The sequence below is a fragment of the Mchenga conophoros genome, linkage group LG2 (assembly GCF_057382185.1).
Source record: "Mchenga conophoros isolate Kocher_MC1m ecotype Shallow Benthic linkage group LG2, M_conophoros_male_GT1.1, whole genome shotgun sequence".
NCBI classification, from domain to species: Eukaryota; Metazoa; Chordata; class Actinopteri; order Cichliformes; family Cichlidae; genus Mchenga; species Mchenga conophoros.
This window is the reverse complement of record NC_140527.1, coordinates 5,839,952-5,984,130: the sequence shown is the minus strand read 5'-3', so window position 1 is coordinate 5,984,130 and position 144,179 is coordinate 5,839,952. Positions and strand designations below refer to the sequence as shown.

At 38.0% G+C, this 144,179-nt stretch overlaps 3 protein-coding genes across 8 annotated transcripts in view; 1 reads left to right on the top strand and 2 right to left on the bottom strand.

Moving 5' to 3' along the window:
• gria2b (glutamate receptor, ionotropic, AMPA 2b) overlaps positions 1-39,211 on the bottom strand; it is a 52,015-nt gene extending 12,804 nt beyond the window's left edge. For 5 of the 6 annotated variants that reach the window (XR_014893618.1, XM_085284340.1, XM_085284350.1 and 2 more), the window contains exons 1-5: positions 38,839-39,210; positions 38,558-38,698; positions 8,908-9,147; positions 1,251-1,447; positions 2-55 (exon numbers count right to left, since the gene is read on the bottom strand). Coding sequence is in view for 5 of the 6 variants with exons in the window: in XM_085284340.1 (XP_085140466.1) it covers positions 2-55; positions 1,251-1,447; positions 8,908-9,147; positions 38,558-38,698; positions 38,839-38,923 (717 nt within the window). In the remaining variant the exon portion in view is untranslated. Of the gene's footprint in view, position 1; positions 56-1,250; positions 1,448-8,907; positions 9,148-38,557; positions 38,699-38,838 lie in introns of all 6 variants that reach the window. The other variant, XM_085284368.1, reaches the window with a different exon arrangement.
• Positions 39,212-49,005: 9,794 nt separating this feature from the next.
• Positions 49,006-81,981, bottom strand: glrbb (glycine receptor, beta b). The gene is made up of 10 exons (XM_085284328.1): positions 81,428-81,981; positions 77,839-77,967; positions 74,990-75,096; positions 73,480-73,547; positions 68,211-68,437; positions 65,180-65,262; positions 64,552-64,692; positions 61,534-61,686; positions 53,096-53,388; positions 49,006-50,174 (listed from the first exon to the last, which is right to left on the bottom strand). Exons 2-10 carry the CDS (start codon positions 77,958-77,960, stop codon positions 49,878-49,880), a joined length of 1,491 nt encoding a protein of 496 aa, XP_085140454.1. The 5' UTR covers positions 77,961-77,967; positions 81,428-81,981; the 3' UTR covers positions 49,006-49,877.
• Positions 81,982-88,852: 6,871 nt separating this feature from the next.
• Positions 88,853-136,963, top strand: pdgfc (platelet derived growth factor c). Its single transcript, XM_085284315.1, has 6 exons — positions 88,853-89,585; positions 118,965-119,157; positions 124,355-124,535; positions 134,146-134,353; positions 134,492-134,712; positions 135,791-136,963. Exons 1-6 carry the CDS (start codon positions 89,408-89,410, stop codon positions 135,902-135,904), a joined length of 1,095 nt encoding a protein of 364 aa, XP_085140441.1. The 5' UTR covers positions 88,853-89,407; the 3' UTR covers positions 135,905-136,963.
• Positions 136,964-144,179: the final 7,216 nt, after the last annotated feature.

The following is a 144,179-nucleotide window of genomic DNA, read 5'->3' as shown; positions in this document are numbered from 1 at the left end:
CCAGATTGGCTATAATGTAGTGGTAGCCTTTAACATGTCTGCCAATTGTGATGACCTACATTGTTGTGAAACACATGTGCATTAAAACAACATATAGGTCACCTCGTGAAGGAAAAAGCAATTCTTAGTTGACAAAAACAGCTTAATAAAATGCTTGATTGAAGTTCCTCTTGTATGCCATTTTACACTGTTTGACAACTACACTTATAAGAAAGTACAATCTAAATCTGCCACATATTTATTCAGACATTATTAATTTGTTTCAATCAACCCTCACATGTCTGACAGTCTTGGCCGTTATCACTTTAAAAAACATTGTCACTTATAGTCGCAGCTATTGCTAGACAGAGATATCAAGTTCTGACGCCAGTTTTCTTATCAGAAAAGACAAAAGCAAAAAACTAACATATCTCAACCAGACCCCTTTTCAGTACCTCATATAAATGGCACACCTGAAACTAATCCCGCTGCTTGACTGACACCTTCGTTTGTCAGGGCTGCTACTTGATGCAGATTTGAATAATAACGTCTTGCATCTCCTATGTAAATGTCTTTGACATAAAGCAAGAAACTTCCACCTCGACAGTCTCTGTTTTTCCCTGATAAAGAGGCAACGAGGCTGTAGACATTGATTTCAGTCAGCATTTGGTTAAACAGACGTCTGCATGCTTTAAATGCTAATCAATATGCCTCCCTCGTGAGAAAAAGGTTAAGTAAAAATAGTCTGCTTATGTGCATTTGTTTTCCCTTTAATTGCAGTTTTGTTTACAGCCTAAATGAACAATTAGCATAATTGTTATGGTGCCTTTCTACATCTGCTGGACTGCATGGTCCATGTGACAAGGCTACTTTTGTAAGTGCTTTGTCAGATACACGTATTTCAACTGGATCTTACTTTTCTCCTACAGGAGTAATTAAAGGACAGCAAGGTTGTTAGCATTTCCTGCACCCCCCTTTTTTAATCACCACAGATCCATTCCCAGTGCTATTTACACTTCCCAGTAGAGTTTTTACATATTTGGACTCTATTAGTTCTAATATCATGTATAATTTAAGCACGAAATAGTAAAAACATTTGTTTTTTGCTTTCAATGTTTTGCAAACGTACATTTTTTTTAGCTTTCTTTACAAACAACAAGCCACTGATCATTATACCGATGGAGCCTACTGCATGTAATTACTTTACCCAGAAATTACTTACGAGAAAGACTACCAAATAATAATAATAATAATAATAATCTACAATGTACCTGTTCCATAATGTCCTTCACTTTATCCTGTTCACAGTCCAGTATCACCCTCCTCTCTTTTTTGTTCTCCAGATCTTGGAACAGTGAGCGGTAGGCCTCATCCTTTCTCTCATCTTTAAGGTTTCCCACATTAATGGCAGTTACCTGCCACTTTTTCTCTGCTGCGGTGTCCAGAACAATTTGCAGTGTTGTCAGGCCTGAAGAAAAGATTGACACAGAGTTAAAATATTAATCATGTTGTGTCTCTTTATGCTTAACATATGCATATGTTTTATAATGGTTTTAAATTATTAACTGCACATTCTCTTTAGTCCCCGAGATATTTTTGGCCCTATGGCATTTTAATGGCTCAATGCAGTTATCATGATATGCAGATTTCAAACCTCAAATTTCAAGAAGTCACAGCAAGCACGCGAAAATAAAAATGTGGGACGCAGAAAAACAAAAAAGAAATGCAAGAGCCTAGCAGAAGCAGACATAGTTTGAAGAAAAAAAATAGACCAGCAGACAAGACCCGTTCAAAAACATTCTCATCTGCTTGTTGAAACCCAGTGAAGGTTTTACAGCGACTCAGTGCCTTATGTAAAGAGCTCATCAAGATGAGTCACAGGTATTCTGGCATGAACCTGACCAACATGTGGGAGGAAAGTGGGTCTAACAATACACTTGACTGCATCAATACCAACATTTCATATTTCATTTCTGCTCTATTACTGTATGTTTTAAAGGAGTAATTGAGTATTTTGCTTATTTTTTTCACAGTACAATCTATCCTGAACGTCCACTCATAGTCTTTGTCTGATATTTTGAATTGCAAGACCTTCAGAAAACCTTGAAAAATAAGTGTCTTCAGCAAAATCTCTTACAGTATGTGATCACTTATTTTGACCGTACTGTTTATTCCAATATGTAATATAAACAAAATGTTCAGTGAATAACTGACACAGCTGGTGCAGTTAGCTGTAGCACTGGTCAGTCAGTGTGATGTGTAGTGTGGTGAAGGCAAAGATATTATGTCTGTTTCAGATTATATTCGCATCATCCTCTCTGTCTGGTTTCACTGTTGAATCTTTGCTGTTATTGATTGCTGGTCTGCTGAGGGCAGTTAGAAAGCGGTTTAATGAAAAGGTTGAGTGTTTCATTCTGACTTGCCGGTGAATTACAGATGTAATCAATTTCATGCGACGCGGCTTTGATTTTATATGAGGAAAATGGAGACTTGCAGTTTTATCTGAATGAACTATTCATCATAGTTGCATTAAGGTCAAAGTAGTGGTTAAATGTGTTTTATTGATACTTAAGAAATTAGATAAATGAAATGAAATTTAAGTTCTGAGTAATATGCAGTGAAAATAATTAAACAACAAAGGCAAAATGCTAGTTAGCATTGGCTGAAGTCAAATATAATCTAGATAGTGCATCTCTGTGGACTGTACTTATAGTCAGTAGCTGCTCTGTTGGGCACACCTTACTAATAAAACCTTTTGCATCCACAACTGCCTTATTTCTTTGTTGCATAGATTCAACAAGTTGCTGAAAACCATTCTCAGAGATGTTGGTCCATGTTTACATGATGGCATCATGCACGTCCTGCATCTTTGTCAGATGAACATCCATATTGGATTGAAACTGTGGCCCTTTGAGTACAGTGATTTCATTGTCATGTTTGAGAAACAAGAGTGAAATTATCTTAGCTTTGTGAAATCGTGTGTTATCCTACTGGAAGCAACTATCACAAGATGGGTACACTATGGTCATAAAGACATGGACATGTGCGCAACAATACTCAGGTAGGTTATGCATTTTAAACAATCAGTTAGTAACAAAACCCCCAAAGCTTGCCAAAAAAGTATACCCTGCACCACTGTAGCGTCTTTTTTCTATTCTAAGCTGGCAGAAATGGTCTTCTGTTGTGATCTTCTGCTACTGTAGCCATGTGCTTCAATGTTTAATATATTTTGTATTCAAAGATGCTTTTTCTGCACACCTTGTATGTAAGCGGTTATTTGAGCTGCTGTTGGTATCAGCATGTAGAAAGCAGGCCATTCTCCCCTGACCTCTGGCATCAACAAAGCATTTATGCCTAGAAAAATCCCAGTAGACCAGCGGTTTCTGGAAGACTCAGACCAACATGTGACATCAACAAATGTCCCGCATTCAAAGTCAATTTTATCACCTTTTCTGTGGCCATCAAATTAGCTGATGAAACATTTGCATTAATAAGTAATTAAATGTATTAAAATATATTGTCCACCCCAGTGTACCCTTTAACTTTATAACTAGATGACATCCCACCCTACACTCTTTTTACCTGAAAGACTATATCACCATGTAATACTAGTTTGTTCCTGTGTATTTAGTGTTAAAATATATACCGTATTTAGTATTTTGCTTTTGTTACAAGTTCAATGACATTTGTAAATGTAATTATTTCATAAAAAAGGACATCATTGATTTTGTTACATTCACTTTAAGTCATTCAATGTTGTATATAATGTAAGAATATATGTGACTTTTTCGGTTATATAATATTTTATAATTATTCACAAACCCATGATTTTGCACGTTTTGCAATGAACAACAAATACCTCTTTCAGTGGTCTAAAGCAGCACTTAAGTTAAATGTTTCCTTTACTACCTTTTACATTTGACAATTTTTTTATTATATTGAATCATGACTCCAAATACATGAGAACATGTACAATACGATGTAAAATGTTTAATTAAGGGTCAAATAGGCTCAGATTAAATAGAGGATATTGATTCGATTCCTACAAATTCATCCTCACATTAGCTATAATCTGTTTAACAAATTGTGTTCCCATATATCTACTGTGCTGAAAGTCCAACATCCTTCCCCAGAGTGAACCTGTTATTCTTTGCTTAATGCCTATTGAAGCACCACTTAAATCAATTGCAAGTGTTTAAAGGCTTTGTTTTAGGAAGAAATAGCAGGGGTTGTGATTGCCTACAGGTCTGCTATAACAGAACTTGAATCTGCAAATTTTTTATTTGGGTTTATTTTTTGTTTATTTTAATCTAGATTCAAACATGTAAATGTTTGAATGATGTTTAGATAAAAGTATGGAAATTATAAAAAAAAAACCCAGACTGGTACAATTGTAATATTTGACAGCAGAAATAGCTATTTTAGTGCTTATCACTGCTGTAGACAGCGCTTTTATATGACCTTGATTAATTAAGCATAAAGTCTCCAAGCACGAGTATGTGACCTTATTTAGACAACAGTGGATTTCTAATATATTAGCAAATGCTGGCATGCTTAGTGCTGGGAAGGTTACTTTTAAAATGTATTCCACTACAGATTACAGAATACATGCCCCAAAATGTATTTTGTAACGTATTCCGTTACGTTACTCGATGAGAGTAACGTATTCTGAATACTTTGGATTACTTAATATATTATCATGCTTTTTACAACTACATGAATGTACTATTGCTGTGTGATTTATTACTGTTACTGAAGGTCCGCGGCTCCGAACCGTAGTAAAGGGACCTCTGGCTAATACTTCAGGTTCAGTGTCGGGCTAGTAGCCGAAAAATAGCTTTACTTTGTTGTCTGGGTCAAGTTTGAGACAGAGAGAGGCGTTGAAAGGCTGCTCCAACGGAACTTATTGTTTCGGAGGAAAACACGAACACTGTGTACAGTCGAGTCTTAATAGCTTACTTACAACTGGGCTCGTCAGGCACTCTTCTTGGCTGCAGTGGTTATTATTATATTTACATGCTTCCAGCTCCCGTTTCTACTCGATGACAGCTCATACTTTTCCACTCACCTTTTTCTCCCTCCCTCGCTCACAGATACATAATGCGTATGGCAGTCCATTCTCCCTGCAGCACGGACTACACTGCCCATGAGGCTACATTCTTTAGGGCTGTAGAAAACATGGACGACGCGACAGCTCCCCAAAAATGAATGCCAAAACGTCTCTATCGCCCCCTGGTGTCTGGCTGCAGTATAGGTCATAAACCCCGCCTCCTCCATGTTAGCGAATGGGACTGGGGTCAGACTAAAATAAATTAATTCCCCTCAGATAAATTTTTTCCAAAGATTCTTTCTTTTGTCATCAATAGTTCTCATTATGGTGATTTATGTCCAAGGGGTCTCCTTTCCCATAAGTTTGATTCTAATTCCTACCGCGGTGATGTTAAATTGGGGTGTAATGTCATCATAACAGCTTTGACTGACAACTGCAGTCACCGAGAAACTTGTAACGGACTTAGTTAGCAAATTGCATCCATAGACTGTGTAGGTTAACTGCCAAGGCAATTAGACCTGCTAATTAGTGTTAGCCGATCACACAGTTTACTATTGATAAGCACCTAAATTGAAAAGACTGGGCATCGTTTGAGCTTTTTTGGCCTCCTTTTAAATGTACAGGTTGGCCAATCAGAGAGAATGTCCTCAACATTTGCAACAGGGAAGATGTCCCAAGCAAATATTTCCACTTCCTGCTATAAAGCTGAAGTTGCGGTAAGGGAGACCCTTTAGACAAACTTTTTGGAGATGGAAGAAAAAACAAAAGAAAATATGACTAAGTTTTTGTTAGTAATGGTAACTGTACCGTTTTGCTGTAACTGTAACTGCTGTTGGTGTAACCCCACACCCCACGCATGGCACGCAGGATGGGCATCAACCGCGAACCAGTGAATTAGATAAGCACAAGAAAATGGATGAAAGGATAAATGGAGCCCACTGCAAAGTAGTCACATTTTTATCACGTTAGAAAAGATCAGTTGCAGCTCCACTTTTTGAGATATTTATCAGTTGTTTACCAAAAATAGGTTCCCAGTACCTGACCTACACCATAATATTGGTCTTCTCTTTAACCTACTCTTTAATCTATCTTGATCCATTGTTTAAACAAAGTTACTGGCCATAGCTGACAAGGTATTTGCTGGTTCATGCATTAGCCTCAGTGTTCTAATAGAATTCATCATAACCAGTAACAACTCCATTGCTTCCTTTCTTTCGACTCCCTGAGAAACACCCCCACACATCCTTTACCAACAAGCTTAGTCACTTACAGTCTCTCTCTTTCCTCTTCTCTCTACACTTTGGGTTGCCATGGGAATGAGTGGATCACACTGACCTAATTAGACAGCCATGCAATGATGAAATATGCACAACAGGCCCCTTAGTGCCACAGCGGACGTACAGTAAGGACAGCAGGTCACTCCTAGCATTAGCATGGGGACACTGTGAAACAGCTGGTGCTTCTGATTTTAGAGAGGAACAGTATTTGATTCTGCTGTCAGTCAGAAAGGCTGACTGGTAAGACTTAGCATGCTGGCAAAAGGAAGAAAAGCATAGCAAACACAAGAGATGATTTGTAAAGCAGACAGGACAAATGGGAGGATAACGTTAGTGTATAAAGAGCAGGCAGGATATGTCTTGGATGGGAAAAGGTGCAATGGGAGACTTTAAGAGATGTAACACTATAGAAAGTTAAAGGTAATACAGAGCAGAAATGCTCTAAATCCTTCCTAATCCATCCACTGTGTATCCACTCTAAACTGTGTGTAGACAGCAGCAGTTTCACATCTCTATGTTGATTCACTTCTGTTGCAATAAACCACTTAGTGCTTCATATAAATACTTACATATAAAACTATCTTTGGGAATTTATCAATGTTGCATACCTTCAAAATGATTTCTAAAATTGATCTGAACATTGTCTCTTTTAGCGTGCTGAAAATAAAACAATTAGTCTATGAGCTAAAAGAATAATTTGATGTGTAACATAAACACTGAGTATTCCTGTTAGGATAGAAGACTTAATACTGTTATTCCACTGTAACTAGATAGTACTGAGCTTTTAATTCTGGTTTTTCATTGCAGTAAGAGTGTTAATAGAGAGTGGAACTCTATCTGTGGAAGAGATTTTCTTTTCAGTGTCAGTTGCTCCAGAAGACTGCATTGTGCTTCAAGGGCAAAAGTCACAGAATCACAATTAGCAGGTGACAGCATAAAATGAATTACATGACACAGCAAAGTGAGATAATGCAAAAGCAGGAGTAGATTGTTCTTGAACCTTTTGGCTGCCATCGCCTTTATTACACCTTATTATTAATTGCTATATTAACCATTCTTCTCGAATTCAGCCACAGCCATCTTCCATTTTACCAACTCATATGCCGCTAGCTCAATTAAAAAATACAATTGTCATGCTTATAAAGCATATAGTGTGTTCGACGTTTCAGGTAGTGAGAGAAAATGTCTGCTGGAAGATATAAAATCTTATTTCCAGACTTCGACGTTATCAGTGTCGAATTTTGAAGAATCACTTATGAAAGGGATCAAAGAAAAGGGACGAAATAGATTTGAATATGAAGCAAGCTGGGATATTATAGTTTGAGGGTAGATAATATTTCATGTAGGATAAATTCAGCCCTTGATCTTATCCAGGATTCCAAATACAGGTGTACAGGCTCAGGATAGAGATTATTTATGGCTAAATAATTTAACTTATTCTCTAAAAAAGCTAGTTTTATCATTAAGGGCACCACTACTGCTGTATTAGTGAATGTTTGTGATAACTGCAGACTGTAAAAACATGATGAGTGCTATGGTGACAGTCTTCAGATTCTGTAATCCTTAATCTTGGGAAAAGCCTGCCTGTCTAACTGACTGATAGACCAAAAAGGGTATGGCTTGAATTTTAGGTAGAGTTGGAACCAGAAAAGCAACTGGGTGTGTGTATTTGTATATGTGTATGTATCTGTGAGTCTGTTGTTTGATTGTGAAGTGGAGCTGAAAAATAACACAATGTGAACTAAGCATGGTGCAACTTTTCCTCTCAATTAGGATGGTCACACCATTGCTGACATCACATCTCTACGTAGAACAAGTGTGGAAATCAACAGCTTTAGGCCGTATCATCTCCACTGTATGTCAGAGATGACTCTGACTGCCTCTCCTCTAACCTCGCCTTGATATTACATTGCACTCTCAAATGGAGGAGGTGCTATAGTTGATTGTATGTGACAAGCTGTTTGTAATGAGCCCATGCCCTTTACCTAGCTTCACCTGTGTTGCACACAGTGGGATAGAAATGTTTTGTCACAGGATAAAAGAGGTTGCTCAGGATTCTGTATTCATTTGATCAACCGCTTCCCTGTAAGGGGACAAGTGGACCAAAAGTGTATCAACAAAATGTCTGTCAGGAGGAATGGGCAAAGTTTGGGTCCACTTATCCTCCATGAGAAAAGGTCACTAGGGGGACATGCGAGCCTTTCCCCTAAGAGGACCAGTGTTCCCAAAAGCTATACTAACAAAAAGCTACATGTATGCTAACTTACAGCTTAACAGAACCAGCAAATTGCTGGATAGATTACTCTTCTGTAGCCCCTTGTGACAACTCAGCAGCTGAAAGTAGCAAACATATAATAATATAGTCTAACTTACAGTTTCTGTGGTTTATATTACAGAATCCAAATATCTGGCCAATAATGCAGTTTTCAAAGTTCATAATTTCACATACATGTTTTACAAATAGCCATAGGATTAGCACTCAAGCTTCCAAGGCTACAAGATAACCAGCTGACAACAGTGGCAGATTTTCTTTAGAGAATTTCATGATGAAAATCCACTCAAATCACACTTTGAAAGCTATAAAACGTGTTCACTTCTTACCTCGATCGCTGTCGTAGAGATAGGCAAACTTGTCCCACTTGTAGTACTCAATAAGGCTGAGAAGGGGACCCTTGATATCTGGTCGCATCTGGATAATGAACTGATGACTTCCATCCAGAGGGAAGCTGGGTGTAATGAAGGAGACATGTAGCGTCCCACAAAACGAGGTGATGGTGTTTACAGACTTCTTGTCATAGAATCCAAAAATGGCATACACTCCTCTAGAGAACTGTGAACAGACTGAAGAAAAAAAAATTGTGTTAGGACATTGTACTGAATGTTTACTTCATTGCTTTTAATCCTGATTGAATTAAATTGCAAACTTCCTTTTCACTATTTAGCAGAAAACAAGTTGCTGTCTTTTATACCACGGATGATTTGCCAGAGCAATGTCATATCTTATTTGAAACAAACTCTTCTGACATTTATTTGGGAAGCATACAGTACTCCCTGCTATAATTCATAGCAATGTATATAACCAAGACCTTTATTACCCTCAGTTAGTGCACATTAGGGCCAGAAACAACCATTAAGGGACATCTTTTTTAGTTTCTTTTTCGGCTGATTAATGGATAGTTTCCCATAAGTTCTGTCAGGGGAGTGCTTGTGTTCAACAGCAGCAGATCCAATCTGAGCGAGTCACTTTGTGAAACTTTTATGAAATGACCTATTGCTTTATTTGATATAGTGATAATGACTGTGATTGATATTCTGTTTGTCTTAAAGATTCTTTAAAACTCTATATCAACTTTTTAAATGTTCTCTGTTTTATGGTATAGTAACACTGCCCCGAGAAAAATGTAACTATTCCACATATTCACAGGTATATGATTATGGGGCATCCAAATATGCTTCAGTGCACTGCTTCACCCCCTTTACCATTAAGAGCAGATGCATCTGTAGAATATTTAATATCCACAATATATTGTGAGATTCCATTAGATTTAATGTTTGCCTTCGTTAACAACAGTTTAATTATATACTGTGTGATTACTCTGTGTTTATATTAGATTACTTGTATTACATCCTCATTCTGCTGACTCTCCAAAAGCACCGTATTCAATAATATAGGACATATGTTCTGGTCCACATAACACCAGGGATGTAACTGGCTTCTAGCATTCATTATGCAAAGATCAGAAGAGAGTACTGAAAACTCAATGGACTGTAAACATAAATGCTAAATGTCTATCTTATCCTTTAGTTGCTTTCGGCAGTGTTTTTTAAACATTTTACTGGAGTAGATAGATTTGCATGCTCCTTGTAAATGTGTATTGATCAAATGTAAGTTAATGAGGGTTATTGACTTTTGTCATGTTTCTTTCAGTGTAATTAATCTAGTGATTTGTTTTTTTGTCCAGTATCATTGTGAGGTGCCTCATTGACAAAGGGAACTGGAGTCTGTGTAACAGATATGTGGTGTGACTATCAGTTTGATATGTTACTTCTGCAGGCTACTAGGTGTTTGTAAAGGTTTACTTCATTTTTGCTGTAATGCTTCATATATGTACACAGGGAGTATTCTTTAGCCACTTTTTCATATTGTTAAATATTACCAGCTTCATTAATGAAATCTCAGCTGAAATTAATTTAATTAAATTCTTTCTCTGGCAAATGACTTACTATTGTCCAGTCAGACTTTGTTCCTGCTGAACACGATCGAATAGAATAGAATAGGACTGCAATAGAGCTGTAAAATTGCAAAAGTTATTTTGGGTCAATTCCTAAAATATCTGGTTGAAATTTGGTCAAATTAAACACCCAACAATCAGTTGATGAAAAGTAAATTACTATTTTCAATGTGCATTTTGGAAAGGAAAGCCTCATTACCAAGCTCTGAGCTCAAAAATCTCATATCTTCCATGATTTTATTGAATGAAACAACAATTTGAGTCCAATTTTAGCTATTTCAGCAAACTGATAAGACGGTTTCCATCCTAAATGAAGATAACACCTCTATTGTTACCATGTGTGTCACTACTTTTGTTTTCAGGTTACTGGAATATTTAAAACAATCACAACGACCAACATGGAAAACACACAAAAATAAGCTTTTTTTAAAAAAACAAATAAGATTGACCATGACTCAAAACTTCAGAGACGTTTGCTCGTGTGCTTGAAGTGCTTGAAGTTTGTGTATTTCGAAATGTGGCCAACACTAAAGTCATGGTGCACTGACACAGGCTAAATTTAATTTATACCTCATTAAACCACTGGAGGTCCATAGAAGCTAGATTTTCACGGTGGTGCCTTCCTGTTTTTTCTTTTCCTGGAAAATATAATTTTAGCAGTTTTTCCTCATCTTTTGGTAAGTGAGTTGAAATATTTAACAGTAGATTAATTGCTCAATGCTGTATACCAAATGATTTTTTTATGAGGCAATGAAAACATTACTTGTTTACTTGTCAAACCTTTGTTTAGAGTTCCTTGGAAAACTGTGACTCGCTTTCATCCACCGCCATCATTCATGCACTTCAAATATCTTTAACAATCCATTGACATGAGCAATTAAATGTTCATCACAGCCACCGGAGCCGAACTGTTAACAGTCCAATCACCTCCATCAGTCTGTGACACCATTTCTAATCTTTTTAGCAGATGACACTGGCCAGTAATGTGGCCACAGAGAGATTAGACCTCACTAATCTAATTTCATTTTTTGTCTCCGTGCAAGCTAACAGAACCTAAAGTGTGTTGACTGTTAACTGTCACAGTCTAACCTGAGAATGATAGTGTACAGGTCAATGAAGTAAAAGTAAATGTCTGTCAGAAAAGAAGTTAGGTTAGGAACAAAGTCTGAAAATATGACACAGGTGGAGAGCTTTGAATTACATTTGAGATAAGCTAAATATAGTTGTAATTTACAGATAATGTGCAACTTTGGTACTGTGGGTACATGGAGACGCTAGCTACTGTAGTTCACAGTAAGTATCTTCCATTAAATTTTTAAAACACTGCTTTTTGAAGTTGCTGCTGAATTGTTCATTTCAGGCCTTTGCTGTTAAATCGGAATTTTGTATTACTTATATTCTTTTCTTATTTTCTGTTTGAGATATTTTCTTAAATAAGATAAAATACTGATCATATTCTAGACAATTACAGTTCACACAAAGAGAATGCCATATATGTATGCAGTTTTGTTTCACTTTGCAGCCTCCTTTTTTCTTTTGCTTTGCACCCCCTTTCCTATTTCAGAATAGCTGGTGAAATACATTTGTAAGTATATGTCATATTTTGTTCCAAGGCATGATAATTGTAAGACTTAAAACCCGCTCTATAACTCACCCTGGCACCATATTTCTTAAAAATGTACCATATTCTAGGTCTCCTGGCACTTATAGAAGCTAAGAGAGTTGCTGCTCTTTTTTTCTGTCGTTGTGTCACATCTGTCCATTGTCATGTTTCTAGCCTTGCTATGCTGACACTCTTGCTGGTGAGCTTGCTGAGTTTGCCCAGGATTAAAACTCACTGAGCTCGTGCTTAGAAACTGGATATCCCCATGACTGTGCTGCAGCTTATGCCAGAGAGAACAGTTTGACAACATGTTACTTTATTACCAAATATGGAAATTCACATCCAGAAGCAATGCGCTGTCTATTTGTCTGTGCAGGGAAAGTTCAAAGGACTTTGCCGTCTGTGAAATGTGACAGAAAAAGAATGAAAAGTAAGGTTTTTAATGGGTGAGACTTCTACGTGCACTTCTTCAATAAGGAATTTAGAAATGTTTAATTAAGAAAGAAAAGCCAGCCACAAACAGTAACTCTTAGAAACACTGGGGATTTTGGAAAAGCCATTAAGCCTCTGTCACATCTGACTGCTTTTCAGTGAAACCAGCAAGTATTCACCCTCAGAAATCCCCCTCCAAACGCAGAAAAAGGAGTGATTGGGTAAATCTCTTTTTCTAGTGTTTTCTAGTGTTCTTGAGGTCACCCTAATTATGCACCATGAGCAAAATGTTGAAACAAATCTTATTATTGCTCACTGCTGTGTCTGAAAATTATAGCATGGTGCCAGTTTTCCTTCTCTATCATTCTGTTTATGAAGATAACATGGGGAAAAAATTCAGTTCTCACTAAATTTTGGAATGTTTCAGCAAGATAAACAGACTGTTGATTTGGGGACTTGTAATCCTAATATTGTTGTTACTGACAATAGTGTATAATATAAATAATATATCTCTCTATGTATGTGTCTGTGCTTGTGCATGTTTATCTGGGTTATTTGCATTTGGTTATGCATCCCACTTATTTATTCATTTAGTTTTAAGTCGTTCATCTATGAACCAGTAATGTCAAATAAAAAACTAAAATCTGATCAAGGTAACGTAAAACATAAGGCAGTCGTTATATTAATCTTTACATAAAAACAATAATTAAGCATGTTGCTGTGTGCTTCTGATATATCCAACTGCCTCTGAAATGTCCTAAATCTTTATACAAAACAGAAAGAAAAGAGCAGAAGGGAACAATAACAAGAAAATTGCTTCCTTAAAGTGTTGAATAGAGGATCGCTATACATGGGCACATTCTGTATTGGACTATTTGAACAGAAAATGACACATCTATCATCGTAGAGATTACACAAATATACACTGAAACCCCTGAGATCTTAATATTTAGACTCTTCACCACATTTCAAACATGCTACACTTTGCCATGAAGATGATGGTTTTCTTAAATTTGAGCTTCACTGTATATCAAGACATGCCAACGCAACACTGTTGCATCTGTGTGCATTTTTTCTACACTTTAATTTAATGATTAAATGTGAGTTTTATCAGAACACAGTTAGTTAGATATTTTTTCCATTGAAATTTAGTTATTATTTCATGTACAGTACATTATCTACAGTAATTTGATGCTGATTAATTGACCAATTTGATATCCACAGCAGATGCAGCAGATGCACAGGCACATTAAGGAGAAAACAGCATGTGTTATTACTGTTTTGTTTTTATTTTTGTATTTTGTTTGATTTGTTTTGCCTGAAGTTGGGTTAATCTAATGGATAGAATATGCCATTTCTTGTAACAACTCCATTAGTTCACCCAGCAGTTGCTCCACATTATTTGTGCTTACATAAACACTCATCAGGCACTCCGTGGTCATCAGAAGGTTCTAATCCCTTCATTACAGGATGACGTTAAATGTGCTGCAAAAGTGACTCTGGCACAGTTTATCACCTTCCAAAGAGAAGGTGTACCCTTTGAAATATATTTAGCCGTCCCAATTAGCTGACCTCGTTTTCACCACTGTGGCACTGAAGGCAACTTCGCTGCTCAGCCACTGTTTACATGACTGCTCCGTCACTGATCAAAGATTAAACTTGCATAAATTTGCAACTTCAGCTGACATCTAATATGCCCTGAAATTGTCCAAACAACATGGATGAATTCTGCAAATTCAGTTAATCTCATCAAAACATACTTAAGTCTATCAAAGTATGCCCATAATAATAATATAGTAAAGCTATTATTTTTTAATATTGTCACCATTTTAAATGTGATAAGTATCTAATCATATTTAAGCTTCAACATAGTTTCAATGTATTTTATTTTGAAAATATCAAATCCAGTAAACAGAAATCTTTGGCATATTGGTGCTTTTTATTAATATCTACATAAAGAAAATACACAATTTCCCATTCAGTAGAAAAAACTGACTAAAACAGGCATCCAAATCTGACAAACCATCTGGTAACAGAAGGCCAAAATTGGCAAAGTGCTTCAGCAAACTGATGAATCAGTGTAATGCACATGCATGCATTCGCACATGCCACGTCACTGTGGTGATAATCATCAGCAGTCCACTCACATCTAACAGAACTCACTGTTATATATCTCAGCATCTCCAACACTTCTGTTCTCACCACATAAAAAACTGCCTCGAGACCTTAGGGCTTTTATGTAGAACTGATATGTCACCAGTTTGCACAGCATAAAAGCACCCCAAGGAAATTTGTCACTGATATAGTTTTTGCACAGGAAAATTTTGACCTTGGACGTCTACAAAACACTGGAGAAACCTGGTGGCTTGTGGCTTCCCAAAACAACCCAATGGTCATGCTACTGTTTTGTGAAAATGATATTGGAAGATGGAAGGGATTTTTTGTATTATTTTTTTTTAATAATGAAAAAAGGACAAGTTGAGAAAGGACTGCAGTGAAGGACATACTTCATCAAGCTAGAATTCACGGCACTCGTGGGAAGAAAAATTTTTTTTAAATCAAATTTATAGTGTAGGGAATCTTTTTATAACTTATAATATGTTTTCCTCTCAGCAAATAAAAACTAAATTTTATTTTATTCCCTTTTTGCTATGTTGTTTTGATAACCTTTTTCAGGTTTGTTTTCTTTATTTATTATATTTTGACTGCAGTAAAGAAACAAAGGCAAGTTTTGCCAGTAAATGCAAATGAAATATTTAATAAACATACTATTCATTGACAAGTAATCAAAAAATGAGGTTCACGGGACATATATGGGGAGTTATATTTTCATATTTTTCAACATATTTCACTGATTAATGCTTGTTCTATATGCTATATCCATTCACTTTCCTGTTGCGTATTAGATCACAACATTAACTCTACTCATTTTGTAAAGATTTCTGATAAGGTGGGGTCTGTTATGCTGGTAATTAATATAAAATTCCATTGCATACAGGTTAGAAAATTAAAATTCATAAGCCATGTGCTTTAACTGATGATCAGTTTATGTAATATATAAGTATGTAGCAGAATCCAGCAGCTGGTTAGCTTAGCAAAGCATTGAACAGCTGTGCAAAGCATATATAATATATTAGATGTAGATGGCAAGTAAAATGTTTTTTTAGACATCTGTGACAAAATTTAGTTTTTCACTTGTTTTATAACCTCAGTAAATGTTCTTGTTTGTGGATTTATGGTGAGTTTCAAATTGTATTTTATAAAGCATTAATTCCACCTTGTAAATGGTGGTACCACTAAGCATTAAATAGAAGAAAAAGCATCCTGTGCATTAGGGGTTGTCTACCTTATGCATTGTCCCCAGATATTGAGTTAAATTTGGGTCTGATCTGATTTCAAGAAAACAACATGGGAACAATCAAAATGCCGAATTAGATTCAAAGGCTCCACTGTAGTACAAAGCAAACAGAACTTGCCTAAAAGCACCTTTAAATTCTATTTAAAAATGATTGTTGCATGCATTATATAAACCAATCTAAGTAACTATTGCTCAGAACAGCTGCCAAGAAACTAACAGACTGCAGACTTTATGATAAGCTAAGCTTACAGTAAGAGATAAAGATGTGTGAATCAGTGTTCAACAAACCAAATAACTACCAAACTGCATAAGAACCATTCACTGTTACCAGAAAGAATGTGGTTTCCAACTGCAATTAGCAGGGTTAAAATAAAAATGGCATTTTCATTTTCCTCTTCATTCTAGACAAGAGATGCTTTTAAGCACCTAAAAAAACATCTTTATTGGCTCTCCTGGGTGAACTCAATCTTTTTAGGCCCTTGCACAGTCCTCCTGTGTGTTCAACAGTGCTGTAGGTGATGTAAGGACAGCTACAAGCAGCTTTTTTAACTAAATTTATTGCTGTGTTCCTAAATGCTCTTGTAGTACTGGATTTTTTTTTTAAGTATTTGCATCCTTATCACTGTGGCTCAGATATAGAAAATGGGAAAGAGGTTTCTAACTTAAGGCTCTGACACGGGAACAATTTTGAGATTGCATTTTTTCTCAATTAACACACATTTTAGTGCAGAACAGAATTCCTACTCTTTTGATTCCCAGACATTTTCTTTAAGTTAAAGCCCGTGGTTGTGGTTGATGAGTCAAATAAATGACCTCATGTTTTTTATTTTTTTCCTAGACACTTCTCCTCAGTGGCAAACAATATGAATTCATGGAAGTAAGTGAAGGAAGGATTAAGAACGTACAATATGACATACTTCCCCCTTTCTTATTGTGTTGCTTAATGCAGGCTTGATAAACTGCTAAATTTCTCTTCCCTTTGCAGTTACTCTAGTTGAATTATTTCTTTTATTAAGGCTTTCATCATTTGATTGAAGTAAAATTTATGAATTTCAGTGCTAAACGCTGACAACAACTCTCAAAATAAAGACTCAGTGAAGCCCAAGTGAGTTACTCCACCGTAACATTATTTTTAACATTGATCTTTATAAATGGAGAGTCCTTTCTAAATCCATTGTGCAAACTGTCTTACACAAAGCAACAATTTGACCAGCAGAGACTTTGCAAAGAAAGATGGATGCAGCTTCTACACCTGAAAGGTGACTCCAGTGAAGACGTGCCTTGAAATGGCATTGTTTCAAAAGACAGCATGAGCCTGGTCCTCTTGTTTCAAAAATATTTCTGACTTGAAGAAGAGTTTCTTGAAGACGTTTCACCTCTTGTCCGAGAATCTTTTAAGCTTCTCGGCTGAAAAATAAAGAAGTCCAGGTGCTTTCTTTCCAAGCTCCTTAAACTACAATGACCTGGATGACTGAGAACATAAACAGATATTCTGACTGTATAGAAATCTAAGAGAACTCACTGTAGTCTCCTTCAATCACTGTGGATCCTGGTGAGTTAATGGTCTCAATTACTAATTTCATGTTTTACTGTTTTACTGAAAATATGATCACCATTTGTTTCCCAAAGCCAGTAAAGCAGGGTATCCAATAAAATGTCAATCTTTTATATACAGTATGTGACAAAAAAACTGAATTTGCCTATTTACCTTGTTGATGGTTCAAAACATATCAAAATATTACCAAGTTATGGCACAAGCCTTAAAGCACAAAAGTAATTCATATGATGATCTGCATCAGTCATGCTGATATTATGGTTTTCTGAATGAATGGATGACGTGCCACTTTAAAATGTGGGACAGCATTAGCTCATTCCCTTTTGTAAGGGATGGTCTAGTGTATCCTTTGCTGAAAGAGGAAAGAAAGGAAGCACTGACTTATTAATTTTTTTGGTAAGTAGAGAATTTGAGATGGTCTTATTATGGCTATCATCCTGACACTTAGGTTACAAAATGTCTATTCATCTGCAACTTAAGAATATAGACTGTAAAACGTGCAACACTTACAGAAAGCAAAATATTAATATGTACTTCGTGTGCTTTATGACTTGTCTGCAGCCCATAAAGGCGTGATCTGGTTTAATTCCCTCTGTAGACTGTTGCCAGGGTAACGTATTTCAGCCATGTTCTCTCTCTACATAGCAGGAAACACAGTACACAGTTAAATGCAGTGTTTAGGCTCTAAAATCTTTCTGAAAACCTCTGGGATAAGGGAATTAGAAATATGGGTAAGATCCCTGCAGTTATTATTTCAACAAATTTTTATGCATGCAGAAATTGTTCTTCCTGAATTTTACAGTTACATAAACTCATATTTCCTATATGACCAAACTTGTATGTGAAAAATCTCACTTTTTGTATTGCTAATGTGGATATACATGTAGTAAATCTCTGTAGGCTGTTGCCGTGGTGACAGCTCTCAGTCATGCTTTTGAGTGGCCGATAGGACTGGGAACTGTTTTTGTCTGCCTTTGAGCAGCTCTTCCGGCAGCTGGTCTCTAGTAGAACAGTACAGCTCAGTTCTTATCAACTTCTGACCCCCCTCCTCCCATCTCCCATCCTATTTCTCTCTGTCTCCTCTCTTTCTCCCTCCCCGCTTTTGTTCACTGACCTGTTTCCTGCAGGCTTTCTGCCGTGGATACATGTAGTTTTCACAAGAACAGAGATTGCTGAATGCCCCTATACTAAATACCCAGTGTGTGATCTTAGTACAGAACCCACAATGTCCTGAGCATGATGTACACTTTGACTTTTGTTGCTTTCTAAGCATCTTTGAATGAAGTACAGTTGTGGTCAGAAGTTTACATACACTCATCATACTCTTGAATGTGATGGTCATTTTTCGGCTTTTAATGCATTGTTTAAACTCCTCTTTCCAGGGTGGAAGTACTGTTTAGCGTACATCTTTAATGAGTAAAAAACAGGAATTGGGTGGACAAGTTTGAATTAATTTAGGATTTTCTCTAATCCACACAAGGTCAAAAAATCATACATATAGACTCTAAAGTTTTACATTCTTTAAACTTTACAACACTAATGCATATTAACTTCTTATCAGTGATCATAATTTACTACAACTGGTTGTTCTTTGCCAGCATTAAAACAATTTGGTTGACAGAACTCATTGGATTGGCCAACAGAACCTGTGAAAGTCCAAAGAACTTTCACAGATTAACTGATTTGACTTGGGAGAGACTCCTTTCTAAACAACTGCAGATTTCAAGATTATCAGACAACTGTATGTAAGCACAAGTGATCTGGATGTGTTAACACCTTTCCCACCATCGGATGAGATGAAATTGGCTAGGATGTTCACCAACAACCCAGGAACCACCAAGGCTCAATAGTGCCATGAATTTAAACACCACTCTCACTATCCACCATGAAGTTTTACATCACTGAGACAGTGCTGGCCAAAAAAGTGCCGACCAAAAAAGAAGCCTTGACGTCTAACTCTACAAGCTCGACTGAAATTTGCAGATGTCCACTTGAACAGGAGGAAAGTTTTATGGTCAGACAAGACAAAACTCGTTCTATTTGGCGTAATGACAAATGGTATGTTTCATGAAATGAAGGTGAGATTTTCAAATAATGCCCAAAATCCATATTTTGAGCATTATATTAGATATTATTCATCCATCCATCCATCCATTCCGACTGGGTTATGGGGGCAGCAGCCTGAGCAGAGAAGCCCAGACCTCCCTCTCCCCAGCCACCTCCTCTAGCTTATCCGGGGAAACACCAAGGCGTTCCCAGGCCAGCCGAGAGATATAATCTCTCCAGCGCGTCCTGGGTCTGCCTCCCGGTGGGACATGCCCGGAACACCTCACCCAGGAGGTGCCCAGGAGGCATCCTTGTCAGATGCCTGAACCACCTCAGCTGGCTCCTTTCGATGTGGAGGAGCAGCGGCTCTACTCTGAGTCCCTCCCGGATGGCTGAACTTCTCACCCTATCTCTAAGGGAGAGGCCAGCCACCCTTCGGAGGAAGCTCATTTCCGATGCTTGTATCCACGATCTCGTTCTTTCGGTCACTACCAACAGCTCGTGGCCATAGGTGAGGGTAGGGACGTAGATCAACCGGTAAATTGAGAGCTTCGCTTTTACACTCAGCTCTCTCTTCACCACGACGGACGGGTGCAGCTTCCGCATCACTGCGGCTTCCTTCTCCCGTCACTCGCGAACAAGACCCCGAGATACTTGAACTCCTCCACTTGGGGCAGGAACTCATCCCCGACCCGGAGTGGACACTCCACCCTTTTCTGGCTGAGAACCATTGCCTCAGAGTTGGAGGTGCTGATCCTCATTTCCGCTGCTTCACACTCGTCTGTGAACCGTTCCAGTGCGAGCTGGAGGCCATCACCCGATGAAGCCAACAGAACTACATCATCTGCAAAAAGCAGAGATGAGATTCTGAGGCCACCGAAGTGAAAGCCCTCCGCCACTTGGCTGCGCCTAGAAATCCTGTCCATAAAAATTATGAATAGAATCAGTGACAAAGGGCAGCCCTGGTGGAGCCCATCACCCACCGGGAACGAGTCTGACTTATTAGATAGATATTATCCTTCTAACCTTAAATTGAAACAAAGGAGAAAGTAAAATAATAGCCAGTGAGTCAGCCACCAAAGACTAGAATAAAGGAAACGTTTACAGACAGGTGAAGGGTACAGAAATGGTTTCAATATCTGGGAAGAGCTGGGAAGTGTATCTGTAACCGGAAGGTCGCCGGTTCGATCCCTGGGCTCTCTGTCCTGGTCGTTGTGTCCTTGGGCAAGACACTTTACCCTACCGCCTGCTGGTGTTGGTCAGAGGGGCCGATGGCGCGATATGGCAGCCTCGCTTCTGTCAGTCTGCCCCAGGGCAGCTGTGGCTAGAACTGTAGTTTGCCTTCACCAGTGTATGAATGTGAGAGTGACTGAATAGTGGCATTGTAAAGCGCTTTGGGTGCCTTGAAAAGTGCTATATAAATCCAATCCATTATTATTATTATTATTATAGCTAATTGTGAACAAGACTTCCTAGCATTAGCTGGCAATACAATTCTACTTCTTGTCCAAATTTAATCTCTAGTTCCTACAAGACAACATGGTATTGGGAAAAATGCAACAATCAAGGCTTCAGGCAGAATCCATGATTATCAGGGCAAAGTTAAGGAAGCCATCTTTTATTTACAGTCTATGTTCTAGACAACAAATGCGACTATTACAAATACATCGTGTGACTGATCAGTCTTCTCTCATCTGATTCCCTCCTTTCTACTGGTTTACAAAGCTCTCGTTATTTATGTGTTTCCCTTGTTAATTTTCAGTCTGTCCTGTATCTGCCTGCTTGCAACATGTTCATCTCCCACGTGAATTGCCATTTTTTACTGTGCTATGTTATTCTTTTTAGTTTTTCTGCTATTTCTGATTACCCAGCCTTTTTGTTTGCCAGCCTTAATTTTTCTAAGCCACATCATGCTCCCATTTTTTTGTGTTTGGAATTAAAGCTGACTTTTTGTTCATTTTACCTGCCTCACGAGTCTTGTATTTGACTGTTTTTTAGCAAACAAACATAACACTTTCAGAATCATCTTTTTGAAAACAGGAACCCCATTAAAAAGAGCAAAAATAATAAACAGAACAATCAAAGACCCCTGTGATGTCTGTATTTATGAATTTGACTCTCCTGCAATTTAACAGTGTTAAATTATGTGGAATAATTTATCACAGTATACATAATAGAAGACACCTTTCTATTACATTATCCAATACATTATATTATCTATATATTATCTAATAAAACTAGGGTCTCCACTTTGCCTTTACATTATCTTGAATTCAGTTTCTTCGTCACCCTGAAACTAACTGCATTACAACAGCTAGATACAATTCAGCAATCAATTACATGTGCAACCATTTGCAGACACCTATTCTGCAAGACATATTCTTCAAAGAAATCCTACATAATGAATGTTTATCTTGCACAAAGATCAAAGAAAATTCCATAGCTCAACCTGCTCTCTCTAAAGACTAATTTGTACCTCATTCACATTAATCATGGAGCACTCTGATTAAAAGATCTTTAAATACTTCTACTGTTAAAAAACTGGCTGCATTTAGATCTAAAGACTGTGTTGTATTACTGCACACACACACCAGTCTATTTCATGAAGCACAATACAGAATTCTTTAGTTGTATTGATTTTGCAAAGGCAGTCATACATCAGACACACTGTTCGCACTTCATCTGCCTCCCATAATAAAACACACCGTATGTCCAGTGACCTTTAGTGGAAATACCAAAGCAGACTTTGGATCTGCTGTTTTATGTTCTAATGATCTGGGAACCTGCCAGAGCAAAATTAGTTATCTATAAAAACACAGCCTCATCCAGCATCTGAGGGAGCAGCTGCCATAGCAACCAGACACTCGGTGTTTGCTGTAGATATATAGGGATCAACTCAGAGAGGTCTGGCAAAGTAAAGAGCATTTAACACACATAATCCTGCACTTACTGTTCATGTGGTAGCCTACAAGTACGCTACTAAAGTTTTGGCACCTTCTTTGTTTTCTTTTTTTTTCTTTTTTCTTTTTTTTTTGTAGAATCCTCTCATTTTTTTTCTTTTAATCTCTTTCATTAGAGGGATGTAAAGAGAAAATACAATATCACCACACTGAATGTCAACTTCTAATTTCAGGTCTCTCATCAGCTAATTATTTCATTTAACCTCAGACTAACCATCTTTTCCTTGACCCTCAGTTCATTCCTCTTAAACTGACTTTCATACAACAATCCATCATTCATTTCTTTGCAGCAATTGGTGAATGTGTTCATAGATGTTCACAGAAAAATAGCAGTAAACAGTTTGTGTAATTACTAATAAAAAAAATAAAGACCATCCCCCTACCAATCAAAATCAAACATTGTCTTTGGTCATTATGTCATATAATGTCACAAACTAATAATCTGCAATATATATTCTATGCTCTGCTATCATACTTTTTACATCTTAATAGTGGTAAAAAACCAAAAAATGTGTAACTATTAAGATTATGCAATGATTTGTAAATAATGTAAACTTGAAAATAGTGCATGTTTTCCACCTTTTTTTGTCAGGTTTTGAGAACTGACATGTTTATGCTTGGCCCCGGACATCTTTGCAAACAGCTGTGCTGAAAAGTCATCTCATATCTGTGTGTCATTTAGGGTTGTCATGTTTTTTTAATCTGTCAAGCGACACAGTTGATGCAGCTGACTTGAAGAGAGCCCCAGGTTATACAGACAGAGATACTGCTGCAGCTTGAAATGCTGAGACTTTCTGACTAGTTTGCTTCTTGTTTTGATTTTTTCTAATCATTTACCAGCTGATGTGGAACGTTTTTCTGAGTGCTGACACCTATAGTTCAGAAGAAGGCTGCAGCCTGCCCTCAAGTGTCAGTATGAACAGTATCAGGATTATGGTGATGTCACAGTCGGTGCGGGACACAACCAATGCGGTTTGTAAATGAGACTAAAAAGACCGGTTAGTGTAGTTGTACAATGATAATATTTCCTCTGTCTTTCTTTATACTGGTTTACAGCAGTTAAGCAGTTCTGGGCTTCCATTGTCCTTTGTCATGTTTCATAAACATCAAATCTTTTTACTCCAATGTCTGTGTAACCTGACTAGCGTTAACGGAGCCTTCACAGATGTGCAAGCTGACGATGCTAAGTCCCCCAGTGTCATCAAATTGCCTTACTTTGGCCCCAGTCACATAGGCCTAGAGTTTGATTGGTGACTGCTTGGCAACCACAGGTCACTAGAAAAAAATAAGTGGTTTCTGCCAGTTGTTGTGAAATCAGTTGCTAAAACTACTAGAGACTGGTCACTCAGCCCCTTGCAACTACCGATCACTTGGGAAAAATGTGTTTATTCCACTTGGCAAATGGTTGCTTGCTGTCACTCAGTAAAATTGGTTATAAAGCAGTTATCATGCAGTTGCTTTCGTTATGACCAGGTTGCTTCAATCACCCAAAGCTTGTATGTAAGATAATGACTTATCTTCAAACACTCACTAACTATTCCCTATGCTGAAACTTCAAAGTGTGCAACACAAACTGTCTTTAGTGGTAAGGCAGTACTTTTATGTTGAAAGTGGTTAGTTAGCAAGTGTTTGCAGACAGCTCTTTCACACCAACATAAGGCAACTGTGGCAATTTTCTAACAACCAAAGCAATCACAAGGTTTTTGTTGCAGCACACCCTTGGAGACCTTCACCCGGCAACAGCCAGAAACCTCCAGCAACCGCTTGTTCGGGTTATACACATATTCATCAACTACAACAACAACCTGATCATAGCCACCATTTAAAAGGAAATACAAATTGAAGTAGAGGATACAGTAGTTAATGTCAGGGACCTGGGCTTGAGCAACCCAGGGTCCCTGAGCAGTTATGGACTTTATTATATTTTGTAGAAATGTGTGTGCACTGTGCTGCTGTCTGTGTGTGCATTCCACGCGTGTATGTTTAGGCAGGTGTGGGTGTGTGCCTGTCTGTGGGCGGATGTGGTGGTGTCCTGTAGGCCGGGTGACAGGCACCTGTGTGGCCCGGCTAGGGGGCTGGCCACACCAGAAGACCATGCCACGCACCTGCTACTGATGAGGCTCGTCGGGGGAGCTATTTAAGAGGATGATGGCGCTCCCACCGAGGCTGGATGATTGAAGTCGACTACAAGTTAGTTTGCCTAAGTGTAGTGACGTGCAGTAAGTGTGTGCCTGCTGGAGTGTGGTGTCCTGACGGCTGCCTCTGTTGTTTTTCCCCCAGGAGGAGGAGAGTGGAGCACAGGTGGACAACAAGCACGGGGAGTGAGAACAGAGTACAGAGTTTTGGGTGAAGACACAACACAGGAGTCGAGGGAGCTCACGGGGATTATTGTGTTGTCTCATTTACTCCACTGTAAATAAAATGCACTGTTCATCGCAAGAGCCCTGCGTTTGGGTCCTCCTTCCCCACTTCTATTAGTATGATTGAAAATAAAATTAACAGAGGTTAGAAGTCTTTGTTGAATATAGTATGGAAACTGTGTTTGTTATTTTACGTCTCCAACACTAAAAACACTTTAATATATAAAATATAGTCATGTTAGATAGGGGATCAATGGAACCATGCAGCACAGAAAACTGACTTCAGGGGGGAAAAATACTGCCTAAAGTCAATGAGAATTATGTTGTATTTACTTATCCTTCCTTGTTTTAATAATTTATTTTTAACGCAAGCACTTTATCTCTGCACCAGTGTCACAAAAGACCTAGATTAGCAGATCGTATCCACAGAGCCCAGATTCTTATCCTCAAAAGATGCAACCAAGGCTTTATCCTTGGATCTCTATCAAGATGTCCCCTCCTATATCTATAATCTGAAAAATAAAGAAAAAAAATTCTCCTACCGTTATAAAAGATTATATACTGCAGTGCCAACAGCATTAATATTAACACCACCCCTTTCCCTTGCTGTTTTATTATGAGAACTAGCTGTGTGAGAGAGAGGAACTACTGTATCACCACAGCAGAAGGAAAATTTGTCATGAGTCAGATGCTGGGTATCCAAAATGATTATGGATTATCTCACTTTGCCATCGAGAATTGATCACAGTTGATGAAGAGCATATTGTTACCACTGTATCTCTGAAAAGTGGGCTGACTAGATTTTTTAAATTCTATAACTTTGAAGAAACGTAAAATTATATTTAAGATGGCTTTATTTATATCATCTATTCAACTAAGGCTCCAGATTATAAAGAATGTTTTACCAGGAAAATAATATAGACAACCAGTTTTTAAGAGAGTAGTTAAGTTGGACATTTCAAAACTTTAACAAAACTATCTTAAAACTAACCTAAAGCCCTGGTAACACAAGCAGAGAACAGCTGGTAACTGGGAGTTGGTAACCACTAATTCCTAGGGGAAGATGAGTTTTCAACAACCTGTTACAAGTGGTTGTTGGCAGTTGCTGTGAAACTGATTATAGAGCCACACTCATGCATGCCTAGAAACTGGTTCATGACTCTTTAGGGACTAAAAATGTGTATTCCCCAAAGGCAAGTGATTGCTGGAGGACACTTGCTGTCACTAAGTAAAATTGGTAGCAAAGACATATGCAATACTGCACTAAAAACCTCCTTGGAATTGCCACGGTTTCCCAAAATTTGTATGGAAAACACAGCCTTGTCTTGTTGTCACAAACTACTCTCTGAGCTGTCGTGAAATTGTGAGGAGTGAAATGTAACAAGAAACCTTCAAAGTAATACATGCACCTTTTGAAACATGCTGGTTTCTGTGGTACGGTAAAGATAAAGTAACTTTAACTTGAAAACGAGCATTCTCAGTTTCCAGTATGTACTGAAGTTTTTTGAGTTTCCCTTCTGCTCGATGGTTAGTTAGCAAGTGTTTGCAGACAAATCAGCATTTTCCATGTTAACTATGAGGGACTGTGGCAATCTGCAAGTGACCAAGCCAATCTCACTGAGGTTTTTGGTGCAGCACCCTCTCTGTGACCGATTCCCCCTGACAACTGCCAGCAACCTGTAGTGCACATCTTTTCCTGAGACCTAATTTAACAACGTTCAACTTACTGAAAGAACATGACACAAAGCAAAACAAAGAACACACATTTAAAAAGGAGCTAGTCTTTCGCAGGTGAACTTCAAGTGGCTGTTATATTTCTACAAGAATCTTCAAATCTAATTACAATCATTGTGAAAGTCATTTAACTGAATATTTTCATTATTTCAACAAATAATGTTTACTGCTTAAGAGGGATACTCATCAACATGCATAGAGGAGAACCTGTGCTTCCTATCATTGTGGGATTACGATTTGATCTGGTTGCCTTGTCTACTCTTAATGGGTGTTTTTGTCAAGCTTTTTAAATCTGATTATGTATTTGTGGGCATTTTGTGTGTGGACTAAAAGAAAAAAATACAACTGAAATGACAGGAAAGATAAAGAAATAAAAAAAAAATGATGAATGCAAATGACACAATAGGACGAGAATGTCTTAAGAGTTTGATAAGCTAGAGAGCAGCACATTTATAGATGTCTCTGTTCTCTCTATTGTTCCACCGTTATGTGTCAGTGAGCAAAATCGAAATGTAATGTAAATGTAGGACAGACTTTCTTTAGGCTGGCTTTGTCCTTTAAAAAAGGGCATGATGACTCAGGGTAAAGGTAGATAAGAGTGGTGGGGCGGGAGGGAATCTGGGTCTGTTTTTGTGATCTTAGCATTTCATACTTTCTCTGTAAACTATTAGGAAGGATAGATAAATACTCAAACTTAGCAAGTAATTGATTATACTATTTACATTAATTGCACTGATTAATGTAACTGACTGAAATTTATTTAATTGCGTAAATTAGTCACATGAAGAAGAGGAATTAATTCTCTGTTTCCTGCTGAAAAAGCACATATGCCTTTTTTTCCCCAGCCCTGTCTCTCAACCAGAGCTCACTTTGCCCACTTCATTTGCAGCTTTGATCCCTTTGAAAGAGTTCTTTATATTGTCAGCACTGCTGTTAACTGCTGTCTGTTTTACAGACAGCGGTATTGTACTCTTGTAACAACTTGCTCCCTGATGATCTGCCTGCTTAAACAAAAGGTTTCATCTGGACGGTAGCCAAAGCATCTCAGCAGCTGTTGGCTTGTCGTTCACTTTTTCTACAGTTGTGTAGAATTTTTTTGTGCACCAAAGGGTTGAAATTGTGAAACTAAGCCTGCCTACACTGCTAAAAACAATATTTCTGTGTTTTGTTTTTTGCTACATAGATTTGCATTTAACTTATAAATATTAGCCTTTGTTTTACATAGAACATATGAATATGTTGGTTTATTATATTTATTTCTAAGCATAACACTTGCTTGCTGAAAACTGTTTATCTTTTACATGTATAAGTGTTTGGGCTGTTGAGTGAACTATCACAAGATGATTTTGGTTTTCAGCCATGCACCAGTGCAGTCGCCCCCCTGCTGATTTGCTCTGCGTTGATGTTTGTCTCCATTAAAGGAACTTCATATGTTTCCTGATCAAAAGTTTTGTAAGGTCACAGTCCCTGAGCAGTTTCTTTAATCTACCTCTTTCATTGGACAGAGAATCATCTTGCCAAAGTGACTATGCAGTGTATGTCAAATTCTCTCTTTATGCAGAGGTGTGTTGGAGTATTCATCTTCACCTATTGCCCTGCTATGTTTATGTTTTAATAGGTGCAGTTTTGGTCTATTACCCCACTGCTTTATGAAGATTAAAAGGATAAATTATTGACTGTACAGGTTAAATGACATGCAAATTCTTCTCACGTGTCGATAGCATTTCCCTGCTTACATCATAACAAATTAAATTAGTTACAGTTACATGGACTCTCTAAAATAAAATACGTTTTATGTGTCATTTATCAATGACTGTCAATAACGTACGTGTTTTGGCTAGTTTCCTTATATGTTAAATGATATGATTGTTATTTTTCATACTAAACCTAACAAAAGATTGTCTGGCAGAGACTTTAAAGTTACAGCTGCCAGCAAAATGTGTTGACATTTATTACCGGGCCTACTGGCTCAGCTATCAATGAAAACATAAAGAGACAGTGGGTCACATTAAAAGTTCCTTTATTTTAAGTAAAGCATATGGGTTTTTTTTTAATATAAAATTACACTGATCAGTAATATTGCCCAAAAAAGCATTATTAATGGATAGATTTTTCATAAATGATTAATCATTTTTTTAGTGGAATATCTATGTAGGTGAGCAGAGGACCATTTCAAGTAACTATAACATAGTTGTCTGGCTCCCAAAAATCATGGTTATCATGGTACGTGTGGAGAAAAAAAATAACAAAAAAAATTATACAATGGTGTGTATGAAAACTCTCTTCAAAATCTGTCTTTTACTGAGATAAAAAGAGAAGTGGGACTCCAACAAGTAAGTATCAAGTTTAACAAGCAGATGCCTCACAGGTCCTCATCTGTTAGTTTCATTTAATAGTACCCATAAGTGTCCAATAGTGCTGGTTTGTGAAAGGAGTAGTATACACTGTTGTATAAAAACTTTGACTGTTCTGTTGGTCTTTGAAAGCTCATCATTAGTTACAAAATTATTAAATTACTGAGGGACATCAACAACAACTATTGTCAAATCCCAAAACATATCAATACTAAACTAGCCAGTCTTTATTAGTTACAATGATTTTTAACTATGCTAACCTGACCTGATGAAACACAGGAGTGACGTTGAAAATGAGCCTCAGTTCTTCTAATACAAAATATTAAAAGGAAATAATTAATTAATTGACCCTAAACTTTTGAGCAGTAGTGTATACAGAAATGTGGACTTACAGTACATCACTGGTTTCTAGAAACTGGTTGATTTCTAGGCACTTCGGAAATGCTAACAGAAGTCAAGGACAGTAGTGGCTCTAGCTCAACTTAGCATATGCAGCAGCATCAACCCTACAGTTAAGATAAGGACAAACTCACAATGGTAAATTCAATGAGAGATTGGTCACAAGGACAGCCAAATATTCAGCAGGAAGCAAATGGGTAGCAGGTCAAAACAATTTAATGGACATTAGAAGCAGATAAGAAAACAAATAATAAAGAAACATGATGAGAATGGAAAGAAGAGATGAGATTTCAGCCAGAAGCTGCATCAACAAAAGCTTGATATGCACACATGCCCAGTGACAACATTGTGTGTGACAGGTGTATGAAAAAGTGGGCAAACAAACCTACACATGCTTGACACACTAGTACCAGATATTCTTGCCCATGTACATGCCTGGGCAGCAGACAGACAGTGAGCATAATAATAAGGCAAGAAGAAACTCCAGACTGTTCACTACTTTCAGCTCAGATTTCAACATGAAGATAAAGTTAATGGAAAAGAGTGAAGTTGATTGTGTACAGGTAGTTTCTGAGTTTGGTGTGGAGACTTACAGTATAATGTTAGCAGTCATATTCTGCCAAAATATTTCAAAATTATACAGGATAAGAAAACCGCCCTTGCATTTTTGGCAGCTCAACAATCCACCCTGCTGTTTTAAAACAGCAGGAGAAACACTAGAAAAGGGGGGCAGCTGAATAAATTATCTGATATTTTCTGATTTCACGGTTTCTATCTGAAAGGAAGTCAGGGTAAAACATCTGATAAAACAGAGCCATGACAGTTTATATTCTGTGGTTTCATTTTACATATCCAGGGTTCATATTTGTATCATTTTTTCTTACTTTCTAAATTTTCTACATTAAGCTGCCCTTATTTTATGAAAGACAAAGAGTAAGAAAAATGGCTGTAGACCAAGTCCCTCCAGAATGATCAAAGTTTATACCATATTAGTGTCCTACTTATATTTAATACATTAACACATTTATATCATTGTATTTATTTTTCATCTATACAAACAAATACTTCTAAGCAAATATTAATATTTGGTCCAGTGTTGTGTCAGCACACTAAGTTTGACTTTTTGTCATGTCTGCACAACAGAACAGCCTTGTGCTTAACAGAGGTGCTTGTCAAAAATAGTCAAATTTGCATGAAAATCCCCAATAGTGATGAAGACATCAAATCCCATGAAAGAAGTGCAGCTGCAATCTAAATCTTGCTTTTTAATGCTTTCTCTGTTGTTAAAAGCCAAGGCCTGTGGAAGTTCACAACTTTAGTGTGCTTCCTTTTAAACTAAGAGTATTATGTACACTCAACAAAAATATAAACGCAACACCTTTGTTACTGCTCCCATTCCCCATGGGATGGACGTAGAGACCTAGAATTCATTCCAGATACACAATATAACCATCCCTCCCAAACAGTGGTCACAAATCAGTCCAAATGTGTGGTAGTGGGCACATCTGCTATATTGAGATAATCCATCCCACCTCACAGGTGTGCCACATCAGGATGCTGATCTGACATCATGAGTAGTGCACAGGTGTACCTCAGACTGCCCACAACAAAAGGCCACCCTGGAATGTGCAGTTTTGTCTCACAGCAAAATGCCACAGATGCCACAAGCAATGAGGGAGCGTGCAATTGGCATGCCGACAGCAGGAATGTCAACCAGATCTGTCGCCCGTGCATTGAATGTTCATTTCTCAACCATAAGCCGTCTCCACAGGCGTTTCAGAGAATATGGCAGCACATCCAACCGACCTCACAACCGCAGACCTCGTGTAACCACACCAGCCCAGGACCTCCACATCCAGCAGGTTCACCTCCAAGATCGTCTGAGACCAGCCACCCAGACAGCTGCTGGAACAATTGGTTTGCACAACCAAACAATTTCTGCACAAACTGTCAGAAACCGTCTCAGGGACGCTCAACTGCATGCCCGTCGTCCTCATCGGGGTCTTGACCTGACTCCAGCTCGTCGCCGTAACAGACTTGTGTGGGCAAATGCTCACATTCGATGGCGTCTGGCACGTTGGAGAGGTGTGCGCTTCACGGATGAATCATGGTTCACATTGTTCAGGGCAGATGGCAGCTGAGAATGTCCCAGTTCTTGCATGGCCAGCATACTCACCGGACATGTCACCCATTGAGCATGTTCGGGATGTGCTTGACCGGCGTATACGACAGCGTGTACCAGTTCCCACGAATATCCAACAACCTCGCACAGCCATTGAAGTGGAGTGGACCAACATTCCACAGGCCACAATTGACAATCTGATAGACTCCATGCGACGATGTGTTGCACTGCATGAGGCAAATGGTGGTCACACCAGATACTGACCGGTTCTGGGTCCCCAGACCCCCAATAGCGCAAAAAACTGCACATTCCAGGGTGGCCTTTTGTTGTGGGCAGTCTGAGGTACACCTGTGCACTACTCATGATGTCAGATCAGCATCCTGATGTGGCACACCTGTGAGGTGGGATGGATTATCTCAATATGGCAGATGTGCCCACTACCACACATTTGGACTGATTTGTGACCACTGTTTGGGAGGGATGGTTATATTGTGTATCTGGAATGAATTCTAGGTCTCTACGTCCATCCCATGGGGAATGGGAGCAGTAACAAAGGTGTTGCGTTTATATTTTTGTTGAGTGTATTTCACATTGAATATTCACTGGCACCAATTCAAAGTGTGTAACCCTTCACAAAGACACAATGTCAAAACTGTTTTAAATAGCACAAGTGAGTGGGGGTGGTGGAAGGCGGAGTCACTGTATATGAAAATGAAGCCATTCTCAGGAGTTGCAGTCTTTTTCTCAGTAGAATACTTCACGCAAATGACACGGTGCATAAAATTATTTTCCTTCTTGACATTCATACATGTTAAAATGTGTTGTATCATGTTGCTTTACATGATTTACTACTGTATAGCACAAGGTAATGTCAATGTTATAGCATAAATTTGCATTAAATTACTCAATGAATGGATCTGGAACATTTACAAGCTCAGGTGTTTCATAACGGTATTTCATGACTGTTTCATCAGCTCACATGACTTAGTTGCTTAGATTCTAGCAGGCTTTCAGACAGGAGAGTGGCAATCATATTCATCAAATCATATCAATCCAGTTATTATTACCACACATGTAGGAAATGTTTATTTATTAGTTAAATTAATGCAAACTGTTTAAGACTTATCACTGATGCAGTGAGTGAAATGCAAAACACCACAGGAGTTTAAGACTGAGTTATGATAATAAAAGTCAATGAAATAACTTGGAAACTTCCAGCTAAGAACTTTGAATTACACTGTAACACATAATATTTCAAGCTTGTATTTTTTGAGAACACAGTCATAAGGGCTTGGTTGAGGGCTGTATTCAGGGCAAGCTAAGATCCACAGAGGGTTTTTAGCCTCATTTTCTGACCGGCCAGCTCCCAGGCCTATTTAATATTTCACAGCACTCTCTGAAATGGAGGAGAATGCACTTAATTAAGCGTGAACAATAAATTGGCTATAACCAATTCACCACAGTGCATGTATGGCCGGTTTAGGCTTTTGATCATTCAGCCAGGTCCCTGAATATGTTCGTCCCAGAAATGCTGTGTGCATTCAGATGCATGAAATTACAGTATGACATGATTCAACCATGACAAACAAGAACTTTGAAGTGTTAAAATCACCAGCTGGCTGTCAGTGCCCTCAAACTCTTCCATTGGTCTTAGAAAAGCAGTTTGCTTGAAAAGACGTAGGGAACAGAAATAACAGCTCAAGAATATACAATGGAAGCATTTGAACTGAAATTAAGTAAACACACATAAAGATTATCATTAACACTATAAAACCAGAAGGCTGAGCCAGAAAAGATGGATTATCCTAGCAATGGCAATAGTGGAATTACTCCAAGTTATTAGGGCCACAACCTTTTGGAGTATTCTTTAAATGAATGTCTTTAACCTGCTAAATACTACTGGATTTATAAATAGTTTTAGCGGGGTTTTTTTAAATTCTACTTTCACATTGGATGGTTCCTTTTCAAGTGCACAGGGATAAATAACAGTCTGTCTTGTGGCTATTAACTGTGATGCTCTTAACTTCAAATAAGTTTTGAAGCCAATGAAAAAAGGCTCTTCAAGTCAAAAGAAAGAAAATTATCATGAAGAAAACTGCTGAGACAAGGCTTTGCAGAAATGTTTCAGTTAAAATAATACTAATGGCTAGCTAATACCAACTTTTGGCTTACTGTTATATACTAGCATTTCTACACTGAGTCTGACAAACATTGATAAAGACCAAATGAGCTGCAACGTCTTCCAGTGTGCCAAATTTTTCATTTCACACTGATATTTTCCAGCTTCAGCACATGAATTTACAGCTAGGACTTCTTTGTCTGTTTAGGGTATAATGAACTGCTCTAAAATTGTGTCAGAAATAATACAACCTCAACATGAACCCTCATAAACCCTCATAAAGGAAAGGGGGCAGCCATCTGCCGTGACCAGTTGGGTGTGGTGAGATGGAGAAAGGACAAAAGATGTATGAGACGGTCAGAGTGCAAACTGGTGTGTAAACCCATAATGAGTGAAAAAATAAAGCAAATCAATTCTGTATTTAACAGAGAACCAATGAATAGAGTCTAACAGGAGAGAAATATGCTCTCTCTTTTTAGTCCCTTAGTACTCTCACTGAGCTGAAGGCTTTTTAGAAAGCTTTTAGAACAACCTGATAATAATGAATTACAATACTCAAGCTTTAAAGATATTGCACAAATGCAAGGCAGTATAACATATTTTTTTAATATGTGCATTGAAGGACATATTTTGTCAAAATGAATCAAAAATGATTCCTCACAGTGTTACTCAGGGCTATGGTAATGTCATCCAAAGTAAATATCTAGTTAGTCGCCATATTACTAATATATTTTTCTAATATTTTTTGGGCTAAGTACAATGACTTCAGTTTTATCTGAATTTAAAAGCAGGAAATTAGAAGCCATCCAGGTCTTTGTCTTTAACTAACTGGTGTATGTCATCAGCTTCATAAAGGTGAGTGTCATCAGCATACCAATGAACATGTATGGTATTTCTTCTAATAATAATCCCTAACAGAAATATGTATACTCTACGTATTATTAGTCCCAGCACAGAACCTGTGGAATTCCTTAATAAACCTTAGTTTCTTAGTTAATCTCCAGATCAAGACCAGGTGACCAGGAGTAGGCACAAACCCACCCTCAGGGGTCACTATACTGCTAGTCCCGAGCCCAGATAAATTGAAAGATTGAGTCAGAAAGGGCATCTGGCATGAAATCTGCCCCAGATCAAATATGTGGAGCCACTACTGTAGCAGCCCCATGGGAAATAAGAGAGAAGCAAAAAGTAGCATTGATTATTTAAACAGGTGTGACAAAAGATAATGTAATGGGTAAGAGAGTTCACTGAGAGTGCATATGTGAATGGACTATAATTGCTCCCTGTACAACTTTGCCCTGTTAGTATTAATTGGTTATGTTATTTGGAATAAATTGTTTGCTATGTCCAAACTGGCTTTCAGTACTCCAGCGCACTGCTTGTGAAGGCAGGAGAGAAAAAACCAGAAAGATTATGTGGTGTGAGTTCTCACGTACAAGTAACTAAAAAGTTGTCATAGAGGGTGTGATATTTTGCACTATCATTGACAAAGCTGAAAACTGTAGCTGCTTGAGATGGAGTTTTGTTTGTGACTCCCTAATATGCAGCCACTTTTAACCCACTCAAAACTCACTTAAAAGTATGTATGTCTGTGAGCTGTTCAGCCATTAATGAATCTCCCTTTAAATTACTTGCTTCATGTTTTTCAAAGGCAAAAGGGAAGCTAAAAAATTGGATATATATTTTCTTGGGACTGGGACAGAATGCTAATGTTATCTCATGAAGGTATAAAGGAAATACATAATGTCAATGTTGCTTTGACTTGTTCCATGTCTGTAATCAAAGGTAGACACAAGAGTTATGACACAATAAAAGATGCAATTACGTAAAAAAAAATACAATAACAAAAGATACATATTTACACAGGTCTCGTTTATGGTAACGTTCCCAATTACTTATCACATCATGGATCTATAATTATAAATAAACTAGAGAAACTTTTTTTTTTACTGAATGGATAAAAATGGGCAGAAATTGGAATCTTTGTTTTGACTTGTCCTAGTATGAGTCAACCATTTTTCCTTTTCTTTCCTCATTATTTCTTTACCAGTGATGAAGAGTTTCAGGGTGTGTATGTCATGTGGGGACAGACAGCTGGTTATAATCTACAGTGTTCGAACATTTTTTTTTAATTTTATTGCTTTGGGTAGACAGCACACCAACCTGACTACACACACACAAACACATAACACGGTAACAACAACTCCCCTAGTCTTGGCAGCAGATGCCAGCCTGACCAGATGAAGTGTTATTGATGGAGGAATGTATCATCCTCCCTCCCACTGTCTCCGACACACTACATTGATGAAGTATGCTGGTGCCCAGAAGTACAGCCACAGTGTGAGAGATACCAGTCCATATATTGAGTCCCACATATTGCAAGGAAATAAAAGAAGATACTTTATCCACCAATACAGTAGCCAGTTACCTCAAATATGATATGTGAACATTAGAATATATCTCATATGAAAAATGCAAAACACATTGTGTGCCAAGTAAATTTTAGCGCTTTTTGTAGCTGATGACATTATCTACTTTCACATTGAGGGAACACATTTTAAAGCTAATCTGTCTCTCAGGGTACATACTGTAGTCCACTAAGATCGATTTATATATAGCTGGATATTGTCTTTCATTTTCCCCTCGTTATTAAAGACTAATGTACTTTTCTGGTTTGAGATTAGAAGAGTCTGATTATTGCATTCACAGAACTAAACATACAGCTTATAAAAACCTTTTGTTACAATGTTTTAGATTTCAGGATTGAGAATTGGCTTTATTGTGTCTCCCATTATTCTCCCCTGCATGTGTTTCATAAAGTATAGCTAACAAAAGACAAGGTGGTGGCATTAATGTGCTGTAATTACAGATGGAGGCGGACTGTGGGGCACACTGCCATCTACTGGATTAAATGCGACCCCCCCCCCCCCCCCCCCCCCCCACGCCTTACCCCAGCCAGTCCTACCTTTTCTCATTCTCACTCCCACTCAAAAAGTCAGTTGATGGAGTTTATACACACGCAATCTGGTATCACCAGATGCATGCAACTATGTATGAGACACAAAACCTCTGAATAAATGTGTCCCCATTTTAGTATACAGTGTGACTTCCTTTGTCCAGCATAACACAGTCTACATCTATCCATTTATTTGCTATTTTGTGTAACCATTTGTTCACCCTTCAGGGTCACTGCTAACTTTATGCATCTTTCAGTACTTTTTTAGTTCAATCCTGGACCAGCAGTAAATGAACTGAAGTCACTGTGGATGTGAACCAAGGTCATAGTCTCTACTACCATCTGAAACTGCACGAGATGACGAAACATCATGCAGGAAGTCCATTAAATTAACTACAAGGATAAATAAATACTGTGCTTAACTAAAAGATTAACTCAGTGCAAATCTTGCAGCCCATTGTTTTCCTTCTAGTCAGCGATAAGTTCTGTTTACTTCATTTAAAATAATGAGAATCAGTTCATTTGCCCACACATTAGCCTAAGTTAAACAAGTAAACAGGTGCGGGTCACTCCATGTTTTTATTATAAGTAGATATATAGTTTGCATATAGTTTTCCAAAACACGATTGGTCCCATCTAATCGCTCAGATTAATATATATGTGGCACAACATAGACAAACTTCAAGAGTAAAGTATGTAAAGTGTGTGTGTTTATGTCTGTGTGGTGGGGGTGGGTACAAAGAATGCACACAGGATATACTTTGCACAAAAAATTGTACGTGTGAGATGCATTTAAACCAAGTCAGCTAAACAACAGTGGTTTATATAGACTGCTGTAAACAATTCAATCATCAACATGACTCTCACTGTGATCTGTCACGCGCAGTGAGGATCTCTAAGCAGGAAGCTTTTATATGGTAATGAAATCGATTGGACCGATGCGCGCACCAATCAGAAGCGTTTGATTTATGTTTAAGGGACTGTTGAGAGGAGCAGTCGCTTGGCAACCGCTTAATGAAATGTATGAACTGTGGCTGTTAAAATAGCGACCTCCGAACCTATCAAGGAAATAAAGCTTTAAAGGGCCATGGATTTTTTTAAAGCAGTAAATGCATGTTAATCACAAAACTCGGTTTACTGACGTCTCGTCGAAAAAGAAGAAGTATTAGAGATTAATGTGGCAGACAATTCGAATGTCGTGATTCAAATTTCATCGAGAGCTATTGTCCTGTTTTTCACAAGAACCTTTGACGTTTTCGCTGCCTCGTGGTATCATTAGTTCTCAATGGGAATGTTAAAGCTTCGCCTAGTCGCTAGGCAATGCCTGAAGCGCAGTCAAAGGCTATATGAACAAACAATGGTTGAGCACCGCTCTTTCTGGGCTCAGAAAAGACGTGACAGCGGTAACCAATGAAAAAACGTCAGTCTCAGCAAGTCCTACATCTCAGATTTCGTCTTGAAAGATGAAAGAGGAAAACAGCGAATGCATACCGATCCAGTTAACCTGTCTATCTTCAGCATAGTTGATCCTTTCAGTGAACATTAAATATAAAGTAATGAAGGTGGCTGCTTAAAATGTCATTTGTTACAAGAAACAGATCAGAGAATACTGAAATTAAGTCTAGTTCTACCACCCCCTTATCTTCAGTTACTTTCGAAAAAATAAGTTGGTTTGCATGAAAGCAGGATCATAATAAATATTAGGATCGATATTCTTGCAGTACAGTCTGTTTGATCTCTAAAGCTGAAGAAATGAAAATGGGATGGATGTGACCGACTGTTTCTGTGGAAACCAACTTTCCCCTGCCTACACGAGCCTCGTTCATCCTCAACTACACAGCTCACAGTCTGGATGTGTTTGCTGACAGAATATAGATTAGACAGCTCAGATCATTACATCCTAAGAGCTGATAACGTGTATCCAAACTCTTATGGTAAACAGCACAGCGGTGGAGATTATATCACAGATGACATTGAAGGCTTCTTTCAATAAAAGTACACTTAAAATATGTTTAACTTACAACAATTGGTAACAGCGAAACTGTTTGCCACTTCCAAATTGTCAATATGAGGCGTCAGTCTGAATTCCGAGGTGCCAAACTGAACCATTCCTATCCGAAACGCGCTGTATTCTTGATCCGCGCCCCTTGGAAAAAGTCCCCCTGAAATAAATACAAATAATCTTTTTTACACTGGTAAATATTTGATTAATACAACATATTTAGAACCAATTTCACAGGTTTTTGCGCACAAAAATGTTTGTAGCTAACTGGCTTTTTCGGTTGAACTAATGGGTGCTTACCAATCTGAACACTGGGCGAGCCTCCAAGCGCGCATCCCCATAAAACCAGGAGAAGTGAAACGAATAAATTCACTATCATTTCCATGTCGACAGTTTAGTGTCCACATCCACTAAGGTATTATGATATTCCTCTGTTTCTCCAGAGATATTAGATCCCAGACATATTGGACACCTTCAGTCTTGGGGAGAAAAAAAATAGGAAAGGACCGTTTTCTGCAGGTGGCTAGCAGTGAAAGGACACCGGCAGTGAAGGAATGGTCGCCTGCAACGTAGGTTTGCCGTTTCTTCTTCCGCTCCTCCTCGTCGCTCCCCTCCTGCCGCCAGCTGATACCTCCTCTAACGCACAGGCACACTGCGCGTCTCCGCTCGGCGAGCAGGAGATCTTCTCAGCATCACACCCACAAGTGAGGAATGTTAATGAGAAGGCGGACAGAGACGGAAAAAGCCGAGAATGAGCCACTTGGCGACAAGAGAGCACACAACACTTTGAAAAAGCGCTTCTTCTAAACAATGTAATCTTCTCTTTTTCCTAACATTGCAAAAATAAGAAGTTACATTTACAAATATGCTTTATTCACAACATTCGAGAGTTATAAGTGACACTTTATTTTCGTTTCCTGGTGTACGTTTCAACTTTCCTTTGTTAGTGTCCCAATTCATTTTAAAGTCTGTCCACTTTTCAGCATCGTTGCCACCAAGTTTATGTTAAATGAACTTTCAATAAACCAACAAACAGACTTCCAGTATAAAAGCAGATTTTAGTACAATTTCCATACACTCATATGCTTTTTTACATTAGATCATCACATCTACTTTCTCCACACACATATATGTTTAAAGTGTGCATTTTGGGCATTTTACTGCTATTTTCATAACCACTTTAACTCAAGTGCATATAAACATAAACATAAACATAACATTAAGATATTCAGTTTACAATAAGAAAAAGGAAACAAAGAAGTTGTAATTTTGTGATGTTATCTCGAAAAGGGCTACTGCTGGACTCAAAACAACTACAAATATCTAAACATTTAAACCTTCTCCAAAACTAAACATCTTTTCAGTCAATATCAGCAAAACCACTGATTGATTTTTCTGTTAATTAGGTAATCAGTTAATCTGTGTTCACTGTGGGAATTTTCATTAAGTGATCACAAAGAAAGATATCTCTTCAGACCACTGTAGTACTTAGCTCCAGCTAGTTCCAGCAATCACTGACGATATCCAAAAGGCATGAGAAATATGGATGTGACGATATATTTTAGATTTTAAGACTATACAAGTGTACTTTATGTAGTTACACAAAAGGATTTATATTAACATTAGTAAGGGTTACAAAAGTCTACATGTAGTTTATCCAATATAGACCTTTAATACATATTTACAGGACACTGTTTTGACTGTATTTGTCAGTCACTGTTTTGAATGACAAATATCACATATGTATATTAGACAGCTTAGATTAAGACATTCGAATATAGTTGGTCACTTAAAAAAAACAAGCCTCATCTACAGCACGTACAAGGCCAACATTTCTTACTGAGAAAACTCATCAAGTGCATCAGCTGGAGGCCATCACTCATGCCCTCCAGGAATAACCATCAAATGAATCTCCTCTTTAACTTTGATCTAGTGCTTATCTCCACCTTCTGCATACAAATCTGATGCAAATATATTCCTGGTCTTGGGTGCCATTATGAATGGGGTTAAATGGAGGAGAGCTTGCCTTGCAGCCAGCAGGAAATAAGTAGCAATCCTGTCACCTGCTTTTATGATATGCATATCTCAACCTGCACAGACAGATGTATATTAATCATTGGCAATGCAAGATAGCAGTCTAGGAGCAAACTAATGAGGCTGAGAGTGAATTAGAGCTGAGGGCAGGGGCAGTTATAAGCAACAAATTGGCAGATTTCAGCACCATGGACAGCACATAACATGTATACTGTCTCCTGTTGTGAGAAGTCTTTAGGTGAATGAGAACACGTAGGGGTGGTAAAGATCCAAGATACTATAAGAAAAAACATCTTTTGTTTTGTTTTGCTTTTTGTCCATGATTCTAATTGATTATCACAACAATATTTTTGGAAATTGCAGGTAACTTCTTAAATCTGGTGGCAAGGATAAGTACAAATGGGCAAAAAACATACAGTGACTGGCCACTTTATTAAGTACAATAGTATATACAGCAGTAGTGCTATTGCTGGTTTCTGCCCCCCAGAATTCTTTGTGGCAAAGATACTGAAAACATTCCTCACAGATTTTGGTTTATATTGACATGACAGCATCATGCAGTTGCTGCAGATTTGTCAGTTTCACATCCATGATGTGAATCTCCTGTTCTACCACATCCCAAAGGTATTCTTTTGTGTCAGGATCTGGTGACTGCCAATTTGCGTGCAGTCATTTTTAACAAGAAACTAGTTTGAGATGATCTGAGCTTTATGACATGCCACATTATCCTGCTTGAAGCAGCCATGAGAAGATGGGTGCACTCTGATCATAAAGGGATTGACATTTAAGCTCTGGTATTTAAACAATGCTCAGCTGGTACTAAGGACACCTAAGTGTGCTGAGTTTTTTAAAAAATATATATTTTCCTGCATTTAATTTTGTTAAGTCTGCAATTTGTTTTAAGGTTCGAACATTGTTGTGCATTCTGATATGTTCTTATACATACCGTGGTTGTATGGAGTGGATATTTGTGTTACTGTTGCCTTTCTATCAGCTTGGCACAATCTGGCCATTTTCCTTTGGCCTCTGGCATTAGCAAATCATTTTTACCCGGAATATTTTCTCTTTTTCACACCATTCTCTGTAAACCCTAGAGATGATTGTGAGGCAAAATGCAGGGTTGCTGCCATCTGAACGACTTATTAGATATTTGCTTTAATGAGTAGCTGAATAGGTGTACCTAATAAAGTAGCCAGCGAGTGTAATTACCCACATGAGCAGACAAGTACAATTCAGTTCGAAAGATTTGCAGTTTATCAAGGCTTTAGATGAAATTATGACTGAAATTTAACACAAAATATCTGTAATAAGATATTATTACACATAAAAAAGCTCTGTGTGCACGTCTGTGATACTTATAGTAGGCTACAGTTTAATTTTAGGAAGGTAATTCTTAATTTCCCATGGTATGTTTTTAATTTCCAATTTTCACTCACTTTTGAAATGGCTGACAAAGAGTAAAGTATCTTAGTGTTTTAGCACTGCTGCCTTACGCACAAAAGTAATTTCTCCTGTCATTGTGCCCTTTATAAAGGCACTGGCTTGGGACAACCAGGCCTCTGTTGGTAGCTCTTTGTGTTTAAGTAAAACGCAAAGATGGAGTTTTCATACAGACATCAGAAAGAAATACACCCTTATCCTTCTTCATCCTCAACTTCGTATCTGTAAACATCTGTCTATCTCCAACTATTCAAGCTGGAGCTACTGAATGTTCAGAGGAAGGGTACATGCTAGAAAGGTTACCAGTCTATCACAAGCTAACAAAGAGAGACAGAGAATCATTCACACTCACCCTCACACCTAAAGCCAATTTAGAATCACAAATTAACTTAACCTGACCTAACGCTAGCTGGAGTAACTACACAGGCACAAGGAGCACAAGGAAGACAGGTAGACTCCAGTCAACCAGGAGCATCAAAGCAAAATCCTGTTTGCTGCCTGGTCATAATCCTGCAAAACTGTGGTGCCAGAATTTTGCTGTCTTAGTTCCCAAATTACAATAGAATTAAATTGTATGACACCACTATTTCCTTTCAACCTGTTGGGTTTTTTATTTATTCCTGCACTTCCTTCGTTTTATGTAAATAAACCAAACACCAAAAACTTTGCTTTCTTATGGTATCTTCATCGGTCAATTTAATTCTATACTCAACTGCTTGTGTTCCACAGGCACACATATGTTCTCCTGTTTGACCTTGTCTAAAGGTTCTGCCACGCATGGATTCCTTTTGCTGCTGCTGTTAGTAAGAATTTCAATTCCAGTGTGATTAGTTTAGAGCACATTTGCCAGTGTGCCGAATTGGCAGCCTGTGAGATAATTTAACTGTGACAATGCTGAAGTGTAATCTAATTAGTTTTTAGGGTGTGAGTAACATTTTAAACCCAATCAACAGCTCAGAACTCTTAATCAAATCACCCCACAAGCTGTGTAAGAATGTTTACATGGGGGATCTTTACATAAAAAAGCAAAAGAGTAGAATGAGAATTTTACATATGCTAATAAAACTGTTTCTGCCTTGTGAAACCATCATTGCGAACAGCTGGTAAAACTAACTCAATGTACTTTTGAGAACTATTTAGCTCTTAAGGTGTATGTGTTCCAGATATGCTCTAAAACCATATTCTAGAAAGCATTTATATTTCTGACATTTAGTTGGCTCCCCTATCTAGAGAGGTACACAGCACAACCGAGCAGCAATTTAGTGTCCCACTTATGACTATTTCAAGAAGACACTTAAGCTGTGATGGCCACACACTGACTAATGAAGTAGCACATTTCCTTTCTGCAACAGTATGCTGATTGTTATTGTTCTGTAAGCAGGATCAGTATGAAACATTTACTGGCTATTATTGTATGTGTTTGCATGTATTTACTCATAGTTCACTGATGATTTAAAGGCAAGTTAGTGTGCAAAATGTCTTCTATGTTCTGCATTGTTTTATTCTATATTTTTGAAACTATGTTTGTAATAACTTTAAAAGCAGGTGTATGCAGAATTTCAAGACAATTAGCATTGGCATGTTTTGGTTTAATAAAATAATAATTAGAAATTAGTTAACTGTGCATCCACTTGGGTAAATACGACCAAAACACAAAGCAATTAATATCAAATATTCTTGTTCAGTTCTTACTTGAAAAATCAGCAGGGTCACATCTACTCTGGCCTTTTCCTATTTCTAAGGAACTTCCCAGCACAGAAAGCAGAAAGAGATGTCAGACATGTCATCTGCTGCTGTCAAATGTGTGACTACAAGTTTCAGCTAAACCATATTTCTATTGACTAATCCTGTATTTCAAGGGGCGTTTGATGTTTTAGAATATAAGCCCTTTCTTCCCATCTTTTGGGCTCTAAATAATTGACAGGGACAATAATGTTTGGTTGGTCCAAACATTTTTGATCTTGTTAATAATTTAGACCAAACATGGGGAAATATTAAAAAATAATACCAATGTCTTTCCTTAAAATCATGAGGTAACAGTCTCCACCGCCAAGCAAGTGTGCTGCCTCCAGGCTACATTGTGTAGAGTGAAAAATTCAACACTCCTCTGGTTCAAGAAAGGCGAACTCCAAGATCCACATCTAAGCACAGCACATAGGAGGAGGATATGAACTCAGTGTTATAAGTTCGCAAGTAATGAATGTGTGCATTGGCATATGTGCTGTTTTTTTGTGCGACACACGTTTTATATTATATAACTTAGTTAACATGTTGTTTATGTGTGTAAAATATTTAATACCTCAGGGAAAAAAACGCTAATAAATGCACCATGGTGTCAAACAGCTGAGCATGAGAACACCCACCCACAAACAGATGTTTAGACTAGCATTTGCAGCATTTCCAAAAATGTTCAAAGACTGTGAAAAATGCAACTGAATATAAAAATGAAAGTAAATATAATGACCTGGTAATAATTTATAGGCTATTTAATAAATAAAATATAAATAAAACATATTAGATATTATTTAAAAGATATATGCTCTTTTAAAAATGAGACATCAGCATCTCATTTTAAAACAAAAGGGAGGGGCTTGTTAACTACTGTGTTGAGCCACCTCTTCTTTTTAAATATGTGGGAAGGAAACAAGACGACCATTTGCTGTAATTTTGAATGCAAACTACATTTAAACTGGATTGGATGACTTGATTTGGTAATCTTGGAATTCAGCTACTGAAAAGCTCTTTTGTAGTATTGTTATTATTAATAAATGGAATTGCAACTAAAAGTGGGAACTTATGGATACAAATGCAACTGGAATTATTATAATAACTAGTTTTTATTTTAGTGATTAGTTTTCTTGTGCTAGTTGATCAGAAAATAGAAAACAACATTGTTCTGTGACTTACAGCTGCTGCTGATGTGACACTGACTTCAGGGCTGTTTGTGCATACAGTAAAGAGGTGATGTGAATACAAAACAAGGCCTTTGGTCACACAGAAGTTGCTAAGCCAAGCATATCCTGCTATTAGAATTATTTTGGGGAGTTAAACCTGCAGGGATCGGTCCCAAGGTCAGGGAGAGTGCTGAGACTGGACACTCTGACTGCCTATGCTTGCATCGATAGCATTCAATCAATCTTTACACGTATGCATTTACAACATGGCCTCTAAAATACTTTTCCTTGAATCACATGAAAGTTTCTAAAACCCACTTAGTCCTTATGTAAGTAATATTATGTAATATATAAAAACTGTGTTTTGTAAGAGAAAATACAGTGTAGTTCTAAAGTCTTGAGTTACTCCCATCTCTTTGTATTTTGTAGGAAAATGAGGTTCAGTGATTTATTAGAATGTGTACATTCACACATGAAAGTACAGTACAGAAGACAAAAACAGAGCGATTGAAAGTCAGTATTTGGTATGACCAACTTTTAAGGTCTTTAATCCTTTATTTCTCCACTTTCCGTATATTTTATAATGACACAATGCCAAGATATGCCACATTTTCAGCTAATAGCTTTGGGAATCACCTTGTTGGTGCAAATGCATGTCAATGTTAGTTTTGTCATTTGTTTCATAGATTTGGTTGAAGAAATGGGAAGAAATTATATGCGTATGCACCAGTAACTAAAAATGCAATTTAAAACTAGTGCTTTACTGAGTTGTCTGATATGTCACTGGTTCTCTCCTTTAGTTAGGTGCCTTTTTATGCTTGGATGATTCATAGGTCCAGGTTACGTGGGTTAACAAACAAACATTCTTCTTAAAATGGCCAAATAAAAATGTGTGGAAGCAGCAGCAGATGTCCAAATTTCAAAACTTTGAAAGACCTCCAAAAAGCCTGAAAAAATATTGCTCAAGACTACTTTAATATCGGACTCCAGCAAAGCAATGAGTGGTGACTCAAGACATTTGTACAATACTGTAATTAAAATGTTTCCTTTAGTTATGAATCATATTTCATGTGTGAGAAATTGTGTGGCAGAAATTATATACTTAAACTAAGGAAAAATGTGAAGTGTTGAGCTTTAAAGCATTTAGGAAGATGCTTCAATAATACCTAAATAAAAAAATAATAATCATATGAATATATGACACTGTTAGACACTGACACTGTTAAGGAATTTATTAGTATTTGGTGTCATCTTGTCTTCAGGGTTCCCTTTATTTTTGTTTTAATGAGTCTGTTTTCAGGCCAAACAGTTAAAAATGCTGCTTTTACTGGTAGACTTAAAGTGATCTTTGATGTGGATTGTTCCCGTAACGAAACAACTAACTCCACACTGCATTCAAAGAGAAGCAAGTTTATAATGGTTTCTAGCTGTCTCTCCTAACTAAATCATGTCTGATGCATGTCTCTGTAGGTTGTCATGGTAGTGTTAAGAGCTTGAAAAGATATGGCAACTGCCTTCCATTTTCAAACTCTTAAGACCATGTCTGATGTATGTTTGTTTGTTTGTCTTTCAGCTACATAGCATATTACTTCATGCACATTTTGCATATGCATTTAAGGCTGTTGCATTATGGTTTTAAATGAGGTGAAAAGCTGAAGGTTAAGATTAAGATGTCATTCATTACATTAAATTAATCATTTAATGATACCATTATGTTACTCATGGGATTCTGTGTTCCTTTCTACCTAACTGGTTTACATAGTTCTGCCTAAACACCTGTTTTATTATAATATAGTCATTCATACACAATTAAAATGTAAGTGATATGTAAATTTAATTACAATTGCAAGTCCAAATGCTTAAAAATAATAAGAATGCTTCATGATTCCTGAGCTGGATAAAACTGATGACTCCACATTTTTATTTTAAAGGAATTAATTGTCTAGCTTCTTTTATAATCTCTAGTTCACTATTTTATTCATCAGCTTTTACTATCCTTCAATTTCTGCTTTTACTGTTTCTTACCCTCTATTTCTTCCAGGTGCAGCCTTTTTTGACTTGATGACAGTATTTCATCCCTGTCTTTCCTCACTCTTTTTTGCTCTTGTGCAGAACTAACTTTAATGATGGGACCCATGGTCGTGGCTGTTTTACAGATTTTTTTAGTCTGGCTGGAACTAAGCTTTTAGCCACTTTGAGCTCTGACAGGAAATGGCATCCTCCACACTTCCTAACCGTCCGTATTCAAGGTACTGCCAAAACCCAGACAGCTATGGTACCTGTGAAGGGTGAGGTAGTGGAAAATTGTAGCTGACCCAAAATCTGTTTTGGTCTTTGGGGAAAAAAATACTCCATTATGTCTTCGGTTTCAGATAAAACATTCCCAATGACAGTGTGCAAACATGAGAAAAAAGTAAAAGTAAACAGAATGTACTTTATTTGCTGATAGATGTGATAGTTACTGAAATATTACAACATGGCACTCTTTGCACGATATGGTCTTTTGAATTAATTTTTTTTTTTGTGGTAATAATGTTACGCAATGGTATAAATTTCCTGACAAGAAAATCATTGTCTAGACTTTATTTCTTTATTTCAGTGCCTAGGGAAAGGTTCTAAAAGCACAACACTCATGTGTGAAAACCTTGTTTAAAGTAAATGAGCTTCCAATAAGCCTTGTGGCCTCTTCTCCCAAACTCTTCCTCCACTAATCATTGCCTGACTGTCATGGTGCTTGTATTGGTGCCTTGGGTGGGTGCCTGGCGAGAGGTCATGTTGGATTAGAAAGCACCCTGCGTGATATAGGTTACTGCACTGTGTTACTAGCAGGGTGCTGGGTTGTGGGGGTGGAGCACAAGTACACACACAGACACACAGATAAACACACACACACTCGCAAAACCACAGACAGATGAGTCACACCTGTAACAAGAGCTGCATCTACTGTTGCGGTGCTATAAATGACATCATTAATCTTTTTGTTTTTATTGCTTCCACTGCTGGTAGCCTATTAGCAGATGTATCATTATGTTTATTTTTGGAGCAGATAAAAGCCTCAGCTAGCAGCTGCAATGTGTACTGCTTATAAAGACAATTCAGTGCTAAAACGCTTCAAAGGTTTAAAATGTCTGATAATCTTGGATTATTTACAAAACTGAAGAAAAATAAACTTTCCAAGCAAATGTCATGTAGCATTTCATATGTATTTAAATATAGAGTGGAAATCCAACTCTTTGTTTTAAAGTGATACCAGTACTCTAGTGCAAAACCTGGCATTGCATCTGTTTTTCTCCCAGGAGAGCATTTTATCGACTCATCACTTAAAAGAAATCTAGATGCCGCCATTGGGGGGCACTGCAATGCAAAATCTTTTTCATTTGTGATTCAGCGAGACCTGGAAAGAGTCTACAGAGCTATTAAAACTAACCTCAAATATGTAATCAGTAAAATATATACTTTTCTTATGAGTCATACTTTATATGCTTTTAAATGTTATTTTAGAAGCTTCAAATACTGTTTTTCCCCGTCTCAGTCTGACTACCATTCTGTGTCATAGGTTGATTTTTGTAGTCTGTCTGTAACCATGGCAGCTGCAGAAGAAGAAAAAAAAATGTTTTTGTCATGTAGTGAAATCAAAAAAGAAAAAAAGAAAAACAGGAGATCAGGGCAAATAACACTTTAACTGTTCCGTTACATGAGCAAACCTGCCCTAAATGACTTCAAACTTCATTAATATGACCCTATTGTCATGACATGAGGTCAGCATTTATCTTGCTTCATTAAGCCAGAGACAGATTTCATACGAGAAGTCTCACAGTGATGGTCTGGGGTCATTTTCAAAGCAGGTTTTCATGAATAATTGATGGCTGGTTTAGCAGATTAGGAGAGGTCAAGCCTAGGTGAAGAAACAGATGTCGCATGATGTTCCGAATGCATATGGACAGTGCAGAAGGGAAAATGTTGTAAATATAGACCGTTTTTGTCTTATTGTTAGCAATATATGTTAACCAGCTGTAGGCTGAGTAAGAATCAACAAACAAGTAAAAAAAGAAAGGTAAAGAAGATGAATATTTGGAGCATAGCAATGAATGAAAAACAGTTCTCGGTTTAAATCTTTGTTTAATTTAATCACATTAAATGGTGAAAAGTTGCTTGTTCATTTATTTTTCTTTGCTTGTGTATTTCACAAACATATGGTCCCAGTTCAGTAGTGATCCATTTACACACAATAAAAGTGTCAAATATTACATTTGCTGGAGGAGTGGCAGTGTCACATGGCCGTCTGAGCAGGAATAGAGTGTTTCGCATCCACATATCTTCTCAAGAGCAAATCAAAATAATATTAAATAAATATATTAAATATATATTCTATACATATATTTTTTTATACTTTGTTTTCATATACATGCATTATTTTAACATGCAAGGTAATTATAATGTTGCACGTTGCATTAAAGCTTAAATAAAACGCTTAAACGTATTAAACTTGCGAGCATACTCCCACTGGGCAATGGCAAAAATTAATCAAACAAATAAATTAATAAATCCATAAGCATCATCAATCGATCTGCGCGACTACAGTTTATTTCTTAATCAGTCTTTGTGGATTTGTTTGCATCACATCAGTTGCTTTATTTGCAACCCTGTATTAACCTCTTAAGTACTACAAAAACAAAGCTTCAGATTTTATACTTACTTTTTAGGAAAGATAAGAAAGACTGATTTGGAATGATTTTTTTTTTATACACAAATGGTCACAATGTGTGTGTTTTTTTAAGTTAAATATAACAATTATAGTAATATATAATGACTCTCAAAATCATTTTGCATGGGTAGGTTTCACATTTCTTTAAGTTCACTTTGATAGTTAAGAAACTTGTGACGGAGTGTGTGTGCGTGTGTGTGTGTGTGTGTGTGTGTGGGGGGGGGGGGGGGGGGGGGGGTCGATAATACAAGATCATTTGAAGATAATCACAAATATATAGACCAGTAAATCACATTAAAGAAGAGGAAGGAGAAAGGGAAGAGAGCTCTCGAGTACAGGTCAACTCTTTTGGCAGCAGAGGGGATGACCGGCTTTGGGGGAGGAGGTTTCTTGTTGTTCTTTGCTTGGGATTTGCCGAGACCAGAACCAGTATTGATGGCCTTCCCGTAGCAGTCAAAGTTTGACAGTTCAAAGTCCCGTGGGAGTGAACCCACAATGCTGAAATCATTGGTCCTCAGGTCTGATTTAGAGGTGCATACCTTCTTGCAGCGGGTCTCAGCAACCTGGGTGGACAAAAGCACACACAGACACAGACCGACTTGATTATTGAATTCTGCATCATTTCTGTCTAAAAATACGCTTATCTGTGTGAAACATCTGAGCCATGATAAGATTAGAGTAATATTCCGAAAGCGCTACGGGCAGCCTCTAAGGCAGAGTAGCCACAGCAAAGTGGTTCAAAACTGGTTGAGTGAGCAACAGACTGACTTTACAATCCATAAAGGCTTGTAGCTTTATCAGTGGCCCCAAGATTATTCCACCTGTACAGCAAGTTCTTCAGTTAATTTAAGACTTTAAACCAATGAAACCATACCTCTACTGCGTTATTCTGCACTGTAGTGTATTGTAGCTTGGTAGAAATTAAATAAGGATGGTTAGCTGCAAAGTTCACACTGGAACACTATTCCCATGTTGACCAAAGTTAAGTTATTAGAGCAGACAGAACTCATCTGCTACTTTAGTTTAAGTTCTGCACATCTTTCCTCATGCCTGTCACTTACCTCTTGCTGCACAATCAGTCATTCTCTACTTGTTTAGTAGCTGCCAAAAGTGTTTTCTATTACATCCAGTCACTTGAGCCAAAAACATGCTCCACCAGGAAACCCAGAGTCCTGCCATTTATTTCGATGCTGAAGCACGGCTGCAAGCCAAGCACACCCTGAGTGGAAGTGGCCTTTCCCAGCGAACAATGCACAGGAGCAGTTATAATGGAGCTGATCAGTCTATACCAGCACATTGTATATGCTTCATTTGTCATGAAATAATGAGGGAATGGGCCTGGTCTGGCCACAAAACTGCTTATTAGTAAGCCCTAAAAACAGGAGACTATGTATACAAATGTCTGTAATTCCTAAAGACTTGATCCAAATTTGTTGTTAAACCCACTGAATTACAGCCAAAAGTCTGCACTTCAATCACATCCGAATTGCTTGATTTAAAATCCCCTGTGGTGGCGTATAGAAGCAGAACTGCAAAAATGTGTCTTTGTCCAACAAATTATGAAGGTAAGTGTACCCAACAACATCACATAAGATATAAGAGTATTTTCTAATACACAAATACAGACACATTCATTTTTCTGCAAGTTGGAATTTATCTTTATCAGACTAAGACTGCATGAGGGTTTACAACTGAAACCCTTTTCCATCACGTCTGTACTTTGTATAGATACCTTTCTTGCGAACCAAGCAGCACAAAACAGCATATAGAAACATTTTTGACTGTGCCATTTTTAAACCTCTTATTATGGCAAAAGGAAACTGAATGCCACACTTGCTCTAACTACTCTTTGACACATTAAAAAGTGTTCTGTTTCTTTACAGTAGTGATGATGTCATATTGATTTTGTATGGAGGTTTTTCTCCAAACTGAAAGGAGCATTGAAATGAGGCTATGCAAGATAGCTGGACTCAAGTGGAAACAGACTACCCTTTGAAAATGTTGTAAAAGAGTTGTTTGATCTTGAAACTTGGATAGAACTCTGATGCTAAATCAAAGCTACGGCTATTTTAAGAGGAAAAAATATCTTTGGAGCCAAAACTAGATTTGCTTTGTTTTATGAAATTTTGCCTAATATGGCTGTTCTCTCATCTAGGTTCTTGTGACTCCTCTACAGCCTCTACATGTTATCACAACCTGTGCTTACACAAAACAATCTGCAGGAGGACTTAAGTTAAAGTCATCCAAAAAAAATCCCTTTCATCGACTTCCCTAAAGGCCTGCGGGGTGAACAGGATCTAATCAGACTAAGGATGCTTATTCACTGAAGTCATTAAGCTCATTAAAGCTTCATTATTTTGATTTGGTTTTGACAAGAAAACCTATTAAACCTCAATGGAATAATGTAATCCTCTCAGACCAAATGTGGTTCGGACTAACATAGACTCAGAGGTAAATTAATTGCAATTAGGGCATACAATCGGAAGACCCATGCAACATCCTCCCTGTGCATGTAAGTGTCAGACTTGAGCCCTGACCAAGCTGTGCGTATGTGTATGTCAGACACAATGCCAATTATTAATGACTGGATTTCCCTTTTCTCAGTGCCGTAATATTCCTATCAGATACTGGATCTGGTTGTTGATGTGGTTTGGGAGTTACATAAAAGCAAAAAAACTATACACAGGCATCCAAACACTCAACAGTCACTCAACAACAAAAATGCACCATCGTTAAAATGTTTTGGTGATTAACTGGGGCATCAAAACCCAAAGAGGTCGTTATGGATATCATCATTATTGATTACACAAGCATCTGTGCTCTCATTAAGCAAAATGCAACTGAAATCAAGTCCCACATAACATAAATACCCTCGATGTTATCTTGATGGATGATGCAAATATTTATGCCTAATGTATGAGTTCTTATTTAGGGTTTCAGGCAATGTAAAGATGTTTTGGTTTATGCCTCCATGTCCAAATATTCTTTAGCAAAAACTAAATAGATATAAGTGGATAAAGAACAAAATCAGAGGTTTTAAATGCCTTTCAATGGGGAATTTTAAGCTTTTGATGTGTCAAAAAATTGCTTTTTTTCTACTTGTATTTGAAGACAAAAGGTTTTGCGTTTTGAGTTTCTGTGTTCCAAACATAGGCATATATTTTTATGCATAATGTGGCCACGCCTATACCAACTGCCCTCATATAGATGGACAAGAAATGGTGACATTGAAATTATACTACGCATATGCAAAGTTGAAACTCTGAAAAGTAAAAGCTGTTGATGATCATGATAAAAGATCTAAAATGGACTGCAAAAAATGGATTCCACTAGTTTGAGCACCATATGCAAAGCATGTGTCCTCTGGTGCATTTTCATTTGAATTGCTCCTGTTATACTACATGCAAACTCTCATAAGAAGGCTACTTAGAGGTGACTTACAGATACAAACACACTCAAATTATCAAAAACCAAATATACTGACATGCAAGGTGCTGACGTGAAGCGGTGTCCCTCCGGTTCCGTTGACCGTGTTGTTCCGGGCAGCAGGGCTCTTTCCTGCAGCCTTCTCTTTGGATGCTATCTTTGCCTTCTCTGCCTCAATGCGTTTTGGGCTGTTGAGCATCACTTGAACCACGGCATACTCCACCAGCGAGGCGAAACCAAACAGCAGGCAAGCAATGAGCCAGATGTCGATAGCCTTGACGTAGGATACTTTAGGCAGCTCTGAGGCCAAGGAGGTACACTCAGAGGACAAAGAGAGCACTGAGAGGATGCCTGTATGGAGAGTTATAACAAGAGACCTTGTCAGTCATTATAGTCAGATGAGGTATTTTTTTGTTTTTTATATTGAGAGATATGTGCACATTTTAGTCCCTGTGAAAACAGCTAGTAATCAAAACATACAGTGGGGCAAAAAAGTATTTAGTCAGCCACCAATCGTGCAAGTTCCCCCACCTAAAATGATGACAGAGGTCAGTAATTTGCACCAGAGGTACACTTCAACTGTGAGAGACAGAATGTGAAAAAAAAATCCATGAATCCACATGGTAGGATTTGTAAAGAATTTATTGGTAAATCAGGGTGGAAAATAAGTATTTGGTCAATAACAAAAATACAACTCAATACTTTGTAACATAACCTTTGTTGGCATTAACAGAGGTCAAACGTTTACTATAGGTCTCTACCAGGTTTGCACACACAGTAGCTGGTATTTTGGCCCATTCCTCCATGCAGATCTTCTCGAGAGCAGTGATGTTTTGGGGCTGTCGCCGAGCAACACGGACTTTCAACTTCCGCCACAGATTTTCTATGGGGTTGAGGTCTGGAGACTGGCTAGGCCACTCCAGGACTTTCAAATGCTTCTTACGGAGCCACTCCTTTGTTGCCCGGGCGGTGTGTTTTGGATCATTGTCATGTTGGAAGACCCAGCCTCGTTTCATCTTCAAAGTTCTCACTGATGGAAGGAGGTTTTGGCTCAAAATCTCACGATACATGGCCCCATTCATTCTGTCCTTAACACGGATCAGTCGTCCTGTCCCCTTGGCAGAAAAACAGCCCCATAGCATGATGTTTCCACCCCCATGCTTCACAGTAGGTATGGTGTTCTTGGGATGCAACTCAGTATTCTTCTTCCTCCAAACACGACGAGTTGAGTTTATACCAAAAAGTTCTACTTTGGTTTCATCTGACCACATGACATTCTCCCAATCCTCTGCTGTATCATCCATGTGCTCTCTGGCAAACTTCAGACGGGCCTGGACATGCACTGGCTTCAGCAGCGGAACACGTCTGGCACTGCGGGATTTGATTCCCTGCCGTTGTAGTGTGTTACTGATGGTGACCTTTGTTACTTTGGTCCCAGCTCTCTGCAGGTCATTCACCAGGTCCCCCCGTGTGGTTCTGGGATCTTTGCTCACCGTTCTCATGATCATTTTGACCCCACGGGATGAGATCTTGCGTGGAGCCCCAGATCGAGGGAGATTATCAGTGGTCTTGTATGTCTTCCATTTTCTGATGATTGCTCCCACAGTTGATTTTTTCACACCAAGCTGCTTGCCTATTGTAGATTCACTCTTCCCAGTCTGGTGCAGGTCTACAATACTTTTCCTGGTGTCCTTCGAAAGCTCTTTGGTCTTGGCCATGGCGGCGTTTGGAGTCTGACTGTTTGAGGCTGTGGACAGGTGTCTTTTATACAGATGATGAGTTCAAACAGGTGCCATTCATACAGGTAACGAGTGGGGGACAGAAAAGCTTCTTACAGAAGACGTTACAGGTCTGTGAGAGCCAGAGATTTTCCTTGTTTGAGGTGACCAAATACTTATTTTCCACCCTAATTTACGAAGAAATTCTTTACAAATCCTACCATGTGAATTCATGGATTTTTTTTTCACATTCTGTCTCTCACAGTTGAAGTGTACCTCTGGTGCAAATTACTGACCTCTGTCATCATTTTAAGTGGGGGAACTTGCACAGTCGGTGGCTGACTAAATACTTTTTTGCCCCACTGTAAAACCTTCATCCCTGTATAGCAAAAATATTTATTTATCACAGAGGTTAAGCATTTGATTAACTTACGGCTGAGGAGGGAACACTAATACGTTTCATCTTTAATGAATAAAAAAATTAAAAATTCATTTAGTAATACACTAATCTGCAAAAAAGCTTTTAGAATGTCGGAGTTACCTCATTTATTAGGACATTTCCAAGAGCTCAAATAGCCTTTAATGAAATAGCATTTTTAAATCATTTTTACAGGTTGGAGATTCCTTTGCAAAGCACCAAAGCATCCTTACAGGATACTAGTGATGGGTCAGTCGCGAGCGAAATGGCTCTTAGAGCCAGATCTTTGAAGTGAACGATGCGAGCCGTGGGTTTTTTGTTTTTCGCTTCACGCTGCAAGTCACCCTTGTGTTTGCGCTGAGCAGAGACGGCAAACAGAGCCTTGCGTTTGCGCCCCTTCCCCGTCTGCTCAGCGCTGAGTTGAGGGGGCGGTAGTTACATTCGCAACAGCAGTAGCACACAACAAGAGCAGGAGGGAGAGGGAAAGAAAGAGAGCCGGGAGCAACAACAAGAGACAACACCGTCACATTGGAAAGGTACAGTAAAGAAAATGAGTGACACCAAGAAAAGAAGCAAAGTCTGGAACCATTTCAATCTTAGTGACAAAACAAAGGCAGAGTGTAGTCTACAAGAAAAGGATATCATATAGAGCCGGCTCCACAAACAACATGCACATACACCTAAGAACTGTCCACCCATCAGTGCAATGGGAAGATAAAACGCAGTCAGTTGAGTGTGATATTAATATTTCTAAATGCCAACCTTTCCCTTAATTAAAGATCTGGGCGTTCTCCCCCCCCTCTTTTTTTCCCCCCATATTTTAATTTATTGCGTTGTGGTTTGCAGTGTTTTGTGTTGTTTCACTTTAAATTTGTTTAAAAGGAAAAAGCTGAAAATTTAAGTAGTTAAAAGTTGAAATGTATGAAATGTAAATAGTTGGTTTCTGTATTTTATAATTTATTTATTACATTTTATGTGGAGTGAATAAATAAAAGTATATTTACAGTGGCCTTTAAAGACAAAACACGTACAAACTCCAAAACACAACGGAAGTGCTCCAGGATGCTAGGGGCCGTGTTGAGCTTTTGTTACCTAGTGGCTACTACACAAGCCAGGAAGTACCAACAATTGGATTGGGTGTGTGGTAGTAACAGGTAAATGAAGTTTTTTTTTTTTTAATTATTCGAATACACACACACACACACACACATATATACACACACACACACACACACACACACACACACACACACACATATATATATATATATATTAGGGGTGCAACGATACACAAAATTCACGGTTCGGTTCGGTTCGATACTTTGGTGTCACGGTTCGATATTTTTTCGATACAAAAAAATGTTCATGCCTTTTTAATTTGTCATTTATTAAAATTATAAATATATATTTTAACTCAAAAGTACAGTTTTTAAATTTAACCCTAACCCTTGTGCGTGTTTTTTATTTTGACAGCGAATGCGCACCTGCGGACCACTTATGTGCAGCCCTGGTTATTTAGCTCGTCATATCGCAGCCACAGAAATTATTTTGTCCATAAAACCATAAAGCTGCACTTTCTTTTTGCCTTATAGTCTGATTTGTCATAACTTCTCCGTTTTGTGGTAAGCTTTTCTTTGGCTGTCACTTCTTCACCCTGACCTGTCTTATTTGGCTCAGCAGAACTAAAATATATATCTGTCTGTGAAGGTTCTCAGTCATCCAGGTCATGGTAGTCAAATATATATCCTGCTGCTTTTACACACGCACTCACCTAAGCTCAGCGATTCTCTGCGCGATCAACCTCTCACATGTTTAAGCTTGCTGCGGGAGATTTCACTTGTCATGTTTGCATAGTAAGCTAACAATTAATAAGACGATGTCAGAGGAATTGGTGCACAAATTATCATCACTCACAGATCAGTGCTGTCACTCTCTATACACAGTTGGCACGATTGCAAAGTGAAAGCAAAAAAACAAGTGCAAATTCAAACGCGATTTCAATATGTCACATATTGACAGTGGCTCACCGATGCCAATGACATAATTACCCAGCTACATTTCTGAAAGAATGCAAAAGCATTGACATATATTTTTCCTACAATAGCCCGACGGGCAGGGCAGAGATAGATTTTGGTAGCCCGACTGAAAAGATCGCTAGCTCCGGGACGTCGGGCTAGCGATATTGCGAGCCCTGTATCTGATTGAGGAATCACTCATCTTTGGAAAAGAGAGTTTATTACAGAGAAATGGCTCTTTCCAAAATAAAAGCTATACTATCCGCTTCTTCTGGGCTATATTCTCAGCAGCATATTAAACACATAAGGAGAATCCTGTGCCAACAGCTGTCTAAATGACTCGGCTAAAGTTAGTAGCATGCTTGCTTGTTTTTTTCTGCTTCCACTTGTCTTTGCACTAGGATGATGTCAGCGTAAATGTGGAGTCATATTCGTTGTGTTCCCACTAGTGCTTTCAGGTTAATCTCGTTGAAATGACCTTAACGCCACAACATGGCAAATCTCCGAGCTACCGCCGATCGCCCCGTGCATGGGGCTAGACAGCCAACATGTTAACGAGCTAACTGCGCTAACACACTAGCTCCCACCCATGTAATTGAGCATTGCATGGCAAACATACTGTTTTACTTTAGTCCATGACTTGCTTACCTTCAGGGTCATACGTCACATGAAAACCAAAATAATTCCAAACGCTAGATCTGAATGCCCTGCGCTCTTCCTTCTGACGACGCTGTCTGTGTTGAGCGCTCGGTGAATCTGCGTTCGACTACTCCGCCTAGGCTCGACAGTGCAGCCTAGGTGGAGTAGTCAAACGCAGATTCACTGAGCGCTCAACACAGACAGCATCGTCAGAAGGAAAGTTGATAAAATAAATCAAAAATTTTGTATTGTTTGATACATATGCGTACCAAACCGAAAGCACTGTATCGAACGGTTCAATATCGATACGAATATCGTTGCACCCCTAATCTCGGTCGTTGTGTCCTTGGGCAAGACACTTCACCCGTTGCCTACTGGTGGTGGTCAGAGGGCCCGGTGGCGCCAGTGTCCGGCAGCCTCGCCTCTGTCAGTGCGCCCCAGGGTGGCTGTGGCTACAATGTAGCTTGCCATCACCAGTGTGTGAATGTGTGTGTGAATGGGTGGATGACTGGATATGTAAAGCGCTTTGGGGTCCTTAGGGACTAGTAAAGCGCTATATAAATACAGGCCATTTACCATTTACCATATATGAGTGTTTGTGTATTAATACAAAAACAATAGACATATGAATTCGATTGTGTAATTTAAGTGATCTAGGTAGCTCTGTTTTGGAAGTTCAGTTAACGCTAGAAATGTGTTTTGGAGTTTGTACGTGTTTCATCTCTAGGGGCCCCCATAAATATTTATACATAAACATACATAAAGAATACCACGTTTTTTCACATTACTAATTCCTTTTGTGCATAATTTTATATTGTTGTTGATAATTAAGTCATTAAAGCAAGAAAAAAACCTGAAGAGCCGGTTGGGAGCCGAAAGAGCCGGCTCTTTTTAGTGAGCCGAGCCGAAAGAGCTGTTCTCTAAAAAGAGCCGGAAATCCCATCACTACAGGATACAGCACAAATAATTACAGCCAGCCTTTAGAGGGTGTTCTAACAACTGACAAAGAGCTTTGCACAATTTTTTTTCAAATAATAGTGCTGCTTCAGGGACACAATAAAACACACAAATAGTTACTAGGTTTTGCCTCCAGGCCTCATATGGGTCACTCATCAACAAAATGTTCATACTGGGTTCAGGATTTCTAAACAAATTGCTTCTTTCTCACTGGAATAAACTTTAATTACAGAATCGTGGAAGCCTACCTATATGAACAGAGAGAAATATGAAAGTGGCAATATTGGTGTCTTGTTCATCAGTGAAAAAAAAACAAACGTGGGCTATATGAGAATGAAAAACAGTAACAACATACTGTACAGAAAATTTCTGTTGTGTCATGGCAAACCAAGTTATATTGTTACATCTGTTCACACTCCCTATACGGCAAGAATACATGCTGTTTAAACATAAAAACACACACCTCAGTTCAATGAGCACATGGACACATACAGTATATCCACATGTACACACACACACACACACACACACACACACACACACACACACACACACACACATAGACACACACACACACACACACACACAGCACAGAGCTATAAATGAGAGTATTCCCACACCTGGGTGCTAACTGACCTGGACTGATCCCATTTAGAGAGAAGTCAGGGGAGGCTTCCAGGAGGAGTTGGAGTGATGATGGAATGAAAGTGGTGATAAACAACTGGAGGGAGGATGGAAAAAAGGAAGCAGTGGAAGACTGAAGTGGGATAACAATGGATTATCTTATCTGTGCAGCCCTGAATACACACACACAGACGTGCCAGTGTGACACTGGGTGTGGGTGACACTGACATATTACACACAGGTTGAATTATGAAGGAGGGGGACAAGCAAATGGAAAGATTTTTTTTCTCAAGCCAGCACAAGATCTACAAATACTCTGTCAATTCTGAAAAGTGTAGTGTTTGTAAAGTGTAGTATAAGCATTTACAGCATATGAAGGAAAGATAATGCATAAACATCTATAAGAAATAGGCAAATATAACATCTATACAGTGATATATAACCTTGCTTGAGGCATTTTTCTAATTAATCTGAACACATAAGGGTGTGCCAAAACGTTTATATTTGGTACATGTAAGACATACTTGAAATATATCTGCTGTAAAAATAGTGTTAAAATTGTTAGTTCACTACATTCATTCATGTGACAGTAGTAGTGTCTTTATCTGAGTATTTTTACATTCAGGACTTGAATTTCAAGTTGTAACATCATTCAGAGATGGCCTTCTCTGAAATAGTCGAATTACTTATTCAGCTATTTCATTAAACTGAATGTGAAAAATCACAGTGGAGCCTGTGATTTGGAGCATTTGAGTGGTAAGTTTATCACTGTTATGTGTTGTACCATACCACATCAGACGTTAAATTAAGCTACAATTTGACCAGGTTAGTTAATCAGTTCCAGGTGTCACATGTTTTGAGGACATCCATTAAGTAGAGACACAAGACAGAAGGGCATCCACGGGGCAAGACAAAGAAATAAAAAAAAAACCCTATAATGATGCTATGAGAAGAGTGTGTTTTAGCTGAGGAAACTTGTGAAACCGACTGTTTAAAAGAACTGACAACTTCATATTAGCCAGTGGTGCCAGCCTGTGCTTAGAATATATTAACCTAGTTCCTTTTTCCAACATACAGGCCTAAGCGAAAGACAAATTGTGTCAACAATCAGTGTTATAAAAAGGGCCACTAGATATTGTTCATCTGGGTCCTGTGATTTATGCAGTACATATACAAAGTCACACTATAATCTAAGTACTACCAGTACCAGACAATCCTTGTCACTTCCCTTGGGGCTCGTTCTAACACTCTAGTAATCTACCTGAACCTCCCTCAGGCTTGATACAACGTGTGCTTCTTTAATTTGGAAAAAAAACAGCACCTGTGTGCTTCAGCACACTCCTTCATTACTTTGGTTAATAGGGATCAGGTGTGCCCTGTTGGCCAGCTCAAGTAGCTTCTGCATTCCCACTGTCTCCGTAACACTTTATTGACTGCACAGAATAACATAAGAATTTAAGTGAAAGACAAGAGCCTGGCCTTGCCTCCAGCGATAATAAGCTAAAATTTAACAAAAGGCATTTTATCAGTGGATGTTTATAGGAATCAGCTTCTTGTCTAATGGGAAAAATAGCTTGAGTGGATGAATGTTTTAGATTTTAAACATAACAGCAAAGAGAAACCAAAGTTATGACAATTAGGCATAAACCAACTGGCTAACCAGCAAAAGGGGCAGTTATTGGTCTTAAACATGGGTTTAAGCTTTCAGCTCTGATTCATGTGTATTTAGCTTACACTGGACAAGGGTTCTTGCTTCATGGGTCCCATCTGTCAATTACAGCGACATTCAATGATTTGTCACATACAGAAAAACGATGGCTATGACACCAACCTCGACAGATAAGTCCTTCATGGTGTCAAAGTGATGGATAAGTCAGTGATCCATACAAACATCCAAATACTTTAGAGTGGTTTCTATTTATTTACTATAGCCTTTTGCCCAATAGAAATCCTTTTAGACAGTAGTTTAAATGTCTAATTCCTCCAATAAAAAAAAAACAAAACACTCTCACCCATCACTCTTTTTGATCTAATTATGCACTTATCCCTGGATGGAAGCACAAGAAATAGTTCACAGACAATGTGTACTGATAAAGATCGGTGAAACTTATCAAGTAATCCATACCCAAAGGAACCCTGGCAGCACTTGCGTCAGGGTTAATCCAGAAGGAAAGCCATGAAAGGACTACGATGAGCAGCGTAGGGGCATAAACACCCATCATGTAGAAGCCAACCTGTCGCCTTAGGGTGAAGATAACCTCTACACAAGTGTAGTACCCTGCATGACAATGGAAACAATGGTCACATATCAAAACATGATTTCATCAAAACATAGCTAAGGTAGTTAAGTAGGCATGTGCTTGATGGCACTGGCAGTGCCTTCATGCACATGATTTATGTGTCCCAATTCAGAGAAATGGCACTATATGAAGCCCATGCTCCACCTTACCTTTTCCCATAAAGCATAATTAATTAGAGACAATAGCCAGCAGTAGTTTTAAGATCAATAAGAAAAAATAAAATGTTACGTATTGGTTGAAATGTGGTCTTCAGAGCATCCAGTCCCTTAACTGAAACAGAGCAGGTGAGAGAACTGGCACTTCACTGAACGGTCTATAAAAGCCACATTAGGCATTAGGAGGTAAGGTAAGTTCTTTATGCACTCTACTTCGTCCTTTGGCCAAAGAGAAAAGCAAACTGCAGTAGTGTGCATCATTTGTCATGGAGAAAGCAAAAAGAGAAGACAACAGCCAATAGGCTTTAATATAATTTCACATAACTTTGTTAAAGCTGAGACTTATTTGAGCACTCAAGGTCGCACATCAGAAAATACTGCTTCCTACTGTGAATGTGCCAAATGTGTAGGATGTCTGAACCTGCCCCAAATCCTTTGAGTTATTACTGTTAGAATTGGCACTTCCATTTTCTCTTTTTTTTAAGTGATTTTGCTTGAAAGTACTATATACATTCCTACTAATAACTTATCTATTTTTCAATCACTCATTCCTGTTGGAAGTAAAGCCATCATTAGTAAGCCTGAGGAATAAGAATCCATAAGATTCAGACCTTTTCAGGAGCCTTTTGTTTCTGAATATAGAGCCTAGTTAGTCGGTCTAATGGGATGGTAGAGTGGGTGGGCTGAAGTAATATTTAACTAGCTCAGGGATCTCTGGAGCTTTTATACAGCATATAAGAGCCGCCTGTGTCGCCAAGCAGGCTTGAACCAGTCGTAGACAGAGGTGATCTTTGTGTCTGGCCAGGTAGCCATGGCAACCAGTTAAAAGCCTGACTCATCGCCAGCAGTGTGCCTCCCCAAGTGTGAGAGCATTGAGGTCATACCAGCTCTGTTGGCTGATAGAGATTTTTCCATTTCATTGTGAATTCATTTTGTACTCACATAAGTCTACATGAGTGTATACCACAGTACCATTACCTTTTTCTTTTTTGCAGTTTTACTTCTTTTATTACAGGATTAGTTATTATTCTTAGTTCGGCAAGCAGCCTGGAAAATGACAACTTTTACAAGCTGTCTGCTACCCTTCACTGGTATTTAGACACATTTAAAAAAGAAAAAACCTCTTAGCAACAATATTCAGTAAGGACCACATAATTGTATATAAGGGTACTGAGGCCTGTAATGCAATTCAATATTTAGGACCAAGAAGGATAACCCAGTAGGTGGTTCACTTCTGGCAGGGCACACTGTCATGATAACTGATGCTGCACACCTAATTTGCTAGCTTCAAACACAGTTCAAGACAGCAGATAAAAACATAAAATCACCACCTGGGGATAAATCTGATTTTTAGAAATAATAAACAATTTTATTATTTCATATTTATATAGTAAATAGCTTTTTTTTATTATTATTATTCTCATGACAAATGGGAACAAACAGATCTTATCCTGTGTAGTCCTTGTTGTACATTTGGCCATTTGATGATAACATCAGAATTTTTGGTAAAACATACTTAGAAAAAACTTGGTTAACTTCCTTAAGAAACCACCTTCGTGTGATTGTTTAAAATAATAGGCTGTAATGGACATATTGAAGCCAAATAATTAAAAGATTCTTGGAAAACTGAATGTTACCACTGTTATTTTTACTATACTCAGTGCACAACCTATTAGCTACACCTTGCTAGTACTACATTCACCCCACTTTGGCCTTTACAACTGCCTTAAATCTTCATAGCAGAGATTTCTCAAAATCCTGTAAACATTCTTCAGAGATTACTTTTATTCTTATTGTACAAATGGATGAGATTTTCATGGTAAAGTGAAAAATAGATCCAGGACAGAAAAAGCTGCATTATGCCGGTCATACAACTTCAGCTTTTTGCAAGAGTCTGCACAGACAGCATGCTAATGCTAAGCTAGCCAGCATACTAAGAGAAGAGTCATCTGTGTCCTAGTTTGAACAGCGACTTGTGTTGGTGTGTTGGGCCCAGGGAACACATTCACATAAAAAATTAAATACATTTCAATGGGGGTTTTTTTTGTTTGTTTTTTCTATCTTTACATTTTATTTAACCATGAGCAAAACCTTCCCTGTGGTTTGTCTTTTAAAACTCTAAATTACTTTAAACTTGTCAACATTAGGTTTGACTACTGATAACACATCATGAAATAGAAATAATATGAATGAGAGGAGTTTGCACTGTGACAACTCAAAGTCACTCCATGTTTCAAATTACAGCGTGTGCTAATATTATTACTTTGTTTACTTTGAGGAGAGTCAGAGTAACCTTTCAGTCATGACTAAGTAAATTTGTAATATTTCTGAATTTGTCCTAAGTTATCTGATACATCTGTCTGCTCAGTGACTGTGATTTTTGGTGGCTTCCCAAGAGGGAGATAGTCAACAGTTAATGGCAGACATATCCATATGACTATACTTTTAGGTTGAGGATAATTTTCTTTTAAAAAAAAAATTAATATTGCTTAAAACAATGTTCATAGAAAGTCGGAATTTTAGCGCAGATGCCAGCGCAGGGAAAAAAAGTAATTTAGTAGTTCAATATACCCATTCAGACTTCTACTGTACATTTTTACTGTCAGCTGAGCGTAACTACTTTCTTTGGATGGTCAAAACTTTTTAACTTTCTTATCACTTTATATTGTTTCATAACGATGAAAGTACCTGTGCCTGCATAGTATTTGGTGCAGTTTCCATAAGTAATATCTTCTTGTCGGATATCAAACTGTGGCAGAGCAATAGCATCCATTTGCACAGGGTCTCCTGTCTGCCACATAAACTGCAGGTCATCTGTTGTATAACCAACTGGAAATCAGGAGGGCACAGATACAGAGATAGAAAAACAGTCAAACACAACAGATATATATAGTTTAAGCCCACCGTTACCACCCTTCCAATGAACATAACAGTTCAAATGCATGAAGCCATCCAGAATATGATACATCTCAGCAGTCAGGTTTGGCTTTACAGGGTAATGGCTTCAAGTTATGTTGCTTATTTAAGTCTAACTGCTTTGTAAACAAGATGCAGTAAAGACATGTCAAGCTCAATTAGCTATGAGACTCTCACAACAACCCTAAAATATGATGATTTATTCTACTGCACTAAGTGTTCACCACTGGAATTGGCTGCTAAACACAAGCAAAATGCTCTTATTTACCCTAAAACCAACTACTTTACAAAAACAACAACTATATTCCCAACTCATAAATACTGAATGTCTAAAATATCAGCAAGCACATGTGTATACTGATGAGATACTTTAAAGAGTTGTTAATTTAGGAAAACTTACAGCTTTCAAGTTGCATTTTACACCTCTGTGTGTCCATAGGGAATAAGGTCAGATCAAGTGGACAAGAAAGGGTGACGGACAACCTGTCGGAGGAAGAAGATATTTATTTTTTTTCTTTATGGCTGCTTTATTGTATTCATTGCATATATTACTGTATACACTTCACAAGATGAAACTCTAGATTACACTGGAGCCAAGGGTTTAACCCGAAAGGGGTTTTTTTTCTGAGTGATATATTAACATGGAATAAAATGGTACATGCAAACATACAGACAATTCTCTTTGGAGATGAATAAAACCTGGCAGCAATCCCTTTGAAGATTAAGTCTGTACATTCACATTTCTATTGGTTATCCAGTTTTGTGTTACATGGGGGCCTGGAACCTATTCTACTTGTTGTAAGGTAGAAGGCGGGGTACAAATCTGTTTTCCACTAAATCTTGTGCATGTAAACAGTTTTATCTTTTGAGTTTCCAGTTTTACAGTCTTAATTACTGAAGAAAATATATTAAAATAAAGTAAAGAAGGACAGAAAACACAGGCAAATATTTCCAGTATAGACTAAAATATATCAGAGTGAATTTGCAGTACTTCAGGTCATAGACACAAATGATCCATGATTAAATACATTGGCAGCACTACAGGTAATAGTTCTATGCAGCTGGGTCAAAAATTATTTAATGTGCTCAGTCTACAGATGTGTCCACAGCTACATAATATAATTTTGCACTTTTATGTAGTCTAATATTGAGAACACTGAGCAGTCATTTGGTTACTACTAAGGTTGATGCTACATTAATTCAGTCTGAAACTATGCCAAATTAGCCAGGAGATAAGATGTACCACAACGTAAGGAGTGCTCTGACACGTTGATAAATATGTTTTTTTCCTTTCTCACTGGGAGGTTGTTTTGCTCTAAATAGTAGCAAGAGGTGTCTCCTTTTTATTTGACATAAAAGCCATAGTAAAGCCTAAAAAGAACAGTTAGTGTTTTGACACAATATGACAATCTTAATGGTCAATTGTTTCTGTATCCAGGGATACAGCCCTCAAGGCACACACAACCAGGTAATAACTTAGAAGTGGGTATTGATAACTGGTTGAAGTATTGATAAGAAGTGATAAGCCATGATTGCCATGGTTCCCTGTAGTGTGAATGGAAGCGTAGTGAAACTGTGAAGAGACTATTCATGAAGTCAGATGCATCTTTTGAAATGTGTTGGTTTCAGTGGTAAAGCACAACTTTTATTTTGAAGGCCAATGTTCTCCGATTCCAGTTTGTGCCACAATTTTGCAAGTTTTACTACAGGGTGGTGAATTTGCAGATAAGTCGGTTTGTTCCATGGAAAACACAAGTGACCCTGATGATCTGCTGGTGACCAAAGCAGTCACAAAGGGGTATCTTCATTGCAACTGATTTCTCTTAGTAAAATCCAGCAACACCTAAGAACCACTTGCAAACCAGTTAAAGAACACACATTTCTTTCATAGCAAGCAGAGGTTGTCAGGGAATCGCCAGCTTGGGACTGAGGCCTAACATGGTTTACAAATTTCTAAATATTCCACTATGAAGCTGCCATTATGAAGTGATTACTTTTGAAGTCATGTAAGTGTTTACATTCTTTGTTCTATGGCCAATAATAAACTCTAATAGCCTGAAATACAGCTTAATGTATACTGTTTATAGAAAGCTAGATGTAAGGTAACACCCTATTGATCCCTTTCAAATACAAGATTTAATAACTCTAATATCTAGCATACTGGACTCCTTTAGCTAAAAGGCTGCTGAAAAGGCTGTGTCTTCAGTATGGCCGCCCAGCTCCAACAATTGAGTTGTGACTGACTTGACTTCAAGATAGGCAGGGTAACGCTACGCTATCCTTTTTTAAAAATTAGTCTCTAGTTATCAATGCAGGACACAGAACTGACTTTAAGTGCTTTGTAGATGTTTCTAATTAGTACTTAGGCACCAGCCACCGCTTAAGTGCAGTATAAATGGATAACACTCAAACAACCAAATGAGCTCCAGTCTCAATAACTAGATAAGAGAAAACTAGACAGGAAATTTGAATTGCTCTTCCTTCATTTCTTAATTGGAGTCAAATTATTTCAGTTGTTGTATGCTTGTCACCGAATATTTAGAAATGCAAAAAGCCTAACTGCTAGGTAGTGAAACAGAAAGAACACATTTTATATTACTTTCACTAGCTGGGCCCACGTCCTCATTTTAGGTTTGAAAGCGTATTAGTAGATAAAGGTGAATGCCGTGGACGTGAATTGAGCTGGGGTTTAGGGAAGGCCACTGGTGGTGGCTCCCGGACCCAGCAGATCCCTGTGTACTAATTAGAAGTGAAGAAGTTAAAGAATTGAAAAGAGGAGGGAGGGTGAGGAACGTAAACGAGTATTAACAGGTTGTAGAACTGGGGGAAACTACATAGATAAGAATCAGGAGGAGCGTGTTTGGAGGCGCGGTCCCACTCCTGAAATTCTGGTACTTTATCTCCAATTGTTTTAAACTGTAGGGATCACAGGGCTTGACCCCAGATCTAAGTGATAAAACAACCTCATAATTACTTGAAATAAAGATCAGCGAATATGGCAAAAGCATAAATACACCCTGTTTAAGCCATTTAGTAAAAAATATAGAATGCTATATCAATATCATAAGCTATATGTTTTGGTATCATAAATCAATGCTGGTATTGATAAAATATTAGTGAAGATCATTCCTAGACTGTATGAGATCTGTTTGCAGACAGAATCCTTTCTACTTAACTTAAAGTTTTTTTTTCATCAGCTTTAAACTTGAAGATTCATGACTTATGGCCCAAACTAAAATTGAGTGGTACTGTCGAAAGGACTTTTGAATTAAACCAGATACTAAGTCATAGCAAAATTTACAGTAATGCTGCATTTTCCTGGATTATTGCATATCTGATGAAGTGACTATTTTCAACGAATCACATAAGACTGAACGACATTTCAAGTACACTGATTAAAAACAAGTTAAAAAAAAAAGTAAATAAATTACCTCATACTGATTAGGACATCTCCATTACGGAAGATGAAGAGGAGAATATTTTCTTGGGTAACATCATGAAAGTTGGCGCTCTTCTCATTAGCGAAGAACAGGTCGGGTTTCCAGAGACATTTGAACATCTTGGGATCAACAGTGAGAGAATCAGACTTGAAGTCGTCTGGCAGTTTCAGCCTGGGGTCATTCCAGCGCTGCCGCAAGAAGATGTTGACTCTGTAATCCTGTTAAGTGTAACACCAGGCGAGTACAAACACAGTTAATGTTACTTCCATGTAAACTCAACTGGACACAGTTTGGGTGCTTTCACGGTAAATGATGCCCAAAAGGCAAACTCTCTAAATGGAATAAAATAAAGCATATGCTAATCTTTCTGCTAACATTTTCTGAAGCTTTAAGGGGGATGGTACAAAAAAGTGCATTTTCTGTGGGAATGAATGAGATGCTTTAACAGGGTAACAAAAACATTTTTAAGCCTCCTAAATATGTTTGAATAATGAATAATAACATATAGATTACTTTAAGTGCAGAGTGACAGTTTACATCTGCAACATAATGCCTTTAAAGCGGTCAACACACAAGAAACTGCACAGTCCAAGGGTCAAATGTTATCAACACAGCAACAGCAAGTACCTCATTAGTGCACATATTAGTAAAATGTCCACATTCTTGATGGTGGGAAAGTATCACTGTGAGCTTTGGGACACATCTCTGTGCACACACTGATGGTGGGCCTCAAGCTGTTCTGGGAGCAGGTGAGCTATTAAGCTGAGGTTGAAGACAGATGGTATGTCAAATACAATGGCTGAAATATCAGCTTTGCATGTGTTCAGTCTTGTGTAGGAAATATGCCTTAAACGTATACTCTCCCCTTCTATTTAGTTTTTATTACCTGAAACTATATTATTATTGACATTTTTCTTATTTGACATGGCAGCTTGTTTAAATCTAAAGTAAAGTCAATGAGAAACCATTAGAATTTTTAATAACTCAATTTTAGCATATGTGCATCTACTGCAATTTAAAACATGTTAGTATTTATTACAAGGAAAAAAAACTGCCCATGGCCATTACACTTGCAATACATAAATGATGCAATGTCAAAATTATGGAAGCCCATTTCCGCCACTAAAATTTCGAGTAATCTACGTGAATGACGTCATTTCCTTGTTACCCGGAAGCTGAAGCCTTCAGGTAAAAATGCTACAGCTAAGCTACCGGCAATGTCAAAATACAGCAGTTCAAATGACATAAATAGAATATACGTGTTTATAGACTACACAAATCTGCCAAGTTTGAGCCAATAGAAATTCTGATATGATTGTGACACGTTGCGTGTCACTCACTTCTCACATGGTTTGGCACCTAGCTAGCTGGTGAACATAGATATTGTTATTATTATTTCAGCCAGTGCAGAGATGTCAATTAACGCTGAGCAAAAACAGTTAAATTGTAGATTTTAAGGGTTATTTGTGTCTTTTATGTACCCCAAAACAAATTTTAACTTTACTGAGGAATTTTCCACTGTCCATCAGCATTTATACAGTCACTTGCCAAATCATTAGGTACATGTGTTAAATTGCCAGTGTAAATATTTTATCTAATGGCAGCAAGTCAGTGCATTTAGGCATGTAGAGTTAGTCAAAGAAAAAACACTGCTGAAATTCAAACCAAGGATCAGAATGGCAAAGAAAGGAGATTTAAGTGACTCTGAGCCTTTCTAGGTTGTTGTGCTGCTCTGAGTATTTGAAAAACTGCTGGATTTGGATTCTCTCACACAACAATCTCTGGGGTTTACAGAGAACGGTCCAAAACATAGAAAATCTCCAATGAGCTGCAGTTCTCTGGGTAAAAATCCAATGTTGATGCCAGAGGTGAGAGGAGAATGAAAAGACTGTTTTAACCTGATAGGGAGGCAAAAGTAACTCAACCACTATTTAATAACCAAAATATGCAAATACTTGGCAGGGTCGGAGGCAGGGTCAGAATTTGGCATAAACAGTTAAGGAGTGGACCGTATGATGCATTATTTTCTTTTGAAAGGGGAATCTTGCAATCAAGCTGTTGATATCTTATTTTATAAGATATCATTTCTATACAACCACATTTTAGACACCTGTGTTGAACTAGTCCTTGAGCTACAACATGAATAGCTTCTGGTGGCTCTTCTCTGTCTGAGGGAGACACGGGCCAATTCCCACACCTTTTCCTTCTCTAAAAACTAGACAAGGAAATATATCTTGCTTCTGGCTCACAATCAAGCTGCCAGTACAACATTCGATTCCAGAGAGATTTAAGAACTTTCTATAACCACTGAGGGAAACTAAAGCTGAGAAGCAGTAAAAAAACATATATAACAACAATTTATTCCATCTCCGAAGAAAATTAGTCATTGTTTTCTAAAGATTATAATCATAATGTGAAAATAGGTATGTTAAATATAGTGAGTGTTTGGTAGAGGGAGGTGTGAATAATGAAAGAAGGTTTCCTGAGATCAGATACCCCACAGAGTGAAAAATTGAGGGTAGAGGTGACCAGCTGTCTCTTCCTCCTTCTGCTAGATTTGTTTCAAACCTTCCTCAGGTGTCCAGGGGGAAAAAGGAAGAAAGGAACAAGCTACCCTTTTGAGAGTTGTGCATTTTTCTCTTCCACTTTGTCTTTCTTGGCTCTTGTTCTTGCTTTCTTGATCCTCCCTTTTTGTCTTCGCTGTTATGGTCTCTTTCTTCAGATTATTCTCGCCATTTGCGGTCTTTATTATTCCTTTGCTTTCATCACACTTTGAACCATCACACTTTTTAATTTTATTCCCGCTTCCTCTATCTTATTCTTTTTCACTACTCAATTTCCTCATCCCTGTCTTCCATTATCCGTCTTAATGATCTTTGGCCTCCTACTGTCTGATTTAATCTTGCTTCTCCCATCCATTTCACTTTACCTTTGTCTTTCTCTCTCTCTCTCTCTAACATGGTGTCTGTTTTTCACACTTTCCTTCACTGGTCAAAACTTTTTCCTCGAGGTCTTTGTTTTCCTCAGCTCTTTCTTCCTCATTACCCTTCTTCTTTGTTTGTTTCCTCCTGATGTGTTCATTTTCTTCCACCATCTTTGGGTCCTGTGATTTGTAAGGATTTTCCACTTATCATCCTAAGTGGTCTATAATAGAGTGAAACTCTTGACTGGAGTATTTTATAAGCAAATACACACTACCTATCTGCTGCCAATCTTTTCCCCGTGTGGCAGATTTTCAAGCAGTGCCAGCTCCAGGATATATTATCCAAGACTTTGTTCAGAGTGCCATGACTCATAAAAGTGAGCATGATGGAACACTTAACCCTGCTGAACACTGATCATTCTTGGACATTTGGTTGTTTCAATGGCAATACAGCAAGGTCCATAATTTGTTGGACAAAGACGAAGACATTTGTGTAATTTTGTCTCTGTACATCACCACAGTGTATTTTAAATATAACAATAAAAATGTGGTTGCCGTGCAGACTTTAAACTTTAATTGAAGGGGTTTTTACAAAAAAATGTTTAGGAACTAAAACCATTTTTTACATAGTTCACAAAAACTAATTGGAAAATTGAGTAACAAGCAGTTTAATGGCCATGTAAGGCCAGTTTCCTTGATATTTTGTGAAAAATGGAGCAACCAAATGAGAGATGTCAAAAAGATAACTCACAACTTAAACTCCTGAATAAGAAGGTCAGATTAGACTTTGCCAGAATTAAAAGCGCCTGCACAGTTTTGACAAAACCTTTGGTTAGATGAAACCAAGACTACGTTTTACCAGAATGATGGGAAGAGAAAAATATAGAGAAGCAACAGCTTACGAGCCAAAGCATACTATATTACCTATCAAACATGGGAAGGCAATTTTATAGCATTGGCATGTATGGCTGCCACTGGAACCGGGCCAATGGGGCTTACTGATGATATGACTGCTGAGTGAGGTAGCAGGATTAATTTTGAAGTGTACAGCTCTATACTCTTTGCAGAGATTTATTCAAATGCTGTGAAACACAGGGCAAACTCTCACAGTGCAAACTAATCATGAGCCGAAGCACACCACAAAAGAAATGCAAGAATTTTTTAAGGCCAAGCAGTGAAAAAATCTTGGATGGGTAAGTCAATTCCACCATCTCAACCAAACAGATCGCTTATCTGATATTTAATACAAAACTAAATGTAGCATTTGGTGATGTCAGTGGGCTCTAGACTTCAAGGGAGTCATTGACTGTAAAGGGTTTTCATCACAATATTCAAAACTAATCTTATATTTAAAATTATGTAAGTAAGCCTCTGAAAATGGGTGGTTAGGTATAAAAATAACTGTGATCCCTCAACAGTTGATGCAAAAAGTCTGTAAAAGCCCTTGAATTAAAGCTCAAAATCTGCATATAAATCACGTTTGATTTTAAATTCACAGTGTTTGTGTACTGAGGCAAAGTTAAGAAAAATCGATAATCAAATAACGTCTCTTTGTCAAAATAATGATGGACCTAACTTTAGGTTCTGTAACTAAAATAGGATCAGTTATACAACATTAAATAACAGGACATGGAGAAGGACACTGAAATGCATGTTGGCTGCCACACACATAAATACTGCTAAATTTCTGAAAGAAGGTCATATACATATTACATGTGTCAGCCTTAGAACAACTATAAATTTTACATTTTTATTAATCAACTTTCCATTTGAGTAAAAATGTGATTGTACTTATATGGGAAAAAAAAAGTCAAATTTATCTCACAAAAATGATTTATGAGTGACAATGTGACAAATCATACTAACGCTAAGTGGGAAGAAGGTTTGTTTTTTGTAATAAAGACATCCTGGATTAATTTCTGTAAAACACACATGGAAGAATAAAATAAAACTGTTGATTTTGGTAATTTGTGACATTACACTGTTGAATGATTGGATGTATCACACCAGGTGAACCAGTCTTATTAGAAACTGGGAATTTCCATTTATTGCTTTCTAAGTGATCAAGAGTCAACCCAGCTTCGTCCTTGAGTTTAATCTAGTAATTAGTATTCAAACTGCATTTCTTGATCAGCAATTAAGCCATCAGATAAATGAGGCATGCAAACCCCAGTCTTCATAATGATTCACTGCTAAATGATCTAATACCATCTAGAAAACATGCTCATGAATTCTCCCTAAAACTTGGCCAAAGCAGTTTTCAGCTCTCATTCACTGCTTCTGATTGGCAGAAGTATTGATTACCAATACTGTCAAACTGCAGCAGCAAGTCCTTACCATGGTTGTTTCTTGGATTGAGCCAAAGCTGTTGATGAAAATGTTCACTCTATCCTCCACAGGAATTCCTGGATTTAGAAAGAGAGAGAAAATTGTAATTTTGAAAACTGTATTCCTTGTGTCTAATAACTGCTTCGCCCATGTCTCAAAGCAAAGCAGTTATCAAGTACTGCTCCTGCAGTTTACAATACATTTGTTCTGTAAATCCATGTAAATGCATTCCTAAACCATACATATTGTACCTAGTGATTTAATTGATTATATTAATGGTCAGGTTTTGTGAAAGGCCCAGCATTGCAAAATAATAAAAATCCCTTCTCAAAATCATCCCATCTTCTTGCCAAGCTCATGCTGTAAACATTTACTGTATATTGGCACCCCTCCCCACTCATAAACCCCTCCCCACTCATAAACTAATAAAACTGTTGATGAATGCAGACCGCTCACCCTGCTTTGAATAAATTATTTCCTTTGATCTGTTTACTTGAGGCTCACAAGTTTCACTGGATAAATTCTACCATGCAGGTCACAAAATTAATGCACAAGTTATGGCGTGTTATAGAGCTCACATCTTTGTTGCATTAATGTAACAAATCAAACATTAACTTGAATCAATATTCAAAGGTAATGCTGCTATTACTATATTCTATTATTCTATAGGGCCCATAAAAGCAGCTTGCCATGTTACAGCGAAGTAATGCATAAGGCATAGTTTAGTTCTTAATTTGGGAGATTATGATATGGATGCTAATGGATGAGGATTTCAGGCCACCCTGAAATGGAGAGCAGATGTTTGGCTGCTGGACCAGTCGGAGGGAGTGAGGGAGAATGCTAAGTCGGCTCACTACACATCAAACATTAAGTCCCAGATACAGCTCCTGGTGCCAAGTGCCAGAGCAAGGAAACTACAGATCCACCTGAAGACTGGGGAGACGATCAGTCAGACAAAGAGGCCACCAGCCACCTCTTTGTTATTTTCATGGCTGTTTCTGTGAGACAAACATAGTACTCCCAGCAGTGTGATGTGTACAGTACACTATAAACACTGACGATGGATGGTTTTTGGGCTTTGAAAAATGAAAAATGAAAAAGAAATGACTGTACAAAGGTAACAGATGAGGCATGCTTCCACTTCAAAATCAAATTTTTACTTGTGCATTTGTCTGTAAGCTAGCTTTAGCAATTTTGATTAATCTGATTCCTAACCTTAGACAGATTTTAGAAATATCAACTTGTCCTATGCACGAGTGTCTATTAAAATCTGTCCATGCAGCAGTATCGGCAAGAAGTCAACCCAGGAACACAAGCCTTCTGTAACTGTTTAAGCACAAGTTACATTTGCAAGGGAATGCATTTTGATTAATGCCTCCACATTCCTACCTCCAGCATTAAACTCTTAGAAGAAATCTGGAGGTACACATGCACGTGTTTCTTTAATTAGCATGACAGCACTGCAGCTAGAATGTAAATTAAAAACGAGACAGAAACAGATAAAGAGCAGAAAACCTGCCTTTGAAGTTGGGCCTTATTCTGGGATCATAGGTGATCAGTAACCTGTTCAAGATGTTGCTGGTTGAATTTGCAGGGACCCGGGCCAGATCCTCAGATGACAGCTGTCTGCAAATAAAAAGACAGAGAGAGAACTTGAGGCACGATTACATTAGCAGGTCAAATTCCTGGCAGATGAACAGACAAAGTGCACAGTGCACTCACTTCTACTCTGTATACTCTTTGATTAAACTATAACCTGGGAGAGCTACCAGTCTGGGATTAAATTGGCTTTTAAGATTTGGACCACCAAGGAACTGTTAGACTGAGACAATGTTTAGAAATGAAATGTGCTGCTATTATGGGATGTTTCCAGATTATGACTGAGGAAGTTGACAAGATCCCTTGGGCTAATGGAAGACTCTTCTCAACATGCTGAATTTTGAAATATTTGCAGTGTTCATCATCTCAACATGTTTTCATACAAATATATGTTATTGAGCAGTAAACACAGGGCAGTTTAAGTTGTACTGACATTTAATCATCCATAAATAAAACATTTGGGTATGTGAAAAATTCTAAAGGATGCAAAAATATTTCATTTTAAAATCATTCAAGGGTTTTTTAAGATAAATGAGTGAAACGCTTGATCAAAGCACATATTATACTATCTTTATAAAAACAGCACTAGTTCAGTAAGCAAGCCAATAAGTAACCCACTGAAATGATTTTCCCCTGAATGAATCAATCTGCCGCACAGGTGACAAGTATAAATGACTTGTCAAGACAAATAATCTGTTTTTGTGCTATGTAGTTCTTTTTGTTTAAGTCTACTTCAAATGTTCCTACAAAATTGAAAAAACTTAACAGTGCTTGGTAAAAATATCACCAACAACATGACGACAATCAGTCAAACATCATTTGTTTTCATGTGCTTGACTAATGAAAAATACAGTGGGAGAAAAGGACGAGGAGGGGATCTGGCAAGAGAGAAAGGGGGAACAAAAATCCTCCTCCTGGGTGGCAATGAATGCTTCTGCCAAAGAATTCCCCCTTCTCAATACATATTATTATGTAAACCTTATCATGCACTGAGGATGGGCTAAAGTGCTACACAAGAATGCTGCGCAGTGTGTATATGTTCAGCGGTTCCCCTGATCAAAGTAAAACCCAATTCCCATCCGCTAAACCGCTTTTTTTCCTCCTCTTTTTTTAAGAGACCTTCCTGACAATCTCAAGCACAAGAGCTAAACTGGAACCAAGTGCTTTAGTTGATCCGCAAAGGCATCTGCAGCATTAAACACAAAGCATGTCATACAGCTTCCACTTGCCAATTTTCTACATCAAACAGTTTATCCCACATTTCAAGACTTCATTGTAGAGACATTTGTTACCATTTAAGGAAGAAGATAGCGCAGCTCTACATTACACTTAACTCAGCGTGCAGGACACAATTACGTCACATTCCTTTTGTGATCTACAGTATTTACATCTATAGTTTAAACCATAACCTGAGAATCACCTTTTGGCATGCACTGAAGAGGCAATGACAACCTGAGATCTATTTATGTGTATGGTGGAGAGACTGAAAAGTAAGATCCATTAGGTGTAAAATAGACAAAGTCCGCCATGCTTCAGCTCCATGCTGAACTGACAACATTGGTCAGGGTTTTTCCTACAAAGGGTAATTGTTGTCCACCCCTAAGATGTTTTACACCCAAATAGAAAAGAGGCACTGTAATAGCCATTCATCCATTTTCTTAACTGCCTACCCTAATTACAGTCATTGAGGTGGGAGCACCTGGTGAAAACCCACACAGGCACAGGAGAACATTAAAACTCCATGTCCTGGCCAGCAGTTTCAAACCCAGAACCGTCTAGCTTTGAGCTGCTGGTGCTATTCAATGCACCTTCGTAATATGATTTTTCAAACCTACGTTCCTAATTGTTCTGCTATTAGGATAACAACCATTTTACTATCTGTACCCACATACTCATTTTAGGTTTGGCAACATTTTTAGTAGATAAAGGCAGATGGCTTAAACATGAATTGAGATGCGGTATTCAGCTAATTTATCTCCAATTTATTTACCAAATGGTCAGAAATATGCTTCAGAACTAAAATAAATAAAGGCAAGTTTGTGTTTTTAATAGATTTAATAGACCAACACTATAATATATGTATATAGAAAATGTTTTATATGAGGTATAGCCTCCTCTACAAAGGACAGTAGTTCCCCATCTGTCTATTGGCTCCACAAGTGTCCCGATCTGCTGAGGAACTGCTCTCCATTCCTAGATGAGTGCACCATACATTTTGTAATGGTCACTGGCCATGGCTGCCTCAGATGAACATGATGACTAAGTCCTTCCTGACCATTTTCAGTGGAGAAAAATCATATAAATGGTATCCAAGGAAGTCTCTGCATACGCTCCTGATCCAAAAAGTAGAGGCGGGCACCGTCCTGACAAACGGTGCCTGCCTCAGCACAGAGCAGGGTGTTTCCATAAGAATCTCTGACTAGTCAAATTTCCACCAAGAACAGTTAGATCCGAAGACGCTCTCATGGACATGTAAGGCTGAAGAAACATCATTAGCAAGAGCTAATGCTGACTGACTGAAGCCAATCAAGCAGAACCAAATTCTACTCATAGAAAATGTTTAGGTTTTCTAAGAGATTAAAGTGAATGGATTTAAAACAGAGATTGCAAACAAATTTCACAACAACAAAACTTACTTCTTTATTCGACTTGTATACAAGAAAAACGTATGCATTACTGTGTATAGAGCCATCAAGCTAACATGCCTAGTCAATACGCCAGAGGCCAATATGACACAGCACGATGTTGTTTATTCCACACGGTACTTACGATGGACAGTAAACATGCTTCCCTTTCTTCTTTCCTTTCTTTGCTCCTTTTTCTTTGGCAAATCCTCCGTCTAAGCAAAGAAAGAGAACTAGGAGAATAATGGCGACCTTCCTTGTGCCCATTCTGAACCTGTGTAAAAGAAAAATAATAATAATAAAAATTGTGAATAAAATGACCATATAAAATAAAAATGGAGGGACAAGAACAAAAGAAATGATTTGAAATTGTGAATCCAATGATTTTTTTTTCACATTCCACAAATTCAGCTGTTATGTGACAGTAATTCTATGGCTTCCTTGTTGGCTAGAGCTTAAAGCTTCAGAGCTTGTTGTTTCCTGAACACTGCAACTTTGCCCCTTACTCTTTTTAACATCATCGATTCATATTTCCTCTGGATGCATGTCACATACAGTAAATGTCTGAAATACAGATGAATCAGTCTGACAAGGTTTAATAAAGCAGAGCAAGTTCAAGCATAAATTCAATCACTGAAGCATTGCACCTGAATAACAATGGTCATTGAGGACTCGTCAGCTGAATGTGACCTTTAAAGGATAGCTGAAATAAATATCGCCTACAATATCCTTCAGTTTAGTCCAGAACTTACATCAAAAAGGCTCAATAGGACTTTTTTCTAAATGTATTTTTTAGATTTCAACAATCATGTTTAGATTTCTAACCCTTGGAGTGTTATGACCAACACTCCCTATTGGTCAGTCATTTCTTACAACATAATACTAAAGTGAAGGCAACTAACAGATAATATGGTCCTGTGTATTTACAGTAACAAAACTATACAAATGCACACTTACACAAACACACAGAGCATTTTTGCATTTCTTGATAGAGGCCATTAATCATCTTGCAACCACAGTACCTGTGTGATTCATTGTCCATCTAGAAGTGTTGCCCTTTCATTGCATTGGGATACTGAGACCAACAGCAAGGCAGCAACACCAGCTTACAAACACACACTCATCCAAACATATATCTTGTGTATTAACTGAGGCCGTCTAGACAGAAATACTCTCTGTCTGTCTCTCTCTCCTTGTCTCACTGCCTTGACCCAGCAACTCCCTGTCTACTCCTTGCCTTCACATCGATCATCATCTTCCTCAACAGAAATCCTTTCCTGAGTGCACTGAGAACTGTACAGAGTGCAATGCCTTTTGGCTCCATGCAAACAAGTTGCCCAAACAAAGACAACATTGGTTTATCGATTTGGAAAATTCCTAAAAACCAGAGGGCTGGATACTACTCGCCTGGCCAGCATAATGTCAAAGCTAATCCACACGTCTCAGATGGCAACAGCTGGAGCAGTGTCAAATGTTGGACTTCACAACTCAACCACATTTCTGAGAAATAATTTCTTATGCAACCTACAAATTCTCTATGCAATCTTCCCTGTTAGAGCCAATCTATAGAGAAATAGACCGCTGACTACAGTAACAGATGATCCAACAGACCTGGAACCACTGACGCCTAAAAGCCGGGTTTGCCTCCTGGACTTTTCAGAAAGGAAGACTCATACTCCCGCCGCCGTTGGAAGCAAGTGCAATATCTTGCTGACTTGTTTTGGAAGAGGTGGGTGCGCGAGTATTTGCCTATGCTTCAAGAGCGTCAAAAGTGGACTCAGGTCAGAAGAAATGTAACTGTGGGGGACATTGTAATGGTGGTCGACGAGTCAGCGCCAAGAAGCTCGTGGATGTTGGGGAGAGTTCTTCGTGTATTCCAGATGCTAAGGGTCTGGTGCGGCGTGTGATCATCAAGACAAAGACTAACACCTTAGAAAGACCCATTGACAAGCTATGCTTGATCTGTGAGAATGTCATGTAACTTGGAATGAGAAAATACAGTATATGTTCTGATCGGTTACAGGTTTTGTGAAAGATAATTTGAATGACCATGTGTGATACAGGAAGTGTTAATGTTATTTGGCTCTTTTGTAAGTGTTCGCTAATTGTCAGTCTTCACGCCCTCCAATTAGGGGGCTGGAAATGTTAGAGCCAATCTATAGAGAAATATTTTTGATACTGTTTCAGTTATTATGTTACATGTTTAATTTTGTATAATATGTTGTTAAAGAATAAATGCTGCACGTTTAATTTGTGTCGGGTAAGAAAACATTACAGCGCATGTGTGGTAGCAGGTTAGAGTGAGCCAGGACGGCAATGGAAATGTGCGCTGTAGCAGCAAATAGTTTTTTGACCGTGACATCTTTTGTTTGTATGTACGAGTCAGAAATAAATCTGAACAGCTCACATTAAGAAGTGGAAGAATTATTTTTTCGAAGCTTGGGACAGAAATTCGCCACTACATTCCCCTTTGCATTTCTGTAGGTGAAATCTCAGCTTCTTTCCACATTCTACCTGATAAGGAGAAGGATGAAGCAGAGGCATGTATACAACTAGTATGCATCGCACTGTAGCGAATAAAAGAGTCTGAATACCAAATAAGACATATTTGAAATTCTTGATAGTGCTGAACATTATCGCACTGGTTCATAATATTTGTTGGGATTGTGAAAGCTTAATCCTTATGCATGTGTCTTCTTATCATAGTTGCATTATTTTGTCTTCTTTTGAAGCGTGCACCTATACAACTTGAAGAGAGAAGTTAGTGATCTGCTTTTGTCAAAATATATCTATTTTGACATCTCTTTTGGGTCCCAGTCCCAAAGTGGAGCTCAGAGAAGCCAGTCGATATATAATTGTGTACAATCAAAATTAAAAAACAAAACAAAACCCTCAATCACGCGTCCACCCAACTGATATTAAAGCATAAATATGAGTTCAGCTGAAACTATAACTCGACCTTGGCACTGTCTGACTCATCTGTGTGCCACTGAAGAACATTGCCCTAGCTCTGTTTTACTAGGGGCAAAGTTAAAACGGCAGAGGCTTTGTCATGCAACGGCTGACAGTGACTCAAGCGGGCTACATGGTTTGCCCTACGGGTCATGGGATAATAAACAATTAAAGCCAATCTGCCACTAGAGCACAGTGTCTTTTTTTTTTTTTAAGATTCTGGACATTAAACAAAACACCTAAAATTATTTCTGCCGGGAAGAGGGTTTACATTTAGGTAAATAAACGAATACTTATTTATTATATTAATGTTGATGATATAACAGTCCGGCCATGTCATTTGGTGGAACTGAGATATGTATATAAGTATAGGTCATATTCCTGGTAATATCACCACTTAAAACTAGATTATTTATTACTGCTTAATCCAATAATCCACGAGGAAAGGCCTCAGATGTATTCAAGAAAAATACTGAAATGGAACCAAAGAAAAATAAATCCGCACACTGCCGGTGCTCTCACAACCTGTGGCTGCACGTCGCATTCGGTCTCTTTCTAACAACAGAAAAGTAAGTAAGAGAGGCTGACACTCGCCCGAAGCCTGAGCATCAGAAGAGCAGAGGATACAGCGACCACCATGACGGGGGTGGGTGGGGGATGCAGAAAGAAGATGCCAACACATATGAACACGAGCATGCGATTTCACTACATGCGAGCGCACGCTATGAACATAAATAACACAAAGTCATCTCTCGCGAAACACGGTACGCAGTTCTGCTTACCGTTTGGCTTTGTCACCTGTCAATTCCTCAGAAATCTCGATCCACTCAAGCTGACTGTGAAAACAGTGGTTAACAGAGCTTCCACGACCATTCGCTCCCTTTCTTTTCCATTCTGTTTCCGTCTTCCTGCACTGAAGCGATTAGTTCAATTGGTTTGAGGGGAAAAGTTACATCTCGGCAAATTGCCAATTTTTTTTTTTTTTGTTGTTGTTTTGGTTTCCGAGCCCGTTTGTTGTTATTTTTAAATCAACGTGTATATGGCTGCTGCCCTTTCGCCTTAGCTTGGGATGCCCAAGATGGAGGCTTGCGTGTACCTGTCATGCAACATGCGCAGTAGCGGCTGCACAGAACTGGAGAGCATCATTCCCATCAGCACCACGGACAGCCGCTCCCCGCCTCCACATCCACAGCCGCTGCTAGACGGAGACGTGACGGCAGGAAATAAAAGCTCTCTTTCACGGGATAGACGCAAACGCATCACTACTTATGGCTGGGACTGAGTGGTATTTAGCAGCAGATGGATGAAAATAGAGAGCGCTTTATTAGAAATTATGAATCCAATAAGATACTCAAGCTTCTATTTCTATGTATTATGTAGTAATAGACTGTGTGGTAATCATGTGCCGTAGTATGACCTAGACTATTTTAGATGTGAGATAAAAAGCTGATTTTTTGTATATGTGAAAATGTGACTCATTAAATCAGTGACAAAGAAGATAAAACAATATAGTCTGTGTTTCTATCATCCAGATAAAAATGATGACTGCTTTAATTGCATAATGCAGAAGTCTCAAACATATTTTAGTTTGTAGGACACAGAGCAATCTGATCTCACGTATTTTGGTGTAAAGAATCACAAACTCATTCTGAAGATGTTCATATTTCATAAACATTTACATTCCCTGCTTCCACATCCTCAGCTGCTGCTAATGTACACAACAGACGCCATACAGCCTTATATATTTTGAGTAAAATTTTCATTATTTCCACATTAAGGCAGCCCACTGTCGATGCAAAAAGTATCACCACAATGAAATGCATTGGCACAGCTTCTTGGCTTAACCATCTTTGGTGTGATATAGCAGACCACTGGTGATGTCAAGACGTCAGAGTTGAATGTAATTCAGAACTCTGGCTCAGTGTTGACAGAAAATCTTATGACTTTTGGTCTCAGTGTCCCCGTGCAATGAAAGGGCCTTTTTTGTGCGTGTGTGCGCCTGTGTGTGTGTCTTCAACAACTGTACTGTACTGCGAAACATCTTGAGCCACCCCTCATCTCTTTATATTTTTGGGGAAAATGGGAAATTGATGCAGCAATTTATTGAAACATGTGCAATCACACATGGAAATACAGCACAGAAGGCAAAAACAGAGTTTGTGCAAATTTAACAAGCTCGAAAGTAAATATTTGGTATGACCACTTTTATTCTTCAACACAACCTATACTCTGTTAGGAAGGCTCCCTTGTAATTTCTTTCATTTGTCTTTGGGAATAGTTTTCCAAGCTTCTTGAAGGACATTAAAAGCACTACTTATGATGTTGGCTGCCTTTTTTGGGGAAGGGGGTTCCATGCAGGTATGCTTTTACCGCACTAGCAGTATGTTTGGAATCTATGGATATGTTTGTGATAGGCTGTTAGTAATAAAGTGTGGTTCTGGTTCATCCTTCAAGTGAGGTGCATTTTCTTTGTTACACAAATGTTTCATAGGTCAGTGTTAAGTGGTTGAACAGAATAAATAAATACATAGATACATTAATCTTATGAAAATCCTCGGGTACAAGGACTAGACTGAAAATGACTGATAAGATGGTCAATGTCACAAAAAACTTTGGAAGACCTTGAAAACTATGGAGAACTATTACTTAAGACCACTTTAATAATTGCAAGTCTGACTCTTTGGAAGCAAAGTGTTAAAAAAATGGTTTCACGGCTCAAGATTTTTGCACAGTACTGTATGTATTTACACTTAGATCCACCACTGAACTACAAAAATGCTTTGTTTTTATACATGTCTTAGATTGTCACACAGTTTTCATTGGAAGATGGGGAAGGGAACTTAGAAAAATGGAAACTTGAACATCTGCGAGTTCATATTGGCTAAACTGTGTCTCCTAATGGGAGTGTGATGCACTATAAAGTTACTAAAAGCCCCAGAACAACTATTTAATGGACTTCTGGTTCTCAAATGTTGTTATATCTAAATTCAACAATTTGGATTTGCCTGCTACATCTGTGCTGTCAGCTTGTTTGTTAAAACACATTTAAGATTTATGGCAGGATGAAATGTCTTTTTCCTTTTGCTGTGGAGTAATTGCTGTTTATATCCAGATTGAACACCTGAAAAAATAAATGAAACGGAGAATGGGTATATTAATGAATGCAGATCTTAAATCATAACCATTGACTGTGACAGAGTCACCATTAATTTTTAAATTCAGTCAAAAAGCTATTGTACGTAAAGTCATTTTATGGATCATATATAAGACTTTTTACATGTTTTTTGTTGAGCTTTCCGCTGGTTGTAAATAAATATTAATCTAAAAATGTCTGATGGTACGGCCTTTTGTATATGTCTGTGAAAGAAAAATGCTTAGCGTGACTATAATATCCTCAACATCTAAAATCTAAGAATTTTCATTCCAAACACAAGTACTGTAAAGTATGTTTAGGCGGGTTACTGTACCTGCCAGTCACTTTAAGGATTTTATTTTTTTAAAGAATTTAATGAAAAGCAGAAAAAACTGAACACTGACAGTATAATGGCAGGGTGTTATTAAATGTTAAGGATTAAAACAATGAATAGTTGAGCCATAGTTTCCACGTTTAATTTTTATTTATTGAAATGGTTCATGTAAAGTTGTTGTTGACTATTGCAAAGAAATCTGTCTTTAAAAATAAGTTTTTGCCAGAGGTTTCTTCCTGTTAAAAGGGAGTTTTTTTCTTCCCACTGTCGCCAGAGTGCTTGCTCATAGGGGGTCAAATGATTGTTAGGTTCTCTTTGTAAGTATTATTGTAGGGCCTACCTTACAATATAAAGTCCCTTGAGGTGGTTGTGATTTGGCGCTATGTAAATAAAATTGAATTGAACTGAATTGAATAGGTCACAAAATAACTGATAATCTGGTGGATGATAAAGAGCGCTTCCTATTTACCTTTCATGTCTGCACAGATTTGAATGTTTTTCTAAGAAAAAACCCACATACATTAAGAGGGAAGGTAACAGTAAGTTTGATTTTTTTATTTTTATTTTTTGTTGTTGTTGTTCTTTAAATAGAAAAAAAGAAAAATCCACTGAGCTGATTTTCCCCACAGTTTTGAGCCATATCTCATGCATCATTGTGTCAAACAACTTGTGCGGTCTCCCCAAAGATGATCCCCGTGGTATGATCTTGATTGACAAGGCATTCCATTTGCATACACAAATTAATCAGTACCATATGCATAGAGATTAATGATTTATGTCACAGGGCAAAGCTCTGGTGTTACAATAAAGAGGCAGCCATTCAAGCACAAGGATTCTTCTGTGTTGTTTAGAAAAATGTTCGCTAGCCAGCTGGCTATGAGCCATGAGTGTGATGGACAATCCTATGCCATTCCAGAAATATGTCAGGCTGGATTGAAACAATCTACTGTGGTATAATACAACCTGGCATGAAAACCACATTTCTGCTACCACTGCAGCCCTGAAGAGTTATATGTGTTGTCACATCAAAAAGGAGTTTTTGACAGATCAAGAGACAAAGAAGTGTTACTACTAAGCAGCTTTATTTGTTTATTTATTTACTGTGTGCTGCTTAGTAACATGTTTGTTTTCATCTCAGAAGGATGGATCATTCTTTAACTAAACCCAGAGTAGCTTTGCTGACAGCACTTTAATTCAATGATGATGTAAATTTTTTGGAAGACGAACGGGTACATGTCATAGGAGCTGAGATAAGAGCAGTGAAAATGAATAAAAACTTCATGTAAATCATGAAGGATGGAGATAAAACAATATTTATTGCAAAATACAATACATCAGTTTCTGAAGAACATGTGATCTTTCTATTAAGGTGACTGCTGTCAAAATTACAGCTACAGACATTTTCCTATTTTACTATGTACAAGTAAAATATATTTCAAACTATATGAAGGTCTGCAACATGTTCATTAGTACATTCAAAAGGTAGTACACTGACACATATGAGGATTAGTATCTTCCAACTTCCAGTTCCTGGTTTATTGATTAAAGTCTTTTCTCTCTGCATGTCTGGCCTGTACACATATATGATCTTGTCAGTATCTATTTTACATTCAAGCAGCATGCTCATACGTCAGTAAAACAATAGATAAGGAGAGAAAATTCATCATTACACTGTCCTGGATTCCAGTTCAGTAATGTATTGGTGAACTTTGGCAGTGTAATATGAGATCCTTGGATCATTAAATAAGCAGAATGCTATCATGGAAACTGAGTCTTCCTTGTCAGCAGTGCTACAGTATCCAAAATTATGATGGAGGCATCGAGCCAGAAATCTGTTAAGAAGGAGAGTTCCTTTCAAATATGTTTGGATCACTTTCCTGAATAAGGATTGTGTAAGAGGGGAAATCCTGAAGGACAAAAAGCTCTTTCCAAACTGAAATGTCTAACATAACTAAACGGTTACAGTGAATCAAGATTTTTAATTTTTTTAGCTATTCTGTTTTAGTTGATTCCAGCAAGATTAACAGCAAGATTATTTTTTTTTAGGTTTTCAATGCATGTGTTCTCAAAGTAAAAATCTCGTAGATATCCAGCCAGGTGTTCATCCCAGCTGCACTACCACACTGCAGACATTCATTCTTTCTCATTTTCAGGGCATCAAGCAGCAATAACAAATGTAGTCAGACAGCATTATTAAACTTATAATTGGATTTAAACTGAATTATATTCAGGTTTTGCTGTGGAGTGAACTCAGCTAAGCGATTATATTGGACAGCAGTGTATTTGATTTTGTGTAATTTATGCACAACTGAAGCCAAACTGAAGTCATGCACTTCAATACTTTTTGAATGAATGAATATACTGTATGTACAATATTACTGATGATCAGTTTACCACTTAAGCATATATTTATTTCTACTACAGCACGCTTTAGAAGAAGCAGCATTGTGTCCCTGAACACCTGAACATGATAAGCACATCTGATTCGTTTTAACCTGGAAATATCTTGAATCATCAGATAAAATATGCTTCCCCTGGTGGAATAAAAATAAACAAATTCCACACCCCTTGCAGTATCTTTAGGAATTTCAAGGGGCAAACATTGCCTGTAGCTCTGAGGGGCACCACCAGGGGGCTCTGGTCTCAAAGCCAAGTACAGCCAGGGGCAATTATTGAAACTTTTCACTTATCAACATGAGACCTTAATGTCCATAAAACACCAGAATGTCTCTGATATAAAAGTTTGACTGCGTGCTGAAGGTCAGTATGCCTTTTAGAGGATGAATATGATGATATAACAGCTGATCAGGTACAGAGATAGATATATGTTTGTTATGTATGGGTGAGTAAATAAAATGATTTACTGGACTACACAGATAAAGTTCATGCTGCTGCAACAACTGGTTTTACAGTATAAATTAAGTAATTTAACATTTTCATTCACTTGTGTTTCTCTTCACCACAAAGGTGTTTTTAAAAAAAAACAAAAAAACAAAAAAAAAAAACCTATGACAGATGTGTTTTCTAATGGTGACTGATGTTTGAGGGCATTTGTTTGCTTGACAGAATGCATCTCATAACAGCAAGCAAGTCTAAGGGGATTTAAGCAGTATACGATGAGTGTGAATTCTCCATTGTATACATTTCCACTTGCACTCTGCTCAGTGGACACAGAGCTCTCCTAGCTGGCTTGTCTCTGCATGTTTGGCGTGACCCAAATAGCCCAACTTGTTTCTAATTTCCTCTGTTTATTATATTTCTTTGTATCAAAGACTTTGCGTTTCACAAGACCACCATGGAAGCGGCAATCAAATGTGGACAACAAGACAAAATACCCAGCTTTTACAGACAAAACCTCATGGGGTGAATGAGTGTGTGTGTTTTTGTGAAAGAGAGAGGGATTCCACGATGTGAAGTGCTGACATCTGCTGCAGGCGCTCGCAGGGCTGGAATGTGATACCCTCCTTTACACAAAGGGCCTTGGCCCTTCCAACAGGCACATGAAGACCTCTATATGCCCCTCTCCACAGGGGCAACACAAGTATGAAATGACTGCATCAATGTCCCACGCCTTCTTTCCTGAGCCATTAACTTGGATTAAAACCACAAAAGCTTCCCTTCTTACCTTGATGCTGGAGAGATGGTTGCTCTATATTCTCTTTAAGTTGGTAGTTTCTAAGCTATGTGAGGCTGGGGGTAAATTGCTGCAGCATTGCATCATGCGTCTGGCTCAATGGGTTCAATATGTCTCCAGCTCCCCTTTGATTGTTGTGTCTGTGCTGCAGCAGACTTACCATACAGCGGGGGATACACTGTTGCATTTTGCCAACAATAGGATGGGAGGAACCACATAAAACACAGTTGATGAGGTACAACATTGTGCTGGGGAGAAAGGAAATTGGGAACAGGAGGGAGTATTGTTTCAAGCAGTGTCTCTGCTTTGATATGACAAATTGAGAACCTTAAACATTTCCTTCCACAGAAACATTCCAGGGGAGCACAAAACTGCATGTTAAAAAGTTTTCTTTTGGGGCGCATTTATCTTTCATTCAGTGAATCAAGGTTTTAAACAATTACTCAGTGGTTAAACAATGTTACTTAGGAATGTTATATGGAAGGTTTTAGTCTGAATCATGGGACTCCTGATGTGAATATATACTGTGAACTGCACTGTATATATTATACATTGGATGGATCATGATTTAATGGGATAAAAATGCAATCGGGCCATGGTGTTGTAGTCCAGTAAAATAAGCAGAGAAACAGATAAAGGACTAGTAAGACAGTGGGTACAACTGGTGTACACACAGCAGAAAGTGAAATGTGTCCCTTAAAAAAAAATCCAGAAATAGCCTAAAATGTCTCCTTCACATTTTTGTATCTCTACTCTTATATCTTTATATTTACAATATATCGTTTAATCTGGTGTTATAGTGTTTTAAGTTATTCTGTAGTTTTAAAGATATATTTCCAAAAGTATTACCGCTTATGTAAACCTTATCCTTAACAACAGACTGTGTGATCTCGGGAGGCTGAAACTTTTGGCTAGAAATTATTTGAAAAGTGCGCAACCATCAAACAAACAAAACAAAAACAAAACATAAAACGGACCCGTAAGGGAGTGAAACACCTCGTTAAACCAGGCAGCAACTGAATAGTTAACATCCTGGGAGTTTCCTCCGCTGAGAAGTTGTACTTTATGTATAGCACCTGTTGTGCGTCAGTTGCCAGTCTCCAAAAAGCCAACCCCGGGCGCGCAGCGATATTTTATCTCAGGCTCCAAGTTATGACTCTAGACCGCGCCAGAAAACAGAAAACGTCTCGGTGTTGCGAATGGTTTCAAAGTACAGGCTGTATCAAGTTGCTTCACTCTCTCGCTGTCTCTGTGTGTGAGCCTTTGCTGTAATGCGTAAAGATCTGCAGGGATTTATCAGACGGAGTGAAGAACGCACCGTGGACGCGCGCTTTCCCCAAAATGCGACTGTGTCTTTCTAATGTTCTCGTCGCGTAGATTATATGCGTGCATAAGGGTGTTTTTTATAACTAATACCGGGATTATAGCAACATAAAACTAAACTTTGCTCAACTTCCCATTGAACCAACAGGTGCGCATTTGCTCTGCGCAGCAGCGGCAGGTTCGGAACCTCCGCAGAGGAGTCGTTCTAACTTCTCAAGTTAAAATTTTGTTCCCGAACTTTCCTCCGAAGGACTGATGCTTAAAATTAAGTGGATTTTACTCTGCGCTTATCCTCTCCAAATGTGTCCGAAACAGCACTGGTGCCCTGTAAACGACGCATGTGTGTGGTGATACAAACCGTCCCGTCTACAGCGCTTTGTGATCGCCGGCTACCACTCATCCAAATGATCCTTCCATTAATATTCCTTCTTGCATCGCTTCTCCAACAATATGGCTCGGAAGCTGAATCAAGTCATGTCAGCAAATTTCCCCTACCAAGCGTAAAGGAGCAAAACGGTGAGTTTCGATGCATTCTAGTTCATTCTTAAAAGTTCAAACTTTTGAATGATTGCTCACACAACCTAGATGCTCATTCTTACTGGGCTTAAAGACATTCCTTTCAAAAAGTACATCTTTTGAATGAATAGAAGCATTTTATTTAGTTCAACCAGTATTATCCAGGATAGGAAGTGCAGTATTACCCTTTACCTTTAAAGCGTACCCCGTATGCTTAAAAGGAGAAACCCTTCTGAAATTCCTTGCCCCTCAGGAGAAGTTTTTCTTGTGATCATAAAAAAAGGCTCCATTCATTCAGGAGCAGTCACTCAGGGCGATGTAATTTGGGGCTCATGTGAAATGACTCCAATGAACTTCACTAATTCTGAAATCCTTCCCCCCATTTTTCCCTGTTTAATTTTATTTCCATGCTAATGACAAGATTATAACTGTGTTTAGCTAAGTAAGTAAATAATTAGCCTCCAGTGATTGTTTTGCCATCATGGGGAATTTGACAGTCTTTGTTGTTCTTTGTTGTTGTAAGCATCTTTCAAATCTTAATTTAATACTTAAGATTGTGTATTATGATTATTAGTTTTGGCTTATTTTAAGTTTTATATCTTGATCCCTTATATTCCCAGTGCTGACATTATCTCTTCATAACAAACTTTATATGTCCTGCATATGAATGACAAAGGTTTATAAGAATTACAAAAGAAGCCAAGACATGCTGGTACAAGAAATGTAAGTCCAAAAAGCTTGCCATAGAATAGTTTATGTGTGACCGATCCTGTGCATGTGAGCCTTTTAGTCAGGAGTCCTAAAATGTGATGTTTGATTATTATTTTGCTTATGTGAAGCACATAACAAGTCGTGACATAGAAGCAGACTATGTATCACATAGCTTAAAGTACCTATATCTTGTAGATATGGTTAATCTTCATACATTTCTTGATCTTCAGTAACCAGTAGGTTTGACTCGACTTGTGTGAGGGCATGCAGCTCTGACTTCACTACAGTAACAGTCAGGGTTGGGAAATCAGAGCCTCCTGGTGGGATATCCAGGTTTAATCAGGATGGCTGAGAAAGGAAAACAACAGAGAGGAGGGAGGGAGGGCAGGGAGAGTGATGAAGGAGGTGGAGGGGAAGTGTGGTGGGGGAGATGTTAAACTGTCAAGGAACTCTTTAAAAAGGCGGTCACACTTTGGCTGAGGGCAAAGCTGGCCAGACCGTCTGTAACCTTTGACTGGAGTGTCTGAGTGCTCTATTCTGCTGTGCTTGATTGCAGATGCTCTGTGAGACAATTTGATATCGATCTGACGGAGGGGAGAAGCCAGACCTGTCTGGCATGTTTAGTAGTAGTTGCCTGGAGAGTTACGGTCCCCAGTCGTATTAAACTTGGCAAGCGGCTGCTGATGACTCCATAAGATATCAGAGGGCACCATCTCCCATTGAGAGCCAGAGCTGTGCAGAGTAACCATCTGTCACAATGAATGATTTGGACAAAAACTCTCAAAATGAACTCTAAAATCAAAATTCTGTGTTTTGGGGTAATAAATAACGTCAACATTTCTTTGCTCCACTGGTGAGAATAATGTTACAGTGTTGTGCATGTCATTTTTATGTGTTTGCCACATGACTATAGGGTTTCATGGTTATTAAGAGGAAACACTGCTAAAAATGACTTCTCCAGGCACTACAAAGAAGCTGTGTAGTGTAAGGTTTTGAAAATGAAATAGCGCTGAAGGAAAGTACATGTATCAATCTAGCTCAAGCGCTACCCCAGCCTTTGGTCTTCAACATATTGTTTTATTAAAGGTAAAACAACATTGCTGTTTCTGAAAAAGTTAGAAACAACAATGTTGTCCTGTTTTTGCCAGAAAGGCAAAAACAGCCTACCTCTCTGGAATGAAGCAAATAACATCAGAGGATCGGATCCAGCGAGTATTACTTTCATTCTCAAGCATTTGCAAGAGGAAATCAAAAGTTTATATCATCATAAAACACATTTTATATGAGACAGGATTTTGATTTGTGATGAAACAACATGATTCACAGTCTGTATACTATGATGTAGCACTGATTGACTTATTATTCAATAGCCTATAAGCTTGTTTCATTATGCAGTGATGGCCTGATACCAGTTGTCAACACTGCAAACCCAGCTAAAGCTCCATCTCAGCTTCCCGATCACACAGGTCATCTCAGGGGCACCTCTTATATCACTTCTCCGAGATAAGTGGTTTGCCTTCTCTTTCCCGTAGAAGGCCATGTTTTTTTTGCCAAGGCCACCCATAAGCAGAGAGCCAGATATTTTCAGAAAAATCCAGCAACAGATATTTGTAGGAGATGCGGATTACCTGTGATATTCCCACATAACCCCCCGAGCACCACTGGAGGAAGGTATGCACCACACTAGACCTGCCAATGATCACAGAGGCTGCTGTTCCGCTAAAGATTAAGAGATTAGAGGGAGGACTGGGGTCATAAGGATCAACGGCCTATGGGGAACATATGCAGTGTACCACTTATACATAGATGGAGGACAGAGGAGCATTATACATTCAGTGGATTATGATTACGATGTAGACAAACAAGACATTTGCACCGGGAACATACTGGGTGGCCTCGTATGAATCGTGACTTTTTCAGGTGTAACATAGAATACAATATTTGTTTATTCTCCGATAGCTGAGAACAGCTGTTAATAGCATATTTGTAGAGTAGCAAAGGAGGAGGAGTCCTTTTGGTTGCCGGCAAAATCCTATTCATTTAAGTGATTGACAGCTAAAGTACTTCTAAGGCTTGCCTAGCCACAGTATTTAAAAGATTACCAACTGCCTTGAGAAATACTTGGTAATTTAATAAAGAGTCAAAGATCTTAGCCTGTGTACAAAATCACTTACGGCAAGAAGTAAATTGCAACTCCTAAGAAGCATTTTTGTAAGAAATATTTCATCATAGAGCTGAAACGTTTATACTGAAACTAAATTAAGTTTAGTTTATCTGGCTGAGTGAAAGCACTTTTTGACTTTGGGTCAACTTTTATTCAAGGATTAATGCATCTAAAAACTTTAATTGTACTCGGTGGAGCAGGTGTTCATGACAGAGCTTTAAATTTGTATCTTTCTCTGTCTAAAGTTGAAATCATTTTAAACAGCTGACACAATGAAAATATAGTAAAAACATAAAAACCTAATATAAAATCACTGTCCCACTCTTTATGGTGAAACAAGCATTTCATACAAATTATGATACTATTATGCCATCTCATATCATATTGTACAGTATGCGTATTGTGTAATTGTTAAAGTTAAGAAGAAGTATAATGTCTTTGTTTTTGTTTTGTTCTCAGCCCACTGTTACAAAATCTGCCCTGACAAGACCAAACATAGTCATTTGTAATGGGTCAAGCCTCTTCTACTAAATGTGACCAGCTGGCATTCATGTATCCACCATGTTATTTTAAGTGGTTTCCATAGTGCTTAGCTCTGGGTTCAAATATGAAATTACAACTATGACTCTGAAACCAGTCAAACAAAATGTGCCTGCCTTGGAATTTCAACTCATTCTTTTATACAGGTTAGATGTTTCCTGACCCTGGGAAAGCTTGTTTCCACTTAGGGGGATCCGTGCTTTGATGGATATGCTTGAATGAATGAATGCAGCACTATGCAGTTAATCATTGTATTGGGCAGTGGAATAGCAGCTGGTATGCTTGTCTGAATTAAAACCATCAAAGAAAATGGATGGCTTGAATGTTCAATAAACTCAGTGGGAAGCATAGAGGGCAGACGTTACACCTAGGAGATCACTATAGTGAGATGAAAAACACAATTATAAGGAGGTTTATCAGGGTTTTTATTTGCTGACTGAACGTGATGGATTTTTTTCATTTATACAAACGAGTTTGGCTTCTTTTCCCTGTCTAATATGGAAGTCACTAAATACACCAGCTTCTGAATAACCATTTAGTGTTAGTAAGAGAAAGAAAAATGCACTTATGTGAATTTTCCACAACAGTAGCAGTAGAAACCACTGGATACAAGCAGGTCTATATCTTCTGGAAAGAGGAAATTTTCCCCTCAACATCTCACTCCAGAGTGGGGGACCCTGGATAAAAGTGTCTATGTTTTTCCTGTCAGCACTATTTGAACATGGAGTGCTGTATTTGGCAAGCAAAGCATGCCACCGCCTGCCTGCTGTTTGTCATTTCAGGCAGCCAGTGCACCGTCTCTCCCACCACCTCAAGAGGCTTTCCGGGGGCTCTGGGTCATAGGTTTAAGCTCTAGTGAGGAAAAATAGTATCTATAGAAACCTATTCTGTCTTTTCTTGGCTCGGTGTTTGTGAATTTTTCTTCACTGCACACAATGCTTTGGCTGCCAGTGGTATAATGAAGACCATTTTGTTATACAAACAAAATGCATGAGGGGGAAGGGGACTAATACCTTAAAGCTACTTTCCACTGCTCCTTATTCATAAGGGGTCACCACAGTGGGTAGTTCCACAAATTTGATTTGGGAGGTTTTTGCACCAGATGCCTTCCTGATGTAAACGTCAAGGGATGTGCATCCCCTCTTTGGAGAACAAGGGGACTGAAACCTCGTTCTCCAAAAAATACTAATCACTTTCATTGCCTCTTTGCAGCAGCACATCAAGAAACAGTAAAATAGTGAACCACATAATGTTTTTGTGTCAGTTTTACACACATAATTTGACTTTATTTGAAGATTTGCTTCTCCCAACCTGTTAACTGTCATTTTCCTTTTAGCTTAGCTTTGACTTCAACCAGTCACTGCAACCTGTTCTCCACCCCAAAGGCTTCAAATTGCATTGCACTGGCTAGTCTTTTTCATGCATTTTTCATCATGCATCGTGGTGCTATAAAGTTCAATCATCCCTCAGCATATTAAATGGATTCACTTCCATTAAATGGATTGCAAGAAAATGCTCTGCTTGTGCTGCAAGGAAATGATGGACAAACCTGTTGGATATGGCGGAACTTAATACAAACAATAGTGTTTTTATAAAACTAAACACACAGTGTGGGTGCTTAAATCTAAAAGAAAATTCACAGAAAAGACAAAGTTGAAAAAAAATCATATACAAAAAGCAAACTGAAGAGATAATAATAGCAATCCAAGCTGGGACTTGAATTCCTGTCTTCTGATTTAAAGCACTGTGATTATGCTATGAGCCTTTCAACTTGCCTCCTACCTTTTGGGCTTTTATTATTGCTTGTTTCTTCCTTTTGAGGCACAATAGTAAGGGATCATCCACTGCATTACAATATGATGAGAACAAATTCTTGAAATAGCAACAGTATGTAACAAGTAGGAAGTAACAACGAGTTGATCTTTGAGGGAACAACTTGGTCTCTTAACAAAATCTGATTTTCTGTGTACATGGAAACAACCTTTTCTTTCTATCTAATGATTTCAACGATAGTACTAACTAATTAATGTCTAACTGATAATAGAATAAAAGGAAAAAATGAGCAGTTTTTTCAAAACATCCCACAGTTATTCATTCATTACTCCCCATGTAAAAGACATTCAGTAGTTTGGTCAACAGCAGCAATTCCTACTATTCAGCATTATTTTAAGTATCACTGAGAGATACATGGAAGCACAAAGGTAATCTTCAATAAAATTGGATCCAAGTCATCATGGGATGCAGCTGAAAGTACTGAATTTTGTGTTAAGATTTACTTTTCCGCTGTATTGCAAAATTGTAAGACTGCCCTCTTTTTTTAAAGTTAAGTAACTTCAAGTGTCAACATGAATAGGTGCCTGTAACGTGTATTAGAGTTGTCAGTTTTACATTGGCTAAAACGTATCCACATTTCCTAAAACATGTGTTTAACATTTTCAAATGGACTGTTTTCATCCCAAAGAGGATCTTTTTCAAATTCCTTCATGAAGACAGAATGCATGAAAGAACCTGAAAACTAAAGGGTTGGTTAAGTCTTTCATAAAATCTGTTTTTGGAAATGTGAACACAGTACATCTTCATCTTAGTAGGCATGGAGTAAGTCGCTTAAGTTTGAATAGATTTAGACGTTCAGTAGGTCCACTTTATGTACTCTGGTGCATTTGAAAGTGAAAAATCTGGATGTTAGTGAGGAAACACATTCATTTTCATGCTGTAAAAGGATAAATATTGTTGTAAAATAATATATTTTCTTGCTGTGTTTCTTTGCTCACAGTTTCTTATCAGCTCAATGTCTGTAGCAGGCTCATTGTCCTGTCTCTGTCTGCTGCCCTCAAATAAGAAATCCACTTTCTGAAATATTACCAGCTTCCAGATAAGAATTGAGAGCAAGCGATATCATTTCAAATGTTCAGCTTTGTCAGTGTTTCCTGGTGAATAGTTGTTCTGAAAGCTGCCATTTCACTCACATTGTTAAAAATGTTATATTATACTCCACAAGCAAAATAAATACAGATAACTTTTCTATCATGTTTTTTTTTCCTTATCAGCAAAATGAAATTACTTAAATCGAAAAGCAATTTAGCTCCCTAAATGGAAGGACTTGGTAAATGTTATCAGCTGCTTTGGCACAATAACTCAAGTAGCTACAGCATGACTAGCTGGCACAGAACAAAGCAGTTACACATGAAGCAGGATGAATAAAACAAAGCAAAAAGAAAAGGAGAAATTCTGGTTTAAATGCATGTTTTCCAGAGTGTGCTTATTCTCATAGTCTGATGAAGTGTCGGACTAGTTCAGTATATCTGGCTAAAGTAAAAGTTACTTATCACAGCAAATACCAGCTATTCTCTGTAAATTAACATGGTGTTCAAAACAGAATTTGCATTTTCTTACTGGAAAAAATGGTTACTGATTTATATTATTACTTCTTTTGGAGAAAAATGCATCCATAGAGCAAGATATGCTTATTTTTATTGCACCATTGGATGAGACAAAGGCCTGCATTAACACATGACCATCACAATGTAAATTGCATTTCATTTTCATTTAGGTAATTTGTCACTCCAATCAAAGTAATCTATCCCCTCTATTGTTTATATCACATTTCCATGGTTGTATATACACTCAACAAAAATATAAACGCAACACCTTTGTTACTGCTCCCATTCCCCATGGGATGGACGTAGAGACCTAAAATTCAGTCCAGATACACAATATAACCATCCCTCCCAAACAGTGGTCACAAATCAGTCCAAATGTGTGGTAGTGGGCACATCTGCCATATTGAGATAATCCATCCCACCTCACAGGTGTGCCACATCAGGATGCTGATCTGACATCATGAGTAGTGCACAGGTGTACCTCAGACTGCCCACAACAAAAGGCCACCCTGGAATGTGCAGTTTTTTGCGCTATTGGGGGTCTGGGGACCCAGAACCGGTCAGTATCTGGTGTGACCACCATTTGCCTCATGCAGTGCAACACATCGTCGCATGGAGTCTATCAGATTGTCAATTGTGGCCTGTGGAATGTTGGTCCACTCCACTTCAATGGCTGTGCGAGGTTGTTGGATATTCGTGGGAACTGGTACACGCTGTCGTATACGCCGGTCAAGCACATCCCGAACATGCTCAATGGGTGACATGTCCGGTGAGTATACTGGCCATGCAAGAACTGGGACATTCTCAGCTGCCATCTGCCCTGAACAATGTGAACCATGATTCATCCGTGAAGCGCACACCTCTCCAACGTGCCAGACGCCATCGAATGTGAGCATTTGCCCACACAAGTCTGTTACGGCGACGAGCTGGAGTCAGGTCAAGACCCAGATGAGGACGACGGGCATGCAGTTGAGCATCCCTGAGACGGTTTCTGACAGTTTGTGCAGAAATTGTTTGGTTGTGCAAACCAATTGTTCCAGCAGCTGTCTGGGTGGCTGGTCTCAGACGATCTTGGAGGTGAACCTGCTGGATGTGGAGGTCCTGGGCTGGTGTGGTTACACGAGGTCTGCGGTTGTGAGGCCGGTTGGATGTGCTGCCATATTCTCTGAAACGCCTGTGGAGACGGCTTATGGTTGAGAAATGAACATTCAATGCACGGGCGACAGATCTGGTTGACATTCCTGCTGTCAGCATGCCAATTGCACGCTCCCTCATTGCTTGTGGCATCTGTGGCATTTTGCTGTGAGACAAAACTGCACATTCCAGGGTGGCCTTTTGTTGTGGGCAGTCTGAGGTACACCTGTGCACTACTCATGATGTCAGATCAGCATCCTGATGTGGCACACCTGTGAGGTGGGATGGATTATCTCAATATAGCAGATGTGCCCACTACCACACATTTGGACTGATTTGTGACCACTGTTTGGGAGGGATGGTTATATTGTGTATCTGGACTGAATTTTAGGTCTCTACGTCCATCCCATGGGGAATGGGAGCAGTAACAAAGGTGTTGCGTTTATATTTTTGTTGAGTGTATTTCACTTTGACAATCTTTAATATGGGCTGCATAAGAATTTGAGTTGCACAGTCGTAATTTAGGTACATTTAGCTCTGAAAACAAAACATGTCAAGGCAAGAAATTGCACTTATCTCTGAAGCCTTGTAATATAAAAACTATGATAGAAATGTTTAAAGGGGGGGGGGGCTCTAAAAAATTGTTCGATCAAAGTCTGACAAGAATCAGTGTCGTTCTTGTTGTAACAAAACAGATTCCCTCTAAAACAGGAGGTTCCATTGATAAAATATTTGGATCATCTTGAGGCTGTGAAGTTTGAAACCTGGCCAATGTGGCACTGTTTTAACACAGACCTCAGTTGTCCTGTGAGTATTGGTTTTCTTACGGTAACTGGAATTCCAGCCTTGACTAAATATCTTGGCAGTGAGATGAGTTGACCTTGGTTACCGTCTCTGGCATGTCTGCATAACGTGGCAGATGTCATCACCTTCTATCACAGAGGTATTTCACTGTCCTGTTTTGACTCTTCAGATTCACCATCTGTCTGTCTATCTATCTATCTATCTATCTATCTATCTATCTATCTATCTATCTATCTATCTATCTATCTATCTATCTATCTATCTATCTATCTATCTGGTAGTTACTAAGGAAAATAAAAGCTCTAAACTAATGTAGATAAGGTGGAACTTCTGGAACTGTTTTCTTACACAATCATCCTTACTTATCTCTAATGTCTAATGTTAACCAGATGTAATACCATAATAACTGTTTAATAACATAGATAGGATGGGTTCAAAAGCAGTCCTTTAAAGGGCTTTATCTGGTTCTGTGGTCTTAATGGCACTTAATGAGTAAATTTCTCCAGGCAATTTGAAGAACTTGGAGGTTTTCTGTTGGTTTAGGCTGGGTGAGTTGCTTCTGTTGGACTGACTTGATGAAACTGAGATCAGGGATTTATGGGAGCGTCTCACTGATGATAGATCTTTATGAGTCTGGCTCTACTTGGAGTGACTGTCATGCTTCAGAAGAAATTTGGGACTCTTCGCATGTTTTTTTAGTGCAGTTTCATGGTGGCCAAGAATCTAAACATCTAGAGCTTCTAAAACTTTTTTTTTTAAACTGCAGCTATTTGTGAAAAGTTGCTCTGTTTTAGGACATTGCTAAGTCTAAGATCCATGCCAAAATGGGGCATATATCTTAGAGGAAAGTAAACAGTTGAGCCATGAATCAGGGATTGTAGCATGAAGACCCAACACTGTGGCACAAATAATCCCAGCTGTCCCCCTTCCTCTTCATTATGATGAGAAGGGTTCATCATGTGTGAAACTGAGACTAGGTTCATCTGATGCAGCAGAGATATTTCATGGTTATCAAGCACCATCATTAAGCATGCTAATTTTAGAAAGAGGCAGCAAGAGTTAGCGATGTGTGAACACCCTCATACAGCTCAGAATATATATTAGACAGATCAGTGCTTAATGTGTAGTTTTGGCAGTTTATGAGAATAAGCCAATGATCTGTATATAATGGTAGCATTTTACTAACTTAAAAACATAATTTTAAATATAAAAAGCGAAATCTGTATTTACAGCACCCATTTGGAAAGAATACATTTTCATTGGATTGGGCATAAACAAGCCTGTATGTTTCATTTAATCAGTAAAACAACTTTAAAAGCATGCAGTATATTTTATGAACTTATAACAAAGCTGTGCAGTATACTACAACCCAAGTCCAAACATAGAAAAAGCTGTGCAGTGTCGTGTAAATGTGGACTGTTTGTCAGGTGCATTGTTGGCATATATTTCCAGGCTTCTGTAATTAAATATTTTCATTACAGTGCGTGTAATGCCTTGCAATACAAACTACAGCTTATAGTGGGTATCTTCTTGTTTTCGTTCAGTAGAGACTTGGCAGTTTCCTTTGTGTTTAATCAACTTGTGCACCAATCTGACCAGGAAAAAATACATCTGCGTGGGACTACTTGAACTGCTCTACCGTTCAGGGACATTTTTTACCTGATCGATTACAATCTACAAGAATCAATACTAAAGTAAATACTTTTTAGATTAATATTTTATCCCTTGCAGCATGGTGTGCATCAGGTCAAGGTCTTTGGGCTGTTTTTGGCTTGCCAGAGCTCATGCATGCATAGCTGAACTATTTAGCATATCAGTGAACTTTATCTTTTCATGTGTTGCTTATGGAGGTAACTGGATATGTACAACATGATTCAATATTCTGAGTATATATGAAGTTATTTCTTTTGCTTTCAGTTTTCAGTCACTAAACAAATTCCAATGGAAATTAAATGGCCTTTATTTCTTGTTTATGTGCCACTGGAGGAGAGTGAGAAAAGAACCAGAAGCTATTAAAGGGAGATGTGAAATATCCCATCTCTAATGCATTTAAGGGGGTAAAATAAAAAGCACACCTGTCCCAGTAATCACTGGTACACTGCCGTCTCATGCTGGTCGGATTATGTCATCTAGCACATGGTGAGATGTGATATACGATGCTATGCCAGTGCCATACAGAGTCGGTAACCTAATCACACGTACTATTTTGAGAATGTATGGCTTTTCCCAAAGCACAAATAGGTTTTCGGGCATGCTGGATGTAGTCACCCCCGGCGTTCTTACGCTTGGATCCCCAAGAGAGGGTATCCGTTTCATTTCCAGTCCAGCTGGAATGAAAATACACATTAGCTATTAGGTCTTATGACTGACCAGAATGATTTGCCAACTGTGTGTGAGCATGTTCATGTATCAATGTCTGCATGCAGAACAGGACCTTCAGCAGTTTCTTTTTAACAAAACATGAGTGACTTTTACTTTTACTCAAGTATGTTGGGGTACAGGGTTATCCTGTGGCGCTGGGAAGTGTTTTGTGTTCAAGGTAAATCTTTGGCATAGGAACTTACAGTTTGTTGGATACGAAAGGGAAGCAATTTTACTTGTGGAATTTGGAGCTTCTTCAAATGTCGAATGTAATACTGGACGCAACATCATCATATAGGATCAAGTTTAAAGCATGAATTATTTGTTTGTCAATCACCTGATTAAGCTGGAACTGGGAACAGAGAACAAATTAAGACAGAACATAATATTACTCGTCACAAAGATGACATCTGTAGTAGAATTTCCACGGATTTTCTTATAATAATGTTCAAAATTTGATATTGTTTGTTTTCATGTTGGGCCAATAAATTAACATCTATTTCTTGTTATACATGCAGTGAAGATACATGTGGTTGTATTTCCTGCAAGAACCAACAAGCGCCAAAGATTAACTAAAAGCCTTTCTACAAAAGATTGTAAAGAGATATGCAGACACTTGACTTGGCCTTTTGTATTCCATTCACAATGTACTGAACAAAATTGTGATGAATATGATACACTGTGTTAATGTGGCAATTTGTTGCAGGGCTGCTGTCCTTGTACACTGAAAAAAAAGCTGGCAAAACAAAGTAACTTACTGGAAGAGCGGGCTTTATTCATTCAACAGGGAATCTTATAGTAGGTTAGTAAGGGATCCCTTGACACTTCTTTCTTTCACTTTTTTTTGGAACATGAATTCTAGTTTAATGTTGAATAGGTTGCAGTATGGGTACTGTGATGAGCTCTCTGAGCATGTTTTCATGCTAAATGCTTTAAACAGATTGTACTTAATGATTAAAAGGGAATGTGATTGTGGTTGTGTTTGGTGCAGATGGGCATAATATAAAGGGCTCAAGTGCCCAGATGTTGCATAGCTCAGTATCACTTGAGGCATACAACATTTGAGAAACTCGATGATGTGGAATTACACACAGGGACCATGGTGCGATTAGAAGATGGCAACAAATTTAGAACTGTTATAAATGTGAAATATAGAAATGGTGCGATAATATTTATGGCACCTTTAAAGCAGAATATTGTCATTTAGGAAGTACTGGGCATAATGTGTTTTACTACTAGGTATTATGCCATTTAACTACACCATTGGGTGTGGCATTTCTCACAGCAGGCTTGTATTAGCAGGAAAAGCACATGTGTGCCAATAAGCTGTGCCAGAATGCACAATACATGGGTCAGACGAGCCTTTATTAATGTATTAGACAGATCCGTGACTGGAAAGTCAAAATATCCACTGTGACTAAGAGGTGTTTAATGTTGTTGTTGACATGGAATTGTGTTACATCTGGATACAAGTGGAAACAAGAATGACGATAAATCCCCTGAAAGGTCTTAAATGTCTAGCGTTATGTGTATTAAAGGCCTTCAACCTTAAATGAAGTTAAAGATAGTGTTCACAGACTGAGCGGAAAGATTGAGTTTATCTCCACACCGGTGATCATTGACATGACATAAATCGGGCACTCTGCCACGTCAGGTAATGAACATTTCAATAGGACAAAAAACGCTGTTTATTTTTTTGAGTTTTGTTTAGTTTCTAGGTTTAGCATGTTTTATGTCTTATCTTTTGTCTTGGCTGATCTTAAACCTCAGCAGTGTATCCAAGCTTGGTAGCTTTGTCCCTTGTAAATTTAGTTCCCATTTGTGCTGTAAAAAAATGTTAAAGGGCACCTGTTATGGCTCATATTTTTATTCTTGGAGTCAACTAAGTTCAGGTAGAACTTCATAATATAGCCCATAACGTATAATTGTAAATTTAGGGTGTATTTCCCCCCCCATCTAAAATGCTTAACAATAGGTGGTTAGCTGACTTTGGTCAAGTATTTGATTGGAATTCCTCCTTTATGACGTAGTTTGGCCACTTTCAACCAGTTGGAGACCCCGTGGCAGACCCAGGACATGGGTGACCAGTGTGACCATTTATTTCAAAATGCAGGTGACAATAAAATGTGCAAAAATGATTAATAATAGACTAATAATAGACTAAATGAATAAAATATAGAAATATCTGTATCTAGGGTCATCTTGGGAGTGAAAGAGAATGCCCACTACTACTCACCAGTTGTATTTCTCCAAGACTTCCACAGTCCATTTTCTTCTTCACATGGAAGATTGTTTGATAACAGCTTGAAGGACACCTCATGAATGAATAATGCTGTGAGAAAGAGTGACTCTGTAAGAACTCTGTCTTTCACAAGAAAAGGTGCCCCTTTTTCCTTCTCCTCCTCCTCCTACTTCACATTTTTCTTCTCTTCAGCTGTCTCTAATTAGGACTTTTACAGACGACAGCATTAAAATGGCCCGGAACTACTGCAACTAATGAGACACCAATGACAAGGCAGATCTTTCATGCACAACTCCGTTTGTCAAAATCTATCTTTCATTTTGTGCTTTGACAGCCAAAGTTTGTTCAGCACTTTGTTTCCCTTCACACCTGTTGACAGGCTTTAGCGGAGATTTAAGCAGGTCACCGAGTTGGCTTGTTTTTGGCAACGTTTGCAGTATTGGATGCTTTCAGTGTTCAGTTTTCACAGGCAGATTATGGACGTGTTTGCATGCTTGGTGTCAGTGTAGCGTTTGTTTTAACCACTCTGCTGCTGCCAGTGTTTCTGTTATAAATATAACTGAAAATATATTAAATATTGTCAGTTATCACATAGGCAGAGAGCAGCTGGATTTGCAGTCAAATGCTATTTGCATTCGTCATTGTATTGTAAGATAGGTTTGAACGTAAGTATGAATTCAAAAACTCAAGTAATTTGTGAAAACAAAGATTTTAAAAATAAAAAAGATCACTCACATGGTCCTACATCATTTAAATTTAGATAACTACTATTGAAAAAACATGTTCAAACTGACTGATGATCAGGTGACTCAAAAGTCAAACTAATTAGTAGGAGACTTTTTTACTTCTTATTGTGTAAGTGGTTGTGTGTGTGTGTGTGGTGCATGTGTGTGTTTTGCTTTGTTAGAGCAGTATTTAGTACAGTAGTTTTTAGGTACATAACAAGCTTGTTATCATCTGAATTCTCAGTCATCTGAATCATACTGTCAAAGCACAAACATTTACTGTTATTGTAAAGTGACTTCAATTAGTCTACCTAAATAGCCTAAAAAGAGATCAAGTAACGAACAGGACTTGTTGCTTCAAAGCAGAAAATAATTGGTTACTCATTAAAGGCAAACTCATTACTCATAGGTACTTTTTAGCAACTACAAATGAAGGTAAACTCATTTGCAGTCAGACCAGAAAAAGAGTATTCCAAAGTATACTGAGTTAATATTTACTCTGTTGATGCAGTAGAAAAACAAACATTCTTGTCTTCCACCATGACCGCCAGTCACATTCAAAGCAAATGTGCGTGATTGGTGTAAGTGAATCGATTTGGTTTTGACCAATAAGGTTTCCTGCTTAGTACCAATGACTGCACATAGCACTCCAGAATTTCAGTCAAAATTGAATGAAGTTTATAAGCTGCGAACAAATAAGAAACGCTTTAATACATGTCATATAGGATACAATTTGATTCATTGTTATGTCTACGTTTTGGTCTACATGTGGTGTTTACTGTACCTTGGCTATAGCATTGGTTAGCACCATTACCTGACAGTAAGACTGTTCCTGGCTGGCTGGGGCTCTTCTGTGTTTTCCCTGTGCTTCCATAGGTTCTCTACATGTTCTCCAAGTTAACCCCACAGTCCCTAAGACATCAATTGTAAATTGTCCATAGGTGTTACTGTGACCATGAGTGGTCTATATCTTTCTGTTGGCCCCACAATACACTGGCAACCTCCCTAGGCTATACCTTGCCCCCACCCCCTCCATTACTTGACGTATGTACTCAGATGCACATATTCGCCTATGTTAGAGGAACAGACATCTGTTTTGTATCCATTTATCTCCAGAGATAATTATGTGGCTATTGTTGCTTGAATGCAGCATCATGAATATTCATTGTTTCTAAAGATAAAATAATCATCAAACTGTGAGGTTATGTTTGGAAGCAAACAGATGCGGATGATTAAAAGGCCTTTTTACGAGCAGCAGGAGAGTCAGACAGCCTTCAGATTGTCCTGAAACAGTGGACAGTGTGTTGTGTGTTGGTTGGTTCTTTGTGTCTGGGGGTGGGCGTCCGGGTACACACCGGCTCACTCCTTGGCGGCCGCTTGTCGGGGCCTGGGGCTCGCTCGGGCCCCTTTGGAGGTGGGGTGCCCCCGGCCTCTTGGCCTGGGGCTCGGTCACTCAGGCACAGCTGGGGGCCGGCGGAGCTCACGGGCGCGTCACTGCAACTCCCCCTGACTTCTGCTCCGCGGCTGCTGGGCGAGCCCTCATCTGGGACTCTCCTCAGCTCTTACTGGAACAGTGGCGCGGCTGCCCCTCTGTTGGTCTTCCATGGTCTCTTGTGTTCTGGGGGCCTCTGGATGTCTGGAGTTTTGATCTCCTCCATACCCGCTTCACACCCTGGAGGACGGGGCTGTGGCCCCCCCACACTCCCTAGCAGATCATTACATGGAGAAACCTTTGGAATGCAAGCATGCTGATCCACACAGGTATGCACACATGGGTATTCACAGACGCGGACTAAAGCTTTCTTGGCTGCTGCCTCAAAGCACACTGTGCGCTGTCTATCTTGCGTGCTGCACAATATCGTTTATTATTTAGTAAATATTGATATCTATGACTAGCTAGTTTATTGTGATGGTGCTTTGTTTTCTCTATTATTATGTTACTCTTTGTTGTTTGCTGTCTCCTCTGTTTGTTTTTTTTGTTTGTTTGTTTTTTTTTCTCCATACAGGTGACCCAGGAGTTCTTTTTTTTTTTTTGTCTCTCTTCCCCCCCCTTCTCACCGTCTCTTCTCCCCTTTGGTTTTCTTTCTTTCTCTCCCCCTCTTTCTCTCATTCATTCCCCCTGTCCTATTTATTAAAAAAAAAAAAAAAAAAAAAAAAAATGACAAAGGATGAACTGAAGCTCTGCCATCACGTAATGTCGCATACTGCTGTTTCTGATGTCATTTAAGAAAAAAAAAAAAAAAAAAAAAAAAAAGAAACAGTGGACAATCTGAGACTCAGTGACCTGTGTAGAGGAAAATTGGAAGCTAAGTGGTGAGAGTTCCCATTTATTTGTTATATCGAAAGCTGTTTCCTAAACAAGCTCATAAAAATTATGTCCAGTGAGTTTGATGATATCACAGTGCTCCTCAGGAAATTTCAGCCATTGAGTAGTATTATATTTGTGTAGCAGGATGCAGATGTTATAGAATGTCAGGCAAGATTTACTTGCAGTTCAGGTGCTGAAGTCCAGTTAAGAAAGTTCACCTTACGCAACAAAAAATGTGATGATTTACGCAGAGAGACACCATAAAATAATCACTGGATGTGTTTATAAATGAGTGAGCTTGTTTTAAATGAGATATTGTTTGACTTAATGATTTGTTTTTTTTTGTTTTTTTTTGTTTTTTTTTTTGTTTTTTTTTTGTTTTTTTGTTTTTTGGAAGTGACTTAATGATTTGTATGCAATTAGCCATTCAGAATCAGCTAAGGTGAAGCATGAAAGGTCACTGAATCACCAGCTTCATCTGGTGTTTAATGAGTTAATCAGAGCTATTGGAGAAGACAGCAGCCTGACTTTCACACTCAATTGGCATTTAATTTCATTCATGCAGTGTGACACGCCCATGTCTTACACCAGGAAGCCCCCCCCCCCCCCCCCCCCCCCCCCGTCCCCTTTTTCATTGAAATCAATCAGTGCAAGGTGCCAAATTTCCCCTTAACCAGCAAACATGTCCATCTCTGTTCTTGCAATAACTTGCACAGAGCTGGAATGTAGCTGCCTGTCTCTATTCTAATCTCACATAAACTGTGGTAGTATTTAATATGCTCTGAAATGTGAAATTTTGTAATTTTGTAACAGGGCTTAATGACATAATGAGAGAAAGATTTAATGTTTAAGATAATTAGATAATTGAAGAAAATTGTTTTTTCTTAAAACCAGACAACACTCCATTGTACTTCTTTATATAATTGATTAAAGTGACCCATAAGGAGAATTAACTTGCATACTTTAAGTCACTGAATTACCTTCAAACATCACCCTTCAGAAACATCAGTTTCCCCTTTTTCTAATCCTGAAATTGCCACTCATGTCAACTCTGAAGATCCAGGTACAAACATGTTTAGTTTAGCAAATCCAGCCTCTTGGCAACTTGGTATTCTGGGGTGCAGACACTATTCTCTCACATCTGAAAGATATACATTTCCTCCTGTTTTCTTTTCTTTCTTTTTTAGGTTCAACAAAATAAGTGAGTTTGAATTTGATTAAGGGACATAAGGACATAGTTGACTGAATTACCAACAAAGGAAGAACCAACGTCTATGGCTTTGAACACGGCTTCATCAGTTTGAATCTTGTATACATTCTGTACACAACAACCCAAGGCTTCTTTTCTGCAGTTCTTGTGTTTGGAAGAAAAAGCAGGATGTCACAGGAAAAGAGCAGTTGTGCTCAGTAAACCCTCCCTTGGTAAATAGAGGTTCAAAGGGGTATATTTTCATTACCCTAGGTTCAGAGCTACAGCCTCTCTTCTGTCGACAGCTGGACCAAAAGGTTACAGAGGCTTGGTCGGGTGGCAGTAATTAGAGATCCACGACAAGCTCCTTAAAGAAACTGATCTGTATTTGGAATCAGAGCCATAGACCAAAGAATTTATCTTTAAATTGCCAATACTGAACTGAATTGAGCTGTATGTTTATCTATTTCTATACTGAATGCTTTTCTCTTACAGCAAAAATCCCATCAGACCATTCGAGGTTTTACCCAGATTTTCTTGCGTTGCTGCAAGCTTCTTAAAGGGTTGCTTAGAGGTTATGTTTGCCAAGTAAATTGTAAGTTTATTTTTTGGGAATTCAAGGCAGATGTTGTGTTTAGATAATCATTGCTTAGTAGCTGCAATGCTCTTAGTTTTTACATTACAGTGATCACTGGGAGTTCTCTGTTACTTGGATTTTTCTGATTTAAGATAAGATTAAAGTAATGGGACAAGGGAGGAAGATGTGTGAAGACAAACTCATTGAGTGTCTGACTTTGGCTGCTCTCCAAGTTGCAACCTAAGCTTTCCTGACATTCCAGAACATACTTGTGTGGTCCCAGAACAATTTAGAAATCATTAGTTGAAAACATTATTGACCTCCTGTAAGCCCTGCATTGTTGATTTGAATGTTTCTATCTCAGGGGAGAGCTCCAGGGAGCTCCAAGGTGGGTTATGGTCAGGTCTCAAATCTCTCAGCTATGTTCATTGCAAAATCTGGATCTTTGATCAGTCTTAATAGCAGTGTCTGGATCTGGTAAAGCAAAGCTGTCTTCCAATCTGGCTCGTCACAGATCAAGCTGTAATTTTCTCCAAATATCCAGCTGTCCAGCACACAGATGTGACTACAAAGCAGCCTGAAGCTGCCATCCACAGCTGTGAAACAAAGTTTAAAAAAGACCTAATTCATCTGTCATTGCCTTTTTTCCTTCTTCTTCTTTAGCCAGAAGGGGACGGTACTTCTGTCTCCTAGTGTTTCACATTTCACAGCTCTGCTTTGTTTTCTTTCTTTTTTCAACTATCAGTCCATCCTCTTTACAATAATTAGCTTTGATATTAATTATGTGCGTGACAGCTAACAAGGAAATTCAGGTTGATGAGGGGCATCGTTGTATAATGCAGCACATGACAGCAATTTTAAGACAGAGAGAAGCTTGTACACTGTTGTAACTTGTGCAAAACTAGAATGATTTAGAAATTGTCTGTTTGAATTAGGCAACAGTGAGTAACTACAGACTTCATAAATGATAAAGAACAATAATGAGGTTGAGTGAATTTATTCTTCACTTAATGGCTGATTTTTATGCTGATATCATGTCTAAATCCAGGCTCAGACACAGAATTCCAGAGGGTCAGAAACACTGACACTCAATCTTTCTTTTTCTAAATGCCAAACACAAGTGCGTGCACTAATTAGAGGCTCCAAGAAATCATTGAGGGGTGTGGAAGCATTGTAATCTGAGGAGAGGCCGTTGTGTGGTGGCTAGTGCTAGATGGGACCAAAGCCTGAGGGGTTGAAAGACTTCAGTTTAGGTTTGGTGTGTCTGCCAGTGGTGTGCAGTCATAACATGAGCTTGCACACTCCTGTGCATTCACTGTCATTAACAGCCTGCAGCTGTGGCTTTGGAAAAACTTATCACGATTTGTAATCATTTCTCAGATAACACTGTGCATTGCGCTAAGGATATCTTTCACAGCCATCGGTGGCTTGAGGACTTAATAATATAACTTTAGTGTTTTTTAGCATAGGCTATTTTTATGCATTCTGAGAGATACTACTTTGTATAATAATTGTTATCTACCAACTATAGTCTCACAGTAATGCTAATTTTAACTCTTAAAGTTGATGTGTTTTACTTTTCCAGAAAATCAGAACTGTGAATTTTCCTTTTCATCTTAATGAAAAAAATCGAGGCGATCGTGGCTCAAGAGTTGGCAGTTCGTCTTGTAATCGGAAGGTTGCCGGTTCTAGCCCCCAGCTCTGACAGTCTCGGTCGTGTGTCCTTGGGCAAGACACTTCCCCTGTTGCCTACTGGTGGCGCCAGTGTCCGGCAGCCTCGCCTCTGTGGCTACAATGTAGCTTGCCATCACCAGTGTGTGAATGTGTGGATGACTGAATGTAGTGTAAAGCGCTTTGGGGTCCACAGGGACTAAGTAAAGCGCTATATATATATACACAAATACAGGCCATTTACCATTTACTAGCGTAAAGCTTACATTTTAATTGTTCATTTTTGCAGTGCACTGCTTTTAGCAAATCATATACCAGTAATTTATAGCAACACATGCTTTGTATCATTTACTTAAAATAATACAAGGAAAACAACATGAACCAAATTTTACTTTTAATTGTAGTAAATGAAAATTTAAATATCCTTTCTATTTAGGGTTTTAGGTAGACACAGACCTGGTATGAAATGGGCCATCTGATATAATCTTTAAATGTTCTACAGCAGGTGTGAGCAGATGTTGTTCATCTCCTCTTAGTCAAGTTGATCTTGTGGCTAAAGGAGGACCACCATTCATTCAAATCTAGAAGGTAAATGCTCTGAGGTCATCAACCATGACTTTTCTGACTTCCATGTAGGTAGTTTCATGAAAAAGGAACGTTTCAATGCAGGGGATCAACAGTATCACATTAATACATTAACGCTCAAGAAAACCATGTGGTTCAGGCCTTTAGTGCAAGGACTGATTCCATATCTTTTGACCTATAACTCCCTCACTTAAAATGTTTTTACAGGTAGTAGTTTTCCCCTAATGATAGAACTGGATGCTTAAAAGGTTTGAAAAGTGAAACGGACGCGAGCATATGTTTGGCAAATCCTTTCCTCCCTTTGTTGGTGTAAAAACATTGAAAGGAAAAAGATTTTCTGAGTAGCATGTTATAAGTTTCCCAAATTAATCATTGCAAGTCCAATAAACTGTCTTATCCTCTTGTGTCCTTTGGGATCAGCGTGTAAATTACACCTGGAATCACACAGACTGCCCTTTTCAGCATACAAACCCATAGTCTTTTGTACGTTTCTAGGTAGATCCAAAGGGGATTTTGTTTTGTCTTTTTTCTCAGATATTATTAAAAAATGATAAAAATTATCAATTAAGTATCTGCAGTGGGATCTATTCTAAGGACTTATAGATGTGCTTATTCAGTCTAGTTAGGCTGTCAGTCAAACTTGCATTAACTTGACATCCATGTCAGCTAAAAATATAAATAACATCAATGATATTTATAGATGATATCTACAATTGTATATATCAAACAATGATAAGCTGAGTAAATGCAAAATGCAGTTTTAAAATGATTTTAAAGTGATCCAAACCTACTTGGCCCCATTTGAAAAAGTAATTGCCCCCCAAACCAAATAACTAGTTGTACCAAGCTCGGCAGCAAGTTCTTGGATTTCTTGAGATGTTGTTTTGATTCTTTTGTTACCTCGTGGATGAGTCGTTGATGAACTCCTCGAGTAATTTGGGTGGGCTGGCCACTATTTGGCCACTATTACACTGAGTTTTCTCAATTTGTAGATGATGACTCTCACTGTGGTCCCAAAGCCTTAAAAATGTCTTTGTACACCTTTCCAGACTGACATCTTTTCTCAAGTTTCTTAAAATTGTGGGATTATGATTTTTTGGGGGGTTTTTGTGAAATTGAACTCAGATTTGCAAAAAATGTGGTTAGTCACAGATAATTCATGATTTGAAAGGCAGGGGGCAAATACTTTTTTACACAGGAGCAGAAACTTTAAATTAGCTTTTTTCCCTTAATTAATGAAATCTGTTTTTGTTTTGTTTGTTTTTCTTTTTGGTTTCTTTTATGTTTTACACTTATATAAATTGTTGAGGTGACTTTTAATAACACATTTAAAACTTTGTATGATATATGATGACATATCCAAAAGATCAAAGGTCAGAGTTATTGTGACTTCAATTCAATTCAATTCAATTCAATTTTATTTATATAACATCACAACAAAAGTCGCCTCAAGGCGCTTCATATGCATCCTACTCTTGTAAACATGACATACCTGGAAGATATTTCCCTATATTGAGCCACAGCCAGCTTCTTGGGAGAAACCTGTCCGAGTATATCAGGGGTCAAAATGTCATATAAAAAAAGAAAGCTTTCACTTGACACATTATCTCATATCTTTGTGGAGAAATTTGGGCCCACTCTTCTTTATAATGTTGCTTTACTTCAGTGAGGTTTTCGTCTAAGCAAAGTTCCCTTAAGTTCCCAAATCTTGAAGCGATTCTGTTTCTATTAGTGAAAAAAAAAACAAGTCTAAATGATCACCCCTGCACCATTGTGCTTTACAGTTGGGATCAGGTGTTTATGTAAAAATGTTGTGTGAATGCTCCAAATCAGCAAACTACTAAAAACTCTGAATTTATAGAGGTGGTCATACTTACTGATGATCAGTTAATCACGTGCATTTGATCAGCAGCACATTTATGCTACTTACCCTCTTAATTCACATCAAATACCTGTGAGCGATACTTTTTGATTTGCAAAGTAATGCATTGAACCCTGTGCAAAACTGCCCTTTTCACAAAACTAAAATGTTATTTTATCTGAAGAACAAAAATGGGAATCCAAACATGCTTCATATTTAGCAGAACACTAGATAATGACACAAATCTTAAAGCTGTTCAAACTTTTTAGATCACGTTTCAGCTTCCAGGTTTTAGAAATTGTTGCTTTTGTTAATTCTAGATTTACAAATGTGGTTTTAAAAATGTTTTGTTTTTACACAAAAGGTGCAACTGCAAGTTTCTTCAACTTTTGCGGTATTCTTTTCAAACCTGCTATGCTTCCTCTTCTGCCCAACATGCAGAAGCTATGTCTGGCAGATTAAAGGGTTCCGCAGAGCCAAATTATTTTTTAATGGTATGAAAGTTTCTCGTGGCATGTTTCAGCTCCTTTTTTCTGGCTGGCTGACTGTAAACCCAAATGCAATAAATATCTTAAGCAGGTCGGGAATTTACTGCACCTGTAGTAACCACTGCACTAATTTAATAAGCAACAGATGTTGGACTGATTGCACTGAAGCTGGAACACATGCAGTAAAAGAAGGGAATTCTTTGTTAGGTACAGTTTCATCAAAAATGCTGCAGCTCTGTTGCACAGAGGCTCCTCATTCATTTTGATCAATAAGTAACAGAGCTGAAATTTGGATTTAGTATCATAGTGACTCAGCTGTCGATTACCAGGCAGGAAATAGCTGTTGTGAGTGGTTATCTGTGATCTATGCGAGGCTGAGAAAGTATTGGGCCAATCTTTTACCAGCTTTGGTCAAAATTATAAAATCATTTAATTAAGGTGCTGAAAATACATTCATACTGATTTATTGTGAATTTATTCAGTTAATTTATCAACTGTTAAAACAGCAAAAAAAAAAACAGTATTTCCTTTAAAACTGTTTATGTAAAACCCCACATGAGAAACACATGTATTGCTTTCTCAGGTTTGAATAGCGGCTTGCTAGGCCAAAATTATGTCTGCTACTGTACTATAAGCAATACTACTGCCAGATAAACTCCTAAGCTAAGGATTAATTTAATGAGATACAGTAATTTTAGAATGTGAAGAAAGATGAATTTAGTGAACCTAACAAAAGCCAGGATGGTTGTTTATGAGAAACATGCAGCAGCTTGGACAAAGGAGCCATTATCATTAATTAATCTTAGCTTAAAGCTATATTTCATTTAATAAAGCATCTGGGTTTAAATGCAAGTGTGTGCTTGTATATGGGTGCATATGTGTGTGCATGGAGCTTTTGAGCACTTTTACTGTATAACTGTTATGGCCCCATTATTTGTTAAGATGTGTGTTATAAATCCTGTTATAAGAGTAGTATATATTTCACTATTTTCATATTTCTTTCCTTGTGTCTACTAATCTAAGTGTTCACACAATCATCGTTTTCTGTATGGGCATTTTAGTTTTCCTTTGGCAGGGGAAAGGTTAATGTTTAGCAGCATGAATGGTTCACCCACTAATGTGTGAACAAAGCACAATGGCTGCAGTGTATAGGCTCCTATTTATTCAGAGTCACTTCCTCCCTTAATAGCTGACTCTACTTTACTCACAGAGAAAAAAGTAGGTCAAGGAAAAGTCATGTTTGAGGTAATTCACTCTAGGGGACCACATCTCTGATCATTAGATGACATTGGTTAACCCTGAGTGTGAGGTCATTTTCAAGTCAAAGTTACACCCAGAACATGGCCTGAGTGTTAGCGTGTCTGTGCATATTACAGTGCACTGAGGATAAATTACAGAGGGAGGCTATCAATGAGAAGGCTGAAAAGGAAAAAGCATGAAAAGACAGTGTTTATATGAAAGAAGGAGGTTGTTTTTTTACCATGTGGATTCGACTTTAATCAGATGTTGGTTCTCAGGTGATGTACTCTCACTTTTAAGGACTCTCTGCTTTGATGCAAGTGCATAAAAGATCCACAAAGAAGAATCACTCTGATAATTCATTCTTCAGCTTCACGGTAAAATACCTGAACCAAAGAGGAATGCGAACACATTGTTCATCCACCTTCTGCAGTTACTTGTGATGGGTGTGTAAGGATGAGAGAGGATGTTTGCAGACGTTCTGGATTAACTATGATTTCATCCATGAAGATGTCTGGAATACCTATGATAACATATTTCATCATTTTTAGGAAAGAGTACCTAGAAAAATTATTTTCTCTGTTAACAATTTTTCAATTTTTTGCATTTTTGCACTTAAATTACCAGATCATCAAATTTTAACGTTAGACAAGTGGGGCCTGTTAGTGTGTAGATGTTGTTTTGGCTTCTTTTGTGGCCTCCTGGATAAGTTGTTGATGTGCTCTTGGTTTAATTTAGCCACACTAACCACAATAGGGATGGGAATCTCAATAGTTCAGTAGTTCAGTCCCTTGGAACTGTTAGTCAGCTTGGTTCCACTTGCACTTGTGCTACAATCAACTGATTTCAGTTCATTTGTTGGAGGAGGAAAATAAACGCTGTCTACAGCGTGGATATGGACATTACTTTTGTTTTTATTGCACAAAAGGAGAAGAGCAAAATGGTAAATTGGAAACAGATCTGGACAGAAGCAATTACATTATGTCAACTCTTTGCAAACAGTTGCATAGATAGCATGCTAACACTAAGCTAGCCCCAGCCCAACAGCCAGACCCTAAACTTCAACAGGTAACAAACAGAGCGGTCAGGCTGCAGCCTTTGTTTCTACTTGTTCATGTTTCTAAAGTAAAATCACAGGGCTGATTGCTTTTAAAGTCCCTTTGTGCTGGTTTTCATCTTTTCTTTGTATTGTCGAGTTTGTGTTTATACTTGCATACTTAGATAAAGATCATATTTGTCTTCATTAGGACAGGGATTTGTGTTGGTGTGTGGGACGATAGCCTATAGGTTCATATCATTAAATGGTAATCATGAGACAATGCGTTTCAGGTCTTTTTACAGAGAAATGTGAGGAATGTAACGAGTAGTGTAACAAATTAATTTCTCCTGGGAGTAATTAAGTAACGTGCTTCATTTAAGAAATCTTTTCTGTGTAATGTGTAATACATTACTTTTTTGAGTCATGACCACAACATTGATCACAACAAAGAGGGGAAACACCTCCAAAATATATAAACATTTGACCACGCAATTTATTTGCATGACTGTAATGTCTTTGGTATGCTGCTTTGGCGATGGTGGTGATTCAAAGTGAAGCCAATGATACCCACTGAGAATTGATATTGATCGATTTGAAATGATAAATAATATCAATAATAGAAACAGAATCACTAAATCGCTTATCCATTCCCCTCGCTATTTACCACTATTCCAATTTGTGGGTAATGGCTTCCACTCTGCTTCACTGGAGTCTTCCTTGTAATGCTTTCCAGACTAATGTCAATGATTGTTTCTCAGCTGTTTTCTTAGATTATAGCATTTATGTTGCTTTTTGAGATCTTTTAGCCTACTTCACTTTATAAGACAGGTTCCATTTAAGTATTTTCTTGATTCAGCATGTCTGGCAATAATCCGATTTGGGTGTGGCAAGTGAAATTGAACTCAACTATCCAAATGTGCTGCTTAATCACAGTTAATTTTATGATTTCAAAAGGAGAAGCAATTACTTTTTTAGTCAGGGCCAGATAGAGTTGGGTTGTTTTTCGTCTATAATACATAAAATTAATAATTAAAAATACCAAATGGACAAAATGAACCTCACTGTAATGGGGATGTAATTAAAAGATGTCATTATGATGGCAAACAAAGCTTTAATAGCATGAAAGCTATCTCCTTATTTCCTCTTGACTCAGCAAGTGGATAGAAAAAGAATCAATCTCACACAATGTGATAAATAAACCATAGTCTAAAAATTAAAGATTGAATTATTTATTTTGAAGCTTGTTGTTAATAAACATGTGTAGTCCTGATGCAGGAGATAAGACTTTTATTTCAATAATGCTTGTTGAAATGCCTGCTTTTGCAAGAACTGCATGTGCAGTTTTGCAAGGAGTAGGATCTACCCTGAAAGTTGGCCCTGGTTGGATGAGACAATTTGTACTTGAGGGTATACTCTTCACATAGTTATGAAAGAGCCTGTTCATTGAGAATTCATGCCTGGGCTTTGTTTTTCTTTGCATCTGGCATATAGTCATTCAGTTTTTCCCACCTGGCACACAGTCAAACCGAAATGAAGACATCAAAGTGGTAATTGCAATGTGAAGTAATTTTTTTTCCCTAAAAGTGTCTTTTTTTTCTTTTCTAATATGCATATTCTGTCTGATAAATGGAATCAGAGCAGATGCAAGTGGAGAAGAACAAAATGTAATCAAGTTATACCTAATAAATAGATAAATACATTCAGGACTGTGTGCCTTTCTTCACCAATCAGAACCCTTTTCTTTTGTAATGCCCATGTTGCTTTATAAACGTGAGCCAAGCAAGCTATAATACATGACAAAGATGCACACATCTAGTATATACAAATCAAGTCCGAGTCAGTGAGTGTCTCTAAACTTTATGTGTACTGTATGTTAAAACAGCCAATTCAGCTAGCAGACTAGCTTCTAAACTTCTCATTGTAAATCACGTATAAAACTTGACATGAAGAGCAACAAGGGCGTGAACACTATGTTTGCTTAAAGTTACTGACTTTAAATTTTCAAAATTGAAACTGCTTGTTAAGAAGTCACAGCTGAATTTGGTTTCTCTTACCTACTTTCAGTGACCACTCCTTCAAAGAGATTTATTATCCTTGGAACCATTCAGAGAAACTCAGTTGCTGTGGAGCTGTTTTTTGACATTATACAGGGTGAAAACATGGCATAAACCTAGCCTGTCTATGTTTTTGTAATGCAAATAACCTCACAATGAATCAGGCAACTGAGTATGAATCACATCCTTAGTCATATTTATGGCAAAATAAAGAGTAGTCAAGCTTTAAACATAAAATTGTTCGTATTGCACGGGGGAAATGGTTACTCATCCATTTAATGGACTACCAAACATCCAGCAGCACACTCCTTCTCCTGAACACATTACGCCCCTGCTGCTTCATCTGATGGTTAAATGCATTGGATTGTTTTATGAATACTGAATGTTCATCAGTGGTACAAAAATAAATACCATGCTGGGGATGGTATCAATTTATCATTGTAAACTTTGACAGAAAGTCATCAAAATTTCAGCACAGCACGTTAATGCTAATTGGAATACACCGAGTGAGTGTTTATTTTAGTAAATTGTTCTGCTGACAATTTATGTAATGCAAAACAAAATATTTCAGTGTTGACACAAGCTTAAACCTTTATCATAGAAAATGGGGCTTTGCTTAAAGGAACCTTTTTCCTGAAGCCAGATTATATGTTGTTCACTTAAATATAGCTACAGCATTACAGTGTTTTGTGCCAATTTCAATAGCGTCTCTGCATTCAATGAATGCGCCTGGGGAAAACAGCTAACCTGGCTTCTTTAAAAAGTGCATTTCCCTCAGAGAGAAGCAGACTAAAAGATTGTGTATGTGTGATTTTACAGCAAAGACAAAACAATCATCCTCTTTTAATACCTTTGACATACTTTAACATTGGTTAAAGTTGTTGTTTTTCAGTTATAATTAATACTTAGATATTTTAGTAAGTGTAATGAGTAATAAACAGTATAAATAAGCATATAAATTATATACAGATATAATTATTAATACTACACTAGTAGACATATATAATGTAAAATATATATATTATATTAATTTTAATGTGTTTAATTGTGCAGATGGCTTCTCGTGTATTTATGTTATTTATATTTAATTATATTTTACTAAATGGCTTTAAAATGGCCCTGCAGTCAGCATGGTTTCAGGGTGTTGTCTTGCAATGATTGTGAGGCTCAGGTGGAAGCATCTTGGCAATTTTTCATGTCAAGGTGACAGGATCTGTGCAGTCTGGGTCTGAGTGACAAGCATAGTCATTGTGTTGTCATTGTCATTAAAACCCTGTAGCCACTAGTTCCAGTTGGATTATTGGGTTTGGTCAAAACAGTTTCTTGAATTCTACAAAGAATCATAACAATACAATTAAATCCAATTACATGCACTCACAAATGATAATAAAAAATAAAAGAGTATGATTGTATGATTGATTGAATTTTTCTTTGGAGACTGCTTTTGTGTTTACTCCAGTATCAGATAAATCTGTCAGTTAAATTTTTAACTTCTTTGATTGGTTACCTTCATGTTATCTCATTTCCTACTTTTTTTTTTAAATCTCAAACTCAATATTTAATCCATGCAACCAGGTAACTTGGTCTGGGTTGCAGAGGGCAGGGCTGGCTCTACACAACTTAATCAGCTCTTCCACAGGAACACTTTGGGAATGCCTGTTCCCAAGCCAGCTGAGAGATGTGATCTCTTCAGTATGTCCTGGGTCTTTCACAGGGGCGCCTTCCAGGGGAACATCCAAATCACCTTAAATATCAGGAGTTCATGAGGCATCAGTTAGATGCCTAACCACCTCAACTGGTTCCTTTCAATGTGGAGGACTAGTGGCTCCCAAATGACCAATTTCCTCTGCCTATCTCTAAGGCTGAGCCCAGACACTCTTTGGAGGAAATGTTCATTTCCACTGCTTGTATTTGCAGTCTCACTGTTTCAGTCACTAACTAAAGTTCATTACCAGGTGAGGGTAGGAACACCAAGAGACCAGTTTACCCTGGGGTGGGTGCTTGAGGGCCCACCAACCGTAGGAGGACAATCACATAATGATTTGCCTGACGAAACAGTGAGCGCTTATTTTGTCTCACTTCTTGTGGTAAACACCTCACTATTTTAAACTACATAATAATCTTTAATTGTGGCAGACATGTTCATGTTTTAGTTTATAACCTTAAGTCTTTTTCAAACCAAGCTCTTGTCAATTAAAATGCAATAAAATGAGTATCCCTATTGGTAGTCAAGGACCAGTTAGGCATTATAATCTGATTTACATATTAAGCTATTACATGGTCTGTGCATTCTTTTTTCTGTTTTAGGAGTGCAAGATTCTAACCAGGAGAAAGTTATAACAGTGTCTGGAGAGGGAATGATCCACAGCCCAGACTTCCCGCACACTTATCCGAGGAATACAGTGTTAGTCTGGAGACTAGTCGCCAGCAGCAACATGAGGATCCAGCTTACCTTTGATGAGAGATTTGGGCTAGAGGACCCTGAAGATGGAATATGCAAGTAAGGCCATGCATTTGAAAAAAATATACATATTAAAAAAATTAATGCAACATAAAATTATTTTGTTTCGTTGTGTTTTCTGACCTCACTTTATTTAACAAAGGGGCCATCCTCACAGAAAGTATTTTAATATTACTTCAATGAAATTTAATTACATAACAATTTTTTTTTCAAATAAGATATTGTATTATATTAGTCTTATAGAAAAATATAACCATCATCAGCACTTCTGAAGCCTCTGCATCAGAAGTAATATACATTGTCCTCTATAGAGCACTTTCTCTGCTTGCTTGTCTTAATGAGATCATATAGGAGCTTTCCCAGTTGACATGCTAGATACATGTTGGTCTGAAGTAAAGACATGTCCCATCTGTGTTTTAATCCATATTTGAAAGTCAGTCAGAGTGTGGCCATTTGTAAAACTGCCTTTAGTCTGCCAGAGTGTGAATATTGAAAACCCAGTTATTTGTTACACCCAGGAAAGGCATGGATTAGCATTGCTTTTTAGTACATATATATTTGATGCGTGGATCAGCTCATAGAACAGCTTGAAAGATACATGCCACACCCTCTGCATAGCAGCACAGACACAAAAACACATGCAGTACATTCTATAATTTATTGAGCATTCGGCTTTCAATTACTACTTTGATTTTCCCGTGTTGCCATTCATTTTAAAATAGGATCCTAAGCCCCACCGATCGATTTACCCATTTACGCATTGCACTTTATGCTCAGTACCTTTCTGCCAATATATCACAACTGGCTGGTTAGCATGATGGAGCTCAATCTGGGGAAGATTCTGGGGGAGGGTAACTTCACTAGTCATTCCTGGAGAGCCCCCTAATGGATAAAAATGTGAATGACCGCTGTACTTCTCTACAGAGCTGACAAGGTGTAGATAGCATTGCGTAGCTGAAAAAGCAGGCTGTGGACATGAATGAGTAAACCCTGTTCCATGAACAGTTCCTTGAAATTCAACTCCATCAATTAATGAGGTGTTTGTGATGTTGGCTCTGATGTTGGTCTAGTGTTTATATATGTTGTTTCTAGCTAATTTAATTGTCTTAAGTGCTGTATAGTTTTGCCAGCCAGCATTTATGCTTCTGGTGCAAATAAAAAAATCTGTCTTTATGGGCAGCTGATTGAAAAACTAAAAATTCTGTGTGTGACTGGAGGTAATTTGAGCGCCTTAGCTCACCTGCCATGGACCAGGTGCCTGTTGACGAATGAGGTTAATGTTGCTGTCAAAACTCTGCGAGGGAAAGTTGCACAGTAGGGCAGGGTGCCGACTGACAACTTTTGTGCTGTACTGCCCTTACAAGACTGCACTAGTCAGCACCCTCAAAGAAAGGGGCAAAGACGATAAAAACATCCTTTTCCAGGGTCATGCAAGTCATTTTCACATCCACTGCTCCAGCTCTAGCATTTTTGTATCTTTGTCCAACCCTTCTCAAGCCCCCAACAAAGCCCAACAGGTTTTGCTCAGATCCCAAGATACATACTTTTGCCAGGGTTGGCAGACAGATGAGTGGTGCATGCAATCACACGCAGAATCCCAAACCTGCCTGCTTTTCTCTTACACTCACTCTCTTTTTTCCCCTCTATCAAACACAAACACTTTGTTCCCCCCACACACATACACACTCACACACACAAGCCTCTGGCCTAGTCTGCTACTTTATCTTTTATGTGTGTTTAAAAATTAATTCCCCAAAACTTCCTCTTAGACCTCCATTTCTCTGGTTGTTATAACAAAGAAAATCACATGCAATGCTGCCGATACTCTGTTATGTCACTGTGTAATGTGACGCAGATTAACAAGAGTCTAATCTCCTGTCCACTAATTCACATCAATGTGGCTAAAACAAACAACAGTGGGAGATGTGTTTGGCTCTGGTAACAACCCTGGAGTGAGAACTCTTTGCTATGATGAGAGGGAATAGCCAGGATGCTCATCTGTTATTCTGTTTTTTCTGTGGCACGATGAAAAGCATTCTTACCAAATCCACTGGAGGAGAGGCATATTGGAGAGGGATTGGTCTTGCTGCTGGTTGGCATGGCAGCAGATTCGTGCTTGACGACTCCCAGACAGGAGTGTTCTGAGAAAGGCATTTATGCTCATGTCTCCAGTCTGAAAAGAGCGGACTAAAAAGACAGTGTTTGTGTTGCTAATCTGCGTCATCTCTGTGGCAGATATTGTATCTATTAATAATGTACAAGAAGGAAAACTATGTAGCAAGAAAGCTTTGTGAATATTAAACACAGTTTCTTTGCTGGGTACTGAAAGGTTCTCCTTTCTCCACTGCAACATGTAAAAGGTCGCTTTTTTATTTTCATCCTGCTCACTGTGAGTATGTCGCCTTATTTGTAAATCTGAGAAACCACTGTTGAACATGGTGATTCTGAACACATGTCGACGTGTAATGATCAGGGTATTCTGCATTATTGATGAGCCATCTGTCAAAGCCCTGCAGCAGTCTAAAAGATGACTTTTAGAGAAGAAAGCTTCTCGATTCACTGACCTCCAACGAGGACAACAGGGATGAGCTAAAGTGATGTTTTGTCCTTTTCCAAAATGATTTTTTGCTGTTACAAATTATCAAACATTAATGCATTTAAACTGGAAATATACAGTTTTGCCCTTCTCAATAAGTTCATTTTTGCAGATAACAAACTTCCTGTATACATTTCCACATCAAAGGTAACAGAGTTGGTAAATGTATTGACACTCCCACCCCTTTAGTTTATTTAACATCACAGAAAATCCATTTTTAGCATTGCTCATGTCACTCCATGTTGTTTTATTGAAACCAGCTTGAACTGAATCTGTCAAGCCTGTGCAAATGTAAACAATGTCCTTGAAATCCAAATATCCGAATTGGCAGCACTGAATGAGAGGTTAGCGTGCCTGTTGACGCAAATGGCAAAGTGATTAATCCCAGACTGTGAAGAGTCAGTGAAACAAGGCTTTATTCAATGCAGTGCAGCCACTAGTTAAACACAGGTATAAATAATAAAGGCTGAACTCCTGAACTACATGTCTTAAGTGCTGACATTGGTCAATATTTTCACTGGCACACCAAAGGAGTTTGGAGCATGGCCATATGTCTCTGCACTTCATAATGTTTACTGGTATTATGGATTGGCAGGGCGGTCAGAGGAGACAGACAGTCGTGTAATTACAGACAGACTCACAAGCCTGACAAGTCCACAAACGACATGATGCTTTTAGTCTTGTTTTTTCTCTCACACTAAAATTTATAGTTTATGTTGACTGTAGTTTTTTTCATTTTAAAATCCAGTAATATATATATTATAATATATTATAGTGTAATATATGTTATATTATACTATATTAATATATTACTGAAAATGTTCATTACTGACCATAATGGAAGTCAAAAATAAAAAATATAGATTTTTAAGAAACCAATATATATTTGTACTTTTCATTAAAAAATACTTAAAATCTTCAATCTGATGGAATGCACCACTAAAGACAACAATCCCAGAACTAGAGTATAAAACTGCATATAAAAGATGGATGTAGTCATCATGACATCACCCAAAGATCAGTTAAGACCTATCACGAGGGTACAAGTTGGATATTTGCGGTGTTGCACTCTAAGATATTTGTAATCAGAGATTGGCTGAATGTCTCAAATCTGACCAAGAAACCGAGGGACACTGTTCAACCATTTGCTAATCAGTTGTCAAGTCATAATTTTTAAGCTGGTATCCCTGTTTATCTGCCGTTATAACTCTATGAACATCATGACACATTAAAGGTGATTTTAAAATATCTAAAGAACTAATCATATTAATATGATGATCAGAAACTTAGTAAAGTCACACAACATGGGAGCAGAAGGACATTTTGCAGGGGTTTTTTGCAACTACAGGAGTCACTCAGCTTAAAGACCCGAAGTGCCATTTGAGGAGTGATTGGGATACTGAAACAGTACTTGTGTGCTTACCAATCATTTTGTAACTGATAAGTCAAAAATCGAAAAGTCATTCTTAGGTTGTACTAAGTAAATCTATAAGCAATATGCCACAAGACTTCTGTGAGATCTCTCTACAAAGAAAACTCAAATGACGACAAGGAAACAGTGCTTTTGATCAAGTGATACATTCTTTAGTCACACATACATTCAAAGAGAAAAAAACAGATAACATCAGGTAGGATATGCATGTCAATAAAGCAAAATGTTACAGTTACAGATTACAAGAGGTGATAAAAGTGGTTTAATGTTAGATTTGAAAGAAATATAATGGCAAGCAGGGAAGTAATAGACAGACAGACAGACAGCGGACATACTAGGATAGGTGGATAATTCAGAAAGCTATGAGAAGCATATGTCTGTGGTGCCTTTGCTAACTATAGCTAGCAAGAAGCAGCATTGTCTTTCTAGTGACTTAACAGGTGTGGAGTGTAAAACAATCCTTTGACAAAGTGGAAATCTAATATTTAATAAAGCTAAGGGCCTTATATCAGAATTTAACCCCAGGTTGTATTTTTTAGGGCTGACAGTTTTTTCCTCTGCTTGGCAAGGTTGTGGTTTTCTCCACAAGATGCTATCTCCAATACAACAAAACAATGTGAAAGTAAAGTTTTTACTTTGCTACTGGAAATTTGTTTTGGAGTACAATTAAAGAGGCCTGGGTCTCTTGTGCAGTCAACAATGTTTAATTAAAAACTATATTTCAATGACATGTGGTGTAATAGGCCTGTCAAAAGACCGCATCATTGGTCATTAATCGCCAAAAGTAACAGCTGCTTATGCTGCACTATCCTTAGATTCTTCAACTTGAGATTTGACCGCAATGCACTAGTGATTTCCAGTTTATTTTTATCCATTTAACTCGGGCTGTAAATAATAGAGATCTCATCTCATGCAGCTACCCTGCTGTTACAGATATTTATTTTTGTATTCTTTTTTTAAATGAGGTTAAATCTTTATTGCCCTTGCAGCTTTATTAACAATCTCACCTTCAGAACGACCGTGCCAATGGGAGTCTTAAAGGAGCTGACAGACTAATAATGAGGCAAGAACACAATTAAAGATAACAGGCTCAACTCTAAGTTCAGATTTCCAGCTACAGCACCAGCAATAGCTGGATTGGTTCTATTAACAAATCATATCTAAGACACCAAAAACATGTCCTGCCCTTTCTCTGTTCACTGTGCCAGGTACGACTTTGTGGAAATAGAAGATCCGACTGAGAAGACAATCCTGGGTCGCTGGTGTGGGTCACAATCGCTCCCAGGTGGTCACATTTCCAAGGGAAGCCAGATCACTATTCGCTTCATCTCCGATGAGTATTTTCCCTCTGAGCCGGGATTCTGCATCCGCTACTCCCTGCTGCCTGTGGTACGTGCATGATTAACTGCTAAAATAAAATGTGCATTGTGAGTAGGTAAACACTTAGCTGTCAGCGTTTCTTTCCTGCCATCTTCATCTTGGGAATTTACATGGCAGTGAGCAGTGCCTCTCCATGTAAGCACAATTAAAATAATTTGCTTGTTACATAACACGGGGTCTTAATTTGCAATCATCCATTCCTGCTTATGTGTACCCAAGGTTTTAAGCATCACTGGGGAGAAATTATGCTTAGGCACACTGGAACATCTGGCACCTGTACTGTCATTTATTTTAGTTATGAAGATACACTGAAGACAGAATAGCACATACACTTTTACAAAAGCAAAAACAATGTATACACAATAGCGGCAAAGGCGTAAGTCCAGTGAAGTTCATTCATGAATACCAAAACCACTAAAATATCTTAATTTACATTAACAAAAAAAGGATAAATCTTATATCATGGATCCTGAAATACTGAAGTATGCAATGCCAAAATAGAAATAATTGAACTTCAATTTTATTTTATGTTTTTTACTCTTCCATATGAAGCCAAATGTGTTCTAAACCCGTGATATATCCATGTAGTCACTTCAGTCTGACATAGGAGGTGTTGCAGTGTCACTAAAGATTGCATTCAAAATTTGTCCACTGACCCTTTTTGGGGGGAACTGGATATTCTGAGTATTTCTGAATTTTCCAACTGTGTTTCTGTTTATATTGTTACATCATGTATTATTCAAATGAAGTGTTTCTTTATTGGTTTGTACAAATACAGTACTGTGCCTTTGCACAGTTTTAGGCAGGTGAGGAAAAAGTGACGTAAGCAAAGAATGCTTTAAAAAATGTTCGTCTTTTTTTTCACTAATCAACAAAATGCAGTGAATAAACAAAAGAGAAATATAAATCAAATCAGTGTTTGGTGTGACCACCCTTTGGCTTTAAAACAGTATCAATTCTTCAAGGTTGCACTTGCACACAGTTTCTGAAGGAACTCGGCTGGTTGGTTGTTTCAAACATCTTGGAGAACTAACCACAGATCTTCTGTGGATGTAGGCTTCCTCACATCCTTCTGTCTCTTCATGTAATCCCAGACACACTCAATGATGTTGAGATCAGGGCTCTGTGGGGGCCGCACCATCACTTCCTGTACTTCTTGCTCTTCTTTACACTGAAAATAGTTCTTAATGACTTTGGCTGCATGATTGGGGTCATTGTCCTGCTGCAGAATACATTTGGGGCCAATAAACAATCATTTATATTTCTGAAAGCATTCTTTGCTTACAGCATTTTTTCCACACCTGCCTAAAACTTTTGCACAGTACTGTATGTATACCAGAAATATGTATTTGATTCAAAGATACCCAAACACTGTTTTGTTCTGCTGTTTTCTATTGTTCCTCTTGCCTGTAACAGATACTATAATCACTAGTTCCAGTCTTACCTAATCTTTGTTTCCATTCACCTTTTAAACTTCTGGCAGACATTTATCCACTGTAATTTACAGTGTGTGCATAAGCCAGAACTCATAATGAATAAGGGCTCCAGCAACAGTACCCATGAGGTTTGCATGTGATCATGTATAAAAACACACTGTGGAAAAGATACAGTACAAGCTAAATATCAATCAGTCGAATGGTAGGATAATTCTAGTTTGCTGTCCATGAGTTTTTCTGTCTTGGCTCTATGGCGATGATTCAAGGGAAATTTCTACAGCGTGGGTGGAATGGTCATAAATTCAGTGTTGCGATTGTTTAAATGCCATTTACCCAAAAGAAAACTACAAGAATCTGGTTGAAAGAAGTAACTAAGCCAAGTTTTTTGGGGGTTCCGGTCCACCCCAACCATCTCTCTACATTAGCTCTATAGTCTCAGGTTGGTGTTCCCATCATAACTGCTCACCTACTAAAGGCTGATTAAGGAATGAAACAGAAAGGGCTATAATAAACTTCTGACCTTGTGTAGCTCATGTGGTGTGATTAAATTTAAATTTAAGTAATTAAGTGACCGTTTTAATTCTTTAAAATGATGAGCAATGTAATGCAGAAGTTTAAAAACCAGCAAGATTAGCCAGTTATATTCTTGCCAGAAGGTCACTGGCCACTAGAGCATTTCTGATATCAATAATATCTGAAAAATTAGTAGTACATACTTTTGTGTCTCTGTATAGCTACTCTTCTATGTCTTCGTCTGTCCTCTTCCCATTAGTCATTCTCTTGCTCCTTCTTTTTTTTTGGTCTTGACATGTAGACCACACACAAACACAGAAAATCCATTTGTCCCAGATCCCACACTGACAAAAGCCTCAAGATAAACTAAAGAGATGACTGCCATGTTTTAACCTGTCATGTTTTAGTTCTGTTCAAGCTAGTTTAAGTCAAAAGTTTTACTCTTCATTAATCCCTGATGGCCTGTAGCACAAATATGCGACGGAGGTTTCTGAAATGGCTTTATATTCACTGTTTTAATTTCTTTGTGCTTCAGAGTTGTTGGTCTTTTGGTCTTAATTCACAATATTATTGCATTCTTTCATCACCATTAAAGCCCAGAATAGCATTGCTGATAGCAGCATGAACCACCAAATGATTTACCGTCACTCTGAACACATGCAGAGTGTCATGCAAACCTCAAAGCTGTATCACAAAAACAGTTAAACAGATAAGTTAGAAGATGAAAGGTATTCATTACTTATATATTATCTTCCAGTGTTAGAGTCAGTAAATCAAATTACTGTTTTTGTATCAGTAGACTGCAGCAGGGCCACAAGCAAGGTCAGGCTTTAACCAATATGAACCCAATGAGATGCTATTATAAGGAAAGATTTAATGAAAAAATGTTTGCAGCAGAAGGAAGTATGAAGTAAATGTGTTTTGTATTACTTTCTTATTTGAACAAGAGAATGAGTACTGTGAGGTTTTTTTTGTTTTTGTTTTGTTTGTTTTTGTTTTTGTTTTGTTTGGGGGTTTTTTTTGGGGGGGGGGGGGTATTGAACTATATCTCTTTATGAATAATCTGTGAATATCTATATACAAAGAATGAGATTTTTGTTACTAGAAGCTTTTCAGTTTTTGCTTCCAAGTTCCCATGCTGTATTTCAAGAAGTACTGATGAATCACATGCAAGTAGGCTTTGGCTGCATGCAGTTAAACAGTACTGTATGTGTGGATTGCAGAAATGAAATGCTGAACTATCACATGTCGTCAATTCAATGCTTTATTGCCTTTTTACAATTGCATTTGTTATTTTTAGTCAGACAAAAAAGTTGACTGATACACAGGCTAGGACGCTTTGCAAAGATATCCATTAGCCTGATAGCCAAATGCTAAAAGCCACAAAATATTGGAAACTGAGTCATTAGATGCTGAGCGATGTAGTCCAAGAATAGAGTCTCTAATGTCTGTTTGAGCTCATAATTACAAATTGTAGTATAACACACGGTCTATGCAGGCACACACAATATTTCAAATAGTGTCTGACAATAAAGTAGAAACCACCAAGAAGTGAAACAGGGAAGGTATTTAACTTGCAGGAGAAACTGGCAAATAAAGCTTCCTTTACCTGCATCCTTATTTGAAAGGGGTTACCACAACGGAGACACATGTTTGATTTGGCATAGCTTTTTATGCTGGATGCCCTTCTTGACACAAACCTCCCAGGGATTTGTGTCTCCTCCTAGTCTTATGCTGGGGATCCTCCACGTGTTAGGCAAATGTGTTAAATACTACACTATGGAGTCAATCAGAGTATTATAATCAAACATTATACTGTTAAATAAACAAATTACACATATTTACAAAGTATATGCACCTAGAAAGAGGTAGGGCAAGTTCCAGAAAACAACAAAATATTATCATAAATTTTTAATTTTTAAATAAAACTAATAAACAGTAAATTTTGATATTACAGCTGGTGTTGCAGGTGGACTGGTTCTCTACATGACTGATTGTCTTGTCTAAAAATATTCAAAACAATGCAGCTGAGGTGTAGCTGTTATATGAAGCATCTAATCCCTCTGTTTTTTTATTTCTCCATGAATTCTGTCGATATATTATAACCTTGGCTTTTAGACGAAAATAAATCATTGAAGTGTATCAATGTTAATGGGAATTATTATTAAAATAATGCTTTATTTGAATCTTTAAGAAGTTATCCTTGCCATCTGTAATAAACCCTTTAGAGCACATTGCATTTGGCATCTATCAAAAAGAGGATTTTTTTGTACTGTAGTGTACTCTAGTTACTACAACAACAACATAATCATGAGCAGAATCCTTGCCATGCAGGCTGAACATCTGAACCAAAAAAGAGCAGTCATTATCATTATCACAGAAGCTTAACTTACTATGAAGCACAGTCACTGTATCCTGCTGGTTTCAATGGTCTTCCTTGATTACCCCTGACCCTTTCCTCTTGTTCTCATTCCTCTTGTACTCCACATTAACAAGGATACAACAGAAATTCCCAAAGACCTGCTGTTTCGCAGTGTAACCACTCAGAGAGATTTAGATTTATCTCTCCAAACAATTTTACCTTTCAACAAGTGGAAGGCCAAAAGTAATGTTGGACATACATCAGTGGAATTTAAAGGCTTGGTGCTTTGATTCATCTGAGTTCATCTATAATTCTCGTAAAAAATTGTATCATGTTCAGATGTTGACTTTTGCCTTTCTTTATCATCCATCATTTCCTCTCTGTTTTTACATAAAACTTGCTCAACATCTTTCATTACATCTTTCATTCAAGTGTTAAGGAAGGTTTTCACCGATTTAAGCAAAGCACTCTCTGATTTATGGGTCAGTCATAGCAGAATGTCACAGTTTTGCAGCGACAGTGTTAAAGTTGCTATTTTCAGACACATTTTTACATTGTGGCACCTAAACTGGATCTCCTTCATCAGCCATGTTGAAGCCATACCTATTTTAGCATTAGATTTATTTACCTACTTGTTTTCTCTAATATTATTAACATGCATTTATGCATCTATACACAGAAGTTAAAAGTGAAGAATGAGCAGTTCATAGTTGAGATAACCATCCTAAATAAAGCATAAATAACAGTTAAGAGCAACACAACGCCTAAATATATGTGACATTTCATAAAACATTTTAATTGGAAAAGAAAGAGTACTTCACGAAACAGCAGGTATTTGAGAAGTTTGAACTTAAACTTAATCCCTTAATAGCAGATTGACATTATTCTCCGGTGTTCAGTTCCTTTCCATAAACTGTTTGATGAAACAGAGACCAAGTTTTTCCTTCATGTTCCAACTCTAGAAGGTGCGGAAACCATGATGGGGAAAAGGAAGTTTGGCCTCCGCACGTTCGGTCTGCCTTCCCTTTGAACCTTCCTCTGACAGAGGAGGAGCACACAAGAACAGCAGCACTCTGTTTCCTCTGTGGTCAACCAGCAGCTACTGGAACCTCATGCCATGCAGGGGCCAGTACTTTAGTATATATTTAAACAAGCAATAATTCCTCCCCACCACTTCCATGGAATGAAAGGGGGAAAAAATAAGACCCAGCCTGTAATTCACAGGAAGAAATTTTAGAAAAAGCAAAAAGGCTGAGGCAAAGAGGTTGTTAAAACACAGAAGGAGAAAGAGGCTGTTGAATAGGGCATAAGCGGTGTTGAGTGGTGTGCACTGCGGGTTACAGGGACAAACAAAACATACATCATTGTGTCTGTGAGGTCTCAGTCCCCAATTAAACTGCACTGTTACTTTGAAAGGAAACATCATCCTACCACCTTTGTTTATTTAAATGGATTGAAAAGAGTTTTACACACTCAGGATCTATGTGCCTTATGCTTGTCTGAATAGCAGCAAACTACACTAATCATATAAAACTGTCTAATTGTAAACATGAAGACTTGAATAGAAGCTAATGGAGCAGGTAAAGAATGCAAGTCTTTCCTAAAGAGAATGAAAATGACTGGCAAAGTCATACAGGAGCTTTACCGTTGGCATGATGAAACTAAGGTTTGTTTTTACGGCAACCTCAATTGCAGTGTGTGGCATATAGTGCGAGCAAAAAACACTTTTCACGCACAACAAACCAAGTTGCTTACTCAAAGTCCTCTTGTGCAAGGAAGTGGTTTTCAAATCCATGTGAATGAGAAGATATTGTTTTTCAGAGCTATTTCAAAAAGCTATTTCAGAATTGTCATCTCAACATAGTTAGTTGAACCTGTCATTTTAGATACCAGAAATAAGAACGTGTGGTTGTGCTTTATGAGAACAAAGAGACTCCGAAACAAGGAAATCACTGCTTGAGAACAAAGTTCTTCTTCGGGGTAAGGGGGTTTAGAGGCTTTGGTAGTGATAAGAAGCACTTTAAAATCTTCTGAATAAACAGTTTCAGCCTTTCAAAAGCAAGTGATATTTTTTGAAACATGCACTCAGCTCACTGCCCAAGTGGCCTTGACTGCAAGTTGGGCAATACCATTTTAGGATGCTGTCTCTGTGTGCTTCAACTTATATAAGATTCGAAATTGCATGTACTTCAGTTTGGTTTGAGGACAGAAGACTCCACAATGTCTGTGCTTAATATGCAGAATTGTCTAGTGTGCCTTGGGCTGCTGGCTCAGCATTTATTATTTATTTATTTCATAAAAGATATAAATGGAAGATAATAAGAGTTGCTAAGGTAGACAAAACAAAATCATAGATACCAGTCTGGTCTATTAAAAACACTTAATAAAAGTTAAAAATTGTGATTTTAGCCAAATGTTTAGTCATTCTGTCGTGTCACCGCAAAGTGTCTTACAGTTTAATATTTATGTCTTGTGCTTTCTATTACTAAGTCAGTCAATTCAGTTTTGTCTATATAGCCCTAATTCATAATAACAGGCCATCAAGGGCCTTTATATTGTAAAGTAAACACAGGGACAAAAGTTTAAAAAATAGCAAATCCTAACATTCAGACTGTCCCCTGTGAATAAGCGCTTGGTGACACTGAGAAGGAGGAACTTCCTCTTAACAGGAAGGCTCATAGAGGGGCAGCCATCTGCTGTGACCAGTTGATGGGGTGAGGGCAAAGACAAGAGTCTAGACAAGGACAAGACACAATCTATTAAAGACATTCAGTAGTGGCATAAAAATGCTTGGAGTATGAAAAGAGCTGAGTGGAGAAGAATGCACAGTACATCGTGGGAAGTCCCCCAGCAGCCTGTCTACATAACCAACAGATGATTCACACTGAGCCCTAACTATAAACTTTATGAAAAGGAAGGTTTTGGAAAGAGGGAAAAAACGAGCTCAAAGCCTTTGCTGAATACTGCTTTACTCACTTTGTTTTAGCCATTTGTGTTTTAGATGTTCATTTATCACAAAATGACAACTAATGAAGACCTTGTGAAGCAACTGGTTATTTTTTTTACACAGAAAGTTAAAACTCTTACATGATAAATCTTAATTATACATTAGCTACAACTACTAAAACGCCCTTGAGGAACTTCATCTAATATGGAACATGTGTGCATTGTTTCTATAGTTAATTAGTTTATTTGACCCTGAAAAAGCATTACAGAATATATCATAACTGTTCATACATCTATGTCTTACACCTGACACACAGACACTGCTCTGAATTCAGTTTTGGTGGTCCATGTAAGGACTTTGTTCCTGAATTCCCTTAAATTGGCTCCCTCATCTGCTACTTATAGCTTTATTCACACCATCTTGATGTGTCTCTGAAGGATTGCTTGGCTTCTCTATCTGACGCTGAGCTTGCAGAGTGTTGCTAATTGGGGGAGTGTTGCACCATCGACATTCACAAGCTGTTAATGGCTTCCAGTCCATACAGTTAGCCACTGCCAAGGCTCAACTAATAAGAATCACAGATTCTCTCTGTTGTCTGGAAATACAGCTGCATCACTCATACGTATGGTGCTATATGACCATTTTTTTTCCTATAAATAATTCTTTCACATTTGTGATTGTGTATCTCAGTTGGTGCCAAATAAACCAAAAATATGCTCAGTGGTTATAAAGGAAACCTCATTAGCATGAGTCATATCTGTGGCGTGAACACAGCTGTGCATCAGCTGTATTTTTCCAGCCTGTGGTGCAGCCATGTCAAACCACTGGCATCTCATTTTAAAGTCATTGCCAGGGGGCTTGGATTTTGAGCACACTTACGATGCCAATAAATCTTATTAGTGTTGTTGGCGTTCTACCTTTTCATTCACTATGAAGATCTTTCTATATTTTTTTAAACTTTTAATTACCTTTGTGTCTAGTCCAATTTACAGAAGTATGCATCTTAATCCTGCTGTCTTCGTATGCTTCAGCAGTCAGCTGACGCGCATTATAGTTACTCTACATACATGTATTCATATTATCAGCTAGGTAAAACATTTATTTTACAATGTTTATCTTTACAATGTTAGTACCAATGAGAAAAACTGCCACTCTTCATTCAGTCCTCTCATTTATTCCCTTAAAACACAGCTGCCAAAAGGCAACATTTTTAGTGTTTTCAAGCTTTTTTTATGTTGCTGTTGTTGTGTCACAATGTTTCCTTCTACCTGTCAGTCACGTAATATTAGAGAGACCAGTGAGCTGACATGTTGCACCATCACAAGACTGAAAGGTCTAACAGATTAGCTCCTTCTCTCGTGGGAAGAGTAACACACCAGGTATCAATCTTCTCTGTGACTGCTTGCTGTATCTCACTAGAGAGTTCAGAGCTTGAAACAAATAATACTGTTGCCAACCAAATCTACAGAGATAAATGTTGGAATGGAAAGTGATCAAAGGAGGTGGCAAAGATGCGATCTCATTTGGCAGCTTAAAAAATGTCTCTCATTAATTCCGATTTGTTTGTTTTTTTGCATCGGCGAGGGGGACTAATATAAAAAAATGTGTATTATTTTTAAATAATTAAATTATAATTATACTATTGCATTACTCATTGCATGGTCAGTTTTTTAAATGTTGAATTTGTTATCACGTTTGTCATGTATGACAAATTCTCATTTTTATTTACAGACTGAAATTTCAGTCTTCAGTATGTTTCTGTCAAATGTAAGCGAATGCCTTCAGTTTGGCCCAGTGTGGAAATCCCTGCATGTGTCTGTGATCCTCAGAGACTGTAGTCACTGTTAATCGAAATATTAGTTTGAGCCCCTGCTACAGTACGATGTTATGATTTTCAGCTTAACTCAAGTCCAGTTCACCATATCGTTTAATGACCTGTAACTCAAATTAAACTTTATATTTTATCATGATGTAAAATGTACAATAGCAGAGTAAGGTCATTTTTAACATCCTGTCACCAATGACAAAATTCCTCCTTCACTATAATTATCCTGTTTTAATATTTATAACCTAAAGTACACTTCCAACTTTTAAATGTCACACAAAGTGGCTGAGGTTTAAGTATCCTTGAGGCAGTTTATGTAATGAGGTAATTATTTGACCTTATTATGTATGGCACATTTCATCTTATTGAGAGAGTTGTGTATTTATTATGAAAGCTTGTTTAAAGACTTTTTCCATCAAAACCCAAAGCTATGCAAGTTGGACTCTTTACATTTAAAAAAACACTTTTTTTCAGTTAGTATGCAAATGACCCATCTGTTCCATCTCTCTTCATTTGATTTGTTGGTTTTCCCACAGAGTGTACCAGAGCCCAACGCCCCTGCAGTTCTCCCTCCATCCCTGCAGGATATTGAGGAGCTGTCAGAGGCTGTGACGGAGCTGAGCACTGTAGAGGAGGTCATGAAGTACCTGGAACCAGAACGATGGCAGATGGATATGGAAGAGTTGTACAAACCTACATGGCATGTGCTGGGGAAATCATTCATCCACAGTAAGAAGGCCCGAGGTAGGACATTATTAACATGTTTGTTTTCATGAATTAAATGTAAATTTAGTCCAAGAGCCACTACTGAAATGATTAATATTAAAAGAATATGTTTTGGTGAAATGTTGTGTTGAAATAATAACATCTGATGCATTTGAGGTGGAGCTGATCTCAATCTTCTGAGGGAAGAAGTTCAACTCTACAGCTGCACGCCACGTAATTTCTCGGTATTCCTGCGTGAAGAGCTGAAAAGGACAGATGTCATTTTCTGGCCCAGCTGCCTCCTGGTGAAGCGCTGTGGTGGAAACTGTTCCTGCTGCTCTCACCGCTGCTACGACTGTCAGTGTATTCCTGCCAGAGTCACAAAGAAATATCATGAGGTAAATATCAATTTGATCATGGCATGATGAAATCCATTTGATGTTCATTTTATTAGTTTTTATCTGAACACATAATAATATGAAAAACACCTGCAATATGAGGTAGAAAAAAATAGTTTTAATTATGGAATACGTGAATATTACTGCAGTTTTATTCAGATTTATATTGATTTTTTTAAACCTGGTTTTGTGCTATTCTGTTTTCTAAAGTTATTTTGGTCATCATCTTGGTAGAATCCTTTGTTATTTGCCTTTTACTTATCATTTTGATACAAATATGGATTCTACTTTCTCTCCTAATAGCGTGTGGAAGTAATATAGGTTGTTTGTACAAACAGAAGGCTTAGTGGTCTCTAAGGCCAGCAAATGCTGGGCCACAAGCAGAAATTGGTTACACGGACTTTGAAAGCTTTGAAAGGTTTTCACTTCTTCACAAAGCTTTACAAAAGTAATTTGTTTTCCCCTGATCTATGACATTTTAAAACTTGTCCTTGTATTCAAACAACAGATTTAAAAGATTGACAGTTACTCCCAAACGATTATATGTGGTTTAGAAAAACCACCACATTGTTTATGGATCTTATAGTGAAACAGTGCAAAGACAGTTAAAATCAGATTGCCATTTCTTATTTTGTGAATTTTAACATTCTAATTTTTTTTTAACCTTCCAAAGTTTGCTACTTGCATACCATGTTACTTAAAACGTGTTTGCATTTCAATCAAAAATGGAGGATTTTTTGAAACCCAAACCTGATTTATGTACATTTTAACATGCATTTTTCAAAACAAAACAAAACAAAATGAACAATGAACATAGAATTTTAACACATCTGGGTTTTTATTTTTTTTACCATTACATGCAACATGTCTTACACATGTCAAAGCAAAATATTATTGGTTGGACTGGTTTGATATTTACAATGTACTTCACAAAGATTTTTTTTGTTATACCAAAATCACACAAACATTTCCACCCATCATCCGTGGTTCCACTTTGCAAAGCAGCAGTTAAAGGTCTAAATAACCTATCCACTCAACATGCTTTAAAAACACTGCTTCTGGCCTCTTTTGTAAACAGGTTCTACTGTTGAAACATCGAAGTGGTGTACGAGGTCTCCAGAAGTCCATGACAGATGTGCCCTTGGAACACCATGAAGAGTGTGCCTGCGTGTGTAAAGATGATTCTGACTGACCTCAGACATGTGTAACAGCTGCCAACGGAAGCATGCGGATGTTAGAAATGAACCTCTGCCGCTGTTCCTATCTCATCCACTACCACTGGAAGCTAACAAGATTCTCCTTTTATCCTGATGTCCTTTTACTAATTGGATGAAGCAGAACGGACTGGAATCTAATAAATCTTCCAAATGGATTTGACTGCTGTGGAATACCAATAGAGTGCTCTGAGTCCATTTTAGAAAGGCCAAAAAAAAAAATCACTGGAGCAGATCTGGACCATTACCTATGAGCTCTGAAGACTATTTTCTTCCATTCTTCTGAGATAAGAACACTGAGGCATTTGCGCCATTTCTTCCTGAGGTCTTTTTTAAAGTTCAGTCAGTGTGGGCTGATACTGTCATGAAAAATGGGAGCTTCTTTGTTCAAGTACTTTTTTATATCTATAAGTGAGCTGGCTCCAGCTGCCTTGCCTTGCTCCCTTGGCTCCTCTATTATTACCATCAAGGCAAAGAAAGGTGGTTTTTAGCCGTTTCCTTTTGCTCCCCTCTTGTTTTACCACAGTTTGTCTGTGGCAGTGTACAAACACAGTATAGTTGAAATGTAACACTAATGAGACTGCATTACGTGTAAATATTTTGTTTACATTTTTTTTCTTTATTAGTGTGCATTTTCTGCCAAAGTTTTTCAAAGATAAGATCAAAGTTGCACATTCAGAATCAGTTAGAACTCCTTTTTTAAGTCTTCATTTGATCCATCTCAGCAATATTAAATCTGCTTGCTCAAGACATGCCTGGCGTCAAACCATTTTTTTTTTCAACATTTGAGATTGTTCACAATAAGTATTTATTTGTTTAAGGAAAGGGAATTTAGGTCCAAGATGACTTGTGTGCTACATATTTCCTGTTTACTAGCCTCCTCTCTGTTTGTAATTTTTACATTTTGATTTTCTTGTGGATGTTTTTTTTTTTCATTTTTCTGTATGCCAATATTATTTATCTCTACTTTTGCTACAACTGTTTGTGTATTTTATAGTATTGGAAAGCAAAAATAAATTCTTCCATTTCTAACAGAATATGTAGTACTTGGGATTGGAAACTTTGATCCAACCACTGACATGAATATAGTACAAAACTCCGAAAAACAAAGGCACACATACTTATGAAAATCATCATCCACCGATATTATTGTAACCATGAAAGTAAATGTTTAGTTTCTAAAATGTTTTCACAAAAAATAAAAAATGAACAATTTTGCCCCACTAAGGTGGGGATGGGTTAATTGGAAACTCTAAAGTGCCCATAGGTGTGAATATGAGTGCGAATGGTTGTCTGTATATATGTGTTAGCCCTGCAACAGACTGACGACCTGTCTAGTGTGTACCCTGACTCTGGCCCTAAGACATCTGGGATAGCCTCCAGCGCCCCCTGCAACCCTGAAAAGGATAAGCGGAAGTGAATGGATGGATGAACAATTTTGCCACATAATGTAAACAGCGAGTCCCATTTATGAAATAGAAAAGTGTGACGTATTATATTATTCAGTGAATTTTTCTCAGCACAAACTTTGGTTTACTTCTGATGCACAAATGTTTTGGTAACCCAAAATGAAGCATTATATTTATTCACGTCCAAATTTCAGTTAACATTCCACTAAATTTAGGGTCAGATATACATGTTGTGCCAGTTCAAACTGGGTTTGAAGTACTCTTGGTATTTACAATGAGAGCACAGTGACAGTATTGCACGTAACAGGTGGGAACTCAGACATGTTTGCGATTGGCCCAGGTGCATATGTGTTTCTGGGAGTTCTTTTCTCAAGTCAAAAAAGATAGAGAGAGGAAAATATTAAAACTAAGTGTGATTTACTAATGCTTGTAACACGCAATTTACTGCTAACTGTGCCAGGAAAAAAAAGCATGTCTCATTTTTTGTGCCAGATACTGAATTGAATTGCCTGTGTTTAAAAAACATTACATGTAAAACGAACCACACCTATGCGGGGATCGTGTGCACATGCTATTTTGTCCTATTTAGTAAATCTGGCCTTTACCCATCGATGGATAAGTGTAAAGAATATCCCAAAGCCTATTTAGAAAACCAGTTCCTGTTGAAATCTTATAATGGAATATAAACTGATGCATTTAAACCCTGAATTTATTAAATAATAATTTATATGGAAGTCTAGATAAAGTCTGCTAAATCAAACACTTTACCGTGGTTTACTATAATATCTTGTGACTATTGGCAATAGTCGTGCAAATATTGTATACAAATGAGTAAATAGTAGGTTGGAATTACACTGTAGAGAATGATTTAGAGAACATGATTTGCCAAATTTCTCACTAATCATGATTGTGTATGAGTATACTTTTTAATCCAATAACACAAAGTTGGCAGGATGAACGTATGTTTTCCTGAAGAAGTGTGTTTTTCACTCCACAAGCTCTTTATCACACTATGAGCAGTATTGTTCATTCTCCCCTTGGCCATCAGGTCACCCAGGAGGAGGTTCTCATTTGTCCATCTCACACTGCTGTCCTGGCCAATTACTCTGATCTAATGTGCACCCTGGCAGGCATCTGCGGTGACGCCAGATGCTACTGCACAAACCCGCCAGCTCCCAGTGTGGCTTTTATAATATTAAACAGATTGTCTTTCTTTGTTGATGCAGTGCTTCTTTGCAAAGGAAACCTCATTGCACTGGCACGAGATCTGATATAGTACGAGGAGTAGGTTTGTTGTGTTTATATGAGTGAGTGGATGTGTACAGTTTAAATCTAGCACTTCCGCCCTTCACCCACGTGCCTTTCTGCCTTTTGCCATATTTTTATGAAATCAAAGCAGCCTGAGTCAGGCTAGACCTCATCATCATAGCATAATATTTTTTGGGCAGTTAACCAATTGTAAAACAAACGCTTATTCTGTGTTCCAATTTAGGACTTTTTAAATATTCTGTAGCTTAAAAAGTAAAAACCTTGGAAAGTTTTGTGCTGTAACTGCAGACACTCTGCGGTCCACAGAAAATTCAACATCAGTGATTCATGGCAATAAAGGTGATAATAGTATATGATTCTGCAGAAGCTTTTGGAATTACTCAGACCAAAGGTTGAAGCACAAGGACATTCTCTTTCTGCCTGTAAATGAATGCTCTTTGCAACACAAGACATTCAGCTCAAATATTTCAAAGACGTATTTGAAAAATCCTGTTAACCTCTAATAAACTGCAGTTTTGACCTTGCCTATGCATGCCTCAATAGATGAAAAGATTAAACCTCGTACACATTCCTCCAAATAAGCACAGGAACATAATAAACTATCCCTCAATTAATTTCTTCACAGATGTCCCTAATAATTGTGTGAAGAGTTTCTATAACCCATCAGGTTCTACTGCTCACATCATCAATCATGTTTTGGTTGGAGACATAAAACATATATATTCATCCATCCAATCATTTTCTTCCACGTATCAAATTCTGTGCCCCAGTACGGCTGGAGCCTATCCCAGCTGTCACAGGGCGAGAGGCAGAATACACCCTGTGCAAGATGTCATTCTATCATAGGACTAACACAGAGACAGACAAACATTCACACTTACATTCACAATTAAAGCAAATTTAGAATCAGCAACTAACCAAAGATGCGTGTCTTTGAATTGTGGGAGGAGTCTGGAGTCCTGGAAAAGACCCCATGCAGACATGGGGGCTATGGCGGTAGGGAAATCTGGCCAGGATCCTTCTTGGACACCTCCTACAGTAGGTGAGGTGTTTCACGAGATTTCAGGACAGACCAAGGATAGAAAGAAGATTGTGTTTCTGGGCTGGCTAGTTATTTATTTCAGTTATTTTATATTGGGGTCAAAATTACACTAATTAGTTTTGTCATATAAACACAATATAAATCATGTTTACTTGAAATGACTGAAAACTAAGGGATTAAGAGTTAAAAGATGGTCGATTAGCTATTAAGTAAAAGTGGATTGTTTTTTTGGATAAAAACTACAAGTTGCATTAAAGAAAAAAAGCATTTTTGTAACTTGCCGAATTAATAATAATAATCTATTTTTTGTCCTTACATGACAGATATTATATAACTAATGGTGCTGCAAGAAAAAAAAAGGTTTTACTATTTTCCTTTTACAATAAACTGTTTTTGGGGTCCTCAGCGACGCTATGTTAAATATGGTGGTAGAATGAAGGTATAATAAAAGAACTCAAACAAGCAGCGGCTGGTGTAATCTTTAAAGTTATTCATGTAGAAAAAAGCGCATTAGTTGGAAAACAACTGCAGCAATGTGTGCGGTCCAGCAACCAAGCAAAACTAAGTGTTCAGTAACTGAGCTCCAAGAATGAACTTAGTTCTATGACCTAAACCAAACTTCTCAGGCGTTGCAAGTGTGCCTGCTGCACGTCCCAGCTCCAGTCCAATCTGTAAAGAAGGCAGCCACACAAATAGGTAGACACAGAAGCTGGGTGGCTTTGCACAAAGAATGAAAATGCTGCAAATACAACTAGTATTGTATCTTTATAGTTTACTAATTAAACTAATTGACATTGAAAAACTAGTTCATGCATTTATTACTTCTAGGCTGGACTGGCTCCCTTCAGTGGCTTCCTGTTAAATCCAGAATTCAAAATCCTGCTCCTCACATAAAAGTCTTAAATAATCAGGCCCCATCTTATCTTAATGACCTTGTAGTACCATATCACCCTATTAGAGCACTTCGCTCTCGCTCTGCAGGCTTACTTGTTGTTCCTAGAGTATTTAAAAGTAGAATGGGAGGCAGAGCCTTCAGTTTTCAGGCCCCTCTTCTGTGGAACCAGCTTCCAGTTTGGATTCGGGAGACAGACACTATCTCTACTTTTAAGATTAGGCTTAAAACTTTCCTTTTTGCTAAAGCATATAGTTAGGGCTGGACCAGGTGACCCTGAATCCTCCCTTAGTTATGCTGCAATAGGCATAGCCTGCTGGGGGATTCCCATGATGGGTTGAGTTTTTCCTTTTCAGTCACTTTTTTCACTCATTATGTGTTAATAGACCTCTCTGCATTGAATTGTACTTGTTATTAATCTCTGTCTCTCTTCCACAGCATGTCTTTTATCCTGTTTTCCTTCTCTCACCCCAACCGGTCACAGCAGATGGCCCCGCCCCTCCCTGAGCCTGGTTCTGCTGGAGGGTTCTTCCTGTTAAAAGGCAGTTTTTCCTTCCCACTCTCACCAAAGTGCTTGCTCATAGGGGGTCATATGATTGTTGGGTTTTTCTCTGTATCAATTATTGTACGATCTACTGTACAATATAAAGCGAAGCACCTTGAGGCGACTGTTGTTGTGATTTGGCGCGTGTGTAAAGATGATTCTAATATATTATATATAAATAAATATTTATATAAACAAAAATTAAATAAACTGAATTGAATTGAATTAAATGCATTCTGGGCTTTACTGCATCGATGACAAGTTACTGAACTGATTTCTAATGGATGCAAGCACAGCAAAATGCCTTTAGGTTTAGGTTTCCGTGTTTTCTCATTTAATTTCTTTCTGCTCATTTTGAATACTTTGGTTTTTTTTAAACTGTCACCCCCTGCCTGTACCCAAAAGCTTGAAAATCCTCTGGCATTGTCTCAGATATCAACCACCAGCACTTTAGCCAATGGCAACCACAGCAGAGGTCTGGCGCTGTCATTTTCCATCACTCCTGACTAAATTATACTGTCCAAAAGTTTGACATCAACCCAACAAACAACAAAGGGCTGTTACAGCATTTTTTGGAATATAAATTTATTTATCTGCTCTTCTTGATTCCCGTAGTGATTTGCAGGTCTTGTTATCATGTCCTCCAATGAACCTTTGGTTACATCTTCTCCGAGACCAAACACGAGCTCAGCAAGTACTTTTAGGAGCAATTAAAATGGTATGCATACAATTTTCTTTTCAAAAACCTGACAGATGTCTTGTGAAAACAGAATCTGCTGTACATTCCAAATGTATTTTAAGTATCGTTGCAGTGCTGTTGCACACAAAATATGAGTTGCCATTCTGCTGAACTACTTTATGTTTTTATCAAGTTCTCCTATTTTATTTCCAAAATAATTCACTACAGCTTTCAGAGCGTTAACATTAATAAACATCCATCTCCTGTAACTGGCAGCTGACTCTAGATTTCAACATGCAGTCTGTGAATTGATCTTAGCTTGAGGTTGTTTATAACTGTGTTGGAGCACTGCCTGATAGAGGAAATTTGGCAGCCCGTTCAGATGATATCTCCAGCATCCCTAATTGGTTCACAGTACATGGATGGAAAGGCCAAATTGACGGGTGCATGTTACGTTTCTGATAATTATAGGGTGTTTCAGTGGTGGTTTTCAGAGAACAAGCTGTTGTTTCTGGGAATGTAAGGTCCTTGAATTTAGGTAGAATTAATCATGGGTCAAAGCATCATTTACAAAGCAACCCAACAGAGGAGAGCTCTGTGTTGAACATACTTTAGGTTAAGTCATTTGACAGATGTCTCCCTTTTCAGCTTTCATCTCCTCATTACATCCAACATTTAACCACTCCACCTTACCACACCAAGATGAAAGGTTATTACATTTACCCTGTACTCTATAATACACTATACATTAAACATCCTGCTGTAAATCAAATATATAGGCCTATGAAACCCTAGTCACCAAATGTAAATTGTATCCAAGTTGTCATAACTTCTAATATATGGTGTGCTTTTAAAATAACATAGCAAATGGATATTGAATAAGTGCTTTGCATCACCCTCAGCTAGCGATTCTGTGTGAACTACATAAAGGTTGTATGTGCCCTGTAATATATGCAGGATGTGCTGGCGGTGATGCAGGCATATTGCTGGGGTGGGACTGATTAATTCTGACAAGAGAGCTCCCACTATTATTTATTAACCTTAAACACAGATGGCCATAAGGGAGCTGCATCCTTACTAGCAAGTCAAAGGTCACCGATTCTTAACAGGCAGTGATTTGCTAACCCTGGAAGTCCACCTTCTTGGTTTCTAATGATCATTCAAGCTTTGGAAAATCAGATTTGGGGTGTGGTGTCGGGGGGGTAGGACTTTATTTTCCTATTTTAATATTCAAAAGTGCAAAGGTTAAAGTATTAAAGACGTGTCAAGAGAAATGAAGAGTCTTCTTTATTTTCTTTTAAAAAGGTTAAAAAAGCAGATACTTGGCAGAAATATTTTACTTTAAGGAAACCATGTTACACAGACCTTTTGTTTTGAGAAGTGTGTGAAAAGAAATATTACCAGTAGTTGCAGCCACTGTGAAGTGGATGATGACAGTGGTGATTAAGTTATTGTATAAAGCTATAAAAAAAAAAGATATGGTAGTATCGGTGTAACAGTTATCCAAATGCTATGCCTTCTGTTTGCTTCCCTTTAGTAAAGAGAATAAATGGGCAGCTTATGCTGTGTTACAGTGATATCTGTCTCCAGCTAAAATTTACTAGTATGTGAGTCAGGCTAGAGTAAAACACTGCAGTGTTTTTAACTTTTAAATAGCACTAAATTAAATATTAAGTCTTAACTTAATTTATATTTACATTAGGTGTAAAGTCAGAAAAAAAGACCTATGCTTTTCAATGCTGTGTCTCATTCAAGTGACAAAATGTAACTTTGAAAGCCCAAAGTGGTAAAGTTTGATGTTAAATTAGGCCAGGTCATGTGATGTATGCTGTCTCATTACTGGGACACATAAGTGCAACAGAGTGAATGCTAATATTACACCCGTGAATTTTCCACCCATGGAAAAGGCTTATTGCAGGGTTTCCTATAGCCATAATTCTGACTATGAATCACAGAAATAAATAACATATCAGATTCAAGATGGCAGGTGAGTGATGTGCTGTGGCTACATATCAAGGTGACAGATGTGTGCTCCATATGGCCCTAGAACACAAAGGTCATATAATCCCCAAGGAGAGTTAGATTACCACTAGGAGTGTCGTGTGACTGCCAGGACCTAGATCTTCATACCCCTCTTAGAGAGCTAATGTGTCGCAAAGACTGATTTTCTTTTAAAAAATCCAAAACATAAAGCCACTAGTTAGAGGTTATATTTTTTTATATGTATGTCGTAAAATCTACAGCGTGAATGTGATTGTACATATTTTATTGGAAGTATATAACTGACTTTTACAATAACACATGCTCTTCTTTTTGCTGAAATTATTTGATTTCATTTAGGACAATTAGGTTTAAGTTCAAGAAAGACACTTCAAAGAATAGACGCTTTGCTTTTGTATGACTTTATGTTTTGAGAGG

Excerpts from the sequence above, each read along its gene's own strand:
- glrbb (XM_085284328.1), bottom strand. The coding sequence starts at position 77,960 with ATGGGCACAAGGAAGGTCGCCATTATTCTCCTAGTTCTCTTTCTTTGC. Across the intron at positions 64,693-65,179 it reads TAAAATGCAACTTGAAAGCT|TTGGTTATACAACAGATGAC; the intron begins GTAAGTTTTCCT and ends CCTGATTTCCAG. Across the intron at positions 50,175-53,095 it reads TTCACGTCAGCACCTTGCAT|GTTGCTGAGACCCGCTGCAA; the intron begins GTCAGTATATTT and ends TTGTCCACCCAG.
- pdgfc (XM_085284315.1), top strand. The coding sequence starts at position 89,408 with ATGTGTGTGGTGATACAAACCGTCCCGTCTACAGCGCTTTGTGATCGC. Across the intron at positions 89,586-118,964 it reads AAGCGTAAAGGAGCAAAACG|GAGTGCAAGATTCTAACCAG; the intron begins GTGAGTTTCGAT and ends TTTCTGTTTTAG. Across the intron at positions 134,354-134,491 it reads CCACAGTAAGAAGGCCCGAG|GTGGAGCTGATCTCAATCTT; the intron begins GTAGGACATTAT and ends GATGCATTTGAG.